The sequence below is a fragment of the Episyrphus balteatus genome, chromosome 4 (assembly GCF_945859705.1).
Source record: "Episyrphus balteatus chromosome 4, idEpiBalt1.1, whole genome shotgun sequence".
NCBI classification, from domain to species: domain Eukaryota; kingdom Metazoa; phylum Arthropoda; class Insecta; order Diptera; family Syrphidae; genus Episyrphus; species Episyrphus balteatus.
Genome location: NC_079137.1, coordinates 27,108,410 through 27,252,588, shown reverse-complemented (window position 1 = coordinate 27,252,588; position 144,179 = coordinate 27,108,410). Strand labels below are relative to the sequence as shown.

The following is a 144,179-nucleotide window of genomic DNA, read 5'->3' as shown; positions in this document are numbered from 1 at the left end:
CACGCCATAAAACAATTGCAACTTTTTATTTAACTGGAAATAAATTAAAAATTATTCGATATTTAGTGACAAAACTATCAGCCCTATTCTCCTATTCGATTCACGTGAATCGAAGGATTCCCTTTCTAAATCATGTCAAATTGGCTTTGAAAAGCTTCTAAATTTCGATTAATTTTTAATTTATTTCCAGTTGAATAAAAAGTTGCAATTGTTTTTTCGCGTGTTAATTTGGTCTTGCTGAAACAATTCAGCGTAATTTATTTAATACTTCTTCTTTTTCTTTTGAAAATTATGTAAAATTATTTTTGTTAGTTTCATTTGAGCAAGCTCCATGGAATTTTCGATTGATTTCACTCAAAAATTACCTTATTCCGAAATCCAAAGGAATAGTTCAAATTTCTTCCACTCAATTTTAAAATTTTATACCTATACTCGTGATAAGCCAACTAAAAATTATTTTCGTTTGCACTAGTAAATTTGCTTATTAGTGCTTTTAAATAGATTTGACATGAAATCGAGAAAAGAATTTCTTTTCTGAGAAGCGTTCAATCTGAAAGTTTCGTGTAAATAAAACAACTTAATAATATTCCTGGATGCTTCCAGACGTTTTGGATGTCCAATCCAAAACGAAATTAGGTTTGTTCGCTGTTTCCTGCTCCAGAGGTGCGTTCTTTTTCTAACAATAGTCAACTATTGTTGTTATGTCAAAAAATATTGTTGATGTGTCATTGTTAGAAATTGTTGGGTTTTTTACAAATCATTTAGGAACGATTTATTGTTAGATACATATTGTTAAACTGTCAAACACAAAAAAAAATTATTTTGAAAATATTTTTATTTGCATAATTATAACAAAAATAATGTTTTTTTAGTCAAAATAAATTCTCTTGCATCATAAATTTGCAAAACTTTGTTTTTATTTTCATTTTATTGTGCTTATTTCCAAAAGAAAAAAATCCTTGAGTTGGTTTTGTAAACAACACATCCACTTTGAAACATCAACAATCTCATGAGTGTTCAACTCATATCATGGAGGTGAGTTGGAAATAGTTACGATTTGTAACTATTTGACACTTGAAAACAAGTTTAGGAACGATGTTCATATGTCAAATAGTTACAAATCGTAACTATTTTGTAGTTTAGGAACGACAAAAGTTAACGATAGTTAACAATAGTTAACTATTGTTAGAAAAAGAACGCACCTCAGGGCGCTCTAAATGTCATTCAACTGTCAAAAAAGTCAGAGTTCATTTTATATCGAATACCTCAGCTTCATGTCGTTTTTAATTATAATCCGGAAGAGCTTTCCGATCCCGAACGCCAAAAAAACAGCTAAACACATTCTTTTCAGTTTGAAGTTTAATGTCTTTATATGTGACTGTGTTAATAAAAAACCAATACTTGCCTTATGGAGCGAGTAAAAAAATTAACTCTAATGTCGAATTCCTTTCAATTGAAAAATCGAATTTTCGGCGATCTCGAAGCGAATTTTTTTTGAAAATCATGTTCCATAGAAAAAAAAATCGCCTCAAACGAAGCAGAATTCGAATTTTTTTTTATCCTTCTTTTTTGAGAGATTTACACGGATTTGCACACACACTTGGAACATTTGACATTTCTCAAACGTCAAGCTGAAAGTTTTCTTCGTGTTGTTTGTTTATTTGAGAACATCAACTTCAAATAAACAGAAAATTTTAATTAAATATCGTATTTTTATTGCGGAAAAATATGAAATAAATATAAAAAAAAAAACAATGTGCGATCAAAATATATTTTTTCCTGGCATAGTTCTTGTGAAAAAGTCAAATTACTGTGACTTTTCTTCTCGTAATTATCGTCAGAAAAATTTTTCTCTGTAAAACCACAGCATACGGCCAAAATAATAACCTTCTACTTCATCTTCACTCAGATCTTAATAATAACTGCAATTTCCCTTTGATTCTGATTAAAATAAATCTATATTACCGAAGAAAATAAACAAAATTATTAATCAAAGGAATCTCTGGTTTTATTTTGCAGAAATTGTTTTGGTTTCAGCTTGACGTTTGTGTAAAAATTGTTGTCAAATGACACACATACAATCGCAAAAAGAATTCGATCTGTTTTCATGTTCCTTTTTAACACCAAAAATTCGATTTTTTTGAGGCGATTCAAAAAATTGAAAGGAATTCGACATAACAATACCATCTTCATAACTTGATGATGAAGAGGGTAATAGCAAACCTTTATGACTGTAAGAATGATATAACAATCGCATCAAAAAGAATACAAAAAATGACGTTGGTCAAATTTGACGTTATTGAAATTTATGGCGTTTTTAATTGGCAATTTGGAAGCAAAAAAAAGCAATCTGAATGCGTTCAATGGGCAAAACTGACAGTTCTGATTCTGAAAAAAAAAACAGAATCAGAAGCAGAATCACTCACACATTCATAGATTTAAATGTCAGCAGTACAAAATGTTTGCAGCACAAATACAAATGAAATTTGGCGCGAATACACATATATGTGAAACATGTTAAACTCAACCAATACATTCTCACCAAACTTCAGATTCTTCGGAATAAAAAAAAACTGTTCAATTGGGATTCAGAATCGAAGAACAATTCCGGATTGCCAATTAATAACGCCATTAATGTGTGAGTGTTTTCTGAACCCATGGTATAAAAAGAGAAGGTATGATCATTAGAAAAAACTCAGTATCGAGAACTGTCAAAACTTATGGCTACTTAAGGTTTTGACAGCCCAGCCCATTGAAATTGTTGTTGTAAACAAATTTTTCTTGGAAATTGTTGTTGCTTTTGACTTTGCCAAATGCCAAACGTCAAAACCTTACTACCCCATTTTGTAAGATGGCGGCTCTAATGATCATACCTTGTCTTTTTATACCATGTTCTGAACCTGATTCTGCTTTAAAATCCAGAAAAGTTCTCTTTTTTCCAGAAGAAGAACTGTCATCCAAGGCCGATAAAACACTTTCAGAAGCATTTCGGACGATAAATTAGAAAAGACATCAGTTTAATGATTTGATTTTTGTTTTGTCATTTCTTTAATTTATTTATTAATACAGTCAAATAAGGAGAAAAAAGGGGTAAATCTCGGAATGAATGTTAATAGAAATTTTTTTTGCTCAATATCTTCCTTTTGCCATTCTACAACATATCTCAAAAGTCTAGAAAAATCTCATGTCCGCTTGTCGCGATTTCAAGGTCAAATCGCGAAATGGAGATTTTCAATATTAGCAAAAATAGGCTATGGTATTATATACACATATGATACATGATTAATACATGACTAATTTGTACGCTTGAAGTCCACGAAAAGTTCCGCGAAACATGTTAAAAAGCGTATCCAGTTTGTAAAAGACCACATAAACTGGCCAGCGAAGAAATGGCGTTACATATTGTTTACTGATGAGAGCAAATTTGTCCTCTTTGGTGGTACTGAATCTCCACAATACGTCAAACGTCATCCCAATACGGAATATGTTCCAAAGTATACGACGAAAACAGTTAAACATGGAGGGTCGAAATTTTAGTTTTTTAACATATTTATTTGTTAACAACGGAACTTTTCGTGGACTTCAAGCGTACAAATTAGTCTCTAACAGTCGCCTACGAATGTTCACTGCACTGCAATCCAGGCTTGAAGCCTTCTGGATTTGAAACGACGATGCAGAAGGCTCAACTTTGCTCATCTGGACAATACGCCTGTCATCTACGACGGTCTTTTTTCTTTTTCTACCGCGCGTTTCGGGTCTTTCGTTGAGTTTTTGCTACCATTGTAGGGGAGCATCGTAATATAACCTTGAATTTCCAAGTAGGTTTTCCCTTCTTCAAGCAGCTTTGGTATAAGTTTCCGTTATCCGAACTGCAGTGTTTTGCTCTTCGAACTTTAAATAGATTAAAACCAAAACAAATCGTTTTTTGTTGAAAAATTGTTCAAATTATATAAGTACTTACTTTTAAACCAAAAATAAATATTCTAAGTTATAAACCGCTTTTAAATTCTTCAAAAACAACTTAAACTACTATTATTTTGAACAGGTCAAATTAGAAAGAACAACCAAAGGTCAATGACAAATTATTTGGCACCTTCTTTTTCATTTTAAAACTACGATACATTTATTAGTAATTGACCGTTACAAACTTTGACATCAAAGAAATTAAATTTTTAACCGTAGAAGTACCGTAAATATAAAAAATTAGAGATGCCGCGAACATTCGGCCACTATTCGGTATTCGGCCTATTCGGCCTATTTTTCTGGTATTCGGTATTCGGCCGAATAGTTTAACTATTCGGCCGAATACCGAATACCAAATGGAGAAGAAAAAAGACATAAATTATTATACCAAAATGTGTGTTTTATTAAAAAATTGTAATTTTAGTACTTATAATCTACTAAGGCAGTTGTGGTGAATGAAAACTATTTGTTCCGCATTTGTTGATAGTAAACGATTACGTTTATCTTCGTAGACTATTCCTCCTTCGGAAAATTGTCTTTTACTGTAAACACTTGTCCCAGGAAACGAAAGGTAGACTTTAGCTAATGTTGTCAAAATTGGAAATTTTGTAGTATGTGTTGACCACCACTTGTATGGGTCCATGGTATAAAAAGAGAAGGTATGATCATTAGAAAAAACTCTGTATCGAGAACTGTCAAAACTTAAAAATGGCTACTTAAGTTTTTGACAGCTGCCCATTGAAATTGTTATTGTAAACAAATTTGTCTTGGAATTAGTTGTTGCTTTTGACTTTGCCAGATTAAACGTCAATACTCCATTTTGTAAAATGGCGACTCTAAGGCCGTGTGTGAATTGCGTTAAATAGTTAATACCGTGTTAAATTTTTGACACTTTTGAGGTGAATAAAAAATGTTTACGTGTTAAAAATTTAATGGGCTCTGGGACCTGGTTAATTAAGGTTAAATTTTTTTTGCAGATGGTTTTGTTTTGATTTTTTTTTAGTAAAAAGGAGTTTCATGGCAAAAAAGAGGCAGAGAAAAATACTAAACAATAAGCCATACAGCTGAAATTTGTTTGTTCACCTCAATAGTGTCAAAAATTTTACACGGTGTTAACTATTTAACGCAATTCACACACGGCCTAATGATCATACCTATTGTCTTCTACCTTTGCAGTAGTAGGTAGTGTGTTCAAACATTTATCTTAAAAGTAGTTCAGTTATTCATCGTTACAATACGATGTTGTTGGGAATTTTTTAAGCCACATATTTTCTTATACAAAGTATGCCTACAGTTTTTTATATTACCAACTTTTTTTTCTGAGTGTCCTTGGCCGAATATTCGGCGGCCGAATATTCGGCGGCCGAATATTCGGCGGCCGAATATTCGGTATTCGGCCGAGGAGCGTGGCCGAATATTCGGTGTTCGGCCAAACCAATGTTCGCGGCATCTCTATAAAAAATGTTATTTTGTTGCAGGCACTACTATTATTTTGAACACAGCTGTATATTTTAGATCAATTTTGCCAGATCATGATTTTTAACGAGATTTTTACGAATTTGCACACGCACTTTCAAACACACCGCGGTATTTGACATTTATGTGAACATTTGTTTTTGTACATTTTTCACATGTTTTTTTTATATGGAAAAAGTTCTCGCACACAGTTAAAAAAAAAAAAATAAATCATTTGGCAATATCCATTTATCAAAAGCGATCATTGAATTTGCTACTATAAATACATAAAGGCGCCTAAATAAGGTAGACTTTTGACCAAATAATGGTTCTGGAGTAAAATATTCCACAAATTGACTCTGTATAATGAAAATAAAACAGTTTCAATATGCCAAATTTGGTAACTTAGTTCTTGTTCAAAACTTATTAAACCTCTTTCGTTTGCATTTTTTTTTTTTCTCTCTACTTCACATATATGAATAAAACAGTAGATAACAATTTAATTAGTTAATATCAACAAATTATATTGTAGATTCAAATAGTCGAAATGGTAAAATACTCGGTATAAAATATGAGGCTTATTCTCGTATGAAATTTATTCTAAATATACCTGGATTTTTAATTCTGCTAACTTAACTTTTAAATATTTTCTTTCTTATTTATTAGCTTTCACATTCCAAAAAATACAAGAGTGATGTAGAAGAAAAATTCCGCATGAAGATCTTTATGGAAAATAAACATAAGATTGCCAAGCACAATCAGAAATACGCACAAGGTTTGGTCAGTTACAAATTGGGTGTAAATAAGTATGCTGATCTATTGCATCATGAATTCGCCAACATAATGAACGGATTTAACCGCAGCAATTCGGAAGCGTAAGTTTGAGTTTTCAATAATTCAAAAAATAATTTGATTTATAATTAATTATTTAATTTTAGCTCAACTGGTTTAAATGAAATCCGTAAAGATAGAGGCGTGACATTCATTAGTCCAGCTAATGTTAAACTACCAAAATTAGTCGATTGGAGAGAATCAGGGGCTGTTACACCGGTCAAGGATCAAGGTATAAAACACATTTTAACTTATTGTTCAAAACAATAATATTAAACATTTTCAATAAAGGACATTGTGGATCATGCTGGTCATTTTCCGCAACTGGTGCCTTAGAAGGTCAACACTTCCGTAAAACTGGAGTTTTGATTTCGCTTTCCGAACAAAATTTAGTTGATTGTTCAACATCATATGGAAACAATGGTTGCAACGGTGGCCTCATGGACCAAGCTTTTAGTTATATTAAAGACAATGGTGGCATCGATACAGAGATGTCCTATCCCTATGAAGGAATCGATGACTCTTGCCACTTCGATAAAGCGAAGATTGGTGCTACCGATAAAGGATTCGTTGACATTCCTGTTGGAGATGAAGTGAAGCTCATGGAAGCAATCGCCACCATCGGTCCAGTATCAGTTGCCATTGATGCATCGCATGAATCATTCCAATTCTACAATGAAGGCGTATATAACGAAACCGCTTGTGATTCTGAGAACTTAGATCATGGTGTACTTGCTGTTGGTTATGGCACCGATGAGGATGGCACCGATTATTGGTTGGTGAAAAACTCATGGGGAACCACCTGGGGAGATAAGGGTTACATCAAGATGATACGTAACGAAAACAACCAATGTGGTATTGCTACATCTGCCAGTTATCCAATGGTGTAATAATTAAGTATCACCCTAATTAATTTAATCTTTATTTTCATGTATGTATGTACCTATGTTTTCTCTTCAATAAGACTTGAAAATTAAAAAAAAAAAAATGTAATTTTAAAAAAATAATGGCTTGTTTTTAACATTGGTAATCTTATCATAAATGTCACAAACTGTTATGTACTTACAGTTACTCACTTACAACAACATCAATGAAAGGGCCTCCTTAAAATTAAAAAAAAAAAAATATTAAAAAAAAGGAATTGCATTACTTTTCAGCATGATAATATTCCGAAACACATCTCTAAACTTAAGCAAAGATTGATTACTAAGAAACCTATTTAAAATATTTGATTGGCCTTTATAATCTCGTTTAATTAATGTCGTTTTTAATTGGTAATCTAGAAGAACTCTGAGATCCCGAACGCCGAAAAAAAGCCAAACACAATTATTTTAAGTTTGAAGTTTCATATCTCTGTATATGTGAATAAAAAATTAACTACAAAAATATCATCTTTAACACTCGACGACGATGAAGATGATAAAGAGGTGTAATAACAAATTATTTATGACTGTACGAATGTTCATAAGCATATTAATTTATTTAATTTCCACTTTTACTTTCCGTTCAAATATACACACACTTTATTTCAATTCAATTTACTTTTATTATTCGCTCAAATAAACACACTATTTAAATCACTTTATTTACTGTCACTTTCATATCTAAACTGTGTCCGCGCCATCTATTTATACCCGTATTTCCAAGATCTAGAATTACTGGGAAATTTCTCGTCTTTTGCTTGTAGAAATTTCCTTTCCAAGAGGTGGCGATGTATATTTCTCCTCCAGTAGGATATTTTTGAGATATTCAGCATTCAAGGGAAATTCCAAGGGATGTGTTCAGAAGACAGGTAGATTCTTATTTCTTAAAGGTGCGTTCAGATCAGAGATATCTCTGGTAGTGTGTTCAGACATTTATCTTAAAAAAGTAGTTCAGTAATTCTTACTCAAAGAATATTTTATGAAAAATTTTTCTAAAGCAAATTAAAAAAATAACCACACAAAGAGCCACGCCCTTGTTTGTGAACTTTCTAATTTGACAAATCTGGCTCTAATTACATATCGTCGCATAAAATATTGTCGTATGTGCAAAATTGAGGTTTTGAGATTTGAATGCAGTTTTGCTAATTGATTTTTTCTCCTTCATTCTGTGAAATCATTTTTTTTGATAGGTATCTGTATCCGTTTCCGAGATAATTGCTATGCATTTTGTCGTATGTGTAGGTTTACAAATATTTTCAGTAGCTTTTTGTCGTAAGTGCACCGAAAACGTGCACATACGACAAAAATTATCACATACTACAATTTTTTCATAAAAATCTGTGTTTTTCTTCGTTCGGTAAATAATTGTCGCATGTGCTGTTTTTGCGACACATACAACAATATTTTACTGGAATTTCAGTAAATGTTTGTCGTTTGTCCCATAAGGAAATACACTGACGAATTGACGACTGACGAGTGTAATTTCAGTTGCAATCAAGATGTCGAGCAGGTCGGACGAGTCGACCTGCGCCAAGTTTATCCGAGGAGCTTTATGCTCTATTTTATGCATACAAAATGCATAAAATAGTGGTTTTATGATTTTATTAATTTAGCATAAGGCCGACTTTTCACGAGTCGATTTTAGCCGCATGATATGTAGGTTGACTAGGATTTTTCTATTAGGATTGTCACTTTAGTCGCCTGCGACTTACGTTCACACGGGTCGAAAAGCTTCGCCTATCATTTTTTTTTCTATTTATGTGATTTTTTCTTTGGGAAAGAATTTTGTTGTGAAGTCAACAACTCATAGTAATATACCTACACGAATTTAGCGAAACCTCGATTTTAACAAAAAATAAAACATACATACATACATCTCACTTCCAAATTAAAAAAGTTCTATAATTTTATAGGTTAACTGCTTCTAAACCAATTGCTTAGAAGTTAGATGTAGGTATGTTATTTTACCATTGATGTTTTTGTTAAAATCGAGTTTTGCTAAACTCGGGTTATTACCAATAGCCAATGTGATTTTAAAAAGTTAATAAATTAACGTTAGTTATTTGTTTTTCGCATTGAATTTGACATCTATTTGTCGTATATACGACATATGTCGTAGACAAGTGTCGAATAAAACTTTGCTTATTTTTGTCGTATGTGTCATCAATTTGTCGTATGTGTTTGGTTAACAAAAAGTTTCTGTGAAAACTTAACATACGACATCGGCATATTGGAGAAAATTGACTATTATTTGTTTCTGGATTGGAATATTGAAATTACTCTTAACATAATTCAATAGACAAATATTTTCTGTATATGTCATGATATTTTTAAAAAATTCACCGTACAGTTTTCTAGAAAAAAAATCTGAACTTTAATAGCGAATCGCCTGAAAACAACAAAAAATACTAGGGTAAAGGCACAGTTAAGGTACTTTTGAACTTTGACGTCGAATAGTTTTATTAGGGGTATTCACGATCCGATGCAACTGGTCTTGTATCATTGCAAAAGTGCAAAAGTGTAAAATCTTACAACACTACAACAACAAAATATATGGATTGAAATTTTACAATGGTCTTGCACTTTTGCTATACCCTAACCCTATTGCAAAATAAAAATACAATGGTGTAAATTTTTTTTGACAGATAGCAGCTCGCCGTCGCGTGTCGTCAATGATGAACAATTTATCTTTTTTATTCTTATTCTTTTTTATTTTGTTTCTTTTGATGTAATTTGTGAAAATAAATTAACCCGAACACAACAAAGAATGAAATTATAAAAGAATTGAAAAAAAAGAAGAAGCATCGGTGGAAAGACAACTCCGTAAAAAAAAAGAGTGAAGCTGATATAAATCATATCATGGATTCCATTCAATATTTACTATAGATAAGAAGAGGTGCGTTCACGATCTATTGTAAAAAAATAAAATTTTACACTTTTACTAGGCCTGTTGCACCAGATCGTGAATACCCCTATTGTTTTTCAAGCTATAGCAAATATTTTGGTAGTTTCTTAAAGTTTGGCATTTTTGTAATAATGTTACATTCACATAAATTTTTAATAAAACATTTTAGTATTTAAAAATAAAAATAATAAAAAAAGTTCGATTTGCACTAGTGTCCGGACGCAAAATTTAGTTTCCGGACAAATTTATTTTAGTATCCGGACACGATAGTTTTATATGAATTTATGGTTCTTTTTTCGTTTTTATGAAATAAAACATCTTTTGTTTTTGAAAAAAATATGAACATATAACTTTAATATACAAAAAAGTTTATTAAAAAAATGAATTGTTGAAAAAAAACTGTTTGGTAGGTACTTTTTAAGGTTAAAATTGTTTTTAATAAAAGTTATCACTAATCAATTAACAAAAAGGACACACTAACAGCATATATTTGTTAAAAGAATTAATAATAATTCATTTCATTTAAAAAAAAATACTTTTTTCATTGGGTACCTACAAAACAAACGAAAAATTGTTCTTATAATAAGGGTAACAATCCACTTTTCGTGGCAAACTTTTCGTTAAAACAATTATAAATAAGGACTTAGGTACGTTTATGTTAAAACGATGTTCTTGGCATGAAATTGAAACTTCGTTCGGAATCGAAGGAATTGTCAAAATTGGTAGGCTTGGAGATAGATTGAAGCACGGAACGAATATTTCCAGAATTCATAATTACTGAAGGGGTCCTCATTTCTCAATAACATCACATTGTTACCACCATATCCATATTTTTCATTTTTGCTTCATTTAAAAGTGGTGAAAAATTCAGTTTGGAAGTGCTTGGCCTACATTTTTTGCACCCTAATCATGAACTGTTATCTCCCAATCAGATTAGGGGGATTTAAAGACACTAACGTCAGCCGACAGGATGATGTGGGTTGTCTTCGGTGGCAATGCGTACAAAATAACTAGATTTTTGGAACAAAATTCACTCAACTTTAGTGTTAAATGTGACTTATGTCCTTCACAGGATGTTCCACTTTGTCATCAAGCAAGCGTTTGTGTCCGCAGTTTGCATCATAATCAAAAAAGGTTTCGCTCCTCATCCAGTAGTGGTCTGATAAGTATTTATGTAGCCTAAGGAGGCTATACAGAGAAAATAACGAAGGGATACTTTACTTCTGGTATATTTAACTTTATTTCTGGTACATTTTACTAATTTCTAATATATTTAACTATATTATGATTAAATATACCAGAAGTTATGTTTTTTTCCGTGATATAATTTTGCTAGTATTTGGGTAGAGACAAAATCTGGGGTCGAATTACGGCACATGCTCGTTAACGTATGGGAGCTATGTGTCCCTCTCTTTTTCTACTAATTAAATAGAGACAGAAATAGTCAAAACATTAACGTATGATCGTAATCGTGTGCTGTGATTCGACCCCTGGTTTCATCGCCATTTAATATCATACTCGAGTCATAAATGGAAATATGTTCCTGGCCAACACTTTTCAAATAATTTTAGAGCTATTCAAACCATTTTAAAATGCTTTCTTGTCTAAAAACTGCTATTCCTTGCCTACTAATGTTTTCAGCTTCTCTCAAAGCTAGAATTGGATTTATATAAATCCTTGTATCCTCTATGGTCTGTGATATGTTTTTTGAATTCATTCATTATAAGATAGCAAGTTTAAAAGTACAAAAACACTTAAAATAACATTAAAAACAAGGGTGTCCGGAAACTGAATCCAGTTTTTCAGTATCCGGACACACATATTTTAACTAAAGAAACCCTGTCCGAATACTGAAACATTGAAAGAAAAATGCAATTCTCTTGCATTCAAACCCAAAATATGTTCCAAACTACAATTTTAGAGCCTAAAAAAGCGATTTTTCCTTTTCCCTCATATTTTCAGTATCCGGACACTGTGTCCGGGAACTAAAAAAAGTCTTAAATTTTAGTTTTAGTATCCGGACACTAAAAAATATAATTTAAAAAAAACTTTTTTACTATTTTATTAATAAATTATCAAAATGTATCATATTTACTCAAAACTAACAATTTCCTTTTATAATAAAATCAATAAACAGGTCTCAATTTTCTTAGTTTTTGCAAATGCTTCCCCTATTTTTTTCTTACACAAAATCATTTTCAAAACCTCACCCCTGATGTCGATCACTTAACTGAAGTATATCTCTTAAACCATTCAGGTTATCTGCTTGAAACTTTGCATTTATATGTGAAATACATCAGAGAAAGTATATTTGTGCTTTTATTCGAACTTATTAGGATGATTTACCTATTAATCGCAAAAAAATCACAAAGTGTCCGGATACTAACACTGTCCGGATACTGGTGCCTTTACCCTATAAAAAATATAGACATTAGGTGTGTTTTTTTGTTTATCTATATAGATTTTGTGCAAAAAAACGACATCGAGATTTTTGGAATCCGTGTTAAAATTTGGCAGCACTGAACATTTACTTTGACAACTGTCTGTCAAAAAGTTTGCTTTTGCTTTTTTATTTAAAAAATTAAAATTTAATAAAACAAAGCTCTAAACAAAATGAGAGAAAAAAAAAAACAAACAAAAAAAATCGTAGAATTGTTCCTGTTTTACCTATGCTTACATTACGCTGCCACACATCGACAATGGGTTCCATTCCAAACTACCACCAGGAATTCTACCACATGGTTTGCCCACTATGAAGGAAGTTGCATCAGCCATAACACCACTTGAACACAAAAAAGAACCTGAAGAGAAAAATAAAGTAAGTGAATTTTTTCTCTCCTCTCTTTACATTAATTTAACATTTGTGCTTTCAGTTAAGGAACTATCGGAAGAACAAAAACAGATGATCATCTTGTCGGCGGACTTTCAAAGGTTTGTTTTACCCGCTGGACGTGTCTTCGAAAGGGCTCTATCTGAGAATGTCGACATCTACACCGAATACATTGGAGGTGGTGATAGGAGTCAAACGATGAGAGGACACATGCTAGGTTGTCATTGAATCGAGATTTCCACGAAGACCGATGGTCTAAGAATCGATGCGTCACTTCAATGGATTGGCCAACACATTTTCCTGAACTTGTTGTTGTTTCATATCACAATCATGAGGTTTGCATTTGTATTTTTTTCTACGATTCTATCTAAAACCCACTAAATTTTTTAAGGAGAGTCACAATGAACCAGATGGTGTTGTAATGGTCTGGAACACAAAATATAAAAAACAAACACCCGAAGATGTATTCCATTGTCAAAGTGCCGTTATGTCAACATGCTTTGCTAAACCAGCAGAGCACCTCTAAGTGCAACTGCACATACGCATCCAGTGTATTGTTTGCAAATGGTTGGCACACAGAATGCAGACAATGTGTTATCGATCTCATCCGATGGCAAGCTTTGGTCATGGAGATACACTGGAATTGCAGCCACGGCAATCGAACCCAATTGCTATCAGTTGCATGTCCTTTCCATCGAATGAGATTAACAATCTGGTTATGGGTAGTGAAGATGGCAATGTTTATTATGGTAAAAGTTTGTTGTGATTTTTCATTTGCTTATAAATAAATTGTTGTTTCTACTCAAGCTTATCGACATGGAATACGTTCGGGTGTGTCTGAAGTCTATGAGAAACATTTGGGTCCAGTGACGGGAATATCAACTCATCCAAATCAATCTACAACAGATTTTGGTGATTTGTTTCCTACATCGTCCATTGATTGGACAATAAAGTTATGGAGTCTTAAGGTGAAATTTAATATCTACTATAACGACCAATATGTATTACATTTTTTGTATTTACTTGTAGGACACTAAACCATTATATTCATTTGAAGAAAATTCAAATTATGTTATGGTCTCCAATTCATCCCGCCTTGTTCGCTTCTGTCGACGGCAGTGGTCGCCTTGATTTATGGAATACCGAAGTGCCCTCGGCATCGGTGATTGTTTTTTTTTTGTTTTGTGTATGTATGATAATGAAAATTAGTAAAAGAGTATTTACTGAGTAGGTACCTACCTACTTATGAAAAAAAAAAAAACATGAAACAAAAATGTTAAATAAATATATAGGTAAATTTTGTCAAAAGCTGAGTAATTCTTTCTTTGAGTATGTTTTTTATTTCTAAAAACTAATACAAAGTTATGTGTTGAATTTTTTATGGAAACATTTTGTAAGTCTGATGTAAAAGTGCAGTTCCGAGATTATGCAGTGAGGCGCGCACAAATTTGTTCATTTAATTTTCATATCGGATTGGAAACTTGTCAGATAAATCTTAATGAGAAAAAGCAAAACGGATTACGTTTTAATTTTGCAATTTGCAATTTAATAATAAAATAACTTATTTCTAAGATACATTTAAAATTTTGATGGCACAAAGGGGGTCTAACGTTAAATAATAATGACAAAGTTATAAAATATAAACAAATATAATACATGGATAAACTTAGTTTAAAAAGTCTGCCGTACTCGAGTTGTTCAGACCCGGATGTCCAGTTGTAGGGTTGGTTAAGTTGGGTTGGGAATCCATGTGTTTTGCCTTAATTCCTCCCTCTGCATAACTGTTTAGGAGGGGAAAGCAATTGCGAAGAAGATTCATGCAGATTTTCTCGGGAGCTCGATGGGGGCTTTAGACCCATTTGTAGAAGACATGTCCTACAGAAACAAAACGACATCAATGCAGGCAGAGTACATAAGGAATATATCGAACCAAAAAAGGAGAATCAATAAAAATATTACCTGCAACCAATTGGGGAGCTAAATGATGCTCTGAAACAATTACCACTTTCAACATGCCATTTGTTTCCACACTTCACTTATCATGCACGTGTCGTCCAAGTTTGAACGCAGTGAAGCGATCTCTTATAAAATGGTTTTTCATCAACGGGAGCTGAAGGATTTTTGGGTGTTGAATGAGCTGCATAATGCAATGTTAGGATTGTCTTGCTTGTTGCTGTCTGCTGTTTGGGATGAAAAGTGTTTCCTGGGGGAATATTTGTCGGGAGGTATGTTTGTATTTGCTTTTCTTCGCAGCGCACGCATACATGACGTGTATCATTTTAAAAATGTAAGAGACTGTTTTTGTGGTGGGCATTCTAACGATGCAATTTATTAACAACAAGAGCTTTGTTATCATTTATTCATGTTGATCGTCTAAGAATAGACGTTTTCGCAAACGAGCGCGCATTCCAAGAGCATTTGACATTACATTTTGGCTGTGAGGGTTGAAGGTACCGACACGATTAAGACCCAAGCGCATAGTACACAGAATTCTTCTTTTGTGAAATAATTCCTAGAAAAAAAGATTAATACGCTAGTTCATTGTAAGAATAAATTGATTTACTTTCCATCTCCTTTTCAGGTTTTTTTCTTTAATTTTGGGGAAGATATCGCACTCTTGCAAACACGTGAATCCTAAAATTATTAAATTAAAAAAAAAAACAAAGTTTATCGTACAATTTTCATCTTTTTCCAAAAAATATGCTTATACTTACATTGATTTGTGTTGTTTGTTATTCCTAATTGAATTCAATTTTAAATATTAAATTTTTTTTTGTCATATATCTGTCAACTGCAGCTGTCGTTTATTGGAATCTGACATTTAATAAGTGTAATGTACCTTGGCAGTACTGTTTTCTATCGAGAGAAAGTAAAATCTGGATAATTATCTGGATTTTTCAAAAATCTATACAGATAAAGTTTTTGTTGTAATTAACACGTAAATTGTTTTCATTTCAAAAATCTCGATGTCGTTTTTTTGCACAAAATCTATATAGATAAACAAAAAAACACACCTATTATTAAATTATTCTTTTATTTGTTTTGCTTTTTCACAAATAATAGTAGGTAAGCATTTTTTTTAATTTCAACAATTTTGAAAGAAAATTAAACCAAAATAGTTTCTATATTTTTTTTTTGTAGTATTTGTTGTTGTTTTCCTGCGATTTGCTTCCCTTTTTGGAGACAAATTAAATAGGAATTATTATTCTTTTTGATATATTTTAAACCTGATTTAGATATAAACACATATTATTATCATTTTACAATCATAAAATTGATACTCGTTCATATAAAATTAATTCGTAAAATAAATGTCTTTCGAGGTCTTTTTTGTTTTTTTTCTTATGGAAACTACATTGAACTGCAAATTGAAAAAAAAATCTATATCATTTTCGGGTTGTCGCTACAAGTGGTAGTAGCGTGGAAAGCTACTTCCCAAGTCACAATAAACATCACAATGACAGTTCTGGCTCTTCAGTCTTCACCAGTGGAGATTGACCAATGAGAAAGTCTGCTCTACACGAAGACACAAGGCGCAGAAATTATCTTCGAATTTCCTTTTGATTTTCGTTTCGGTGCTTCGCGCGCTTCTACACGTAGTATTTTTTATAAGACGCAAATTTGAGCTATTTTTTTTTTGTTTTCGTTTTTGTATGTATTTTCATTCCAAAAAAAGCATCAAAATATACAAAAAAAAAACAACTCCAACGAAATCTATGTGCAACTAAAACATTTAAATAAATAAAAAAAGTTACTATACACTCAAATAATATACATCGGACGAAGCGAACTCGGCGACAGGAAATCAAATAAGGCAAAACAGCAAAAAAAGAACTAGCCCTTCAAGCAAGAAAACTGAGTTCAACAAAGAAACTCCGACCTCAGACAGCGAAAATCGGGCTTGCACTCACACTTGCAACTTTTTGTGTATGAACACAAAGTCGAACGAGAATCGTGGTGAAAAATGAGAAAAGGAAAAGAAAGACAAGGCCAACAACCCGACAAACAATTTTGGTTCTATAAAGCTTTACAGATGCAATTGTTGCTTCTGTAAAGCATTATAGAAGCAAAATTGTTAGTAGGGAAGAGCCAAAGCGTCATTTTGTTATTTTTTGTTGAAGTGTTTGGTCGCGTCGTGTCTCGTGTCGTTGTTTGTATAATGTTAGTTTATTAATTATAAACAATTTTATTAAATTATAAACAATATGGAAAACATAAAAGGTATGTTTTATATATCGCTCAAAGTGTTTGGGTTAAAATGTTGTTTCTTCTTGTGTTGTAGATGTAATCTCTAATGATGAAGAAAAATCTAGAAGGTGAAACATGCGATTGGGTATCTAAAAAAACACCAACAGCAGCAGCATCAAATGAAATAAAATGAAAAAAAAATGTATTGTATTTTATATTGTATTTATTGTGAAAATTTCGTTTGCCAAAATAAAATAAAAAATAAAACAGTTTCAGTGAAAAAAAAAATAAATCTTGTTCTTTTTTTGGTCGCAAATGCGAAATGTCATCCCTTTCTTATTCCTCTTTCTGGTAGGTTTTCGCTGCTCCGGCTCAGGTCCGCCTTCGGCTCCGTTTTCTCGGAATGGAGATTTTCACCACACCAATACATATGCAATCGACTTCACGGTGATTATAATTTCCATACTAATTTGAGCCGCCTTCGGACCAGTTTCTGATCCGAAGTCGGACTCAGTTCCGCCTCAGGCGGAGCGGATTCGGACCGAGGTCGGACCTGTTTGCTTGAAGGGAGATCAAAGAGAAACGTCAAAATGAGTCTCAAAATTTTCGACCGGAGACTTAGTCTGCTTTTACATGAAGACGCAAGAGTCAAGATTCAATGAAGAGTAAGGGAGAAAGAAAGTTCGAAAAAGAGGGATGGAAGATTTTTTACCCTGTGAGTCCCCGGTCGAAAATTTTGAGACTCATTTTGACGTATCTCTTTGATCTTGTTCTTTTTTTGGCTGTTTTGCTTTAATTGATTTCGTCAGTGGCAGAGTTCGCTTCGTCGGATGTATATTATTTGGGTGTATACTAACTTTTGTTAATTTATTTAAATGTTTTCGTTGCACATAGAGCCCCCTGATGTTGTTTTTTGTATATTTTGGTGCTTTTTTTTTAAATAAAAATAGATACGAAAACAAGAACAAGATAAAATAAAAAAATAGCTGTCAAATTTGCGTCTTATAAAAATTACTACGTGTAGAAGCGCGCGACGCACCGAAGGGAAAATCAAAAGGAAATTCGAAGATAATTTCTGCGCCTTGCGTCTTCATGTAAAAGCAGACTATATGTATGTTCTTTGTTTATAAATGTCATTTGAACCTTGTATATATTTTTATTTTTAAAAAATAACTTGTTATTCAATGCAATCGAACTTTCGACTGGTGAAACGCACTTTTTTAATTTTAGAATGTTAACAAATTTAAGAAGTTTTCGTGTAATATTTTACCCAAAATACTTGATACGTTCATATTCTGCCCACCCAGAGCCAAAAAGCCAAGTGTTAATTGGTAGTAATACCTATAACACCGATGAATGGACAAATGTCACCCCAAAAATACTCTCCTATCTGGGAGCAAATAAACATCTTCAAAAGAATCATCCATTGTCGATAATTCGGCAAAGAGTTGTCAATTATTTCTATAAATCCTATACCAACACCCGTGGCAATCCGCTGTTTAGTGTGTACGATAACCAGGATCCAATAGTCACGGTACAACAAAATTTTGATAACCTATTAATCCCAAATAACCATCCCAGTCGTGCCAAGTCCGATTGCTATTACATTAATAAACAACTACTTTTGAGGGCACATACAACTGCTCACCAGGTAGACTTAATTAAATCAGGACTGGATAACTTTCTTGTCGTGGGAGAGGTCTATCGACGTGATGAAATAGACTCGACCCATTATCCTGTGTTCCATCAACTAGACGCTGTTCGACTGCTTAACAGAGACAAATTGTTTGAAAAATATCCAGGACTGGAAATATTCGAATCGAATCCTTCTACTAATTCAGTTGTTAAATACGATGCAAAATGCATTGATCAATCCAAGCAACCTTGCCACACGCTAGAGGCGTTAAAACTAGCCGAACATGAATTGAAGACAATTCTATCAGGTCTAGCAAAAGATCTTTTTGGCGACAAAATCGAGTACCGTTGGGTAGAACAGTATTTCCCATTCACACAACCCTCATGGGAGTTAGAGATCTTTTACAAAAATCAGTGGCTGGAAGTTCTGGGCTGTGGGATTATGAGAAATGAAATTCTACAAGGCGCTGGGGTTAAAAATTCTATAGGTTATGCTTTTGGCCTTGGATTGGAGCGCTTGGCAATGGTTCTATTCGATATTCCTGATATTCGTTTATTCTGGAGTAGTGATTCGGGATTCCTTAATCAGTTCGATGAGTCGAATTTGCAAGTGCTACCCAAGTATAAGCCTGTGTCTTCTTATCCTCAATGCTCAAATGATCTTTCGTTCTGGCTGCCAGACGGAATGGAACTGGACCAGTTTTTACCTAATGATTTCTATGATTTGGTGAGGACTGTTGCTGGGGATGTTGTTGAACAAGTATATAAATTTAAAACTAGTCACATGGTTGAAGATACGTACATAAATTTTTTTTCAGATACGACTGGTTGATAAGTTCAAGCACCCTAAAACTGGAAAGTGCAGTTTGTGTTTTAGAATCGTTTACAGACACATGGAAAGAACGTTGACACAGTTGGAGGTCAATGAGATACATAAAAGAATCGCTCAAGAAACAGCTGATTTATTCAAAGTAAAGATAAGATAGTTTGAAATAAAGAAGATGTGGGTTGTTGCAATAAAATTATTTCGATATATCTTTCACTGAATATTAGCTTTCTTTTTCATATTTATTTTTTTCAAAATTGCTTACAATGTAGGACATAAGTCTTATAAAGTATTGAAAGCCTTTAAATTATATATTAAGGTAATTTGAATTAAGTAAAGTGTATATATAGGATTTACAATAAGCAAAATAAGAAAGATTTACAATAAGAGAAATAAGAAAGAAAATATTACAAACATAAAAAATAAACAATCGATAAAAATTATCAATAATTTGCCAAATAGTTAAAAAGTAAACATTTTGTGCTTCTAACACTTCTCATGGCAATAGGCAGGGAGTTCCAAAGACGAATAACATGAACAAAGAATTGGCGCTCAGTAATAAGGTAATTGTATCGTGGTATAATAAAAGTAAAGGACCTTGTAGAATGAGGGAAATTTAGCTTACCATGTAAATAGTCAGGTTGTTTTGTTTGAATGATTTCATGTAGATAACTAAGTGAACGAAAGTTTAATAAATTATCTAGGCTACAACCGGAAATTCGCACCGCAAAGGAGGATACGTGATCAAAGCGTCTTAGATTATAAATATAGCGGCTTGAAGGTTCACAAATTCTTTTTTTAATTAAGCTCATTATAATGTTGTAACGGAAACCGAATGTGTAATTGTTGAAGTTTTATTAATCATTCATTTAAAAAAGGAGCCCCGAGGAATTTCATTAATGTCGAATTCCTTTCAATTTTTTGAATCGCCTCAAAAAAATCGAATTTTTGGTCTTAAAAAGGAACATGAAAACAGACCGAATTCTTTTTGCGATTGTATGTGTGTCATTTGACAACAATTTTTACACGAACGTCAAGCTGAAACCAAAACAATTTCTGCAAAATAAAACCAGAGATTCCTTTGATCAATAATTTTGTTTATTTTCTTCGGTAATATAGATTTATTTTAATCAGAATCAAAGGGAAATTGCAGTTATTATTAAGATCTGAGTGAAGATGAAGTAGAAGGTTATTATTTTGGCCGTATGCTGTGGTTTTACAGAGAAATTTTCTGACGACAATTACGAGAAGAAAAGTCACTTTTTCACAAGAACTATGCCAGGAAAAAATATATTTTGATCGCACATTGTTTTTTTTTATTTATTTCATATTTTTCCGCAATAAAAATAGGATATTCAATTAAAATTTACTTTTTATTTGAAGTTGGTGTTCTCAAATAAACAAACAACACGAAGAAAACTTTCAGCTTGACGTTTGAGAAATGTCAAATGTTCCAAGTGTGTGTGCAAATCCGTGTAAATCTCTCAAAAAAGAGGGATTAAAAAAAATTCGAATTCTGCTTCGTTTGAGGCGAATTTTTTTTCTATGGAACATGATTTTCAGAAAAAATTCGCTTCGAGATCGCCGAAAATTCGATTTTTCAATTGAAAGGAATTCGACATAATTAATTCACTCATGAAGTTTTTCACCAAAAGACCTACGGGCGCTTTCATAAATACATGGTTGCGCAAGTCTGACGAATGCAAAGCTTTCATTAATGCAAATGACAAATGCCAGGTGTTCATAAATGCAAAACGCAAATATTTGCAGCGCAAATGTGCAAATGAAAAAATTCTCATGCGCAATGAATTTAAACTTAAAGAAAGAAGAAACATGACGTAAAAGATGATACAGCTTTTCTTTGTTTCTCAATTCTGTCAAAATATTAATTGGAAATTCAAAGTTCAAGTCAAAATAACAAAAATAGCCCCGAATTTCTTGGATATAATAAATTTGTAAATATTGACAGAAATGTTTAAAAAAAAGTTTTTTTTTCTTAAAGGATTGCATTAAGATAATATATTGTTATTTTGGAGAAGAGGCTGAATTGCAACTTAAAAAATTTGACAAATGACGCAAATCAGAAAAAGTGTTCATAAATTTAAAGTAAAATACATGTGCAAATATTTTTTCTGACATTAGTCTGATCGCAAATGACCGCATGTTAACAAAGCAACCATGCAATTATGAAAGCACATTACGTCTTGGATAGAGACTAACGGGTTTCTTAACGAAAACTAGGCGGGATTTAGGGTAAGCTACTCAACAACGGATAATATTTTCGTGCTTTTAATATTAAGAGATCTATGTGCCTTTTTTTTTATTGATTTTCGAGCTGACTTAAACGCTGGATAGAAGAGCTCTATTGCTTATACCACTATTGGGATATCAACAGAAATGCTTGATTTAATAGAAAATAATGTCGGTACACAAACAGATTTTTGGAATTGGATAGGGACTTCGAATAGGTTCAACACATTTGCCGGAGCTAAACAGGGTTACAGATTTAACCCACTTCTCTTCAAGTTGTTTCTGCATGATTTTGTTGTATTGGTATGGCATTGTTCTGCTGGCGGAAACGACAAAAAAAGATCAATAGTTTAACAGATTGTTGCATTTAATGGAATCCCATATCAATCCATAAAAAAATATGGTATTCCAGTTCCAATTTAATTAATTAATAAAGTAGAGCGAACTAAAAAACTCTTGTGAACAGTCGAAGTCATTCAGCTCCCGTTGAAAATTAAAAAAGAAAACTTTATTATCCCATTTATAATATATAAGTCAAACAGACTTAAGATATCTTTTCAAATTCTTTTTTCGACCAAAAATTAGTTTTTTATTCCATCCATCCATCATAAAATAAGTTTAACATTTTCACTTTTGTTTTAACTTTTTAGGTCAATGTAGTCAAGGATTTAGTCTCGGCGAAAAAAAGGATAATTTAGTTAACTAAGGGCCAATTTTTCAATAGTCAGATAAACCTCAGTTAGATCTTATTCCTAGGAATAAAAGTTTTTTTATATTGACATTTATTCCTCTGATTGTCTAACTGATGATTGAAAAATCAGGGCTAAATCATGAACTGTGAATCCGGCTGAAACAAAGGGTTCATCTGTTAGGTTTACAGTGTATGTATAAAAACTTAGTTATTATTTACTTTGCTTGTAGAAAATGAAAATAAATTTGCATCTTACTAAAGCCTAGTATGCTGCTGAGTGCTGAAGCGAAACGAAAATTTTCATACTTAACCCGCTCAACGAAATCGTAAATGAAATTTTTTGTAAGCTTTTCGTTGCACAGTACGCAACTTGACCAACGGAATTCTTACCTGTGCTAGAATATTTAAAGAGTGTTAAATCATTTTGCACTCACATTTGATTGTTTAGGTCATTTTTCTTGCTCCAAAAGAGTTTTTAAACTTTGGAGACTTACAAAAATGTTCGCTTCGTTTCAACAGGGTACTAGGATTTACTCAGACCAAATAAAATTTTTTTTACGAATGACAATACTTTGTATCAACTATACCTAATATGTACCTAACTGCAGTCGATTCTTAATCCCACTAAAGCAAATGGTCATTAGAACTGTGTCGAAGCGAAAAACTTTCCAATATATATCCTTTTTAAGTATTTTTAAGGAGAGGAGTTCGTAGTTAAAAGTTTTAAATAGCTCTGCTTGCCATAAACGAATTTAAAAATTGCCGAATATTCCGCGGCATCTCTAGTTTAAATTGCTTCAAAGAGTGATAAGTTGGTTGATATAAATTGCGAGCGTTAGCGAGCAAGAAAATTTTTTTGAAGAAACAAATTTTAACCATTGTTAGGCTTTATACAAAAAATTATTTCGTACAATTTTATATATAAAACATTGAAAAATGGACTTTTTCTCGCACTGAAATTTTGTAGTAGCCCAGTAATTTTAGTCATTTTTAAGCCCAATCTGCGGAAAAATTCCTACTGGGCTGAATTTTGGTATACAGCTTAATGACGGCTTTGTTATGAAGATGTGAAAAATCGACATTGATATCGTGTCCGCGTTAAGAGTTATAGGGGTCAAAAGGTCACAAAAACTGGTTTTTCACGATTTTCAGCAAAACGGTAAGTCTTATCAAAAAATTTTCAATGCAAGAATTGTAGACCAGATTATTATATATAAAAAGTGTCATGACACTTTTTTTCCTAAGACCCACCGTTTCTTAGGTATAACGATTCAAAAAGTTGAAGTTTAGTTGTAATCGTCATAATCCTATTCCTGAAAAAAACTCCTAACTGAAAAGTTCCTGAAATTTCATTATTTTTTTAGATTGAATTTCGTTCCTCAACTGTTAAGAATATGGGGAAACCAAAAAAAAATGGAAATTTTCGCCATTTTTCCGATTGGGGCCCTTTTCCCGAAACCATTTCCCTGGGAATTTTTGTTTAGAATATGTCTGAAAGTATACAGGGTGTGCAATAGAGAATGGACAACCCTAAAACGGCTTATAGCTACACTTATGATTGTTCTAAAAACAGATAGAAAAAAGTTCTATCGCAACCAGTTCATAAAATATGGACTTTTTTTCGTTCAGTGTATTTTAAATTTTATCATCTTATGTTTTCTTTCACTACAACCACGAATGAATGAATTTTATTTATTTCTTTTTTTTATAATTTTCTACAATAATTGGATGAGTACATAAACACTTTAAAAATTTCATAGCTATTGCACATTTGTGTAAAAAAAATTTTGAAATCTGTTTTTTGATGCAAAATGTAAAAAAAGTATTTTATGAAAAATTTTAAACACCTGTGGTATAAAATAAATCTATAGAAACCTAGGTGGCCATCTTTCTTAAAAATATTCTCCTTATACCAGAATATTTTTAAGAAAGTTGGCCACCTAGGTTTCTATAGATTTATTTTATACCACAGCTGTTTAAAATTTTTCATAAAATACTTTTTTTACATTTTGCATCAAAAAACAGATTTCAAAATTTTTTTTACACAAATGTGCAATAGCAATGAAATTTTTAAAGTGTTTATGTACTCATCCAATTATTGTAGAAAATTATAGAAAAAAGAAATAAATAAAATTCATTCATTCGTGGTTGTAGTGAACGAAAACATAAGATGATAAAATTTAAAATACACTGAACGAAAAAAAAGTCCATATTTTATGAACTGGTTGCGATAGAACTTTTTTCTATCTGTTTTTAGAACAATCATAAGTGTAGCTATAAGCCGTTTTAGGGTTGTCCATTCTCTATTGCACACCCTGTATATTTTCAGACATATTCTAAACAAAAATTCCCAGGGAAATGGTTTCGGGAGAAGGGCCCCAATCGGAAAAATGGCGAAAATTTCCATTTTTTTTTCCATTGATAGGTACATTCTATCTATTGAGTTCTAAATGAAATTGACAATACTTAAAAACAAAAATTTTTAATAATCTAAGTTATTTGACATGAGCTAATTATACTTCACCTTGAAATTTAACAATAAACTGAAATTGTTTAATCTTATAATTTGAAACAAAAAAATAACGAAATGTTGTACATGTTGTACTGCACTCTGAATAAATGGATACATTTATTTTCGCTTATATACAGGATTTAAGCTTAACATAGAACAAAAGTGGGTAACAATATGTCTGTTTAATAAAAAAAATATTGACACTTGGCATCACGGCACCTAGTGGATAGCGACGGAACCCCGAAAGTTATATAGATTATTTTCGGATTTGCCGCTCAATGTAATTTCCATAAGAAAAAAATAAAAAAGACCTCGAAAAACATTTATTTTACGAATTAATTTTATATGTACGAGTATCAATTTTATGATTGCAAAATGATAATAATATGTGTTTATATCTAAATCAGGTTTAAAATATATCAAAAAGTATAATAATACCTGTGTAATTTGTATTTAAAAAGTGCAAGCGAATCGCCTGAAAACAACAAAAAATACTATAAAAAATATAAAAATTATTAAATTATTCTTTTATTTGTTTCACTTTTTCACAAATAATAGTAGGTAAGCATTTTTTTTTATTTTCAACAATCTTGAAAGAAAATTAAACCAAAATAGTTTCTATATTTTTTGTAGTATTTGTTGTTGTTTTCCTGCGATTTGCTTCTCTTTTTGGAGACAAATTAAATAGGAATTATTATTCTTTTTGATATATTTTAAACCTGATTTAGATATAAACACATATTATTATCATTTTACAATCATAAAATTGATACTCGTTCATATAAAATTAATTCGTAAAATAAATGTCTTTCGAGGTCTTTTTTGTTTTTTTCTTATGGAAACTACATTGAACTGCAAATCGAAAAAAAAATCTATATCATTTTCGGGTTGTCGCTACAAGTGGTAGATGGCGTGGAAAGCTATTTCCCAAGTCACAATAGGACAGAACAAAACAGAGCAGCACAAGTTTGTAAATACTGTCAGAACAAGAAAGAACAGAAAAGTTCAACTTCGTATTTAGCAAGATTGACATGTTGCTTATATCAGTTGGAAAATTTGTAATTCAAAATAATTTCTTGAAATGGTTTTTTACTAAAATAAATGATTTACTAGCACTTTTAACATTCCCGTTATCTTTTTTTTTAGTTATTTTTCAAAATCGTTAAGAAATTCGCTTTTAAAAATCTTATTTTCTCTTATTTGTATCACAATCAAACAAACAGCTGACAATTGACACTTTTAACTCACTTGCTCTACCCCAACAATAGGAGCAGAAAAACTTGAACTTTTCTGTGCTGAAAAACTTCATGGAACATAAAATGACAGAATATAGAACAAGTTGTGGTGTGCTTTTTTTCATGAAACACAAAAACTTGTACTTTTTGGATCTTTTCTGTACTTTTCTGTGCGGATCAGATTCATTTAACAGACCTAATAGTTGTGTTCACCGAGGATTTTTCTAAATCAGAACAGGATAGGACAGCACAGTTTTGTGAGAAACGTCAGAACAAGTTAGAACAGTCATTCAAACATCAGTTGTCAAAATAAAAAAAAAAAAAACAAATTGTAAATTATATGAATTTTTTGTTTATCGGTTTTCGTTTTTTTTTTCTATTTTTTGTGTTTTTACTGCGAAAAAAATAATTAAAAATTGTTTTTATTTATAAAAACCACGAGCACCCGAGAATAATTCGCACAATTAAATCAAAACAAAACGAAAAAATGACAGCTTTGCTTTTGACACTTCTCACGAGTCTGTTCTAACCTGATCTGACTCAAAAGCAAGAACAGAAAATCCTGTTCTATACTGTTCTAGATTTGTCAATGAACAGCAAACTAGAAAAGTTCAGCACAGAAAAAATCTCAATGAACAGCAAAAAGCTGTACTTTTCTGCCTAGAACAGTCCAGCACAGCGTCAGTGAACACAACTAATAACAAGCAACTGAAGATATCTCGGACAGCAGAAAAGATGTCAGAAAGATTTAAATAGATTTAACGGTAATATTTCAAAAACGAGATGTGATCGAATAAGTCTGTCTTTGGATTCGAGTTCGGCACACCGAAACCCTTTGAAAAAGTATAGTTAAGTCTCGCCAACAAAAACCTTGCATAAATACTTGTGGTATTGAAAGGTTCTTAAAGAGCATTTTAAGGTGTTAACATGGTGCTTAAGGAAATGGTGAAAGAGGAAAAAACTTCTTTTTTGAAAGATCCCTTTCCAAACGGTCCATTAACCAACAAATTTTTGTTTTCCTTTATAAAAACTTCATCGACAGCTTCTTTAACGATACAAAATTGGTAGAGACTTTAAGGGAGATTTTCAGATATTAAATCAAATCACTAAAATACAAAAACAATCCATTTAGTGCTACACATATTAGACTTGTATTTGTTTATTATATATCTTTTGATTTTCTGAAAAAAATTTCGGGGGGGGGGGGGGGGTTAAACCCCATAACCCCCCCCCCCCTAAATACGGCTATGGTGGTAATACAAGGAAATTTTTTAGAAGTTTCTTTGATAAGTAACTTACTTATAGAACGTTATGACATTTTGAATACCTAACGAGTAACCCTGCGAAACAATAAAAAAAAACTTGTAAATATGTATGCAATTTGTTACAGATCTCGTAGGTACGAAACCAAATAAAAAAAATACTATAGAAAGGTATTAGCATTAATATAAATATCCGCGCTTCACTTCGTTTTTTTTTCAATTTTATGTCAATGAAAACAAATGCTTCTTTTAATGTTTTTTTATTTCACACAAAAGCCAATTCTAAAACAAATTCGTTATATTCTGTACAATTAGTTATTATTTTTTTTTTTTTTTCAGAAAAAAAGAGTACAAATCTTATTAAAAAAATTTCAAACAATTAATTAACAAGCAATCAGTTTATTGTTTCCTCGATATTTTAGAGCTGCAACAGCTGTTAATTGTTTTGTTATTTTTTCATGGAGTTTATTATGTTACCGTTAAAGCTCAAACCTAACGCTAACCTTAGAGACATGGTAATGTGTAATATTTGGAATTGAATAAAAGATAACAATCATTATTATATTAATTAAATAAGTTTCAATAATAAAACAAAAAATTGGTGGCCACGCAGCGCTGTCTCCAAAGTAAATTAGAAATAAACATAACTCAGAAGAATATTTTAATGTCTGCAGCTAAGATATTATTTATTCAACAAAACCATGTCTCTAAGTTAAATCTAAGGTTTTTATTTGTTAATTTTATTTTACACTAACAAATACATCACGGGGGGGGGGGGGGGGGGGGTATTGCTGAAGCGACAGTCTCAACTCTCAGGAACGAAAAAAAAAATAACATAAAATAAATCTAGACAAAATCAAATTTAATGGAATTACATTCACAAAAATCTAGTCTAGTTTACGTCCATGGTAAAAAATTACTGAACAGAGTAGTTCCAATAAGAAAATATCCACTGAACCACAGCAGCACCACCGAATTGGCAGACTTCCATTCGATTCTATCGAATGTCTTTGGTAGATGGTTGACTGCGAACCAATAGAGGACAGGCGATGATGAACAAATAACTCTCGTAGTGATCTGAACATGAGTAAAGAATGTACAGAAAATCGTCAGGAATAGACAGTGCACGATAAATGGGATTGACTTCCATTCACTTATGGCCTGCTGAAGTGTCGAGACACGAATAAAATTGCAAATCGAGCGGAAATAAAAAAATGTTTGATACAGAATAAATCCAATTATTGGAGAGGCGATAATAAAGTTTGGCAACTGCTTCCACTCATAGTAATTCATGAATCCCACATTCCAATAGTGATTCTGGATGTAGGTATAAGGAAATGGAAAAGATTGATCGCACCAAGGAGAGTTAGGCGGAATACGGTCGCCAGCCAAAACATACTCTCTTTCAACAGCATATTGAATAACCTCAGGTGGGTGTTCGATTGTAGAATTGTTCGAACAAAACTGGTGGAACGCATAAAAACAGAAAAAAGTTAGCGGGATCACTGATACGAAAACTAATACCACCAGTTTAAGAGCCAACCATTTGGTTTGCTTCAAAAAGATTTTCCTCAATATGAAATATACTGGAAATCCCAAATTTAGCATCCCATTTGAACGACAAACTATGCCGAGTGCTGATGCCAGGCATGTAGTAAATAGCGAAACCTGTCCAACGCATTCTAGCATCAAGCTAAATGACAACCAGCAGAAAAATGCCTCCGAATAAGGAGCCGTGAAGAACACTGAAGCAGGGTTGAAGCAGAAGATGACAGCGGCATTCCACGACTTATTTAGATCTCCGAATATTTTCTGAGTAAGTTCGTATAGGCAATTAGCTGCCCGGCAAAAGAAGTAAATATTCAGTGCTATTCCAACAACGAGTACCAGAGTGCGCAAAGAAACTCCTATTCCCACGAAATATATTGACTTTGCTAATATGCCCGTGATAGTTGGATAGAGAGGATAGAATGCAAGAGAGTTCTCGTAGCTGTAACCATGCTCGGCGATGTGGAGGAAGTATTCTGCATCCCAGCGTCTTAGTCCAGAGAATATGAAGTCAAGAGTTCTATCTAAGAATGAAGTTTGTTGGTTGAGTTTGGTGGGAGATTTGAAGACATCGGCATTATGGTCAGGAATCAAAGCATCGGATATGAGCTGCACAACGAGAACGATTATGCGACTGGCTAACGCAAGTTTGGTTACCTTTTCACTCATGTCGGTCGTTCAGGTTTTCGTCAGCCTGTTTTAGAGAGGTTATTTATTTTATTATTTTATATTTATAATGAATGACGAACCGGCTTTATGGGTCGAGGCGTAATTCCAATCAATTGAGGTATAATTTTCAGTTGGTTCTTCAAGTTTTTATTGCATTGAAAATCAGCAACCGGCCCGCGTGTGCATTTTTGTTTTGTTGTTGTGTATATTTGCTAGTACTACTAGTATATTTCGAAACTTCAGCCAAACGTCATTGAAACTAATGTGGGGTTAAAATGAGGTTCAAACTCATATCAACGCCTTGTAAATCTGAAGAAAATTTAAAATGGGAAATTTTGTAACTTTTTTTATGTCAGTTTGTTGCTCACTAATGGACGCGTTCTAGAAAGTATCTTTTCTTAAGCTATCCAATTTCAATTCAATTTAAGTTTATTGAGACTTTCTTTTTTTTTTACATTTGTTTTTTAATACTAGGTTTTGTTGCTGACTTGGAATTGGTCTAGCTTATGCATAAATATTTTATAAAAAGATTTACATATCTTGTGGACAAAGTAATAGATAACTTGACTAGTTACATATATATTTAAGGGCCTGGATACACAGTGTTGTGCCCAACCACGTTCCAAATCACATTTTCTAGGAACAAATGCCAAAAAGAGAAAAATCCTCACCCCTCTTGCCAACAACCCGACTAGGCGATTTAAAAATCACCGTGTAGCCCGCCACTAAGTGTTGCTCAAGGCACTTTTCAGAATATTCTTAAGTTATCCGTGTAGCTAATTGCTTAGTCAGCTATTAAATGAAGCCTCAAGAGGCTTGACTCTTTTTTCGAATTTTCTTTTGATAATCATTCTGTGAGGCGCGTACTATTACACGATGCCTCTTGAGTCAAAGACTCAAATTTGACATTTCTCATTTGATTTAAGTATTGTTGTTGTTGTATTTCACCAAGAAACAAAAAGAAATGAAAGGGAATGTTGAAAAAAGAAAGAGTGGAAAAAGAAACGTCAAAAAAAGAGTCTCAGAATTTCGGAATTTCATTAGTTTTGAAAAGAGGCTCGCCTCTTGAGGCTTCGTGTAATAGCTGACTTATAGCCCAGTTCCATTAGAGGTGGTAGTTTACTCATGAGTAGATGATCTAGTTTCTAGTACATTAACTTCTAGAACTCTACCGGCATAGTAAATTTTACAGTCACCCCGTTTGTATGAACGATTTAAAGATCGAATTGAATCTGAATTGAAATTTCGATCCAGGTATATATGACTATACCAGATCGAGGAATCGAATTGAAATAGAATTGAAAACACAATTTTTGTTTTAAATATATTTACAGTAAAATAGAAAAATCTAACCAAAAGCAAAGTGCAAGTAAAACTAGATATCATAATACATACATACAGTGAATTTGCAAATAAGAAGACAATCACACAATATTTCCACCATAAATTATGTCTCAAGTATTCAATTCGTTAGGTATATATGCATATTTTCGATTCGATTCAGCTCCCCGAGTCGGATCGGATCGACAAATCCGGATTCAATTCGATTCAGGTATATATAGATACGATTTGTATTGAATTAGTTGAAAGTGCGTTCCATTGAAAATCGCTAGTAAACTACTAGTAGTACTTTGCCACCTCCCAAAGGAACAGGGTAAATATCTAATAATTTTTGTTACCATGTTTCGTTTTACTACACCTTTTTTCAAAATGAAATTTTGTTTGTTTTTCTCGATTGGAAAATTTAATTGGATGCACTTTTTTCCACCGATATTAGTCAATAAATTTATTTATTTTCACAGACCACGGGGCAACTTGCCCCCCCCCCTCAGAACAGGTTCATACTTTAAACAAATCAAATTACACTGGCCAACAAAATTGAGCTTTTTTTTGCCACAAGAACCAAGATATACTTTTATAAAGGTTTTTGATGTGCTGAATTCGAATCTGAAGTCAGAAAAATTTAATTGGCCTCCGTTTTTGAGATATTACCGTTCTTTGAGATATTTGGGTTCTTGTGGCAAAAACCGTATTGACCAGTGTTATCAGAGCTGGGGTCAAATCGTAGCATACGTTAACGAGTAACTCGTTAACGAAATCTGTTCATTTGGCATGATGTCATACGTACAGCAAACGACTTCGTATTCAACTGAACGGAATGTCATTCGTTTGGTTTGAAGCTTTCGAACAAATTGTTAATGGGTTCAAAAAGTAATGAAAATATAAGAATATCTTATTTTAAAAATAATCAAACTATTTGAAATCACGAAAACATACATTAGGGCATATATTAACAGAATAAAATTTCACCAAAAGAGTTCAAAGCACCAGCACCAACCCCCAATGACTTAAGAAAAAAATAATTCCTCAAATTAGAATTATATGGAAAAAAAATTTGATTTTAAAACTAAAACGACGTGATTAGACAAAAAAATATAATAAAACTCTTAAAATGTATAAAAAAAATAAAACAAAAATTCTTGTCAAAAGTGGGATTCGAACCCATGTCATTTACGCTCCCATATCTTTAGAAGGCAACATTGTTTTTTGAGTCAGGCGCCTCAGACCACTCGGCCATCCTCGCATAGGGGTCGACGAAGTCAAATTTGTCACTAATTATGTTTTGGCCTATGCAGTTGTACATTCTACGAAAAATTTCGTTCTGTTTTCTAACGTATGCCGTCATCCCAATCGCTGTGCTCGTTTAATGTATCACGAAATTATCTTTCGTACGCTTGAGGTTTCGTCTACGGATGCGACGATTTGGCCCCTGTTTAAATATATGAATAATAACAGAAATAACTTGAGTAAAACTCATGTCTATTTCTGGCTGGAAATGCGAATTTTATTGTTTGTTGCATCTCTTTCCCATGAAAAGCTCCACCTCACAAATAAAGAAACGACTTTTTGTTAACACGATTTTTTTTTCGATTTAAAAAAAAAAAGTGAATCTTCTGTATTTTTTTTTTTTAACTTAAAAGTGATTTTGGTGAAAAATTTTGATATGGACATCGACAATTAAGGTATGAATGGTATTCTAAAAAAAATTTAATTGTATATGCAACTCTATTTTTTTATACGGAGAAGTTGAAGTACAATATTATAAATTTTACATAAGTGTTTTTAAAATAGCGCAACACGCCACAGTGCATCATGGTTACGGTGACCATATTTCTAAAAGTGAAACCCGGGACCAGTAAAAAATTTGTTGGACCGTTTTGAAAACTTTGTTTTATCAAAAAAAAAAAATTAAAATAAAATAAATAAAATAAAATGCTTAAACAAACATTTTCGTTGAAATCATTTAAGTCGTTTACGAGGAAGTCAAAAATCAAGAAAACGGTTTTATAATAGGAAATGTTAATAACTTCTGAAAAAATTTGTTTTATTAAAATTGTGAGAGCTGTTTTTTAACATTTTAATTTTATTTTAAATGATTTTGAAATTTTGTAATATGGAATTCAACTGTCCTGAAAAGTTGAAATATCTGGGGTCTATGATAAATAACGAAGGTACTTGTGATGACGATATCAATCATCGCGTAAGCGTAGGGTGGATGAAGTGGCGGGAAAATTCTGCCATCTTCTGTGATCGAAAAATGCCCCCTAAGCTGAAAGGAAGACTCTACACCGCAGTTGTGCGTCCAGCACTCACATACGGTTCACAATGTTGGACAATGTACAAAAAGTATGAGAGTAAGTTAACGGCAGCTGAGATGAAGATGCTTCGTATGACAGCAGGAGTAACAAAGCTTGATAGAATTAGAAGTACGAAGATCCGAGGAAGCCTTCATGTTAAAAACACCATCTCCCAAAAAATTGAACACGACACGGCCATGTTCAAAGGAGAGATCCTGAGAACCCCGTCAAAAAAGCAATATCATACATCGTTCCAACACGAAATAGAAAGAAAGGTAGGCCTAAAAACTCCTGGTACAAGCAAATGCAAAACCACCAGCATTCAGTTGGCCTTAGAAATGGAACAATACAAAACCGGGAGGCTTGCCGCCGATTTCTGAGGTCAACCCGGCGAACCCCACAGGCGGATCACTAGTGTGAAGCAGTTACGTGGGATAGTTATGATCCCCTCGACATCGAGATCATAACAGCGCCGAGAAAAAGGAAGAAGAAGAAGAATTCAACTGTCCTTAAAAGTTTTGAAATTTAGCTGGGTTCTTTCTCATTCATATGTTGTTCATTATTCGACTTATATATTAGTGCAGCTTTCTAAACTGACAAAAACAAGCTGGAATTAAATTATAATTTATGAAGAATTTTTAAAAACTAATGCTTTTATTCGAAAAATTAAAAAAAAACTTTTATTTTTCAACCACTGTTTTCTTGTTTTTCGTATAAAGTAATTAAAATTTTGAATACAAAAATCAGAGAATGTTGAAATACGGGACAATCACGGGACACATTACAAAATACGGGACACTGATACGTCCCGGGTTTCCTAAATAAAAACCAGGGACAAGCTATAGAAATACGGGACAGTCAGGGGTAAACCGGGACGGATGGTCACCGTTATCATGGTATAAAAAGACAAGGTATGATCATTAGAGCCGCCATCTTACAAAATGGGGTAATAAGGTTTTGACGTTTGGCATTTGGCAAAGTCAAAAGCAATAACAATTTCCAAGACAAATTTGTTTACAACAACAATTTCAATGGGCTGGGCTGTCAAAACCTTAAGTTGCCATAAGTTTTGACAGTTCTCGATACTGAATTTTTTCTAATGATCATACCTTCTCTTTTTATACCATGACAGTGCATAGCCTTTATATTATTGAACTGCTGGATATTCAAAACAATCTTGCTTTTCAAGAGTTTGCCCAAGTTTGCACCCCCGAAAATAAAGACCCCTTGAAAAAAACTCCTCAAAAGCGACCCTTAAATCCGAGATTTAGCTAAGTAGATTTAGCATAAATCTCGAGTTTTATTTTAAATCTCGGATTGAAAGTAGGTGGAAATCTTGGATTTAGGGTAGATGAACCCAAATCCGTGATTTAGCGAGATTTATTCTAAATCTACTTAGCTAATGTCGTTTTCTTTCACACTATTAAGGAGTACTCTAAATTTTTACTCCTTTTTCTGGAGTGATAGAACATAATGAGAGTAATTTTTTTGTTGTTGTAATTGTGTGTGTGACAGTGCAAAAATGGATAATTTCCTTGAAAAAAATAGTGATAACAGACCTAGAGAACAAATTTTATGAATTGAAAAAAAAAAAAAATAATATTAGGTGTGTTTTTTATTACCACCGGGCTTAACTGGACAAATAAAACGCAGTCGGGGCTAAGCAATTTACATGTTAAATACAACAACACCTTAGCCCCGTGGGCTTACTTGTTTAGCCCGGAGATTTTTCTGGGCTTAACTTTTTGAACAGTTTTAAATCTGTGCTACCAAACTATTTTTTTCAAAAATTGTTTAGAATTTGTTTAAAAACGTGAAAACTCACTTTTGGAATGACAAAATTTATTTAACTAGTTTTGCTAGCATACATTTTTGTGTCTCTTTGTAAAACATACAAGAAAAATACAAGAAAAACCCGAAAGCGAAAATATGACAACTCTAAATTTTTGTTGTGTCTGCTGTTTTCGGAACATTTAATATGCAGTGCTGCCAAGATTTCAGGTTAAGCCCCGAGGCGTTTTTTTTGTCCAGTTAAGACCGGTGGTAATAAAAAAACACACCTATTAATAACATATATGAAGCATAATAAGCGTTCGTTGATAAATCTACTTCTACACAAAGACTCAAGGCGCAGCAATTATCTTCGAATTTCTTTTTGATTTTCGTTTCGGTGCGTCGCGCGCTTCTACACGTAGTATTTTTTTGAAGACGCAAATTTGACAGCTATTTTCTTTGGTTTTATTTTGTTCTTGTTTTCGTATGACGACTTCTACAGGAAGACGTAGACGCACAAGCACAAGATGCACATAAGAACAAAGGAAGATAGAGAGAGAGATCGATTTCTCCTTTGCTCTTATGTGCATCTTGTCCGTCTACGTCTTCGTGTAGAAGTAGACTATGTATTTTAATTAAAAAAAAAACCAAAATATACAAAAAAAAAAAAACAATTCCAGTGCGGTCTATGTGCAACGAAAACTTTTGAATAATTAAAAACGTTACTATACACGCAAATAATACACAACCGACGAAGCAGACTCCGCGACCGAAGAAATAAAATAAAGCAGAACAGCAAAAAAAGAACAAGATCCAAGAGAAACGTCACAAAATTTTTTACCGGAGACTCACGGTAGAAAATCTTCCTTCCCTTTTTTTGGAACTTTCTTTCTCCCTTGCTCTTATGTGCGTGTCTGGCTTTGCATCTTCGTGTAGAAGCGGACTTAGTTTTACTTTTGGTATATTTTTCATTACGCTTCTGATCGGGGTTTTCAGCCTAATTGGCACACACCCTTAGTTTGATTTTATAATTGTAAAATAAAAATATCCCATCAACGCAGAAAAAAATGGGATTTTTTTGTTATATGGCACAGGATTTTTTTTTATTGTTGAAGAACACTGGCTGAAAAATTGTTTTATTCGGTTTTCAATTTAATTTTGGAAAAAGTGAAGAATTTAACGAAAAAAATGGAAGAAATATATCTGGGGGAATATAATACAAAAGAAAATATATTCATAATGGTTGTTTTTGTTAATAGGGTCAATGTGGGTAAATGTAAACAGGGGTAAATGAAAACATGGCTCATAACATGGCTCAGTTAAATCTATTTGATGCATACATAAGTACAAATCGCGGACGCATGTATCTTTTAACTTATACGTCAAGCTCATTGCTGTCAAGAGAGAATTCATTCGACGAGCGTATTTTCCGTGAAAGATAATTTTTTAAAGTGCCAAACAAGTCGTTAGTCTTTCAGAAAAATTAAATATTTTTGCAGATTCAATAAAGTCAGTATAATTTGCAAATATTTTTTTGTTTTTAATTTTGATGTAGATTCTATGTGATACAAGCAAATTTTAAAATACAGGACATTTATGTCGATTTGCATGTGTTTACATTTACCCCAGAATATTTTTCATAATGGGTAAATGTAAACAACGTATTCTGGGGGTAAATATAAACATACATTTTTGGTGAAATTATTGGTTTTAATAAAAATAACATATTTTTAGTCAATTACTACTGCTAAAGTGCCGCGGAGTCACATTTTAAAGTAGCCAACACCATCATTTTCAGTGGATGATGTTGCAAAATCGGCCTTTGACGTAAAAAAACAAAAAATATTACGTTCAGAGCTGCTCAGGATGCATATTGGGCGCCTATATAAGAATAGAAAGGAAGAAAACAAAAACTTTTATTGGAATTTGAAAAAGTTTTTGTCAAATACCTTCTTGAACGTTTTTCAAGTTGTTATCCATATGATAAAGAGGAAATTCTAAATTTTATACCACCGTTTACATTTACCCAGAATTTGCAAAAAAACACAAACATGGTGGGGTATTTGTAAACATGCCATATTTGACAGTAATGTAAACAATTTGGGAAATATTTGTTTATATTTATAAAGAAGAATTGCCATCATTTCATATTTGCATTTGAAGATACCATTCAAGTTGTTCCGTGAAAACATAAAAAAATCTAAAGTCGAAAGAAAAAAAAGACATGAAATTGTTTACATTTACCCACATTGACCCTAACAAAAGAGTTTGAAAAAAAAAAATTTTCGCATTTTTCACTTTTCAAACAAAATTTTAAAATGTCAAACTTCAAATTCATAAGTATGTGTGCAAATCGGTGTAAATCTGACTAAAAATGTGGAGTAAATCCGGGGTACTCCGTAGTACTAAAATTACTCCGGAGTAATTTTTTTTTTACACTTTTGTGGCGTCAAAGAACACAAAACCTTCAAAAGTGCAAAAATAAGTACTAAAAGAGTACTCTCATTGGAGTGAAAGAAAACGACATAAATCTCGAATTTAGCGTAGGTGGAAAACATAGTATTACTTATAGATTTTTATAAATATTATATTAATGAGAAAATTTCTCTAGGGATACCTTTGTAAAGAAATAGTGTTCCAAATTTCAAAAGAATCGGTGCAGTAGTTTTGAAGTTATGAGGGGCACCGGCTTTGAAAACATTAGTTGTGGGGAGAACGATTTAAAGTTTTGAACTCTGGACTTAAACGTTCTTTAAGCGAAGTTTTAAAATACTCATAACATGGTCAATTTGGCTCCAATAGACCTACAATTTTAACACAATATTCTTGAGATATAAAAAGAGTATGTTTCAGTTTTTTTTTTATTCTTAGCCCTGATTTTTCAATCGTCAGTTAGACTATCAGAAGAATATAAAAAAAACTTTTATTCCTAGCAATAAGCTCTATCTGAGGTTTATCTGACTATTGAAAAATTGGCCCTTAGGAACTTTAATATTTATTAGAATGAAGTCTTTAGTATTTGACTAAAAACTACCAGGTCATTAAATAATGGTATAAATATGTCCATAATATTGGAAAATTTTATACAAAATCAATTAAAGAACGAAAACATTTTTTTTTCTTCTAAATTTCATCTTTAAAACTTAATTTATCAAAAACTATTTAGAGCCGATTTTTCAATCTTCTAATAAACAGTCAGTTAACTGTTCGACGAATAAAGTTATTAGGCTCATAAACAATCAGATAAAAACATTGAAGTTTTCAATCAAAAATAATTTATTCTACAGAAGAACAAAACAAAAATTGTCAAATTCAAAAATATTTAAAATTAAACGTCATTTTTATTCATGATTGTTTTTGTTTTCTTGTCTTCCACTGTATTTTTTTCAAAATTCTTTCAAAACAGCTTTGACAACTGACACATTTTTTTTTTTGAGATTATTCCTTAGAATAATTTTTATTCGTCTTTAAAAGAAGCAGATAGTTTTATTCTTAGGAATAAGCTATATCTGCCTGTTGAAAAATTGATTTTTTCTCTATCCTTAGGAATAAGTACTAACTGACTTTTTAACTGACTATTGTGCCTGGCTACACGGTGATTTTTCAATCGCCTAAGCAGTGAGTTTGTAGGCAAGAGGGATGAGGAGTGAAGGGGGAAGATGCTCTCGAAGGGAACTGAATTTTCTGAGGGTAGCACAGTTCCATTGCTAAATTTTTCCTCTTTTTGACGTTTGTTCCTAGAAAATGTAAAAGTGGAACGTGATTGGGCACAACAGTGTGTAGCCACCGCATGTGATTTTTCAATCGATTGAAAAATCACTGTGTAGCCAGGCACATTGAAAAATTGGCCCTTAATGAAACTTGAAACAACTTGAGTCAAAAAATAAAATAAAGAATAAATTACTATAGCTTTAAGAAAAGTTATAACTAGTTATATATAGCACAAGATCGTACGTGCATTTTATGATTTTTAATATTTTTTTTCCTCCCGGCTAATCGGGAAGTAAGTGAGTAAGCACTTAAGTTGCTTTTACTTAAGCCTGGTACGCAGCTCGAGCTTAATTTTGGCTCCCATACAAATTATCGGAAAATTTTAGTCGAGCTAAAATAGATCCCATACAAATTATCGATAACTTGTATGGGAATTTTATCTCGGCTAAAATTTGGCTCGATCTGCGTACTATCTGCTTTACCAAGAAAATGAAAATTTTTGCTTTCGAATAACTTTTTTTGGCATTTGTGTCCCCTAGAATCAAAAACAATCTATTCCACTTTTTCTTTTATTGAGTTATTTTAAAAAAAACGTTCCTAAGCACTTTTTCCCGCTTTATCGAAAAAACAACTTCTAAATCTAATTAAACATGTACTTTTGATTTTAACCTGACTGTGCTTTCCTTTGTCACCCAACGCGTTCGGAAAATATTTAATAATTAATTTTGGAATAGAAGTGTTTTGAAAGTCATGCATAGGAATAGTTTTGTTTTGAAATTTAACAATATTTTATTTTGCTTTATATCAGGAATAGTGTTGTTTTGATTCTCAAAGAATGTGAAAAATATGGAACACATTCGTTTTGTAATATTTCTATAAAGTATAACTCTGGAACAAGTTGACTTTGAAAGTGCTCAACCACACTCAAAGAAAGAGGTTGAAAAATTGAGATAAACTGCGTTTCTAACTCATTTTTCACAAAAAGTGGAATAGATTGTTTTTGATTCTAGGGGACACATTTGGTACCTATTTGATGTGGAAAATGTGCCCAAATATTTTTGACAAGGTTTTAGACCAAAACGCACTGTGCGTCGTTAAAATTCGCTGCTTGTCAGTCAGTCGTATGATACTTCACTTTATTTCTAACTGTTATTCCTGATTCTACATTTTTAAATTATTTGTTTAATGTAATTCCAAAATAAAAGAAAATATGTACCTAATACATTTGGAATCTTTTGAGGTTTTATTTGATCTTTAAAAATAATCACAAAATGACAAACGTCTTAAAATTAGTGGTAATTTTCCAAAATATATGAAGTTTATTAAATAAGTTTAATAAATAAAGTAGAACAAGTTTGTCTCTAAGCTTCATTAAGCAAAACCTAGATACGACATACGAAACATTGCATGCTTTTCTATGATTATTTGCATTGTTCCTTTGGAGGTTGTACTCCAAGTATTTTACTAGCTATTTTTAATCGTTTGCACTTTCAACGAAATCAATTAACATAATTCTCATCTACTCGCACAGAAGAGCCCAACTAACATTTCAGCTTCGGTTAAGGTATTACAAATGCTACATTTCAGCTTCTTTTAAACTTTAGTAAGGTTGTTGAACGTTATACAAGTTTGACTCTCTATAAGGATCTTAAACGAAGCTTTACCGAAGCTCTACCGAAGCTTTGAGATTTGACAGATAGCTTCGGAACAGCTTGTATAGCTCTTTAATACATGTCTTATCGAAATTAAAAAAAAAACAACTACAAAAACAAAAAAGAATTCTTATTTAGCAGGTTTTAAATCATGAATTTTATCTTTTGACCTGATATTATATATAACATTCCATTAGTATTTAGTTTATCTATTAATAATAATTTGAAAAGTATATAATTTTTTTACCACACCCAGGAATCGAACTTCGTATCTGCTTGGTAGTAGTCCATCACTCTACCCACTCGGAAATCCTAGTATATTCATTAATGAAATCAAAAACTTAATCAGTTCAAATAGCAGAAATGTCAAAGAAAAAAATTTCCGAGCTAAATTAATCAAATCAAAAATCAAATAAAATCTTGGTAATTTCTGTAAAGCCTCTATAAATTTACTAACTAGTTCAATGAACTAGTTCATCTTGGTGAACTAGTGAACTTAGTTCACTTACTTAGTTCAGTTTAGTTCGCGAATAGCGATGAAGATTTTTTTCAACAAACTTAACAGCAACCTAGAGCAGTCGTAATATGACACTTTATATTATCATTTTATCTGTATAGGGAATTTTCAAATTTGGTCCTTGTCTTTTTGTCTTATACGCCGACAGCGTCCTTTTAACCTGACAGACGTTTAAGGAAAAGGGGTTCAGAAACCAAAGTACATATGTGCCCATGATTATGAAAGTGGACTTTTTTGCATTGTTTAAAGAAAAACTTACATAATAATTTTCTTATAACGATTAAATTGTATTTCTTTTATGAAATCACTAGAGGAGCAATAAAGAAGTTTATTTACTGCAATTTCGCTTTCAAGTAAACTTTACACCTGAAATAATAATTATTTTAAGGCTAGATTTGAGGCCATTTTTAGGAGTGACTTAGTCCACTTTCATAATTAAGGGCACATATGAAATTGCATCCAATTCTTTGTGGAGCGAAATCAGGTTGTTCAATGTTATACCTTTTATGTAGTGATGCTGTTTGTTTAAGAAAGTAAATTTATAACAATAATGGCCGATTTCATAAACATGCCGTAATTCGACCCCAGGCTTTTAAACTTTTAAATGACGTTATTTGTATGGTATAAACGTCATTTTAGGATGAAGAAGCCTGATAAATATTTAAAAGAGCTTTATGAAATTAACCAAAGGTCTATTAGATAAACAATTATTAAAACCAAACGAAAATATCTAAAAATATATAGAAAAAGCTTCTAACATGTCAAAGGATAAAACAAACGTTTTGTTTTTTGAGGCAGTCAAGATTAAGACATTGTGAAAGTTTGTCGAACTCAGTATCTGGCAGTTATTAGTACGGAAATGAAGGAAATTCCTAAGCCTCTCCGCCACATTATATATTTTGAGTTTACCGAAGAACTACCTTTGTGCCAGCGTTGCCACTTTGCTGCAATTGCAGTAGATCTACTGCATTTCTTGCAAAAAATAAATCTACTGCCACTTAATCAAATCTACTGCACTTCTTCAAATCAAATTCCAAGCGTTTTAAGGAAATAATAAACAAATTCCTTTGTAATAAATACTATAGAAATGTACAAATGTGCTCTTAACTAAAAACCAGCTCTAAACATACTGCCCAACAACAAGATTAACACTGTTTACAGTGTTTTTGGCCCAACAGAAAGAGTCTGGGGTTGTGAAAAAAAAATCTAGAAGGAAGTACAAATGCTTAATTTAAATTTTGTACATGAGTTGGGTTGTAATCAGAGTTGGGTAATCGAATCGTTAATTACATTACATGTAATTACAGGGTAATTGCATTGTAATCGAATTACTTTCCCATTATCTACAATGGAAATGTAATTCGAAATGCAATTACAATTAAATTACCGTGTAATTTTATTGTAATTACATTATGAAATTACAAAAGTAATTGCATTGTAATTAAATATTTTGGAATTTGAAAGTATTTATATTGTAATTGAAACTCTGAAATTAATTTCTAAATTAAATCAAACATTTTATTTTATTCAAACGAAACAAAATCATCCAATAAATTAATTAATATTAGCTGTGTTGTATTATTCCCGTGATCCAGATCAGATCATTTTGTTTGTTAGCTTTACAATAACAAAGCAAGATCCTGCTTTTTTTGTAAGAGAAATGAAAACAATATGATTTGATCTGGATCACGAGAATAACAAAACACAGCTATTATCATATTACACGAAAAGTTAGAATAAAATTACTGGTAATTTATTATTGCTTTAAGCAAAACAAACTTTTCAAAGTTTGTGTCCGATAACTTATTTCACCGCGGCGCATTTATTATGCCCGCAAATGAAAAAAGTCATTCAATGGGAGCGACGATTGAAGTATTGTGTTGTACTTCAGGAACAATGGCTTTGCAACTTGCTACATGCCATTTGCTACATAAACTTGCCACATGTAGGTAACTTGCAACATGCAACTTGCCACATTCAACTTGCCACATGAAACTTGCCTCATGAAACTTGCCACACGCAACTTGCCACATGCATCTTGCCACATGAAACTTGCCTCATGCAACTTGCCACATGCAACTTGCCACATGAAACTTGCCACATGCAACTTGCCACATGCAACTTGCAACATGCAACTTGCAACATGCAACATGTAACTTGCCACTTATCTCGGAATTTTGAAGCGGTTTAGCTTCGAGGAGCGTTCAAAGGTTCGGGGATTTTTCGAAAAAAAATTTTACCCCAACTTTCAAACGCAATTTTCTCGGAATTTTGATAAAATCCAAAAACCGGATTATACCACTATCGGATAGCTGAGAATATAACCTTTCATATGGCACCACCCCCATGTCTCTAGGTCAAAGCGTTCAGCTCCCAGAAGCTTTTCGCGCCCCAACTTCCAACGGCTATATTTCGGAATTTTGAAAAAAAGGAATACAAAATTTTTGATCCCCAAAGGTAGCGGGGACTCTAACCTACATTTGGGTACAACTCCCATCCCTGTAGGGTGTAGGTCCACCCTTCACATGTGGCATAGTTTTTCTTTGAAATAATGAAGGTTTAGATTTTGGTTTTATTTTGTTTTTAAAATATAATTACTTTAAAATTACAATTTTAATTACAATGTAATTACCTTTGTAATTTCATCTTTTTAATTACAATAAAATTACACGGTAATTTAATTGTAATTGCATTTCGAATTACATTTCCTTTGTAATGGGAAAGTAATTCGATTACAATGCAATTACTAGTGGAGTAATTGCATTGTAATTAATTAGTAATTAATTACAAATGTAATGATTACTCCCCAACTCTGGTTGTAATCAGGGCTACCTTTGTAGATTTTCAAAAAGAGGCCAAAAAAGAGGATTTTGATAAAAACGAGGCCCCAATAAAAAAATGTGAAAATAGAATAAGTTAAGTACGACAGTCACACGATTAACCTCATTTGCGCCTTTTCCGAACCGCAACACAAACCTTTTAACACAATTTTTAAAAATTAAAATTGTGTTATGTTCATACAATTTTAAAAACAGAATATTATAAGAACATTGCCTGCACGGAGAAAACAGACCACATAGAATTAAGCGGATCGCACCTTAATATAAGCGGAATTCTGCATGTTTTTTTTTGCTAAGATGACTTTCACCTTAAATTAAGGTGACATCACCTTAAATTAAGGTGACCACTGTGCTGTTGGAAATGAGTACGGTAAACTGCAACTAAAGCTAAAGTGCGACTATAATTTTAAAATTTTTATTTTTGGTCGATTTTTTTAAGATGAACATTCACATTAAAATAAGATGAAGTTCACATTAAATTTAACTGAGTTTAAGTGGAATCACCTTATTTTAAGCGGATATCACCTTATTTTAAGGTGGTGAAATTTAATGTGCGCATCATCTTATTTTAAGGTGACACTTTTTTCTCCGTGTGTGCATATTTCTTCAAAAAAGAACACAAAATTTATCAAAAATAAGCTTATAACAACACAACGTACCTATATTTTTTTACAATTGAGTCGTTATAATTGAAAGTGGTACAGGTCACATTTTTCTTGATTTTCAAAAATATGTCAATTTTTTTAATCAAACGTACATAATTTTAAAAAAGAGGAAAAAGACGAAGCAAATTATCAAAAATAGGGATTTTTTGACAATTTTTAAAAAGTGGAGGGAAAGTGGATTAGGTGAAAAAAAGAGGCGCAAAGGTAGCCCTGGTTGTAATAAGAAAGGTATTCTGACTCTTAGTTCAACATACGGATATTTAGCTTGTTAAATAAAAAATCTACTGCGAAATTTTTTAATGTACTGCATTTTTTTATGGATCTACTGCGCAAATTTTTTTTCGAAGTGGCAACACGATATGTCAAGTATTGCTTCTACATGAACATTCAACGCAACAATAATTATACTTGTTGCTAACTACCCCATGAACATCTAAACAAAAATCTTTTGCAACATTATTCGTTTTTGTATGACATCCATGGTATTCGTATACTACGTAAGGGTTCTTGCGCAGAACTCTAACAACAGCAGTCTATATTTTTTCCCCTTTTATAACACACTGCGTTTATTATAAAACAATCTGTTGGACGTTTTTTTTCAAAAATAGAAAAAAATTAGCATAAGCACCAACACTCTTTTTATCGGCTCTTATACATATATGTAAGTTATTCAAAACCCAGCTGATGTAATATCATCTCCCAGCTGGGCGTTAGTCTGCCTCACATTTTAAATGAAGTGTCTCCCATTCTTACACTCATATAAAGATATTCCCGTAATTCCTGTGGTAAATTGGTGAATACGAGCTTAAAAATTTCTCAATAGATAAAACAATTAAACTAGTGGTAAATCGAAATTCAATCAAGTTCATTTCGGACGTGGAAGTCACAACTGCAATTTATATACAGTTCACTAAATTAAAAACAGAAGACTTGGTCTTTGTAGAAACATAGAAGGCAACCCGTAAAATTATTTTTTGTTAAATCATCGGACACAATGATCTAATGAACTGAAAACAGCAATGTCATCGCTTATACAAATATTCTTTAAGGCTATACCTGGATTTTCACTTTTATGGTGCATAAATCAATTGCTAGAATGGCTGCTGGTACAAATGAATTTGCTTATAAAAATGCTTCAAAAGTGTTGCCGCCTGACCTAAATAGTCTAAGATCCCGCCATAGGACGAGCATTTCCAGATCTGCATTGAAAGGAGACACAGTATTAAGGATTCACAGATCTTGGATAGAGAAAGTAGATGAAAATGCAGAGATCATAAATGGAGAGGCATTGATGAAGACGAACATGTTCTTCCTTTAATCTGCATTTATGAAGATCTTTGCATTTTCATTTACTCTCTCTATCCAACATCTGTGAATCTTAAATACTGTGTATCCTTTCAATGCAGATCTGGAAATGCAGACGTACATAATGTAAATCCAGCATAAAGGTAATGTCTAAAGAAACAGTTTCCAAATTCCTTGTCTGGCGACATCCTGTCAAAGCATAGGGTTGCCACGTTTAAAGTTAATTTTTTAATTTTTTTGACTATTCATTCTGTGGGGTATCCGCTGGTATCATGTTCATCTGCGGCAAGTGACAGTTAAGCTTCGCGAAGCAACTATGGACGTTTCCAGTTCTCAAACAGCACTTACCTTTATTCTAATCCACCAAATAATCCAAAAGAAGAAAAATAAAACATCCAAAAGGGCAAAACATACCTAAAATTTTCAAAAACTGTAAAAGTTTGACATTTTCTATTTTTACGCTTTTACAAATAATCTTCTTTAATGAATGTAATGAATAAAATCAGTTTATTATAAAAAGAAAAGATAATGAATCACTGCACAACAAAATTGAGCTTTTTGTATGATGAATTAACCAAACAATACTTTTCCAAAGGTTTTTGGTGTGCTGAACTCGAATCCGAATTCAGAAAAATTCTATCAGCTCCCGTTTTTTAAATATTACCGTTAGAATATGCAAAAACACCTGTTTCTGAAGTTATGCTGCAATGTGTGGGAATTTTTTTTGCAACACTTTTTGTGAAGGTTTGTATAAGAATTGCCTTTCTTCTTTAAAAATCTGTTTTAATCTTTGCGATATCTTTTATTATAATCCGAGATATTTTAATTTAAAGTTACTGCAGTTTGAAATAACGTTATTGATAAAATAAGCCAAAACACACGTACTTAAACTTAAGATATCTCAGATAATAAAGCTGATTTCGGAAAGATTCAAACAGATTTTCAAAGAAGAAAAACAGTTCTTATAGAAACCGTTAAAAAATATGCCAAAATAAGGTACCTCACATCAAAGCATAACCTCAAAAACAGCCAAAACACGTTTTTTTCGCAGATTCTAACTGCAATATTTCAAGAACTAAGACTGATAGAATATTTCTGACTTCATATTCGAGTTAAGCACCCCAAAAACTATTGGAAAAGTATAGTTTGGTTTATTCATAATAAAAATAGTCAAATTTTGTTGACCAGAGCTATCAGCCAAAAAACGTGTTTTTGCATTTTCTAATGGCAATATTTCAAAAACTAGGGCTGATAGAATGTTTCTGACTCCGGATTCGAGTTCAGCACACCAAAAACCATTGGAAAAGTATTGTATAGTTTATTCATCCAAAACCTTGTTGTGCAGTGTAATGCATGTATTATTGAAAATAGTTTCAAGAATGAAAAATATAAGTTATATGGAATAGGTTTGGCACGTCCGATTTGCAAGGCAGCCTTACTACGATTGCCGAACAATACAAAGAATGGAGAAGGAGCAAACTTCCCCTATTCTCTCCTCGCTCTCTTCTCATTACACTATTTCGAATGGATCGCCGCGCTGCATGTTCGAGAGTGCAAATGTTTGAGCTGCTCCGCATGGCAATGGCAACCAGGTCAGGTACTTATACTGCGCGGCTTCCGCGCAGTACGATGTTCGTTGGCTTGCCGCGCATAATGAATACGCTGCCTTAGAGGTATAAAAACAATATTATGTCAGAGAAAATTGAATTTGAAAATATGAATATTCAGGATTATAAGAAATTTTAAATTTTAGTCGGAAGTAGGGTAGACAGAGGTGAATTTAGAAAAATGCCAAAAAGCTATTTTCTTAACCAAAAGTGATAGAAAGAAGATTGATATTGGTGTCGATAGATGTAATTAATATATATGAATGTCACACATATAAACAAAAAATGTAAAAAAATCTGTGTTGAAAATACGCCCTCAGAGTGTTTTCTACTTTAATTAATTTATACGTGTTTATAAATTTTGTTAAAACTAAATTGCCTAGTTTGTTTTGTTATGAAAAATCAAATTATTATTTTTATTATTAAAAAAACGTTTGACCTGAAACGTTCTCGTTTTTATTTTTAAGGAAATAATTCATACCAACAGCATAATTCATTAATCTGCAACTCGAGATATGGATGATTAAAAGTCAAAACCTTGAAATTCGATGTTTGAGAAATAATTCACCAAAAATCAGTATGAAAGGTAGGTATTTGAAATAATTTGAATGTTATTAGAGAGCAAAAATAAAATAACTTGACACGTCGCACAGTGGGCCCATATGGACTTAGGCGTCTCAAAAATCTGTAACTTTGTTGTCTTTTGTGATAATTGCTTCAAATTTGGAATATAATGCCTTTGATATATAACGAATCATTCAACTTACTTTTTTTTTTAAATTAAAATTGATTTTAAGCTTTTAAAAATTAGTCAAAGTTCAAAAAGTACGATTTTCGCTTGATTTGGGTATTTAAAAATATCTGTAACTTTTTTGTCTCCTGAAATAATTAAACCAAATTTGGAACATATAATCTTTAATGTATCAGAAATCATTGAGCGTAGTTTTTTTTAAATGCAAATTATTTTTGAGCTTTGAAAAGTTAGGCAAAGTTCAAAAAGTACAATTTTGGCTCGACTATGGCGTTCCAAAAATCTGTCATTTCTTCGAGTCTGAAAATAATTAACTCAAATTACACTGGCCAACAAGGTTTTTGCCACAAGAACCAGAATATACTTTTCTATATGTTTTTGATGTGCTGAACTCGAAAATGAAGTCAGAAAATATGTATTGGCCTCCGTTTTTGAAATATTACCGTTAGAAAATGCCGAAAAACGTCATTTTGGCTGTTTTCGAGGTTTTGATTTTATGTGGTGTAATTCATTTTGAAAAAAATTATAACGGTGTCTATAAGAACTGGTTTTATTCTTCCAAAAAATGTTTAAATCTTTCCGATATCACTTTTACTGTCCGAGATATTAAAAAATTAAGTACCAGTCTTTGACTCAGAAGCAGCACTGGCCAACCAAATTAAATTTTTTTTGCCACAAGAACCAAAATATATTTTCTAAAGGTTTTTGGGTTGCTGAACTCGAATCCGAAATCAAAAAAATTCTATTGGCCTCCGTTCCGGAAATATAACCGTTATAAGATGCAACAAAATGGTTTTCTTATAACGGTTATATTTCAAGAACGGAAGCTAATAGAATTTTTATGATTGTAGATTCGAATTTAGCGATTCAAAAACCTCTAGAAAAGTATATTTTGGTTCTTGTGGCAAAAATTGTATGCCCAGGGACTTAAACTTTAGATTAAATTTAGCTCTCTTTGGCTTACTAACTGAAACTTAAGATATCTCGAGCAATAAAAGAGATATCGGGAAAATTTAAACAGTTTTTGAAAGAAGAATATCTGTTCTTAAAATCATCGGTACAAATTTGTTTATAATGAATTACCCCACATAAAATTTGAAGCTCGAAAACAGCCAAAATGAAGTTTTTTAGCATTTTATAACGATAATATCTCAAAAACGGAGGCCAATCAAATTTTTCTGACTTCAGATTCGAGTTCAGCACGTCAAAAAACTCTAGAAAAGTATATCTTGGTTCTTGTGGCAAAAAAAAAGTTCAATTTTGTTGACCAGTGTTATTAACATATTACCTGAAATGTTTAGTAAATTATTTGACACACTGTTTTTTTAGCTAATATTTTTATTTAAGTATTAAACGTTTATTCAAAGCTAAAAAATACGATTTTGACTAGGCTAGAACGTCTTAAAAATCTGTAACTTTTGTACCTTAAAAGATTATTTTCTCAAATTTTGCAAAATAAGATAAAACTGGTTTCTTAATTTTATAAAGGCCTTCCTTTCGTGTCTTAAAATTACTTAATTATATTTTTATTAGTATAAAATAAAGAAAAAAACACATTTCAATGTAGTTGGTTTGTGTTACGTTGTTTGAAATTAAAGCTATTTTATTGAAAAATTATAAGAAAAATATTGATTATACTCATTTTAAATAAAGTCGTTTGTAAGGCAAAGTGAAATAGTCGAAAAACTACGCTTTTGAGAAAAGAGCAAAAAAAGAAATCACAAAAAAAAAACTTGTTGTCAATTTTCACGAAAATACTTCTTAATTAAATACTTTAAACGGCTCTTTTGAAAATCTTCGAGTAAAATCAAAATCAGTAAATTAAATCTCTATGTAACTTTTTCCATAGATGAAATTTTTTTCAACAATTACAATATTAAATTCTAACATTTTTCTGCTACCTTAGACTTTTTCTAATAGTACAAATATCTTCAATTTCGGGTGCATACACTAAGTCTAAGAGCCCACAGCAAATTTTGGGAGTGGAGGTATAACCAAAATGTGAGTTTGCATTTTTATAGCCTTATGCGTTTTAATAAAGCATTCAAAAGTCTGTCAGCTTTAAATCGCGGCTTTATATAGTTTCGAGTTTTCCAATTAATGTGAGTGGGCTAAATCAACAAAAAATCACATTCTGAATATAAGGACTGATGCTCTGTCATTCCCCTAAAGCCTGAAGACATCAATCTTGACAGTGCGATCAATAGAACTCAAGATATGTATTGAAACAGGTCAGGATGCACCAAAATACGTTTTTTTGTACTATGTCTTTCGAAAGATATATGGTTCTCTATCAAAGAAAAGCAGATAAAAGCAGCCAATTCTTTTTGTATCTTTTAGTACATAAACCAAAGAACAAAATTGTGAAAAAAAGTAGACAGCGGAAGACAGCGGAAACATTTAAAACTCAATTCGAAATTAAAAAACTGCAAATAAAAGCTTATTGTGTGAAAAAAATAATATTAATTAAAAATATATTTTTAAAAAATTTTATTTTCAGCAATATAAATAGCAGTTAAAATAAGCTTTCCAACGACATACAACACTTATACAGGGTGTCCCACAGTCACCGCCCCAAACGAAAACCATGGATTCCTGAGGTCATTTTAAGTCGAAAAACTTAAAAGGTAATTTTCTCGTTTTCGTCCCGTTTTCGAGTTACCACGGTTTTTATGATTATTGTTCTCTTTTCCCTTATCTGGCTTTATCTTTGCCAAACTACGTTTGATTTCAAAAATTTTTTTTACAACCAATCAAGAATTTATTACAGTTTTAGTTTGTCTCAAAACTTTTTTTTCTGCGGACAACTGTTTCTCCACAATTTTGCATCAAACACAATTTTCTTCGTTTTTTAAGTTGTTTTTTACACTTTCATATCATTTAAGTCAAAAAAACACGTTAATGAGTATTAATTTTTTGTGCTTTTTATTAAAGCCCAGTTTATTTTCTTAAAAAAAAATAAGTTTTATTTCATAAAAAAGGCTACTGAAATTTATTAAAAAAAATAAACAAATTGAGTGAATTAAAAAAAAAAATAATTTTTAAATACAAAATTTATTTAAATGAATTAAAACTTTTTCTGAGCTTTATTTATTTGTTCTTTTCTTAACCACAATAGCTCAGAAAAAGTTTTTAATTCATTTAAATTAATTTTTTATTTAAAAATTATTATTTTTTTAATTCACTCAGTTTGTTTATTTTTTTTAATAAATTTCAGTAGCCTTTTTTATGAAATAAAACTTTTTTTTTTATGAAAATAAACTGGGCTTTAATAAAAAGCACAAAAAATTAATACTCATTAACGTGTTTTTTTGAATTAAATGATATGAAAGTGTAAAAAACAACTTAAAAAACGAAGAAAATTGTGTTTGATGCAAAATTGTGGAGAAACGGTTGTCCGCAGAAAAAAAAGTTTTGAGACAAACTAAAACTGTAATAAATTCTTGATTGGTTGTAAAAAAAATTTTGAAATCAAACGTAGTTTGGCAAAGATAAAGCCAGATAAGGGAAAAGAGAACAAAAATCATAAAAACCGTGGTAACTCGAAAACGGGACGAAAACGAGAAAATTACCTTTTAAGTTTTTCGACTTAAAATGACCTCAGGAATCCATGGTTTTCGTTTGGGGCGGTGACTGTGGGACACCCTGTATAATTTATTCAAATATAGATTTGAAAACGTATCGTGAAGATTTGCTTTATTTTGTTACTCAAACAAAGTATTTTCAAGTGGAGACTTCAGATACAATTTTTTAATAGAGAAACTCATTTTAAAAATCAAATTTCAATGAAAACATATAGATTGACTTTCCCTTAATTCATTTCCGTAAAGAAATTACCAAAAATTAAAATTTCATAAAAACCATTTTTGAGACGCAAATGGTCCTTTGGGCCCATTGTGCGTCGTGTCTACCAAATTTTTGATTTAACATACTATGTAGGTTTTTGGTTTCTGAATTTTTATAAAATTTACAGATTTTTACATTTCACTACTTCTCAACAAAAAAAACAAATTTTTAAAATATTTTTCTAGTGACCTTATACATTTTATAGGGCATATTAAGTATATCACAACTGCATAGGTACCTACCTACTTTATTTTTTTTAAAATACATACATAGGGGAGAGTGAGGCACTTTTGAACACGGGGCACATTTGAACACTGCACATAAAATTTTAGTTAATCAATCTTTTTTAGAAGTTATTCGATATTTGAACCCTTTAACACCATATCCATAAACGTCAATGACTTTCCTTGGTTATCTCAGCTGGCTTTAATATTTATAGGTGGAAGGTGATTTTTATAGTGGCTTTGCATTATTTCAGTTTTTTAGTTGTAAGAGTTTAAAAAAAATTTGATGCGTGATTTCAAAACGCAATACAATTTTTGTATGCCCTACAAAACGTATAAGGTCACGAGTAAAATATTTTGAAAATTTGTTTTTTGTAGTGTATTGAAATGTAAAACCTGTAATTTTTCTAAAAAAAAAACACATCAGAAGCCAAAAACCTATGTTAAATCAAAAATTTGGCAGACACTTGTCAAGTAATTTTATTTTTCCTCTCTAATAACATACAAATTATTTCAAATACCTTTCAATACCGGTTTACCGGATGCATTTTTAGAAAAAAAATTTTCAAAATCGTTAGAGCCGTTTTTTAAAAAACTAATTTTTGATAAATAATTTTTTAGAAAAAAAGTTTTAAAATAAAATTGGTATGTCATTTTGTAGAAATGACTAATCAACATCTAAAAACAAAATTTCAAAAAAATTCAATGTCCCGTTTTCGAAAATTTGATTTTTCAAAAAAAAAAAAATTTCAAATTTTTTTTAAAAATCCAAAAATTATTTTTTTGGAAATTTTATTCTTGGTTTATATTTATATAAATTATATAAATGCTTCTTCACAAGTTTCGTTGAAATCGAATAAACAGTTTCGGAGATAATCGGATTTGAAAAAAAAACGGTTCTATGGCAGGTACCTATAATAATAATGATTTTGGAACGAAAAATTTTTCATTAAAATATAGACCTTAGCTTAGTACTAACATTTGAATTTTTAAACAAAATCGTTGCAGCCGTTTTCGAGATATTTCAATTTTACTTAAATCGGTATATGACAAGTACCGTCATTTTTGGTCCAAAACAATTAATTCCAAAAACCCCTCTGGAGAGTCGCCAAATAACGCTACACAGAGAAAAAATAAGGCAGGGATGACTATGCTTCTGGTATATTTAACTTTATTTCTGGTATATTCAACTTTATTCTGATTAAATATACTAGAAGTAAAGTTATCCCTGGCGGTTTGTTTTCTCCGTGTACATACCAAATTTGACATTAATCGGTCCATCCGTTTAGGCTGTAGCTCCTTATACAGACAAACAGACAGACAGACAGACAGACAGACAGACAGACAGACAGACAGACAGACAGACAGACAGACAGACAGACAGACAGACAGACAGACAGACAGACAGACAGACAGACAGACAGACAGACAGACAGACAGACAGACAGACAGACAGACAGACAGACAGACAGACAGACAGACAGACAGACAGACAGACAGACAGACAGACAGACAGACAGACAGACAGACAGACAGACAGACAGACAGACAGACAGACAGACAGACAGACAGACAGACAGACAGACAGACAGACAGACAGACAGACAGACAGACAGACAGACAGACAGACAGACAGACAGACAGACAGACAGACAGACAGACAGACAGACAGACAGACAGACAGACAGACAGACAGACAGACAGACAGACAGACAGACAGACAGACAGACAGACAGACAGACAGACAGACAGACAGACAGACAGACAGACAGACAGACAGACAGACAGACAGACAGACAGACAGACAGACAGACAGACAGACAGACAGACAGACAGACAGACAGACAGACAGACAGACAGACAGACAGACAGACAGACAGACAGACAGACAGACAGACAGACAGACAGACAGACAGACAGACAGACAGACAGACAGACCGACAGACAGACAGACAGACAGACAGACAGACAGACAGACAGACAGACAGACAGACAGACAGACAGACAGACAGACAGACAGACAGACAGACAGACAGACAGACAGACAGACAGACAGACAGACAGACAGACAGACAGACAGACAGACAGACAGACAGACAGACAGACAGACAGACAGACAGACAGACAGACAGACAGACAGACAGACAGACAGACAGACAGACAGACAGACAGACAGACAGACAGACAGACAGACAGACAGACAGACAGACAGACAGACAGACAGACAGACAGACAGACAGACAGACAGACAGACAGACAGACAGACAGACAGACAGACAGACAGACAGACAGACAGACAGACAGACAGACAGACAGACAGACAGACAGACAGACAGACAGACAGACAGACAGACAGACAGACAGACAGACAGACAGACAGACAGACAGACAGACAGACAGACAGACAGACAGACAGACAGACAGACAGACAGACAGACAGACAGACAGACAGACAGACAGACAGACAGACAGACAGACAGACAGACAGACAGACAGACAGACAGACAGACAGACAGACAGACAGACAGACAGACAGACAGACAGACAGACAGACAGACAGACAGACAGACAGACAGACAGACAGACAGACAGACAGACAGACAGACAGACAGACAGACAGACAGACAGACAGACAGACAGACAGACAGACAGACAGACAGACAGACAGACAGACAGACAGACAGACAGACAGACAGACAGACAGACAGACAGACAGACAGACAGACAGACAGACAGACAGACAGACAGACAGACAGACAGACAGACAGACAGACAGACAGACAGACAGACAGACAGACAGACAGACAGACAGACAGACAGACAGACAGACAGACAGACAGACAGACAGACAGACAGACAGACAGACAGACAGACAGACAGACAGACAGACAGACAGACAGACAGACAGACAGACAGACAGACAGACAGACAGACAGACAGACAGACAGACAGACAGACAGACAGACAGACAGACAGACAGACAGACAGACAGACAGACAGACAGACAGACAGACAGACAGACAGACAGACAGACAGACAGACAGACAGACAGACAGACAGACAGACAGACAGACAGACAGACAGACAGACAGACAGACAGACAGACAGACAGACAGACAGACAGACAGACAGACAGACAGACAGACAGACAGACAGACAGACAGACAGACAGACAGACAGACAGACAGACAGACAGACAGACAGACAGACAGACAGACAGACAGACAGACAGACAGACAGACAGACAGACAGACAGACAGACAGACAGACAGACAGACAGACAGACAGACAGACAGACAGACAGACAGACAGACAGACAGACAGACAGACAGACAGACAGACAGACAGACAGACAGACAGACAGACAGACAGACAGACAGACAGACAGACAGACAGACAGACAGACAGACAGACAGACAGACAGACAGACAGACAGACAGACAGACAGACAGACAGACAGACAGACAGACAGACAGACAGACAGACAGACAGACAGACAGACAGACAGACAGACAGACAGACAGACAGACAGACAGACAGACAGACAGACAGACAGACAGACAGACAGACAGACAGACAGACAGACAGACAGACAGACAGACAGACAGACAGACAGACAGACAGACAGACAGACAGACAGACAGACAGACAGACAGACAGACAGACAGACAGACAGACAGACAGACAGACAGACAGACAGACAGACAGACAGACAGACAGACAGACAGACAGACAGACAGACAGACAGACAGACAGACAGACAGACAGACAGACAGACAGACAGACAGACAGACAGACAGACAGACAGACAGACAGACAGACAGACAGACAGACAGACAGACAGACAGACAGACAGACAGACAGACAGACAGACAGACAGACAGACAGACAGACAGACAGACAGACAGACAGACAGACAGACAGACAGACAGACAGACAGACAGACAGACAGACAGACAGACAGACAGACAGACAGACAGACAGACAGACAGACAGACAGACAGACAGACAGACAGACAGACAGACAGACAGACAGACAGACAGACGGACAGACAGACAGACAGACAAATGTTATCTCAACTATATACACTCCTGCTCAAATTTAACGCACATCCTATTTATTTTAGGGTAAAGTCCTGCTATTACTTTATGCCACAGCATCATGGTTATTTTCTCAAATGAGACAATAGTGATCTTAAATTAAAGGTATGGAATAATATGTTTGTCGGGAAGATTTGGGGAGAGATTTGCTGAAGTCTGTCTGTTAACCCGCGAGCCTTTTAAAGAAGAGTCATAAAATTTCATGGAGTTAAATCTGCTTTACAACACCTACGGAGTTAGCGAGCCTTTCTAGACCTAAGTTAAGTACCCAAAAATACGTGACTGATGCCCTCGAACAGCATCTGGTTCCAATCACCCCTAGATTTGGTCCACAGTTTAGTCTGATGCACGATAATGCATGCTAGAGTAGTTTGAGAATATCTTCAAGATTTTAATATTCCAGCTTCGGATTAACCACACAGAAATCTGGATTTGAATTCAATAGAACATGTGTAGGAAATATTGAAAAGATGCATTCGCGACCGAAATCCACCTCCAAGCAGTCTTGATCAACTGAAAACTTCAGTGAAAGAAGTGTTAAAACAAAACCTTCAAAAGTTAATTAGTGGAATGGACAAACGACTCCAGGTTGTCATATGCGCTAGAGGAGACTATACCAAGTATTGCATACAATTATGGGAAAGAACCGTCACCCGCTTCCATTTTTTTTTAATTTTTCTTGTTAAAAATAAAAATTATTTTATAATCAGTTTTCAGACCTTGAATTGTTAAATTTGGTTTATCTTTTTTTTGGTTGATAATACTGTTGCAGTTAAGCATTTTTTCGACTTGCTAAACAATAACAAAACACAAAAAAATGCACCAAAGAATTTTAAAGCCTTTTAAAATAAGATGCAGGGGTATAACTTCATACGAAAAATGTGTGCGTTAATTTTGAGCAGGAGTTTAGTACCTATATCACAAGTAAAAATTGGCAATGCCATGTCTTAGATGTATGTAGGTATGTATAATGAAGCCACTATTTTTCAACTTTGGCCTTAAAGCTTACACTCACCTGGCAAGGAGGCGGAAGTGGCCATTTTTCTATACATGTATTAATGTTATCCAAAATTTCTATACATGTATTAATGTTATCCAAAATATTGGGTGCAAATGGAGAAAAAAGCTTTCGAAAATATTTTGGCAATAGGACTTATTCAACAGATCAACTGCAATGGTATTTTTAAAAATATTAAGTACATATATAAAAATAAGCATACAAAATCCTTTGAATTGAAAAAAGGCAACACTTTTCTTAAAATGTATTGTCGAACTTAATGTTGTGAAAACATAACTGCCACTTTTATCAATTGCTATCGAAATGAATAATTGTTTTAAGTTTTGTACGAGTAGGTTTATCCTTATCATAACCATAAAATTTATATTTACATATCTCTGAAAAAAAAAATATTAAAAGCTTCTTGGAAAAAAAATGTAACTCATACGCCACCCTTAACATTATGTGTTTCCAATGAAATATATTTTCACTTTCCAATTTCCGCCCTAACTTTGTGTGATTTAAAGCAACATTCCATTCCAATCAACAAGTTTCTCTAAACATATTCCCAAGCAAAAGGAACATCTTCATTCATAGGAGCATAGAAAACAATTTTGTTACCCCAGTTTAGGAAATGTACTGCTCTTTCATTGTCAATGCAATGCAATACAGATACAAACTTACTACCACAGCAAAAATCTCACCCTTTTTTCCAAACACAACCATTTTTACAACATATAAAAATATTTCAAGCAAGTAAAGCCCTGATATCAACAATCGAAATGGTTAGTCTATTCCGGGCATTCTTTGGAATCACTCCTTCGGTTGCAACAAAAAATCAATTTTGTGTTCTTTAAATATAAATATTTCTTGCAGAGAAAAAAAAAATTCTTCTGAATACAGGTGCTTTCACAGTGTTGTTTTTTTTTTAGAAAATGCTTTTTTGATGTAAAAATGTTTATTGTTAACCATCCATGGGAACTAATTTTTCTGTACAAAATTGAAGAAAATGCTATTTTCTTGGATTTCTTCTCTTTTCAAGATTTTTTTTGTAATGGAAAATTTTATTTATCTTATATTGGAGCTCTAATTAAAATGAATAATGGATAAAAAAGTCATATTTTTAATAACCAGTTTGTTTAACTGGAATTATTTTGTTTAAGTATCAACTTTATCCTAAAAAAATGTATTTATTTTAATTTCTACGCTAACTACTAATATGTAATTATTGTATGTTAATAATTTATTAACATAATCTTTTCAGATTCAATTGAATATATTTATTTAAAATTACAAATACACAGAAATTCTTCACCCAAAAAGTTTGTGAAATTTTTCATTTAACGTAGATTTGTGCATGAATTGCAATCAGTTATGCGATTAATGATAGAACTATACCTATTATATCAGTCTGAAGGGTGCATTAGTGGTCATAAGAAATAGAACGAATAGATACAAAGAATACATATGAGATGAGCCTTTAATGGGGAATCGGTACATTCGTTGAATTTTGTTCATTTGACGTGTGGGAAAGCTACTTTTCGTTTTATTTTGACATATTAACTTCCGAAGCTTATGATTGTTATAGTTCCAGTCTACCTTGACTAAGGAATGTTCGATTAAGGTGCATCAATAGGTACATACATAGACAACATTACACAATTCAGTTTTGCAAATGATTTCCTGGTGTTCTTGTGTGTTGGAGTACAAAGTAAATTCTTTTCAAAATCTCATGTTTCAATTTATTACAAATACTTTGCTTATGTTAACCAAAATCTCAAAGTGATCCTTATCCAAAAAGATAAAAGACTTATTTTCTTATGAGTACTCGTAAACTACAAAGCTTGATATTGTTACGAGTAACTTCACATTGAAAGTCATTGTACATAGTTAGTGTTGAAAATTTCGACTCAGCTGCACAATTTGAGGAATCTAGAATCCAAATCCGTAATAAAAAAAATTTTGTGTGTTTGAAGTAACTTCATAAGTTTGTGAACCTTTTTATTTCTGTCGTTCAATTATTGATGGTGCATACATTTCATTCTTATAAAGCCAAAAGATGCAAAAAAGGAGCTTGAAAAAAACTAAATAACTTACCTCGGCAACTAATGTTTTAAATGCCTTAAAATTCTTGGTATTGAATCTTGAAATTAAATAATAATGTCAACCTTGAGTTCATTTTATTTCACCCATAATGACATAATAAAGAAATTAAGAAAGTTTTCAAAAAGTCAAGGAACATTTAATTTTTTTCTTTTAATATAAAAATATATTGTACAAAATTGATTTTCCTGATAACGTACCTTGAGAATAGGCTCCAGACACGTTTTGTGATTTTTTTTATTGAAATTTTGGAATTATATATAAATAACATTTTATTTAGTTAGTTAAACTAAAATATTCAAAATGAACTAAGTTCAATTAATGCAAATAAAAAAATACAGGCACGTTTTTTCACCAATTGTTTAATTGTTTTTTTTTTTTGTTGATTCAGATTTTCATGCAAAATAACGACCAATCTAATCTTAGTTGTCGGAGTAGGCCAACAACGGAGTAGGCCAACAATTTGATTTTTACTTGTGAAGTTTATCGGTAATTCACGTAACCAATTGTGATATTTGTACGAAGCAGTGATGTAAAGGCAAATTTTAGAATTCATTTTTTCAGATTGTCTTTATTTTCCAGTCTGTGAAGTATTTTTTTCAGGCCGAGACGAGCAAGTAAAAAATCATCCATATCATTTATTCAATCAATACTTAGTCACAAAAAAAAAAAAAAACAAAATAAAATTTTCATCAATATTTTTCTTGAGGTTATGTATTTCTTTATTTTTGTGCTATGCGGGGAAAAATCCAAATTATTAAAGATTATTAAAATCAGTAAATCAGCAGTAAAAGCGTCTTTGTTTTATATATACAATCAGATTTGTAAAAAATAAATTTCTTAGGTATAGGTATTTTCTTTTCATTAAAATTTAAAAAAAATATTTATTGCAAATAAAACAAATTTCTATATTAAAAAAATTATTGCAAACAAATATATTTTGCATTAAAAAAACTTATTTCAACTATAAAATAATTAAATAAAAAAATAATAAATATTTAATGCGCACATTTTACATTCATTTTATTTTAATTTTTAAATGCAGAAAACTTATATTTGCAATAACATTTTTTCAATGCAATATAATTTTGTTTTTATTTGCAATATACATTTTATGCATTTTTTTTAAATTGGTATTTGTACAACCCTGTTATACATTGAGTGAGCCCATTTATCTGTTACAAAATTCGACATAAGAAACAAATAAAGTTGTTCAAAACTCAACAAAAACGGACAAACTTTGATCTTCATCAATTTCTCAGGACCGATAGTTACTTGTTTTAGAAAAACTTTTATATTTTTAAACGGATTCACTTTTTGTATAAAAAGTTCAAGTGCAATTTTTCAAAGGAATCTTATACTGAAAACTGGTATTTCAATGAACTTTATTTTTTCGTAAACCTAATTTGTTGTATTCAAACATTAAAATATATAGGTACCTATAGTTCTAAAAAAATTTTGATTCTTTGGAGTTGTAGGCAAATTTGATTTATTTTTTGAATAAGTAATTTTTCGAAAACGTGTGAGTGAATATTTTTGGAAATATTGTATTAAGTTTGAGGCTTGGCCACACCGTAGGGTAGATGCGGTACGGGTAATTGTATGAAAAAATTTCCACATCTGAACGTTGACGTGTCAGTTTGGAATTTTTTTCATACAATTAATTACCCGTACCGCTACCGCATGTACCCTCCGATGTGGCCAAGCCTTTATTCATAGTAACTATAAAATGGTTTATCGATTTAAAAAAAATTCTAAGAATTCACGATTAAAAATTCTGTCGTAGTTTTTAAGACAACGTTTGGAATTAGGCCACAAAAAAAAAAAAAAAATAGGTTTACCTATATATTGCGATTTTATAACACAGTTTTTTATTATTTTTTTTTTATTAATTTCAAATAGAAAACATTGAAATGTTATCAAATGTATTAATTTCAAGTACAAAACATTAAAGTGTAATCAAAATTATGGAAATATAAGAAAATTTGAATTTAAAGCTAATTTCTTTGCGGACATCCGAGGTTACATTAACTCCCAGCAAGCTGAAAATTGGTAGGATTTTTGGAAACACCATCATAAATTAAACCTAAATAGTCCTCATCGATCCGAGACCTGGAAAAAAATTTACTTGAGTTCAAAGGTCTCGTCTAAGGGGAATATTTTAAAGAAAGTTGGGCACCTAGGTTTCTATAGATTTATTTTATATCACAGGTGTTTAAAATTTTTCATAAAATACTTTTTTTACATTTGCACTGAAAAACAGATTTCAAATTTTTTTTAAGGAAGTTGTACAATGGCTATGAAATGTTTAAAGTGTTTATGTAGGTACCCATCCAATTATTGTAGAAAATTATAAAAAAAAAGAAATAAATAAAATTCATTCATTCGAGGTTGTATACACTATAGTGTTGTTGTTTACTTGGCAATTTTTGAAATAACTTTAAAAATCGGTAATTAACCCTTTCGAACCCAAGCTATGATAATCATTTTTATCAAAAAAACAAAACCGACTTCCATGATTCAAAACGGGGTTTTATGGTTTTTTTAATAGTTCCTATGGCTTTAACTGAACGAAATTGAAATGGGACCACACTGCAGCCACTAGCTTTATAATACAAAAAGAATTATCAAAATTGATTGACTCTGTGGAAAGTTATGCGGTAACAAACATAAAAAAAAAAAAAAAAATACAGACGAATACCTCCTCCTTTTGGAAGTCGGTAAAAATCAATCAAAGCCATCGAAACCTAAAAAATTATTTGATGGTATATTTTTTACGAATTTTTAAAGATATGTTACATGAGAGTAACGCTGGTACCGAAAAGGTTAAAAGAAAAATTGTCAAGAGAACAATCAAAATTTTATTGATACGAATTTGAACCCAAACTTTAGAACTTGGTACACTTTTACATCTCAGTACTTTTTGTGCCCGAATAATTTCAACGAAGGAGAACTTGCCTCTTTTTTAACAGTAATGTTTTATGTTGTGATTGAACTTACTTGCTTAATCAATATTAACTGCAATAGACATATGTAGGTACTTAGGGGTCAATTAAATTGCCCTTTTTATTTTTCTTGCAAGGAAACTGCGCATTAATTTGAGATATTTTTTTTTGAAACCGGATGGTATAAAATTAAACATACAAGGATGTTGGAAAGATTCTTTACCACTCACGAATTTGCACATTTTGATATTCAGGAAAACATAGACGAAAATTAAAAGAAAAAAAAACTGAAACGTCAACAATTTTCAACATTTTTTTTACCAATTAAGGGATGGATGTTAGTTTATTATTAAAACTAAATGCATATTTTTCATTGGCACTATAAAATTTGCAATAATATGCCACTAAAGACCACAAAAACGCTTTAAAAACATGTTAAATGATAGTAACATAATTAAAATTTTAAATTTCACTAGAAATTCTGAAGGAAAATTATAAAACTAGTTTTGTTTTCCAGATTATTTAGAAACTGATTTCAAAAGTAAAGTAAAGTTCTTTGTCTATGGGTGAATAATACCGATTTGTTTTTTGAACTACACTTAGGAGCAAAAAAATGGAATCAAACTGGGTTTTGTAAAAACGGTAATTGATCAGGATGTAGTTGACACACATGAATGTTAATGGTACCATTGAAAAACTTTAAGTAAAAGCTTTAAGTAAATGAACTTAAAAATCTGTTCACTTTATAAAGATCCAAATGTACCTCCTCTGGAAAATTTAACATTAAAAAAATGAAGTGCAATTTATTGACAGATAACGCTAATACTATCGTAAGGAAAAAAAGACTGCAATTTGAAACAGACAGTATCTGGAAAATTAACTTTAAAAAAAAAATTAAGTGCAATTTATTGGAAGATAGCGCTAATACTATCGTATGCATTTTTATATTTTCCCCAACAATTCAAAGTAAGAAATTCAAGCTTTAAAATGAGACCATGAGACTTTAAAGAAAAAATATTTTACCATTGGAATTTTTGTTTTTAATATAAGAATTTATTTGATTCCGTTTTTTTGCTCCTAAGTGTAGTTTTGATAAATTTCACAACAAAACTAGTTTTAACGAAACTTGGTATTATTTCTAGTTTTGAAAAATGTGAATAATATGGGCGTAAATATTTAATCACTTAAAAGAGTTGGGGAGATCTCTCAAAAATAAAGAACCAAAAATAGATATTTAGTCATCAAATGAATTGTCATATTGAGTTTTAATATATCGATGTCTCCAAATAATGAAATGATGTGTTGTAATTTATGTATGTGATATGATTTCATTTTAAGATACATAAAACAAAAATACAAAATTCGTTCCAGACAAAGCCCAAATGAGATAATTTCGCAAATTACACACAAAAACTTTTTCATTATCTACAAATTATTATTATTTTTAACACATGACAAATCTCTCCTTATCAGTTTTCCTCTTGCCTTCTAATAACTTTATGGTATATTTATGGTATATTCACAATAAAGTAAACGGTGTGCTCCTCGAAATGTGACTTCATTTCGGAGCTACTTACAGTGCTGAAGTAAAAATTATCTCATTTCCAGATTTTAGAACAGGCTGTTAGGAAGTTCCTTGTTGGATGAACTCATTTATTAACGAACATTTTATCGCTGAATCGTTTTATTTTTACTTGCGTAGGTACAAGCTAAAGATTCTTAAAAAAATCGATGGAATCGATAATTAAATCAAGCATTAAATTATGACTTGAAAGAATGCGAAAAAAGTGGATCCCAAAATTCTCTTTGTGTCGGTATGTTTGCCTCTATGTAGAACTGCAACGAAATCACTGAAGTGAATTGCTTCAAACTCTATAATTAAGTGTTAAGAAATTAAGAAATTGAAAGTAACGGTGACAGTTTTGAAAATCTTAACCTTACAAACTAGAACAATCACAAAGGTTAAAGAAAGCTGCAATAATAATTTTATTTTAAAAACAAATTCATTTATTACTCAGTACTTACATGTTTAAACAAAATAATATAAAAGTTTCCCTTACTAACGAAGTAAAAAAAAATTTATTTTGACCCTCAGCTCTCAAGACCGCCATCTCTGGTTATGAATCCGCCAACCTTGTATATTACAATAAAATACCATGATGCATTCATTCATTCTCCGTCCCACATTGCCAATGTCATGCCTCCTGGGCAGCGATACATTGTGTATCATCATATTCACATCACGTTTTTCATTTGGCGAATGACATTTTTTCAAACAATAAATACTTTACAGTCTAAACTAACAAAAAATCTTTTATTCTTCATAATATTCAACCCCTAATCTGCAGACAGAGCACAGGCTTAATCTAAATGGATTTCTTTCTTCTTTTTTTTTTGCTGAATGCTTTGTTTTAAAACTGTAATGGAGTTTCTGTCATTCCGATGTATGATATGTTTACGACACTTACACCATCATTACCGATGCGCGTAATTCATTGTGAATCAAACAGTGACGTGTCCTTCATGAACAGGAACAACTATGCGCCACCTTCACCACCCTCTTGCCTCTTCTAGCTACTCAATGGCGCTTAGATCGATTCAGCTTAGAATTTAGCTGTTTTATCTTTGGGGAGGTAATTTAATTATCTAACTTTTAGCGCCGGGCTACAATAGAGGTTGGTATCGGTATGCTGAAGTCAATTTATTCAAACCTAACGGCACGATATCTGACATATGAAAAATCTAAACCCATTGTGGTTTAAACGATTTCTTCATTACAATTCAAAAGAAGATTAGAATGAAGATAAAGATTGAACACTGAAGTATAAATGTTTAAAATGTTAGAAGGTTTGTGTTCCAAATTAATCATCCCCGCTCTGATTTTCGTTTGTGAAAGCAATACTTTCGTTTTTAAAAATTAAGTGCTCCACATTTCCATTATTTTTTAAATCTTGTGAATTGTAGTGTTCTAAAAAAAAACTATAGAGTTGCTATAACTTTATTTTTTTGACGTTTTCATTTCGTTTTGATTTTGGCACACCATGTTTAAATCTGTGTGAAAATCAATTAAGGTTCCTAAATAACTTGAGCTCTTTACGATTTTCATACGTAACTTCAATGTTTTTTTCGGGTTGGGGTCAAAATTCTGCCGGGGTCAAAATTCTTTTTACAAATTCTGCTTTACAAAATTCTGCTTTCAAAATTCTGCTTTTCAAAATTCTGTTTTTCAAAATTCTGCTTATTTGATTACTTACCTACATAATTTGTCATTTTTTAAATGCGAATTAATTTTTGTTTTATAAATGAATAAATTTGAAAATATTAAGAAAAGGTTTTTAATATTGAACATTTCCGAAAATAACTAAAAATTTATTAATTTATCAAATAAAGATGAATATTCAAAAATTTGAATAAGAAAAGGAATATACAACATCGGTTCCAATTAGTATACATATTTTATTTGAAAGAAAGTCAGTATATGCATTTCAAAAAATATTTGCGACACTTAACACTTAAAGTACCAATGTTGAATTACATTAATGAGGTGTATTTTTCTTTAGCCAGCGCATATGCTATAAAAAAAAACAGAATTAGCAGAATTTGTTTGTTCAAATATAATGCTGGCAGAATTTTGAAAAGCAGAATTTTAAAAAGCAGAATTTTGACAAACAGAATAGAAAAAAAGGGGATCGGGTCAAAATTCTGGCTTCAAAATTCTGCTTTTCAAAATTCTGCTTTTTTAACGAAAATTCTGTTTTTCAAAATTCTGCTATTTTTGTATTCTGCTTTTCAAAATTCTGCTTTTTAAAATTCTGCTTTTCAAAATTCTGCCAGCATTATAATTGAACAAAAAAATTCTGCCAATTCTGTTTTTTTTTTATAGCATATGCGCTGACTAAAGAAAAATACACTTCATTAATGTAATTAAACATTAGTACTTTCCTAAATTTTTTTGTTTAAGTGTCGCAAATATTTTTTAAAATGCATAGACTGACTTTCTTTCAAATAAAATCTATGTTTAACTTATTGGAACCGATGTTGTTTGATACAAAATATTCCTTTTCTTATTCAAATTTTTGAATATTCATCTTTATTTGATAAATTAAAAAATTTTTAATTATTTTCGGAAATGTATTAAAAACCTTTTCTTAATATTTTCAAATTTATTTATTTATAAAACAAAAATTAGTTTGCTTTCAAAGAATGACAAATTATGAAGGTAAGTAATCAAATAAGCAGAAAATTTTTCAAGAAGATGATTTTACAAATTTTTGCAAAAAATTAAAAAAGGGTTTGGAAAATGTTAAAAAGCGCGAGTTATAGAATTACTTCCCAATATAAACAATAATAAAAACATACCAAGCATATTTGCTTGAGTACAATAAATTATAAGAATAAGTATCTCCATTAAATTAATATAAACAAAGATTTTTTAACGATCGCATTTCTCAATCATAAATTAATATAAACAAAGATTTTTAACGATCGCATTTCTCAATCATAAAAATGAATCACTCTAAGAAATTGTCAATGATTCAAATTCTAAACAAAACATTATATTATGTATCTTTACTGTGGCAATGTATTCATGTAGCATTGCTGCACAGTTAAATAAAGTATAAAAGGGGCTTGCATAACAAGTCACGAATAGATTATAGTTCGAACATTCTAATATAGCGGATGATTTCCCCCCACCAGTGGTAAGGGATCTGAAGCTTGTGAATAAAATATTAAAAATAAAATTGTGTTTTATTTTGATTCATTATTTTTTTTAAAAATTGATCCCGGAGGACCAAAAACAAAATTGGCGCAGTCGGTAGGATTTCAATGAGATCTATTAACGAATTTAATAGTGACATATGAGATCCAGTGATTCGAATAAAAAAAATACTTTTATTGTGAAAGCTAATAACACCGAAGTGTTTTAACGAACAATTAAAAGTTATTTAATAAAACAATTGCCGAAGCAATTAATAATTTTTTTCTAAAGTGTTAAATAAAAAATACACGAATTCTCGTAGAGAGATTAGAAAATTAAAGTGTCTACGAAAAAGACAGTGCTTAAGAAAAATAAAAGCAGTGAAAAAAAAAAATAATAAATGTTAAACTGAAATTAACAAACAAAATAATAAAAAAAAGAAGTGAACTCACAGTGTTAAATTAAAATTAACAAAAAAAAAAAAAGAAAAAAAAAAACAGAAACTCTTTTAGAAACAAAATTTAAAAAAAAAAAAAAAATTTTACAAAAATGGCAAATCCAGCAGCAGACCAAAATATACCACTAGTACGATTGGAAAAAATTCCAAAATTCTCGGGACGTCCAGATGAGGATGTCATAGCCTTCATCGAATACATAGATTTTGTGTACAGTTATGTAAGTGTGGAAAATCAACCAATAGCGACACTTATAATAAGAAATAAAATACAAGGAGCAGCGATCAACACCTTACGAAGAATTTTAATGCCAACATGGCCAACAATAAAAGATGCATTAATCCAGGATTTCGGAGTTAGGGAGACATATGAACAAATTCTACAAGATCTTCATACAATCAACACGAGTGATCTTCAACAACTATTTGACCAGACTGAAGGAATCCTTTTAAAACTTAATAAAAAAAGTAAGTTAGAACAGAGTACTATTTATAACCCAGAAAATAATGAGAGTATTGTTATGAATAAATTTTTAAATAATTTAAATGCCAATCAAGCATCTGTCATTATTGCACAAAATATAAAAAATATAAGAGAGGCTTATACTCTGCTAATGCGTCATAGAAATTTAAATAAAGAATATAAACAGGGAAATTCGAACAATTTTAAACAAAATAATAACAATTACCACAATAATAGCAGAGGAATGAATTATAATCAGAGACCGAATAATTATATTGCTAGACCACCATTCCAAAATAATTTTAGAAATAGTTATCAAAAACATCAGAATTCAGGACAATTTAGAAATTATAATGACTTTAATAAAAACAATCAAAGGTCATTCCCTTCAGGACAATATAGGAATAATAACTATAATAATTATAACAATCGGAATCCAAGACCAGAACCTATGGATGTAAATAATACTGAAATAAAACATGAAGAGGTAAATTTTACCTTAGCCGGGAAAAAGAATCACTTCCCATAATAAAAGTCACAATAAATAATAAAAAATTTAATATTCTAATAGATACTGGCTCAACAATAAGTATACTTGATGAGTCACAACTATTAGAAATTCCTAGAACTTTAATGAAAGTTCCAAGCAAAATTAAAACACTTAATCACGAAAATACAATAAAATTTGAGATCATAACTGAAGTACCAGTAGAATTCAATGAAAATGAATCTACTATGGCATGGAAGTTGATGAAAATACAAAATAATAAATTTGTAGGAATTATAGGTCAAAATTTATTAAAACCTATTGGAGCGACATTATACTTAAAAGAAGGATATATTGATATAAATAACAGGAAAACGTATTTTGAGAATTATGATAGTGAAAAGAAAGAAACTAAACGTATATATGAATATGAAGAAATTCACACTCTAGAGTATTGCAACTCAACGCAAATGAGTCAATTAATAGATGAGAACTTGAATTTTGAAGAAAAAAAAGAATTAAGAAAATTTATTGATGAAAATAAATACGTTTTTTATAAAGAAGGTGATAAACTTACTTCAACAACACAAACTATGCATAGCATTAGGACAGAACATGATAATCCTATATTCAGCAAAATATATAGATACCCTAAAATTCACGAAAAAGAAATTGAACGCCAAGTTCGAGATTTATTACAACAAGGTATAATAAAAAAAAGTGTTTCCCCTTATAATGCACCAATTTGGGTAGTCCCAAAGAAAATAGATAATTCAGGTGAACAAAAATGGCGAATGGTAGTTGATTACAGAAAATTAAATGAAAAAACCATCGAATTTAAGCATCCTATACCTAATATCGACGAGATATTAGATAAATTAGGAAGAGCTCAGTATTTTTCAACCCTTGACCTTGCTAAAGGTTTTCATCAAATAAAAATGAATCCTGCTGATTCTGAAAAAACAGCTTTTTCAACTCCATATGGACATTACGAATGGTTAAGAATGCCATTTGGTCTGAAAAATGCACCAGCCACTTTTCAAAGAATGATGAATGAGGTTTTGGAAGGTTTAATAAATAAAATTTGTGTGGTATATCTTGATGATATATTAATTTTTAGTACTTCATTACAGGAACATTTAGTTAACCTTCGATTAGTTTTTCAACGTCTAAAAAAATATAACCTTAAAGTGCAGATAGATAAATGTAATTTTCTTAAAAGAGAAACAAAGTTTTTAGGGCATACAATTACAGACAAAGGTGTGAAACCAAATATAGATAAAATAGAAGCCATAGAAAAAATACAACTTCCTAGTACAACTAAAGAAATTAAATCCTTTCTAGGAATAACAGGGTACTACAGGAAATTTATCAAAGATTACGCAAAAATTGCACAACCCATTACCAAGTTTTTAAAGAAAGATAAGAAAATTGATAAAAATGATATAAATTATATTAAAGCACATCAAGAATTAAAAAATGCACTTCAAACAGAACCGGTACTTGCATATCCAGATTTTAATGAAAAATTTTTATTAACAACAGATGCATCCAATTATGCCATTGGAGCAGTGCTAACACAGAAAGGGCATCCAATAACATTTATAAGTAGAACTCTCAATGAACATGAAAGAAATTACAGTACAACAGAAAAGGAATTACTCGCCATAGTTTGGTCAGTAAAATATTTACGACCGTATTTATATGGTAGACGATTTGATCTTAAAACAGATCACCAACCATTAAAATGGCTACAAACAAAGAATTTAGGTAGAGATATTTCACCCAGATTACAAAGATGGATACTTCAGTTAGGAGAATATGATATGCAAATCGAATATTTAAAGGGTACAAGCAACACTGTAGCAGATTTCTTGAGTAGAGAAATTAAAAATGAAGAAGAAATAAACATGTTAGAACAAGAATCAGTTAAAGCTACAATACATTCGCAGCATGAAGATCTAAATGATCACTTCCCAATTAAAGATAGTGCAGTGAACATATTTAAACAACAAATAATACTACAAGCAGGAAACGGACTTAAGAAAAATTCAAACTTTAAAAGAATACATATAGGAATAAATGAAATAAATAAAGATAATTTTAATGATCTTATCATACCATTAATAGAAAAAATTAATACAGGAATTTATACTGAATTAACAGACAACGAATATAACATACTTCAACAAAAATTAATAGAGTTATTTGGAACAAGAATTAAATTTTATAAATGTGTATACTTTGCTAAAGACATAGAAACAGAAGAGGAAGTTATTAAACAAATAAAATTGTATCATGAAAAAGAAACAGGTCATTCAGGAATTGAAGAGAACTATAGAGGACTTAGAACAAAAATCTATTTTAAGAAATTAAAAGAATTAATAAATGACGTAATCAACAGTTGCAATATTTGTAAACAATCTAAATATGATAGACGACCAATTAAAGAAAAATTTCATTTAACAGAAACTCCAAAAGACATTAATCAGATAGTTCATTTAGACATTTATTGTATTAACAAAACAAAATACTTAACTTCCATTGACAAATTTAGTAAGCTAACTACAGCTACATACGTTCCAAATGTTTCTCATGAAACTCTAGAAGAAACAATTCTGCAATATTTAGCTACAAATGGTAAACCAAAAAGATTCGTAATGGATAATGAATTTAATTTTCCAAGAATTATAAAATTATTAGAAGACCTTGACATAGAAGTACATTTTACTAAACCGAACAGTCATACAGGGAATTCAGACATTGAAGTCTTTCATAGAACATTAGCAGAAAAAATTAGAGCACTCCTTAATGGAAAAATTAACCCTAGTATACATGAAATTCGAGTAGCTGTTCACAAAGCTAATCTCTTTTATAACACTTCGATACATTCAACTACAAAGCAAAAACCATATGAAATACAAAAAGGCAATGTAGATAAAAATAAACTTTATGATCTAATGATCAAAAACAAAGAAAAAATAATCGATAAATTAAATACCAATAGAGAGGAATATAGTGAAAATAGAACGGAAGGATTTGTTAAAAATTCTAGAACAGATCGTCATAAAACAGCACCAAGATACAAATACAATAAACTTGAAGATCAACACACGAAGAATATCCAAAAGGAAAGAAAGAGTAAGCAAATAAATCAAGACAATTTAATCAAAGCGAGCCAAACGAATAGAAAAACCCAGAGAAGAGTTTTAGTTAAAGCACAGATCCAGAAAGAAGAGGACGTAATATAACAAGATGAAAAGTTTAATAATTTTCGTGGCTATATTTAATATAGTAAGCACTAAATCATTAATTGCCGAAGAAATAACAAACAATAACGGTTACGCGATAGTTAAATATGATGAAGTGAATATCGTCAACAAATATAATTCAGTTTTACATATAATAAATTTAACGGAAATAAATGTGTTATTGATCAAAACAACTAAACAATGGTTGGAACAAAAGAATTTTATAGTGAAGTCACCAGAAGACATTGTTAAGACAATATATATAGACAATGAACTAGATTTAATTCAAGAAGAATTAAAAAGCATTAAAGGTCATAAACCCCATACACGAAAGACAAGAAGTCTTATAAACATAGGAGGAAGAGTCCTAAACTTTTTATTCGGGACTATGGATGACGAGGATAAAATAGAAATAGAAAACAGATTGAAAACATTAACTTCAGATAATCTTAAACTAATAATGAACACGAATAAACAGGTAGATATTAATAACCAACTCCAACAAGAAATAGAAATAGTTAAAAAATTGATTGATACAAAAATAAAAAATAATTCTGGTTTTGTAAAAGAGTTTAAAGTATTGGAAAAAAGAATTATAATTCTAGAATATATAAGAACAGTTGATAAGTTAAAGGCAATTATAGAGAAAATACAAAATATTATACTGGCAAGTAGATTGCAAATAATGACGGAAAGCATATTAACGGCAAAAGAAATAGATTATTATGATATTGATTTATTCAAACTTAAAAATATTAAATTATCAATAAGCGAATACGATAACGATCTTTTAATATTCGTAATCCAAATACCTGATAAGATTTATAATTTTGATAAATATTTTATAACTTCCATACCCAATGAGGAAAATATGGAATTAAATATAGAAGATGAAACCATTGTTAAAATAAATGAAACCTTTTATAAATATTGTGAAAATACAGAATTAAAACATTTAAAACCTTATGTTAATTGTATTAATAAAAACAATTGTTTGAAAAGAAAAAATAAAAAAATAAATATTGTAAAGGAACTTAAAAAAGGTACATTAATTGTTAAAAATAGCGATCTTAAAATTAAAAACTATTGCGATGAAAGAAAAATAATTCAAATAAAAAGAAATGTGTTAATTAATTTTGAAAACTGTAATATTAAAATGGGTGACACAGAATATGTAAACAAAAATCCAATTGTAAAGCAACCAATAAATATATATATGGAAGATACGTTCAATTTTACTGAATTTGATTTAAAAACTGAAGATTATAATTTGACAAGAATTGAAAATATTAAAAAAATAGTAGAAAAAGTTTCAGATCAATCACATATTCATTTTGGTGTAAATGGATTTGTAATTCTCATAATTTTTGCTATACTTATAATTTTTTATAAAAAATTGTTTCAGGAGAAACAAAAGTCAAAGGGGGGAGGAGTTATAGAATTACTTCCCAATATAAACAATAATAAAAACATACCAAGCATATTTGCTTGAGTACAATAAATTATAAGAATAAGTATCTCCATTAAATTAATATAAACAAAGATTTTTTAACGATCGCATTTCTCAATCATAAATTAATATAAACAAAGATTTTTAACGATCGCATTTCTCAATCATAAAAATGAATCACTCTAAGAAATTGTCAATGATTCAAATTCTAAACAAAACATTATATTATGTATCTTTACTGTGGCAATGTATTCATGTAGCATTGCTGCACAGTTAAATAAAGTATAAAAGGGGCTTGCATAACAAGTCACGAATAGATTATAGTTCGAACATTCTAATATAGCGGATGATTTCCCCCCACCAGTGGTAAGGGATCTGAAGCTTGTGAATAAAATATTAAAAATAAAATTGTGTTTTATTTTGATTCATTATTTTTTTTAAAAATTGATCCCGGAGGACCAAAAACAAAATTCGCGCGCTTTTTAACATTTTCCAAACCCTTTTTTAATTTTTTGCAGAATTTTGAAAAACAGAATTTTGAAAAGCAGAATTTTGAAAAACAGAATTTTGAAAAACAGAATTTTGAAAAGCAGAATTTTGAAAGCAGAATTTTGTAAAGCAGAATTTTGAAAGCAGAATTTTGACAAAAGAATTTTGACCCCGGCAGAATTTTGACCCCAACCCGAAAAAAAGCAGAATTTTGAAAAACAGAATTTTCGCTGAAAAAGCAGAATTTTGAAGCCAGAATTTTGACCCGATCCCGTTTTTTTCACATTGTTTAGAATACAATAAAGCTTATTAAGAATATTATGATGTGAAGAAAAAGATACAAAAGATAATAACAGTAAGCCCTGATTTTTCAATCGTCAGTTAGACTATCAGAGGAATAAATGTCAATATAAAAAAAAAAACTTTTATTCCTAGGAATAACCTCTAACTGAGGTTTATCTGACTATTGAAAAATTGGCCATAAATCTATTTGGCAAGATGTTTATTAATATTTCTTTTTCTTATAGAATTGCCTACTTAGAGCATTAAAATCGATTGTAAACCTGGTGTATTATTACGTCCTAAATTTCGCAAACCCGTCCAACCATTAAAAATGGACGCAACAACAGCTACACCCGCAACAACAGCAGCGGCAGCCGCCAAACGTTTACAAATCGAGAAAGCCCAGAACTTCATGCGTCAATATCGGGATCCGGAATCAAGGGAACTGAAGAAGCTCTCTGCCAACCAATTTATGGATGTCTGGAGTCACTACGATAAAGATGGTGCGTAATTTCTCTTTACTATTTGCAAGTCCTTAAATTTCGTTTAACGTGTAATGCAGTGTTGGCGGGTTGTATGATTAATTTTCGGACTGAAAAAAAAAAAAACAAAACCCAGTCAGAATGCAAATCTTTGTTTTTAGGAGAGCTTGGTATTTTTAGATTTTTTACACACATCCGTTTAAAAAGGAAGTTTAGTATAGTTATGTACCTATATGTAGTTATGTTTTACAAATACTCATGGAAAGATTGAATTATAAGATCTTCAGTCACGCTAGCCTTTTTGAGATAACTTTAAGCCGAATCCAGGTATTTTTTCGAAGAAAAGTAAAGATTCTTCAAAATAAAACATTTTTGTTGGCAAGATCTTATAAGTGCAAATGGCTCAATCATTATATCAACCTTGGGTGATATGCATAAAAAGAAGTAAAACTTGAAAAATCTTCAACTGTGTCAAAAATTTGTATCCAGATTTTGTGCATGCCATAAATAGTTTATACTTTTTTAAATCTGTATAACAAGTATATAATACTATTTTTATGCATGTCCCCCATTAGCTCAACAAGTGAAAGGTGATAAAAATGATAATTTTTGTTGGCCTTACATTGTAGTTGCGATAAAGGTAGTTATGTTTATCAAGTTATGCATTCGTAAGAATGAAAAAAAGGTGAGAGAGCCGTGAACTTACGAAAAAGGTGGGTCGAACAAGTCCGTCAGTCTGTTAAATAGTCTGTCAGCTCGTAGACATGGTTTAAGCAGAAATTCAAAATTCTAAATAGGGCCATTGTAAAAAATGCGCGGTATTCATGAGTCTACCTTAAATTTAAACATTATGTACCTTAGACTGGGCCAAAAAAAAAAAATATTTTTTTTTTTGAAATTAATATCGAAAATCTTGTTCAGGACGATGAAAAAAAAATTTGGTGAAAATTTGAGCCGTTAAAAAAAATTTTAAGAGGTCTATCATCGGTGTTTTTTATTTTTATACATGATATGACGTTTTACAACAGAACTGCTAGACGATCAAAGTAAAAAAAATTTCTGTTCATTTTTTCTTATATAAAATTAAATTTCCTACAAAAAAGATCTTATTGAAAATTTTCGTCAGACGAGCCGTATTCGAGTAATTAAGCTTTTTAAATCGAAGTGTTTTTTCAATTTGACTGTTTCACTTTGGAATTTTGTGATGAGCAAATAAGTGAATAAAAAAATAAAATCACGACAGATTCTTATAGGAAATTTAATTCTCTACAAAAAAGGTCTTGTAGTAATTTTCCCTAAATTGAAATCTAAAAAAGTTATTCACGATTTAAATCGAGAAAAAAATTAAAAAATCAATTTTCAATTTAAAAATTTTCTAATTCACTGAAAATTCAATATTTTCATATTAGCAAGATGTTTTCTTGTAGGGAATTAAACGTTCTATAAAAAGTTCCTTGGCAGCAAATTAATTGCTTTAACCGTTTAGAAGATAATCGTATTCAAATCGCAAATGCAAACTTGTCATAAGAAAACTATTGAAATCAGTGGGCATTGGTTTTGATACGAATATCTTCTTAACGGTTAAAGCAATTAATTTGCTGCCAAGGAACTTTTTATAGAACGTTTAATTCCCTACAAGAAAACATCTTGTTAATTTGAAAATATTGAATTTTCAGTGAATAAGAAAATTTTGAAATTGAAAATTGATTTTTTAATTTTTTTCTCGATTTAAATCGTGAATAACTTCTTCAAAACTCAATTTAGGGAAAATTACTACAAGACCTTTTTTGTGGAGAATTAAATTTCCTATAAGAATCTGTCGTGGTTTTATTTTTTTATTCACTTATTTGCTCATCACAAAATTCCAAAGTGAAACAGTCAAATTGAAAAAACACTTCGATTTAAAAAGCTTAATTACTCGAATACGGCTCGTCTGACGAAAATTTTCAATAAGATCTTTTTTGTAGGAAATTTAATTTTATATAAGAAAAAATTAACAGAATTTTTTTTTACTTTGATCGTCTAGCAGTTCTGTTGTAAAACATCATATCATGTATAAAAATAAAAAACACCGATGATAGACCTCTTAAAATTTTTTTTAACGGCTCAAATTTTCACCAAATTTTTTTTTCATCGTCCTGAACAAGATTTTCGATATTAATTTCAAAAAAAAAAATATTTTTTTTTTTGGCCCAGTCTAATGTACCTATATACATAATATGTATATATTGAAGCAATTCATGAACCCATACTGTGCCGCATTTCCTTTTTTAATAAAAGTAAACCAATGCTCGGAGGATGAAATCTATCTGTCAATATTGCATTCGTATCATTTACATATATTGATTCCTCTTTCAAAGCCAACTTGTAACCTAAACTATGTTTTTTTTTCAGGAAATGGTTACATCGAGGGAACCGAATTGGATGGGTTCTTAAGAGAGTTTGTGTCAAGTGCAAATGCAACGGATGTTAGTCCGGAAGTGAGTATGAATAAATTCTCCTTAAAAGGGTTTTGCGGTAAAGCGTCAGTTTTCAGTTACATATATTCCTCACGTTAGTTTTTTTCCTACATTTTTATCCTTTCATATTTGAAATTCTATGAAATTGATTTTTGCATATTTCATGATTTATAGAGATTATTTCGTTTATGTTTGTTTGGAAAAAGGGTATGCATTTCAAAAATGATTCGAAGTCAAATTGAATAATCAGTTTTAAGAATGAATTAAATCGAATTTTTTTTCGAAAAAAAAAACAAAAAAAAAAATTATTTTCGTTTCGATGATACTGGGGTTGAAAATTGCATAAGACTAGAGAACGGAATAGGGATTTATTCCTTTTTGCTTACATAATAATGAGCACAACAAATATTTTTGCTAATCTAATTCATCTATCCAATTATCCATATAACTTCAATTTTCAAATACATCTTATTTTTTTTTTAGGCTGTAACTGATACAATGCTAGCTGAATTAAAATCGTGTTTCATGGAAGCATACGATGACAACCAGGATGGCAAAATTGATATCAGAGAGGTAATATCAACTAGAAATACATTTTAGAATTTTTATTTAAGATTCTATTTTGAGCAATAAAAGTGAAAAGATGTAATAAATTCAAATTTGCATGTTAAATTTTTCAAAACTAAGAAGTCGAACGGCTTAATAACCTGTTTTCACTAGAGCCCAAATGAGATAATTTCGCAAATTGTCTCATTTCTAATGGCAAATCGTATAGAAAAAAATTTAATTTGAAATTTGAACTGACCTAATATGTGAAACTATCACATTTGTGAAAACAGGCTATAAATCACCTTATCCTTTTTTTGCAGCTCGCACAATTGCTTCCAATGGAGGAGAATTTTTTATTGCTCTTCCGGTTTGATAATCCATTAGAATCAAGTGTGGAATTTATGAAGGTTCGTATGTGAATATTGTCCATTAATTAAGGCATTGTAAAATATTAAGAACAAAACTTTTTAAATTCGCAAAGGTGAATTTGATGAAAGCATTTTCTTGCACAAGACAAAAGGTGATATCTTATATGCATAAAAAATAGTAATAGTAAATGCTTTTACTTGAAAAATTGTAAAGTATGAACTTTTTTATTCACATTTTGTGCATATCAAACCTAGTTTATACTTATTAATTTCTTATGCACACGGGTCAAAGTCAGTAATAATTCGACTATTTCCTTAGAGTTGTGTTGCTTAAACATTCGTACATAGATAAAGATAAGCACATAATCTTTACTTGTTTTCATAGATTTGGCGTGAGTATGACACAGATAACAGTGGGTACATTGAAGCTGATGAGCTGAAAAATTTTCTTCGAGATTTGCTCAAAGAGGCAAAAAAAATCAATGACGTATCCGAGGACAAATTAATTGAGTACACTGACACAATGGTGAGTATAAGTTTGTAAGTAGAGTAGGTACACTGTTAAAAATATAGGGGGTGTTTTTAACGAAAACTTGGGTTATGTAGCAACTTCAAGAAATAATACTTTGAGTGTATTACATTTCTAAATCCAATTCGAGATTTGAAAAAAATTACTTTCTGTTAAATATTAAGTTTTAGTTTATTATAATGACATTTTTTCTTGATTTTATAAGGTATTTTCTTATTCACTTCTTTGATATGAAACAAATCATTACTGAATGTGATTATTCATCATAAATATAATACATAATATGATTTTATTGTATTATTTGTTTCGCAAACTATGTGAAGTAAAATCTTATTGGCGACAAGTTTTGTCAGTAATTCATACATTTTAGTTTTAAGAAAGCATAGGGATTTGCTCCTATTAATTCATACATTTTACTCTAAAATCAGAAAAAATGTTACTAAATGTTTTTTTTTTGAACAAAATACTTTTATAGGTTACTTTTTCAGGTTACCCTGAAACTATGTACAAGAAATTTAATTTCTCTCTTAAAATGGCTAGTTTAGAAGCGTGATTTGTTAAGCCCAGGTTAACCCAACTTTTATTTTCGCTATCATACCCTTAGTTTAAAAACTATAGAAGCATTATTTTTTATTCACCTCACAAAAAAAATAGTACGTATACACCACAGTGACCCTTTAATATACAGGGTGATTCATGAGCAATTAGCCAAAAAGCTAGAGCGTGTAGGTTGGGTCGAGACAAGAAAAAAATCGTAAGAGAGGGGGGTCTATTTCCCTTGGGTTAGCAGGGAGGGGCAATTTAAGAAAAAATTGACTTATTTTGGAAAAAAAATTATTAAAAATCAACGGTTACACCTACAACAACGTGTTATACTTTTTTGTAAAGCCAAAAACCTAGTCTTTTACAAAAATTTTAAATAAAGCCATTTTATGGGGAAACCGACGAAGTTACGAATACCAGAGTTACGGGCGACAGAGTTACGAGCGTCAAAGTTACGCGAAACCGAAGTTACGAAAAACTAGAGTTACGAATTCTAAAGTTATGTTAAGCTATGACATATGATTTTTGGGTTGGCAACAATTGCGAGGAACGACATGGAATTGTGGAAATACAAACAAGAGATTAACATTTTTCTCATTGGTCAGAACTAAATGAGTAAAGCGAAAATGGGTGTTATTTAATCTTGTAAAATTTTGATTGGATAGGTATAGATATACATATATGGTTTTGTTTTTGTGAGAAGATCGCAAAAACGTTGAAATAAAAAAAAAAACATGAGTATACTTATGTAAGTTTGGAGGACATAATTGAATTTAACTTCTTATTTGTCCAACTAATATTGCAAATACGTATTTTTTTTCTATTAATTAATATAATTATTCATAGCGTATTTTGTATTACCCACTTTGTTATTATTTATATTAGGCGTGTTTTTTTTCTACAACTCAGTAGCTACCCATTTTTTTATTTTATTCGAAAAACAATAAAAACAAATACTTACTTGTGTAATTTTTATTATTGTTTTGCGAATAAAATGAAAAATGAGTAGCTACTGAGTATTAGAAAAAACACGCCCATTAAAATAATAACCAAACCACCCCTTTTTTTTACAGACGTTATTTTGGTGTGGTGAACTGTTGTTGCAATTGTTGCCAACCCAAAAATCACATGTCATAGCCTAACTTAATTTAGAATTCGTAACTCTAGTTTTTCGTAACTTCGGTTTCTCGTAACTTTGACTGCCGTAACTCTGTCGCGCGTAACTCTGTTATTCGTAACTCCGTTACCATTTCCATTTTATGGCACAGTTTTTGAAATAAAAATTTAGGAAATAAAAAATTTTGAAAAAAAAAATAGGAAAAAAATTCAAACTAATTTTTTTAAAAATTTTATGTAATTAAGGACTGATCTAGTTTTTGAAATACGATGCTCTTATTTGTTTTTAAACGAAAGCAGAAAACCGAATCCAAAAATATTTTGTCATTTTCGAGAAATTAAAAAAAATCAAAACTACTTTGTTCTATTATTAGACTATTGAATAGACCCTTTTGAATTGAAAAAAATCGTTTGAGTTTTTATTGCTGATTATGATTGCTTGGCTTAGTAAAATACTCCAGCCAAAAGTGCTACTTAATCCATTTGTGCATTTCTAAGAAAACGGCAAAACTGGTCGGTTTTCAGTTTTTGATTTTTTGACGTTCCGGCTTCCTACACGAAATGCCCTTCGATTTAGTAAAAAAAATAAAATCCTCGATTTTGTAACTTTTTTTTTCATTGATTTTAGGTTAAAATTTTAGTCTAAACTAATTTTTAATTTTTAACTTGTTAGAAAATTTAATTTTCTATGAAAAGTGTCTTTGAACCATTTCAAAGTTAGGCTTGGGTTTCGAGTTAAATAAAAAAAAAACTGAAAACCGACCAGTGTTGCCGTTTACTCAGAAATGCACAAATAGATTTAGAATCACTTTTGGCTGGAGTATTCGCTTATGCCAAGGAATCATATTCAGCAATAAAAACCCTTGAACGAATTTGTTCTATTTTTGCTCTGGAGCTCCGGTCTTTAAATAGACTTTATTATGTATTTTTTGTTTTTACGTGGCTGGGCTTGTTGATAAATTAATTTTTGAAACATAAACCATTCGTCTATAATTTTTTAAACATTCAGGCTTAAATGAGAATACAAAAAAGTGACACATTAGGTATTTGATTAACCCTGAATTGATCAACTTTTTTCATTGATAACAGCTGAAAACCATTGAATAATTACAAATAGAAGTGACACCGCAGATTACTCATGCGACCACAACGTACCGGAAGATAGATTAATTACATGTTTGCGCCTCAACTTTCATGTATTTTCGAGTTGAGTCTTAACTAATAATTTTTTTTAAACCTTCATAAAAAAATTAATAATTATTATTAGACATTTCAAAGAGCTTATATTGATATAAGTTTTCGTACATTGAAAAGCCATATTAGTCTAGAGAACAAGGACGATGCCTTTTACTTCTACTGGCCTAGGTTCGAATACCGGTAAAAATTGAAATTTGTTTTTTTTTTTATTTTTGCGGAGATTTTTTTTTTTGATAAATTTAATTAATTTTTATTCTAGTAATGTAAAAAAAAAAAAACAATCTCAATTTCCCGTCAGATTCGAACCTAGGCAGGTAAACTTACCAGACATTCACCTTATCCTCTAGGCTATCTCCACTTTTTGAAATAGGTAAACTTTTATCTATATGTATAATTGGTTTAGGATTTGATTTTGGGTTGCTAGATTTGCTTTTGGATTGTTGGATTTGCTTTTTTAATTCAACGCACGATACTAGCGCCGACAATTTTACAGCGGAAGTTTCCCTGGGTGTCCACTTCTATTTGTAATTATTCAATGCTGAAAACTTACCTGAGAAATTTTCTTACTATGTCTGGGATGCCCAGACATAGGTTTGGAATACATTAGATCAAGCTAGACTTCTAAGTCAAATTAATAACATTTGAAGCGCAATGTCCAACTAAGGGTGGGCTTCCGAAAAAAAATATTGGGCTATCCTGGACTAACCTTGGGCAATTGAACCAGGCAGGTTAAAAAAAAATAAACATTTGGGGATGCCAACTTAACATAACCAGTTAAACCTTAGTTAAAGCTTATGCTTTAACTATTTATTTTCATAGTTTATTTTAAACTTTTTATTTTTATTATTCTTCTGATAGTTTAATGCCGGTCGTACCCTTAACGCATTCAAAGCGAATTTATCAAATTTATTATAAAAGGACGATGTCATTATGTGTATTCTTTTTAATCAATTCACTCTACATTCTATTTAAAGTTGCCATTAAAAATGAAAAATCTGTAAAATCGCATACAAATTTTAAAGTGAGGGAAAGAAAACATTTTGGAAATATTTATGTTTCTACATAAATCTACATGAACAATAAGCAGTGGATAATACTTATTTGCTTTATAATTCCAGCTACAGGTATTTGATGCCAATAAGGATGGACGGCTTCAACTTTCTGAAATGGCGAAGTAAGTTAACCAATTCCTTTGAACTTAAAAAAAAGATATCATTTATGCACCTACCTACCTACATTAAATTATTTATTTATACATACAGGGTGTCCCAAAAGTTAACGTCGAAACGAAAACGGTAGATAGGGTAGGTGGTGACAGTTATCAGAAAAATAATAAAAAAAATCGCAGCCATATATTTTGGGAGTTATGGGCATTTGAAAAAAAGTCGAAAAAATGGTCACCCTGTGACGTGACTACAAATCTTAAGTTTTCTCATTTTTTTCTTTTGTTACGGAACCTTGAATAACCCTGCTATCAAATGCATTCAAAAATTTTAACTCAGCTACATCAGTTTTAAAGAAAATATTACTTTTTTACCCAACTTAGTACTAAAAAAATTTACATGACTCTAATTCAATGAGCCGTAGTGTAAAAAAAATGAACTACGATGTTTCGGCAAGTTGCCTTAAAAGTTGGTGTGTTCAATTCTCTTTTCAAAATGGTACAACATTGTTGGGAATATTCCATAAATAACCGAGATAATTTTTTTTTCTTAAGAAATCCGACTTTTTTATGAGGTAATATTTTCATATTATTCAAGTTTTGTACCTTTTCAGAACGTTTCAGAATAAAAAAAAATCATGTGTGCAATTCACACGTGGTAGAAGTGAAACCTTAAAAATCATTTTTCTTGAAAAAAAAAAAAATAGAAAAAATCGACCTATTTTTATTCAATCACCTTCAAATCCATGTTTTGTATATGACAACCTATATAAATTTTATATCATCTGAAAGCTTATTATCTTAGCTAAAAATATATATGTTGATCAGGTGTATGAGACATCTACAAAAAGAGCTAGAATTTCTTAAACTCGATGAAATTTCATCCAAAAAGCAAAAAAACATTTATTTTTATGTTCTCATGCTATTAAATAAATTTTTTTGTTTGACAACCTATAAAATATTTTATACCATGTGAAAGCTTATTGTTTCACCTTGTATAATGATGATGTCTACAAGAGAAGTTAGAATTTTTTAAAGTCAACCATGTCGAATTTCCAGACTGAGATTACGGTATTTCCTACACTGGTAGCTGGTCATCGCCAACAGATCTCCACAGGTGTTTTGAGGTATTAAAGTTAAATCAAATTTGTATGTGCACTAGATCAAAAGATATAACGTGTGTTGGAAAAGAACATCTTTTTACCGTTATCTCCGAATTTTGATCATGAAATTAATTGAAATTTTGTACAATTATAATTTATTCAATTACCTATCTACAGTACAAATTTCATTCATCTATCTATTAAAACAAAAAAGTTATAACAAGTTGAAGTCGTGTCGCGTTTTCGTTTCATCTTGTTTCAAATCACTACGATACTAAAGAAGTTTTCACTTCAAAAACTTAAATAATATGGAAAAATTACCTAAAAAAAAGTCGGATTTCTTAAGAAAAAAAAATTTATCTCGGTTATTTATGAAATGTTCCCAACAATGTTATACCATTTTGAAAAGAGAATTGAACACACCAACTTTTAAGGCAACTTGCCGAAACGTCGTAGTGCATTTTTTTTACACTACGGCTCATTGAATTAGAGTCATGTAAAAATTTTTAGTACTAAGTTGGGTAAAAAAGTAATATTTTCTTTAAAACTGATGTAGCTGAGTTAAAATTTTTGAATGCATTTGATAGCAGGGTTATTCAAGGTTCCGTAACAAAAGAAAAAAATGTCAAAACTTAAGATTTGTAGTCACGGCACATGAAAAACCGTCACAGGGTGACCATTTTTTCGACTTTTTTTCAAATGCCCATAACTCCCAAAATATATGGCTGCGATTTTTTTTTATTATTTTTTTGATAACTGTCACCACCTACCCTATCTACCGTTTTCGTTTCGACGTTAACTTTTGGGACACCCTGTATATTATTTTTTAAGATTTTACCTTATTTCAATTTTTTAAACAAAAAACATTTTTCGTCCTTTTGTCTTTTTCTCCATACAAATAAAATCCACTGCAAAACAAAAAAATATAAAAAAAAACTATTAAATACAAAAAAAATCAACACACCTACTCAAAACTCGGAGAAAAAGTACAACCATCTTGTTCTGCATGATTTGCATCTAAAACGTATTTTGAAACTGTAAAGATTGCTTCCCGTTAAGGAAAACTTCCTTTGTCGCCAGGTATTCAAGGTGAGTGTTATACATAATTTAATTTAGAATTAGGTATTTATATGTATAATATATTGTATATTATTTTTATAATTTGATAATCAGATATCATCTTAAATTATTTGTTATTTATTTCCATGGTCATAATGTACATAATTTCGTTGTTCTTTTGTTTAAAATTTATTTGTCCAGACAATGTCATGCATTTGAAAACTTTTAACAGACCCGACACATATACCTACATAAATACACACGTACATAAATAGAACCCTTAGTACTGCAAAGAGAATCAAGCATTCCGGGAACTGTTAACCGGAGCTGAAATTTCTAAAATACATACATACATAAATACTTGTAAAAATTTATAAACAATGACATTGTGCAATTGTGTATAGAATTCGTGCATGCGCTGTCACAAGTCTCTTTATAAAAATAATATGATAATTACACCCTCAATCAGATAAAAGTTAATCAAGAAAAATCTTAATTGTTTTGATTTTCATCAATACAAAAAATGAGACATTTAACAAAGCTGAGAAGAACATTCTGGATTTTTTAATATAACGCTTTTATTGGCACCACTTGATACTTAAAAACTAGGTATAACTAAGAAACTTTTAACAATGTAATAAAATCTATGAAGTCAATTTTGAACCACTTCCGATTTTCATATCCGACTGAAAATTTGTACAAAAGGAAGTTGAGAAGGAAACAAAATATTTTGGCTATCCGGACTAGAAGAGGAATATTGGGGGATCAAAACAATCATAATAATCAATTTAAGCTTACTTCTAATTTTATCGTTTCGAACTTAAAATTTGCTCATATGCAAAGACAAACCTATATGTAGTTCGAATAGCAACAAAATATTATCGTGTTGCGGACATTTGAGCGGAAAGGGGTCGAAACATCCCAAATCAATTAACTATATGGATGCAAAAACTATAGTTTGCAGGTATAAACTGCCTAAGTCAATTTTCACCCAATTCAAAATTTTTAAGACTAAACTGTAAAAAATAAAATATAATACCTAGCTTAAAAAAAAAACTAAAAACACGTTTTTATCACTCACTACAATTTGTAAAGCTTCCTAGAACCTTTCATTCTTTTCGAATTTAGACCTGTAATTGATTTCTTGAAATTTTGCTACATCCATGGCGCATAAGACAAAGTACACTGCTCAGATGGCAGTGGCGAAAAGAGAAAGATACAAATAACAAGATCCTATAAAAGAGCTGGTACTAGCAAAAAAGGCAAAGACGACATTAATTGATGTATGGTATGGGTGTGTCTGTGTATGTGTATACTTTTGTCTACGATAACTTATTCTTCATTGAGGAAAGAACTGGTGAGCACCCATGTTTATTAAGACCTTCTAAAAAACAACCTGCACTATAGTGTCAAAAATTAGGGTGATATGGATCGTACTGACCTTATTTAGGAAATGCTTACAAAACCTATTTCAAAACAAGCTCCAAATACCCCCATTCGCTTGATTTTAATGCTTTGGAGCATGTGTGCTGTATTGTAGATACTATATTTGGTGCAAAAAATTAGGAATCGAGTCTTATAGGAACAGTGGTTAAGATTCAGCCCAAATTATACATCAAAGTTATGTAGTTAAATCTGGGCTTTTAAAACAGTTTGCCCTCTTCAGGTGTAGGGGGTAACCTAAACAGCAATAGTTTCTAACAAAGTAAAAGCTGTATATTTACTTTTGTGACTGACTGTAGGTATATGCTTTTAGTAATACTTTTAAATGATTGATGCCAATCGATTGAGCGTGTAAGTATTGCATTAATGATTTATTATACAATGCATTGCTTAGTGTTTTTTATAGAAATTAAATGAAAATGGAGTGATCACAAAGTGCTCGCAATGCTCGAAAGTCTACAAATTCTATAAAATAATGCAAATTAATAGACTTTCTGATACTTATGTTATATTCTTAAATGTTTCGATACATATACATAACTTATATCACATTTGTATCATACTTTACCACGCTATTATTAATACGGCATACACGAGCAGAATGATAAAAGCTGGCTAATGTTTATGTTTATTTTTCTGTTTCGTGTGACATACGTGCCTATTAACGATATTACCGTTTTTCAACAAATTGTGTTGAATCAATGATTTTTATGTTAATTTTGCAATCATATGCGATTCCATTGGTTTTGCTAGTGCTATAAAATTTCAGTATTTACGTCGTAAAAAATGGAACTAAATCAATAATAAATGGAACTAAATCAGTAATAAATATATAATAATAATAACAAAAGAAAAAGAAAAAAGAAAAACATTATTATTATTAGTTATCCCATGAATTTTCTCGTGTATGACTTATTTGTCGGGATCTAGTCGAGTAGAACTGTCTCCAAAATTTTTGGTATCTATATCAGTAAAATCAATGATATTTCATGTTTAAATTTTCCTTAGATAATAATGTTTAAAATCAATCAATCATTAACCTCGGAGTTCATCATAACCGTTGGTACCTATGGTTAGTTACGAAACATCTTCCAAAAGCTATCTTCTTTGTTTACCTAAGTAAAATAATATACGACCAAAAAAACTTAGCATAATTTGATTTCAAAATTATGAAAATATGTCGCAAATACGAAGATTATTATAATCACGTTGTAATAAGATTTTTGTGTCATCTTAATCTTCATTCATTTGTTATTATGACTTTAAAGAAATGGTCAAGAATCTTAAATCTAAATATCGTCTTGATGATAAATAGGTCACCCTCCTCTTCTCACAATTTTTACAAAAACAAACAACACGACATTTATTACAACAAAAATCTAAAGATATTTACATTCATGCATTAATCCGCTTTCAATTGGCCTGATATTAAATTTTATATAATAAACATAATATTATGAATACTTTATCTGTTTTGATGTCTAAGTATTTATGTACATATGTATGTATTTGTTATTTATATATATATTGCTGTGTTGAAAATTCATTTAACTTAAAGAAAAAATAATCGTTAACAGTACCACTAAAAATATTTCAGCCATTCCATTAACCATTAATTCAATTGTAAAACGATATCTTGTTAATGCTAAATTAACACAATTGTATAGTGTAAATGGAATTAAACATTGTTGAATTGCATTTTTAATGTGTTAACCTATTCGATTTGATATGAACCCCATCAAGGTTACAAACCATAATCGTATAGTTTGCCTCGTTTCAAGTGAAGATAAGAAATTGGTCGCTTGTTTTAATTTTTTCTTTTTGGCTGTCATATTCTTATCATTTAAGACCAACGAATAGAATGTTACCAAATTACTAGGTTTGCAGTTGAAACTTGTTTAAGCTTGACACCGCACCAAACTGGTTTACATCAGGATTGGTCTTTCTTATATTAGGTACACAGGTCGACAAAAATAAAAATATTTTTTGTGCTTGGGTTTAATTTGCACTTTTTGGGTTCATGGTAAACCAAAACAATAGATAATCACCCTTTCCCCTCCTAAGATTTGCTTTTGTAGTGTTGGGAGCAAAAATACAATTTTCATACCCTGTGAGCCTAACTCGAGACTTATGAGCTACAGTGCAAGAACCGTGCATTGTACAAAAAAACTTTTAAGATATAAAATGTAGATAATTTAAAGTTCTACATTTTTGCCAAAGCAATTTATTTACTTAAATTATAACAAAAAAGTTATGATGAATACAAGGGTTTTTTGCTCCGAAAAACCCTGTTTTGTTGAGTTCAAGCTGTAGTATTTTTTTATCTAACTTCAACTTTGGAAACTTTTATACTTTTCTGAAAACTGCAATACCGGGACAAGTTTTAAAAATAATAAACCACAGTCACACAATACAAATTTTTTTGTTCTTGTTGCTCTGAAATAAAAGTAAGAAATTGAGTTTTGAGTTTGCAAAAAAATGGCGTATGAAATAAAAAATATTTTTATTAGTGAAAGAATTGTAAAAAACAAAAATCAATTATGGGCAGAGGAAGCAAAATACTGTTGTAAAGTAGGGATTTTGGATGAACAAGTTACCAAATTCTGAGAGATCTTAAGTTAGCCTATCAGCACATTTAGTTTAATTCATTACATTTTAGACACCCTGTATATGCAACAAAATAATAAAACAAAAACTATGCAAAAAAATTAATTTAACTTTTCAATAAATAAAGAGTTTCAATATGAACTAGTTTGGCTACAGTTTGGATACAGTTATTTGTGTAAGCAGTTATTTTTGTATACCTAATAAAAATACCATCAGAGTGAATTACTTTTACCATAAATATTGAAAATAGAAGGTATCAAACAATGCCTCAAGCTCCCATTTGACAAAAATTCGAAAAAAAAACGAAAATTTCGGTTTAATTTTTCTTTTTTCTTCTTAAATTTCCTTTTTTTTTATTTTTCTGAATATGAAAATGAAAACAGCATTAAAATGAAGAAAACAAAACAAAAATCAGCCAAAACGGGTAAGACGTTCTCGAGTTTTTGCCAAAATAACGCACGACAATTTTTGTAAAAGACAGATTTACTTGAAAACTGGAAATTGCTCTCAAAAAAGCAATTTAAAAAAATATACATATATATATATATTTTCCAGATGAGTATCAATAAATCTATCATAATTTCATAGTCACAACCCAAGCACAAATTTCGTGTTGACCTGTGTTATCTTTGTTTATGGAATTGTGATAATCGGTGCACGGACAGAAGTTCACAGACGACATTTCCATAAAGGAGTCTTGATTCTAAAAGCTGAAACACAATCACGCTTTGCCGTCGATTTTGACAACTGCGAAAAGTTCAACTATAGGAAATCTGTGTATCCTCACACAATGACGCTTTTCTTACGTACGCTTTTTTTGACAAACGTAAGGAAACGTAAGAAAGCGAGCAAAAGTTCAACCAGACTGAACTTTTGCTCGCTTTCTGACATTTAACAGACATAGTTACAGTCACCCACATTATTATTGCGCCAAATGTGAATAAAAAAAAAAAATTATTGCAATACTATGTGTGTTTTTTAATTTCTCTATATAGTTTTTGCACAAAAAAACGACATCGAGATATTTTAAATCAAAACAATTTACGTATTAAAAACAAAAAAAAAAAATTAATGATGTTTTAGACTGAGTTTTATTGTTAAAAACAATATATTTTGATTGGTTTTGTTTTTATAACTATAGTATTAAAGAATAAACAAATTTCTATGCATTTTTTAAACATATTAATATCCTTTTTCATTTTTCCACAATTAAATCAAGATAAAGACTTGGCCCAATAATTTTGTGAGTGACTGTGTTTTTTTTTATTTGACAGCAGATTTTATGTTGCAATCAGATGTTCAAAGTCAAAGTGACAGAAGCGCGCTTTGAGGATTTCTCAACGTAACGCAACGAAACGACGCCCTAAAGCGTGATTGTGTTTCAGCTTTAATCGACTGGCCCTCAAAAAGAGGGCCAGTTCCCCCAGGTTCGAAGGCATATAAACATTTTTAAGAAATGTTAATTTGTTAACACATTTTCTTAAGAAACATATTCCTGAATAGTTTTTGAACATTAATCCTTAAAAAATGTAAATTTTTAAATTCATATTTTTTTTCAAACTTAGTCAAAGTTATTTTCGAAAACTCTCACGAAGCCAAATCTACTATATGCCATCGCATTTCGGGGGTTTTAAGTAATTTGTCGAAAACTCACACGAAGCCATTTCTATTAGGTATGTACCATCGAATTTTATGGGTTTTCAGTAATTTGTAATTTTTACTTGGTTAACATTGTTAAACAAAATTAACATTATAGGTTTTCTTCAAAGTCCTAAAAATACATATTTGTACATATAGGGCCAGTTGTACAAATATTTGATCCGTGTTCAGCAACTTTTATTTTCTGAATTCGGTGACAAAATTGATTTCTAGGTCCATATAGCTTGAAATAGCTAAATCCATCCTTGAACCAAGGTTGATCCACTGCTAATCCGCCGAAATCGGCGAGTTAAATTCCTGATCCGAGGCTGAACCACGTTTGTACAACTGGGCCCTAGTCTATCAACTTTGTATGCTCGCAAAAAAAAGTAATGTGTTCAATTGTTCATCTACAAACAAAAATCTAAGTAAACGATCCAAATTTAAACCAAATCTGAGAACTTGGTACCAGTATCTACCAGTCTTAGTATTTTTTGAATTTTTTCAATTTTTAATAAAATACTTTGCGCGATAACTTCTTCTTATTTATGTTGTTAAAATTATCTTATCTGGGTTGGTTTTCAAATTATCAAGGTTTTTAACCAAAATCAGTTTGTCGTAAACGCCAGCAAAGACAACTTTTTTTTCCATCCCATACACGTACGACAAAGTAAGGTCACGTACGACATTCCAATACTTTCTGTTTTTTTTCAGCTGTAAAGTTATGGCCCCTCCACACAAAACCATATTAAAGTGGACTTAAGATTTATCCAATTAATGTTAAAGCCTTACACATCATTTTTTAGAAGGTCACTACCCAATTTCTCGCAAATTATGGATAAAAACGTTTAAAGAAATTCATAGTTTACAATGCTTATTTTGTGGATATACGACAAAATGCATACTAATTATCTCAGTAACGGTCAACGATTGGAAAGATCTGATAACAGAAATCAAAAGAGCACATTCTAAAACCTATTACTACATATCCAGTTTAAATAAAATGCACGACTGGGGCCGCACGTACTTGCTCTTATGATAAAAGTAGCTTTTATGTCAAAGATTTAGAAAAAAATAATTTTGAATTATGGCGTTTTCGATTGGCAGTCCGGAAGCGTCCGGAATCATTCTGAAAAAATTTTATTCATACAAAACTGTCAGTTTTGTGCGAATAAAACGCTTTCAGAATGATTCCGTACTGCCAATCGAAATTACTATTAGTTAAAATTTGATTTTTTTAAGGAATTTCATACGAAATACAAAAATACGAAATTTTTTTTTTTTTGTTTTTCTTACGCCATATTTTTGTTACTCGTGTTTTTTTTGACAAAAACAAAAAATGCAATTAGCTACATATATTAAAATCACTTAAAGCATTATGTATGTCAAATTTAGTCTAGAAAATTGTAATAACTCATTAACGGTGTACGGGAAGAGCCGACATCAAAGATTAAAAAAAATGTAAAGTCATATTTCCATTATCCGTATTTTTTGAGAAAAACTAAAAATGCAGTTACGTTAGATTTACGTATAACATTACTTGTGTAAAATTTAATCGAAATCGTTAGAGTCATTTACGAGAAAATTGCAATAACTCCATTAAGATGTACGGGAAGAGCCGACATCCGCGATTTAAAAAAGAGTTAATGTCATATTTTCACTATCCGCATTTTTTGAGAAAAACTAAAAACGCAGTTATGTTAGAACTACAAACAGCATTACGTATGTTAAATTTAATCAAAATCGTTAGAGCCGTTTTCGAGAAAGTTGCAATAACTCCAAAACTTTGTATGGGAGGTATACGTTTAAAGCGAGATATTAAAAAACAAAAAAAAAACCAACCTTGGAAATTACAAAAAAATCATCTGTACCAAATTTCAAGAAAATCCCTCAACCCGTTTAGGCTGCAGCTTCATGTACAGCTTTTTGTGACGACGCACCGACGCACCGACGCACAGACCGACGGACGTCATGACGAAAACCACTTTTTCGGACTTCTCCATCATCGTAATGTTAGTTTTGATTAAAACCTCGAATTTTTTTTTTTACACGAAACCAATACTTGCCCTATTGAGCAAGTAAAAAGTGGATTTAGGCGTTTACGACAAAAAAATTCTCTAATTAAAAATGGATTTTTGACTTATTGTTTAAAATTTTTAGCCAAACTTTGAGGTAATTTAGTAGAATAATATTATATAGGTACGAGTTTATAGTAAAGTAAAAAAGATTTTACAAAACGAATAATCAAAATCTAAAATATACAAAAGAAGAAAGTTAAATTCATTGACTGGGCAACTTTTTAAATTAAAAAAATATAATATGGAGTTACAAACGGGAAAGTAGGTACTTTTTCTGTTTATTTTTTCGTACTATTAGATAAAATTGACCCCTCTTATTTACCGCTGTGAAAACCTTATCAAATGTGAATTAACATAATAAAACCTAGGGCTCCGACATATCAGCTTGATGTAGTATGTACATTTTTTTTAACTTTTGTTGTAGATAAAAATACCATCTTCTTAAACTGTAATATAAAAACCAAGTTTTCTTGTAGAAAGTTATTAAATAAGTTTTCAACACAGTTTATCGAAATTAATTTTTTTAGCCCTAAAATTGTAAGAATGCAAAAAAAAGCTAGCATTTCATCCATGTATGTTGTATACTTGATTTTTTTTTGTTTTATTATTTTTTTTTCTATTTTATAAAACAACATTTGTTATACATATTATATGAAAACCTCTTGTTCTTATGTATATGTAACTATTCACTATTCAATGCTTCACAGTGTGGCTAAGAACAGCAAGTCTTTATGAAGTAGTTTGTTCTTATGTTAAGGAGTAGTGATATTTTAACCCATACATAGTGTATGTAATCCGTAGCAAAACTACTAGTATTTTGAATTAATTTTATATTATTTAGTAGATACCGTACCGTAAGTATACCCTAAAATCGTAAAAATGAAACTTTAAACTCCTTCAAACCGCATTTTCAGTAGGTATATAATTTCGGCATCCAAACCCCAACTTTCAGCTCAACATTTTTCGATTTCGTTTCCCGAAAATAAGTGAGCATTTTTTCGATGTAGTTTTATGTATATTGATCAAAAATAGTAATATACAGGGTGTCTCATAAGAAATTATCCAAGCCAAAAATGGTGAAAGAACATCTCTTATGTGCTCTGGAAAAGGAACTGCGGGCGTTCCAAGTTTAAATTTCCGTTCGCTTAATTTGTATGCTAACAAAAACCTACTAGACCAAACAAATTGAGTTGTTAACCAGGCAATATGGAGCAAATATGAGGTCTGTTTGGGTAATGTCTAAAAAAGAAATATTTCTACTTTTTTCAACATTTTCAACACAATTCTTTTTTGGGTACTCTGAAATTGTGCATTTTTTCACAAAAAAGAGAAAACAATTTCCCCTTCTTGCGAATTTCTCCGGACAAAATCTGAAGCTGTCAAAGGAAGTGCTTTCTCTGTTTTTTTATTTTTTCTTGTCGCACAATATAAACAAAACAAACTACAAACATGACGGTGTGGCTTTTTTCAGTTTTATTTTTATTTTTTTTTCGTTTTTGTGGTGTAATACTCAACATAAATTAATATTTTGTGAACAAAATAATAAAAAAAAGTGTTGCAAAAAGTGTTACAACGTGGTTTTAGTATATTTCATTTCATTTCTTTATTTTTTTTTTTTCAATTTGTGTTTACATTTTTGGATGAACAAAACAAAGTACATGCATGGCGATGTTTTTATTTATTGAGTTTTAGTGGTTAAGTGCTTTATTTTAAAAATATTTTATAAAAAAATAAATAAAAAAAGAGTGGTTGTCTGTAAAGCCGGACGATGATTTTACGTGATAACGTCGTAAGAAAACAGGTTGTGTACTTTTGTTTAAAATGAGTCAATTGAAGCGTTTATATTAATTAAAGATAAAGAATATTTTCTTATTCTCATATACAGGGTGTCCCAAAAGTAATGGATCAAACGAAGTATGCAGATAGGCCAACTTAAGGGCTCTCAGAATTTGGTAACTTGTCCATCCCAAATCCTTACGGTTTTTGATTTAATGCAGTTTTTGTGAAATTTCGATAAATCCCGACTTGGCAACAGTATTTTGCTTCCTCCGCTCATAATTGGATTTTGTTTTTTACAATTCTTTCACTAAAACATTGCCTAATAATAAGAAATAATTAATTAATCAAAATATTTTTTATTTCATTCGCCATTTTGCTGCAAATGAATTAACAGTTTCATGTTTTATGAAAACTCAATTTCTCACTTTTATTTCAGAGCAACACCCTGAACAAATTTTTTATGGTGTGACCCTGGTTTATTATCTTGAAAACTTGCCGTGTTATTGCAGTTTTCAAAAATGTATAAAAGTTTCCAAAGTTGAAGTTAGAACTAAAGATATTACAATTTAAAAGCAACAAAACAGGGTCTGTCAGAGAAAAATAACAAAGAAAAATAAACAAATTTTCTCGACTGTTGTTTGTTTATTTCTTTTTGAATAAAAGCCTCGATTTTTGTTTGTTATTTTGCTCTGAAAACCTCTGTTTTTTTGCATTCAAATTGTAATATCTTTAGTTCTAACTTCAACTTTGGAAACTTTTATACATTTTTGAAAACTGCAATAACACGGCAAGTTTTCAAAATAATAAACCAGGGTCACACCATAAAAAATTTGTTCAGGGTGTTGCTCTGAAATAAAAGTGAGAAATTGAGTTTTCATAAAACATGAAACTGTTAATTCATTTGCAGCAAAATGGCGAATGAAATAAAAAATATTTTGATTAATTAATTATTTCTTATTATTAGGCAATGTTTTAGTGAAAGAATTGTAAAAAACAAAATCCAATTATGAGTGGAGGAAGCAAAATACTGGTGCCAAGTCGGGATTTATCGAAATTTCACAAAAACTGCATTAAATCAAAAACCGTAAGGATTTGGGATGGACAAGTTACCAAATTCTGAGAGCCCTTAAGTTGGCCTATCTGCATACTTCGTTTGATCCATTACTTTTGGGACACCCTGTATAAATGTTGTTTATTTAACAAACGTTTTCGAGAATTCTTCTCATCTTCAGGTATAAGCAAATTAAAAATATTATTTTAAATTTAAATATAGGGGAGGGGGGCCAAATGTAACACTTTTTACTAAAACCGATGGTACTCCTACAAATTTGAAAATAAGTCAACCCAACCTTTTTTAAATAAAAGAACCACATTTTAGCTGTAAGATCCATCACAATTTTTTTTTCAAAACCTAACGGTAATGTTGAAACAAAAATCGTGTTGTTTCAACCTACCCCACATACTGGGCAAAGTGTAACACATACCGGGGTAGGTTATATCAAGAACTTAAAATAAGAAAAAAATACCTTTATTTGCTTATATTTATTTATTTTAATTAGTAATAATAAAAACAAACAGTCATGAAATTTTGGTGCAGATTTGAAAAAAAGGGATTAAATCCAAGATTTCGGAGAAGATTTGACTAAAGTCTTAAATTAAAATTAATTGAATTCATAAATTGATTTATAAGCTTTATAAATTCAAGTGTTGGTTCAAAATGTGTTTGCAACTCCAAAATAAATACAAATTTATTTACAAGCATTCATATCCAGGGTTGTTGGTTATACTAGGTAAAAAATTTGTATGTATGTATGTAAGAAAAAAGTGGGGTAAGTCGAAAAAATAGTTACGTTGAACGTTAAAGTAAATCTTTCTCCCCTGAAAGTTGAATAAATATGCTCCAAACCGAGCAAGGTTTGAACGCTGGTACTTATTCAAAAAATTAGTTTGCATTAGTTGATAGGTAACAAACAGCATTTGTTGTAATGCAAAATAAATAATAATAAGGTGAACGAAAAATCACAATTCACGTGTAAAAAGTAAAATAAAGTCGAATGAATACAAATTAAAATTAATATTAATCTGAGTCAAGTGAACAGATCAATAGGTAGGTTTTTGCATGTTACAACTTGCCCCGGAAAAATGTTACAACTAGCCCCAGCATGAAATTTTTCACACAAAATCAATTTGAATAAAAAGCGAAACTGATATAGACATAACATATACACGCAATTAAAGCAAACGCATATAGCAAAAAAAGACTTAGCACTCTATCTTTTTCGGGTTAAAAGGTAGACCAAAAATAAAATTAAAAAAAAAAGATACAAACATGATTTTTTTGTTCACCACTAGTATAACTTCTCACCCTGTCACCTTATCTTCAACTGAAGACAATGTGCCGGTAGATATGGAAAAATTGAGCATTTTTTTCCTTTACGCGTTTCTTAATATTGAAAGAAACATCGTTTTTTTTAGCTGTTAATTCTTACCCCTGTTACTTTTAGCCCCACTCTCCCCTACATAAAAATCAATTTATAAAGATTTCTTAAATTTAAAAATTAAAGTAATTTTAAAGTATTTTTGAAGCGTTATAAATAATCATAATTTACAAGAAAAAGCTAAAAAAAATTACCTTTTTATTTCTTTTCTCATTATATTATTTTTTTTATTTGAAAAGCTTACAAAAAAAATTGTACCATTAAAAAGCCAAACATTTCTTCTAAAGAATAAAACAATTTTTTACAATGCGCAAAAAGTATTAAAATAATTTATTAAAACAATCATTTCTTATGAAAAAAGTGAAAAAAATCACTTCTATCACACAAAAATCCATATGTTATCACGTCAAAAAAAAAATGTTGGAAAAACAATACAAAAAATACGCATAACTCTGCGGCCCAGTCCACATTTTATAATAATTTTGAGTTTAAGTTTATAATTTAGATTTTGTGGGCGTAGATCAGGGGAAGTTCTGTGATTTCTTAAAGTGAATTAAAAGCGAAAATTCTCATTTAACCTACCAATTGGCTTTGGGTCTTGGGAATTCGTTTAGGTTTTGATGATAAAAACCTTAACTCCAGCATGCAATATGTCACATTTAGGTAAGTTTGCATCGGTGGTCGGTCGTATCAAAAATAATCCACAAGAAAATCTAAAATTTTAAGGCCCAACTATAATAGGCATATGCGCGCATGGGCTTATGTCAAAATGGCATGAGTGAGTTGTCGAACATACACAATTTTTATGGGATAGCCATAATGCGCATATGCGCGGTTCGTTAACTTTCGTTAAGCATATGTTGTGCGCTCTGAACCGCGTGACATGAGTAAATTTCTCAGAATAAAATGTAAACAACATGGATGCAAGGGGGATGGAAAAATTAAATTAATTTTCACTTAAAAAAAATATTATACGAATTCTGAATTGAATAAAACAGTTTGAAGAATATTTTTGTGTAAATTCAACGCGTTTTTTACAAAAATTATGGAAAACAAAAATATAAATTGTGACAGAAGGCCATGCGCCTGTATGTTAATTATGGCTACTCTTCATTTTTTCAGAAACAGGACGAAGCAGTTCGTTCAATTTTGACATAAGCCCATGAGCGCATATGCCTATTATAGTTGGGCCTTAAAACTGAATATGAAAAAAGGCATGCAGATTTGTCTTTGAAAGACAAGTTCTCTTGATTTAAATGTACCTGTCGATGCGAGCTTTTATTAAGGTCATTAAGACAAGAGGAATGAGTTACCTATAATATCCAGCCTAACAAAAATTGGTGTAAGAAAAAACATTGTAAATGGGACACATTAATGTTATCATTTTTCCTTTTTTTTTATAATTTTTTTTTATAAAAATTTTAGTTATACTTTTTTTCTGCGGCCCATTCAAATTTTGATCTCGCTGTTTTGGCCCTTCGTAACCATTGAGTTTGACATGCCTCTGTAGTTGTTTACATTTTTGTTGTTGTTGAAAAAGTAGCAGTAAAATTTTGTGCTAAAAGCGTTTGGGTACTTTTACACAATTTTTCTTACTCTGAGAGGATTTCATTCCCACTCCCTAAAACTTGACAGGTTTCGTATTTTTGTCCAAAAAGAACCCAAACAGACCTATGGTGAAACTTAATCAATTTTTTCCTATCTTGACTTACGCTTATGGCCACAGAATTCCACCTAAGGAAAAATATTAACATTGAAATAAAAGACTAGTTTTATTTTCATCATGATCCAGATCAGATCATTGTATTTATTAGTATCACAACAAATGTAGGATTTCGCTTTGTTGTTACGCAAATAAATGCAATGATCTCATCTGGATCACGAAGAAAATAGAACATGGCTATTGTTTATCAAGGTACATAAGTATAAGTTTAATGTTTTTTTTCTTATAAATATGGGTGTCAAAATACAAACATTTCTAGGACATTTCTAGGGAAATGACATATGCGGTTAACATTTAAGTTCCTGTACATTACCTACATATTATATAACTATTTAAAAACAAAAATGGAGAATGATTAAAAAATTATTCCTTAGTAATTTCGGAATTAAATTGTTAGTATTTATATTGAGTGAAAAGTGCTGTTAAGAAAAATTTCTCTGGTTTTTTATCGGATGACCCATATGCCATTCATAGTCAAAATGTTAATAATAGATAATATTACATTGATCTAAAGTCAATGCTTCTTAGCACCACTGTAAGGCAGGAATTGTGTAATAATAAAAAGCACTAAATTTTGTATTATTGTGAATAACTTCAGCATTATATAACTGTCCTTTTTTCTTTTTCTTCTTTATCTCTTTTCATACTTTAAACCCAAATTTAAAAATAAACAAATTTTTTTCTTCATCTGCTAAAACCAACCGTTTATGTAATTTATTTCAAAATCTATTAAAAAAAAAAACTATCGTTAATTATTTAATTTTGAGCATTCACTGTATGTAATTATGTGTTAGCAATTTACATTTGCACTTTAGATTATTTTTTATAATATAACAACAATAAATAAAAAAAAAACTAATTATCTATTGAACAATGCGTTATTTTTTTTATTTGCAAATAAAATAGAAAATGAAAAAAAAAACTTCTCTTTAATCAAAAATAAATCTTTTTTTTACAAATTTGCCTGCAAATCAATTTATCTCAATCATATTCACAAAAAAAACTCCGCACCTTTATGATGCATCTTCTATACCATTGCCCGGTTTTTATGCTTCACTACAACAATAAAAAAAATGATTGTCTTGATTTTTGCTTTCGTTGAAATAAAAATAAATAAATAAAAAAATATAAACAAAATTTACGCACAACACAACAACATCAACATAAAAAATTTCACTTACAAACTGATAAATTAAAAGGAAGGCATCGAAGTAAGTATGCCATACAAAAACTAATCCATTTAAGAAAATATACAAAAACATTATTTACTTTTATAATAAATATTTATATGTTAATGTCTTAAAAATAAAAAAAAAAATAAATTCGATAGTTATTTAGTGAATGCATTTTCTTTTATATAATTTTAGATTTTTAAAAAATTAATTTGCGTGTTATGGTCTTTTTAAATAGTATTGAGATATGTAGAACTAATAACGTGATTTAAATGTTGAAGCCTATAGATAAAAAAATGAGGAGGACATTTTTTTGTCTTAGATGTAAATATTAAAGGAAAAAATATTATTATAAAATAAAATCAAGAGCTTAGTAACACATACTCTAAATGCTATCGTATTTTTTCTTTGATTTTAAAGTTCTTACCATTTTATTCGAGTCTTTATTATTTAAACGCAGTGACATGCAAATCAGTTTTCTTAAAAATTGTAAATTTACGTCGTTGTTTGTTGTTGTTTGTTCTATTTTTATTCTTACTAAACATTTTTTTAAATATGAATTAACCCCTAAAAAAAGAAACGATAGCAAGGGAAAACTGTCTTTTCAACGGTATAGAAAACACAAACGAAGCGCTCAAGTTAAATGGATCAATTAAAGCATTAAAATTGAAAGTATATTTTATTAATCCAAACTGAATCATATTGGACGAAGAACAAAGATTTTCCTTAATAACAAAAATACTACATGTATTCTTTCATTTCGCGAACTTTTTGACCCATCCTCGTATAAGTTATGGCAAAGATAGGTATATTACTTATTATTCTAAGCTCCTGTTCAAAATTAACGCACACTTTTTTCTTCTTTAATTATACCCCTGCATCTTATTTAAAATGGCTTTAACATTATTTGTTGTAGCTTATTGTTAAGCAAGTCAGAACAATGCTAAACTGCAACAGTATTATCAACCAAAAAAAAGATGACCCAAATCTAGCAATTCAAGGTCTGAAAACTGATATTAAAATAATTTTTGTTTTTTAAGAAAAAAATTTAAAAAAAATGGAAGCAGGTGATAGTTCTTTCCAATAATTTTATTCAATACTTGGCATTGTCTCCTCTAGCGCATATGATAATTTGGAGTCGTCTGTTCATTCTACGAATTAACTTTTGAAGGTTTTGTTGTAACTTTTCTTTCACTGCAGTTTTCTCTTGATCAAGAATGCTTTTAGGTGGATTTCGATCGCAAATGCATTTTTTTCAACATTTCCTCTACGGCCATATTATTCATTAGTTTAACAAATACATCTGGATGTAAAGAAATTGAAATGTCAAAAATAAATCCAAATCCATAATATTTAATACCTCACAGAGAAAAAAAATAGTAATTTTTAACTATTTTTTAACTATTTTTATAGTTAAAATCGGGATAACTATATTGGTTTGGATTTATTTTGACATTTGACAATTTAACATCCAGATGTATTTTTTAAACTAGTGAATAATATGGCCGCTAGACACGTTCTATTGAATGTAAATCCGGATATCTGTGTGGTCAATTTAAACGTGGCATATTTTAATCTTGAAGATGTTCTCAAACTACTCTAGCATGTATAATCGTGCATCAGACTGAACTGTGGACCAAATCTAGGAGTGATTGGAACCGCATGCTGTTCGAGGATATCAGTCAAGTATGTTTTGTTACTTAAACTAGATCTACGACAGCTCACTAACTCCGTACGTGTTGTAAAGCAGATTTTACTCCATAAAAATTTATGACTCATCTCTAAAAGGTTCGCGGGTTGACAGATAGACTTCAGCATACCTCTCCAAATCTCCTCCACAAACATTTTATTCCATACCTTCAATTTAAGCTCTTTCCTGTCTTATTTGAGAAAATAACCACGATACTGTGAGATAAAGTAATAATAGGACTTTTCTGTAAAATAAATATGATGTGCGTTAAATTTGAGCAGGAGTGTATATTGTTACATACAAAAAAATTATTATATCTTAAAGTACAATCAAAATAATAATCAATATTAAAAGTGCCAAGAATATAAATTTAAGTTTTTCCACACAATTGAAAGCCTTAAATATAAACTTAAATTTCTGTATCAATAGTTGCGGTTTTTATTTTTTGGCTCTGAAGAAACCGTAAAAATATTTAAATCCTATAAAAATGTTTGAAAAAATTGCTGAGTAGCTTAAAAGAAATAAATCTTCAAGATCAGAATAAAACTAAACGAACTACAGTCTCTTAAAGACCGTAAAGCATTTGGGTCACTGTGGTGTATGCGTTATTTTTTGTGTATATTGACTATAATACTAAAAAAAATATTTTCGTTCTCTAATTACATGTTTAGCGGAAATCTACATTTTATTATTAATATATATATTTATTATTATACGTTTTAGCAGATTGTCTAGATTTGACAAAAGCATAGTGGCGTGGCGTTGATCAATAACGAACAACATACAACTGGAAATTACTACATAGTTCATTTTACGTTGTTGATGTTGGAACCGAAAATAGTCTTCGCACAATATTTTTTCAATTATATTTGCGGTGTTCGTTTTGAACAATGTTGTTTATGTGCTTTGTTGTGTTAAATAGAAATTTAAAATTGACCTTCATGTCTATTTTTTCCTACATATTAATTTTACAGAATATTGTATGATTTGAAGATAAAAACAACAAATGCAGTGGAGTCAATCAAAATTTGTATCACCTTTCGCGTAGATTTGTGCTATAATTTGTCTTTTTGGTGTATATATCGTCGGCAGAAAGCCTAGATTCCGCAGTTTTGGTCAAATTCAATAAAACAATACACCAATTTGTGCTTAAATAAATATTCTTTCAGAATATAAAATAACTTAATTTTGTTGTTGAAAAAATTGAGGAAAAAATCACTTTTTCAAGATTTATGGGATAAAAACCTACACTTAATTTGTTTAAACAATAGACTTATATACATCATTTAAAAAGCCTGAGAACCCTCCAAAAACATACAACACAATGAGAATTGTTAAAAAAATGAGTGAGATATTGATAGATTACCTGTAAAAATGGTTTTTTGTAAATAAAAAAAAATGGAGTGTTCCAAAAATATAACAAAAATTTTTGTGTCCATTATTCGAATATACGAGAAGCCTACACGCTACACTATGTAATTTGTCGGGTGTATTTTCAGTGTCGCACCGTGTAATGTAAGGTGGAAATCACCAGAATTTAATGCCATTTAACCTCCTAGGCATCTTGAGTCATTATATAGATTGAGTACTTCCAATGCGCTTTTATGTTGGATCTCCGTACTTGTTTCTGTACAGCTTCCTAATTACTTCAGAAGTGATGTGAAAAAACCGTTTTTTGGGACTTTTTGCATAGTGTTTGTTATAGATTTTAAGTGCCGTAACAGTTTTTAGATCGATTTAGACAATTAGAAATAATTCTAAATCGTCCCTTTTATGTGTTGAAGCGTACATATAGTTTAACAAATAACAAATAGTAACTATAAATTACATACCTGAATTATGTTGCGAAACGTAAACGACATTCAAACAACCAAATTGAAAAATAAATACTTGCCTGAAAGAAGTTTTACATTGCAATAAATCCCATCTCTCTTTCTTTTTAAATAAAAAATTACCACTTTTCAGAGAATGCCCCTCTTGCGAAAAATAAAGAAACATAGTCAAAGCACCAAACACTCTGTTCTTAGGAAACGACTTTGTTTCTGTTAACCTTTTGCGCAGTATATAAACTTCTGAAAAATGAAAGAATAATTTGTACTGTAAGTCAAAATACTGTGTTTCAAAATTCTGTACGTACAGAATACTATAAGACCAAAATGCAAAATTGCATTTCAAAATTCTGGTTGGTCAAAATACCGCATTTCAAAATGCTGCATTTCAAAATTCTGTACTCCAAAATTCTGTATATTTTAAAATGCTGTAAAAAGGCTGAAAAATCGTTTTGATAAAGATAATGTAAAAAGTGCGCATTTTTTTACATTATCATAACGATTTTTACAGCATTTTAATATACAGAATTTTAAAAAGAATTTTTTTTTTCAAGAACTGGGTATAATTTCAATTTTACTCCGACTATAGGACACTAAAACGTTCTTATAGACTTCACTTAAGCAATTACAGTTGCGAATACCTGCCTTTAATGTTATTTTATTTAATCTTTTTTTCTCCTTGTCTTTTTTATCCATTTTACATCCATTGCTTTGATCAATCACCAACTCTTTCAAATTATAATATGATCATTCAAAACTTCGGCGAATATTTAGCCAATTTTTTTAACACTTCTTTGTATCAGTTTTATTTCATGATACAGAATTTTGAAGTACAGAATTTTGTGAAACAGTATTTTCAATTACAGGATTCTGAATTTTTTACAGTATTTTGAAATACAGATTTTTATTCATTCAGTGTTATGATCATACATTATCTAGTCTAGGCTATTGATTATGTCTTTCAGAAAAGAACCAAGACGTTCATGGGTTGTTATTGCAAGAATCGTTCAATGGGTTATCAAAAAAGATAAAACCACGGAGTGCTATTAAATGAGAAGGGAGCATTGAAGAAAAATCGAATTTTTTGATTTTCATTTATGTTTGTTTTGACTGTTTTGGTATGGACATTTTTTTCATCAATTTTTAAAAAACATTATTCGGATAGGAAATTTAATTCTCTCAAAAAAGTTTGCACAATACATCAAAATTTTGCTTTGTTTACGAGATATATTGAAAAAAAAAAAAAACCAAAAAAGGGGGCCTTTGCAAACCCTTGCATCTTCAATTTCCACCCTCTCATTTAATAGCACTCCACGGTTTTATCTTCTTTTATAACCCATTGAACGATTCCTGCAATAAAAACCGGTGAACGTCCTAATTCCTTATACACAGGCTTTTGATATCTACAGAATTTTGAAAATTTCGTCGAAAAAAACTATACTTGTGTCGAAGACTAGCTAAATTGAGTTTTTGCAGTTAAAATAATGTTTAAAAAAAGGGCTTCCTTTTACACAAAAAGTTACTCACATATGTGAGAAAGCTAGATAGTAAAGTTTTTCTAAACGCTCATAATGCAAGAAAGATTCAAAGGATTTTTAAATGTCAACAGAATGATACCGGTATTTTTTTTTTTCTTTTGAAGAAATTTTATATTAATATTTTCTGCAATTTGATGTATTTAATATGCACGTTGCATGTGAAGCGAACTTATACAAAATTGTTTTTTGAGGGTCGAAACTTTTGTTTTTAGTTATTTAGTTAAAGCATGTATTTTCTCTGTGCACTTATAGTAAGGACGATAATTTGAAGGTATGCTAGCAGAATGTCTTAGTTGATAAATTAGAATATAATTCGTTTGATTGCAATAATCGGAAGAGTATGTTGGTTTGAAAATCATGTCCTATTTTAAGTTTTTTTTTTTTTGAAAAAGTGTTAAAATATTTTCATAGCCAATATACTTAGGATAGTTTCGTCAAGAAAATTTTATTAATGCAATCTGAGTAATGATTTTATTTGGCTCTAGGTATGCCATTGCTTTTTACATAGATTACATTACACAAATAAATATTGTTCACGTAATAGTAATAAATAGTTAACAAATTATTCTACCTAAAACATTGGATGAAAACAATATCCGCATTAGTTATTTTTGCAAATACCGACTGAGTGGACTATATAAGCGACTTGTAAAGAAGAACATTTTATTGTAATTTTTTTTTTTAATTTGTATCTACTTTCAAAAATTCAAGCAACAGTAGGAAAAAAGTGTTTCATGTTAAAGGTGTTATTGTTTCTATATATTTAATTGCTTGTTAACTTTGCTAATTTTTATACATAATATGTATATACTTTCCGCTGTTTATTTCGTTTTAAGAGAAATAATAATTATTGTTTTATTGATGATATTATTAAAAGTTATATATTTGTGAAGAAATTTGAATTTGTTTTATATAACGTTAACTTATTAATATTAAATTTTAGGAGATATATTAAATCTTATTTCTTTTGTATTTGTTTTTCTTTCTTCGAAACTCAGGGTGCTGCAAAGTTGACTAAGGAAGATATTGAAAAAGTATTCTCACTTTACGATAGAGTAAGTATATGATTACCATTTTTTAAATTTCGATTTGGATTATTTAAATTAAATTTGTTCTCATCTGAGAACGGTAGTAGACACTCAAAACCCATTTCTGAAATAAAAAATAAAAAAAAAACTTAAAAAATAAAAAATAAAGCTTTACGTACATAAACATCATTATGACAGTTTACGAAGAGGAAAAAGTAAAGAATGAGATTTTAACAACTTGTTATTATTTAAGCTCAGACCAGAATGCCCTGAAGTCCGGTTTATCCATTCATTAAAACCAAATTGACAAGTGTGAGAACACATCAAAGCCAGTTTATGAAGTACATAATTGCATTTAGCTCTGTGTCTACCTGTTTCTTTTAGAGTTAAACCACAGCTAATCCGCTGAAATCGGTGGCTTAAAAAATTGAAACCTACTTTAATTGATATTGGTGGGTGCAGCACTCCCATTTGTTCGTCTTACTTAATCTAACTTAAAGCTAATCTTACTTTTACCGTTTAGTAAAGTGGCGGTAAACTTTCGGATTGCGCAGATAATTTTGTGGCAGTTGAACTTTTGAGCTGTAAGCTAAGCGACCATCCTTTAATTATCTTCTGTTCACAGTAATCTTACTCCTGAATCTTGATTTTGACATATCGTTGGGTTAAATTGTTTCAAAAATTAAATTAAATTAAATTAGGTCTGTTTAATGAAAAAAAAATCTAGGACAGAACAGATCAGAGCAGCACAAGTTCGTAAATAATGTCAGAACAAGAAAGCACAGAAAAGTTCAACTTCATATTTAACAAGATTGACAGTTATCCATGTCACTTGTAAAATTTTAAATTAAAAAATAATTTCTTGAAATGATTTTTTTTTTAAAATAAATGATTTACTAACACTTTTAATATTCCCGTATTTTACTCTTAGAAATTCACTTTTTAAAATCTTATTTTTATCACAATCAAACAAAGAGCTGACAATTGAAACTTTTCACGCACTTGGTCTACCCCAAATGTAGGAGCAGAAAAACTTGAACTTTTCTGTGCTGAACAATTTGATGGAACATAAAATGACAGATTTAAGAACAAGTTGGGCGAGTTTTTTTTTTCACATTCACATTCACAATGTTCTTTTCTGTGCGGATCAGATTCATTAAACAGACCTATTATTTCAAAAATTGATTTTAAAAAAATAAAAATGTCTTATTTTTTATTTAAATTAAAAACCAAATCCACTTTAAATTCAATTAAATTTTCTCATTCTTGTTTTCTTTGATTTAGGATAACAATGGTACAATTGAAAACGAAGAGTTAAGAGGGTTCCTAAAGGATCTACTTGAGCTTGTTAAGAAGGTAAAATACTAATTGTACCTTTTGTTTACTTTTTCGAATTGATTATTCTATTAATGGTTTCAAAATTTCCAAACAGGACGATTACGATGCTCAAGATTTAAGTCAATTTGAAGAGACAATTCTTCGGGGTGTTGGCTATGATAAAGACGGAAAAATTTCCCGCAAAGAACTGACAATGATACTTTTAACACTGGCAAAGATGCCACCAGAGGATGATCAATAAATTATTTGTTGATATCCCTAAACTGACATTGTATTTGATGAAATAAATACTTTTATAATTATTATTTAAGATAACCAAAAAAAATAAAAAAAAAAAGATCCTTATTACAAGATATAATGAATTTTAAATCGTAAATAGCTATAAAACTAATTATTGTTTTTAATTAAACTATTCAACAAAAACACTACTATTAACTCTTAACCACTTGGATTATAAAAATCTATTGAAAATTAATATAAATCTACGATCTACACATTTAAACATACATATGTACGAGTATAAAAACTGTTATTAGAAAAATCGATATTTTTAATATTCCTATATTTATGTATACTATTATATTAGTAAATCTATTCAATTTGTTTCTTAAAAACACAAAGCTATTTTAAATATTGATGTTTATTTTTCACTGTTTTACAATTTAAATATAAAAACTCTATAAATGCTTCTTTATTTAATATAAATAGTCCAAAACATAAACTAAGACACAATATACAAAATCGAACATAAAGATATAAAGTCGTTTACATCGATATTTTTTTATTTTATAAATGTTTATATAGGTTTTAAGAAATATAATATATGTTGAAATTAAATATAAATCTATTTATGTATGTTATTCAAAGAAAATATTATTAATTTATTTTGCAGTAAACATTTTTAATGTATGATTGGACAAAGAAGGCTATTATAAAATGAGATTTCTTAAATTTTAACCAAGAAATTGTATCAAGTTTATCAAATCCAACTGAACGGATTAAAAATTATCTAAACCAAATATCAATCAAATATTTTTCGTTTTTCAGGGGTGTTATAATGGGGATGTTGGTTTAAATATTAAATATAAAGAGTACCTACATTTTTTTGTTCACACTTAGAAAAGGTTTAATCCTGTATTTAGGGTTTCATAACGGAACCCAAAAGTCATATGATATGAAGAAACGACAGACATAGAGACTGGAAACATATTTTAAAATTTTTTTAAACTAATGTCTATTTTCTTGAAAAGCCAGTCTTTGTGAAATGCAAAATCTATTATTATAATGTTTTCAATAACAACAAAATAAGTTAAGCCGCTTTGGCTCTCACGGCCTCATATCAAAATATTAGACATTTTTTGTTTCCCTTGAAAATAGGACTTAAATATCTACTATAAGCCTTGTATGAATGAATGAATTTTTTGCACATTCAAAGGGACCCCGAAAATTGGACTTACGTTGTTCTGACCAGCTCTATCAGTTATGAAAAAAACTGAGCTAATAACTCTGTGAATACTTATGATAGAAACTTCATTAATGTCTTAATTTTAAACAAGCTAGCTCGAAAACTCATAGATTTTATGATATTTAGGAAAACCTGCACCAGGTTAAATCTTTAAAAATGTGTTTTTTTGCTTTAGTCAAAAATAAGATTAAAATTTTGTTTATAGTTTAAGTTTATTTCTATTTAAGACGTAGTTACAACAGTTATTTAAAGTGTGCTCCTTGATTTTGTATGCTAGATAGAGACCGTTTTTTTGGATTTGATTGCTAATATTAATTGATGGAGGTTCTGCTAAATGATTTAACATATCCAATCCAGGATATTTCACTGTTTCAACTAGCTGCTTCATGTTACGAACAAGATGACGCTCCAGCCTATTAAAAAGAATAACATTTCTTCTAAAAATCAAGAAATTAATGAAGTTTCTATCATAAGTATTAACGGAGTTATTAACATTAACACGAGTAAATGCATACCGAAGTAAACGTTTTCTTAAATCATCGCTAAAGCTAAAGGGTATCAAATTTGTAGATAGAGAGTTACTGTAGAGCAATTTTTTTCTTAGAATATACACAAGAATCATCCCCTAAAATCTTCTTATCTCATTACGGGACACCATGTATATTTATTTATTACCAATCCTATCTCCAAGCAAATAAAATGAATGTAATTTTTTTTTAAATTTTTTTTTCATGAAAAAGACATTTACACATTGTTAATAAACTTATCGTAAATTAAATTTAAATTAATAACATTGTCTTATGAATAATTGAACTAAAACACAGGATACGTCTGGAGAATACTTTCAACAGATTTTATATAAATAACGTATTGCCAAATTATTAAAGAAAAATATACTTATGAGATGAGATACATACATTAAAAATATATAAAAACAAATTTACTATTAAAGTTATAACAAAATACAAAATATATGTCCAAGCCAAGAATAATAGGAAAATGTCAATAAAAACTTTACGAAAGAATCATTATATGACTGGTTTCATATAATATTTCAAAAGGAAATACATTATGCGTATTCAAATGAATACTAAAAAAAACTGAAATCATGCTACTGAATATTAAATTAAAATCATCAAATAAATTATTTGAAAAAAGTCGGTGCTTTAAACTTATAGATAAAGTATAACTAGTTAAAATTATTAACATACATTTTTTACTCAAAATTTATTTGTATTGGTTATGGTCATATCACTTTAAAAATAGTTGTTTTTTTTATGGAAATATATAAATGTTTGTAATAACGCTTCATTTTAAATGCAATTCTTCAATGGTTGTGACTGGAGACATGGTAGTGTATAACAGTTTTAATAGTTTATTCTGATTGATCGGTGCATTTAATAACAAAATTTTCAGTGGTGCCTTTCAATGTTAAGTTTACACAATTTATGAACATTATGAAAGCATGGAATGGATTCAGTAGTACATTTTTGTATTAAATATATGCATATTGGAAATGCAATATAGTTTTGAATATAGGAATTCAATATGCATGTTGTTACGGCTAAGGATAAAGTCAAGTCCCAGCTTCCCAAATGTCTAGTGATAGACTAGATTGTGGTTCAACGGAATTAAACATATAGCTATTGATGAGAAAAAAGGGAACCTTAAAATAAATGCTTAAAATGCTCACCTTGAATCCCACCTTCTGAAAACAATGGGATTTCTTCTTAAAGTAAGCGGAATCCGCTTAAAATATGTTAAATTAAAGGTGAACTTTATTTCATTTTAATTTTCATCTTGAGGCAACCGACTAAAAATAAAAAGATTCCGCCTTATTTATATATGCATACGTCTTAATACTAAAAGATTTTCTTAAACAAAATAAAATCATTTAAAATTAAAATCGTTTGGTTTTTGCAACAACTTTAACAAATTATTAAATTTTTATTAGACTTCAGCTTTAGTTGTAATTTATCATACCAATTTTTAACAGAGAGAGCCTGATAGTTAAGCACTCGCGTAGTGAAGTGCCCAAAAAGTTGTAGGTTCGATTCCCAGTGGCTTCACATCAAAATAAGATGATTTTCACCTCAAATTAACTGGATTTCTTTTAAATTACAAAAAAAAACTCTGCAGAAATCCGTTTGTTTTTGGGTGGGCTTTTTTCTTCGTGATGTGAATAGTTTTTACAAAATTAATAGTAGTTGGTACTTATGTATGGACAAACTTTACATAACCTAGAGATTTTCTAAGTTGATTATTTCACCTGGCTATATTTAAAAGCGCCAAAATATGACACGGATATATGTAATGTACATATGTACGTAAGGGGCGATAAGGATAAAATACACCTGTTACAAACTGTTATAAACTGTCATGTCTTTATGGTATAACCTAAGTAAAAATTAATATTGATATATAAATAAAATATACAGTTGTTGTCAAATGTAAAATTGATTTGTTTTTCTGAACCGTAATTGATTAATCCTAAATTAATTAAACTAATTAAATAAATTTTATAACATCTATTAATATGCAGTCAGTCAAAAGAGTAAGTATACGCCCTAACTTTCTTTTACCAAGAATGTTTAAAGAATTCGAACAAAGTTTCGAAAAGGAATTTAAATGTGTTTTAATTTCATTAATCATAACCAACTTATTATAAAAACATAAGTAAAACGAAAAAATACATCTGATGCTCTTACTTGTAATTTTTTCTATTTTGTTAGTGTAATTTAATTTAATTTTCATAAACATTTTTTGAGCTCCAACTCACGGTTAAAATTCACAGTGAATTAAAAATCACGATTTAGCTCATCTCTGCAGAAGTCCAAAGGGACGCACCGAGAGCAACGCAGGTACTCCAAATAGGCCACAGTGAGTGACTTGATAATAGTTTTAAAATTAGACTCCATTTTGGAGAGCATTCTTTCGGTTTGAAGTACAAACCAAAATTAAAACATTTGTTATATTTAATAATAGATGCCACCTAGCCAAATATAATTGATTTATAAAAAAAAATTATGTTTAATTTAATTAACAATGTTTTTTTGCTTTTTTCTGTAAAAGGGAATTTGATGGAATATGGTATTTGGACAACAATGTGTGAGAAACAGAAAAAAAAATTCTATATAGACCACAGAATCTTAGAACTTCTTTAAGATTCTTTTAAGGTCGGATTAAAGACTGTGAATCTCAATATTGATCAAATATGGTTTAATTATATTGGAACCTAATCTCTTATGTTCCGAAGTTTTTTTTTTTATCAAAATACCTTCGTAGATATCAAAATCTTACGTACCTTAATTAAAATTGAAAAAAAAACAAGTTTAGCTCTTTAGAACTAGAAAGTCATTTATTATAAACAGTAGCTCTTAATCATGAGTTTTCTTTAATAGCTTCATCAATCCATTGTCTTAAATCCGCTACACTAGCATATACACCTGGGTACTCTGGTCTCGCACAACCATTTCCCCAAGATACAACACCGGCAAGAACTCCTTTTACTACCAGTGGACCACCTGAATCGCCTTGACAAGCGTCTTTGCCACCTTTCGAAGATCCAGCACAGAGCATACTAGAATCAATTTTTCCACTTCCATATTTTAACTCACAAAATTCATTCGATATTATTGGAACCTCAACTTCAAGGAGTAAATCAGCTGGATAACCGCCTTCTGTTGTTGTACCCCAACCAGTTATTTGTGAGATATCGTTATGAGCTGGTCGTTCGTCCGCCATTTTGATGGTTTTGATGTCGTAATCATTTAATGGTATTTCGATGCCAAGAACTAATATGGCAACGTCATTTCCATAAGCAGTGTTCGTTGAGTATTTCTCATGCTCTACAATCTTAGCAACTGGCATGGTTACTCCGTTTCCGTTCCGTGTATTTGAACCAGCTACAACATGAATTCGCTTTGCATCTTTAATTCCATGGACACAATGAGCTGCAGTGATAACTATTGTTTTTGATATAATACTTCCTCCACATCGATGATTATAAGAGCAAGAAGTGCAGCTTTTGTATCGCATAGAAATCTGATGAGGATGTTTGGAGATATCGGTCAACTTTCCTCCGACAATTCGGCCATTGGAATCACTTCTATTTTCATTTTCGGATGGAATGGATGCAGAAGCAACCAATGCAAATACCGCGGTCAAGAGCACTAATGAGCGTTTCATGTTTATTTTAAACTAAAGCAAATTCATAGGAAAATTAAGTTTTTATAACATACCCTATCGATTGAACTACGATAAGCATTTTTTATTCAAGTAAAGTGCTGAGTGTTTTATTTGTAAAACATGCCAATAAATATAAAGGGCAATATATTATTTTGATCTTATAATCTTTAAATCCCCGATAAAGTCTTGTTCCTTACTTGAATTTAATAAAATTTTATGATATCGATTGCGTTTAGCAATCGGACAAAATGCCAAACATTAAATCGACCTATTTTTTGTTGCCATATAACAAGTATGAAAATGTTTTTCTGATAACTTTGACAGGCACAATGATCAAAATTGTAGTCATCAATAAAAAAAAAATATTAATTGACAGCAGAAAAACAAACCTTCGAAGGTCGATAGATGCTAGTGATAGCAACAAATATCATTTATTTAAAGTGACCCACGATAATAAAATTAACATTTAAGATATTTTCTTTCTTACTGCCTTAAAAAGAGCACATTACTGAAATTGATTACACTTTACACTTACAAGAATTTTGTTTTCAAAGAAAAAATAAACATTCCGGTTTTCCGGGTGCTGAACTCGATCTTAAGTCAGACTCTCGTTTTTTGAAATTTTACCGTTAGAAAATGCAAAAAACTTTTCGACTACTTTTGACGTTATTCTGTTTTTTTTTTCTTTATTCCATCATGTTTTCAAAAGATACAATAAAAAAACTTTTTTTCATATCAGAAATCGAAAAAATTATGATTTTTCTTTCCTGTGAAAAAATCGTTACTTTAAATCTGTGGTTTGTTTGCCCAAGGTTAGTCCAGGGCCCCATTTCACCAACTTACAAATTTGTTATTACAAGTAATTTCCACAATATTTATGAAAAGATCGAGAAGTTTAGCTTCACCAGTTTCTTGTCATCACAAAATTGTACTTGTAATCTGCAATTCGTCGACGTACTAATTTGAGGGTTATCTTTCCGAATTTGAAAAAAAATTTTGTCTTGTTTTTTTCAGCAGCTAATATAATTTAATGGGACATAGAACAATAAACACAGGTAAGTAGCCTTCTGAAAATTAGACCCAAGTATTCTTGATTGTTTTAAGTCCCATCATATTTTGTTCTAAGTCCACTTTTTATTTAAGGAAAGTGCGTACTTGTATAGGAATTTTTCTATGTCCAATTTTGGGTTTTTAGTTTTAAAAAAATATTTAAAAATAGTATGCACCTACTAATAAGGTAATCTTGTATGGTTTATTCAAGAGAAAAGAACAAACTTTATAAAAAACATAACTTGAGTGGCGAACGAGAAGAAAAATGTCACTTTAAACGAATTTATAAAATTTGCTTTTTGTGACTTAGAACAATTTTTCCTTACGCCGACGAATTTTAAATTTGTGAAAAAATCCATTTTCTGTTTCACCGAAACTTGTATTTTACATGTACAAATTTGTGAGCTTTCAGGTTTCTTGTGGGTTTCTGTTTCGCCAAACAAAAAAAAATTACAAGTTTCTATTTATTTGTGAAAATTTTCTACAGGAGTCAAGATGTACATATGTCATTTTTCATACAAGTTTGTGAAAACCGTGTTTAGAGTGACTAAAGTGTTTAAAATGGTCTTTCGCCGCGCCGAAGGCCACTTTTATTATTTTTAGAAAAGCTAGGGTAGTAAAAACAAATTTAAAAAAAATGCATTTAAAATTAAAAAAAATCATTTATTGCAAGTAAAAAAAATTCATTAAAAAAAAATCTTAATATCATCCTGATAATAAAAATATTGTTTTGATATTTTAATTTATCATAAAACACATTTTATGAAGCATTTTTTGTTGATATTTAAAAAATGTTAATTTGATATTTAAAAAATGTTAAATTGATATTTAAAAAATGTTAAATTGATATTGTTTTTTTTTTTTGTGTAGGTACAGCTATTCGTCTCAAAGCCTCTTCACAATGGATCAATAATAAGCGGATCATTCAGATCAATCCCAAGTAAAATAGAATACACCATCTCACAACTGCAATTTGATAGAAACTTTCAGGTAACCATCCTTATAGATCAGTCTGAGAGGATTGTGAATTCCTGCAAGATGACTCAATCCATTTTTACACGGACGGAACTGAAGATGGAGTTGGTGGAAGGTTATACTCAGATAGACTAAATTTAAGTCTCTGCTTCCGTCTTCCTAATCAATGTAGCGTGTTCCAGGCGGAACTTTTGCCGACAAAAGAAGTTCTATCTTGGCTTTAAGAAAACGTGGTACAATAAAAAAAAAGATATCCGTATCTTCTCGGACAGCCAGGCAGCTACTTAATCTCTTGATTCTGTCTCTTCCAATTCAATAACTGCCTTTAACTGTCGATCATCTCTGATGGAGATGGCACAGCAGTTACCCTTTGCTGCCGGGTTTTATAGACATTTCAGGAAATTGCAGAGCTGATGAACGTGCCAAAAATGGAACACTGATACCTTTATTACCAAATAAGGTCAACATAAGTATCCCCATCGCTAGGTGTAACTAACCACATGTATAGCGACTAAACAGATCTGGACAGTACTAAATCTGAAGCGCTCTAATTGTTTAATATCTCTAAGCAGATAACAAATCAGCTCCGTAATAGGTGTCATAACAGTACACTGTATAATAGGCAAGCACGCAATACGCCTCGGAATTTATTCCAATAATTTCAGCAGAAGCTGCATGGATGAAGAGGAGGTGGAATCGATTCCTCACCTTCTCTGTGAACGTCCTGCGTGATCTCAAAGACGTAGACTCCATTTGGGAGAATTCTACTATAACAATCCTAGTGATCTAGCAAATATGGACATTAAACATAGGTAGTCTCGCTCGCTTTATTAGAAGTTCCAAATGGTTCAACGAATAAGAAGGAACAAATCGCAAAGATTCATTATGGTATCACAACGGACCAATCATGGTCTAAGTGTATCAGCTCTTCTGCTGATAGCCACGTTAACCTAACCTACCCTTAGTTTAAAAATTTTATCGAAGCATTATTATTTATTCACCTCACAAAAAAAAATAATAATAATAATAACACAGGTCAACAAGGTTTTTGCCACAAGAACCAAAATATACTTTTCTAGTAGAAGTCAGAAAAATAAAATAACAAACTGAGTGAATTAAAAAAAAAAATTTTTTAATCCAAAACTTAAATTAATTAAAACTATTTCTGAGCTCTATCTATTTGTTTTTTTCTTAACCATAAGAGCTCAGAAAAAAATTTTAATTCATTTAAGTTAATTTTGTAAAAAAAAATATTTTTTTTTTTAATTCACTCAGTTTTTTAATTTTTTTAAAATTATTTTCAGTATCCTTTTTTATGAAAAAAAGTTATATTTTTAAGGAAATAAACTGGGCTTTAATAATAAGTGAACAAAATTAATACTCATTTACGTGTTTTTTTGAATAAAATAATATGAAAGTGGAAAAAACAACTAAAGAAACGAAGAAAATTGGGTTTGATGCAAAATTGCGGAGAAACGGTTGTCCGCAGAAAAAACTTAAACTGTAACAAATTCTTGATTGGTTGTAAAAAAAATCTTTCAAATCAGACGTAGATAAAAGATAAAGCCAGTTAAAGAAAAAGAGAGCAAAAATTATGAAAACTATCATAACTCCGAAACGGGAAAATTACCTCTTAAGTTTTTCGAATTAAAATTACCTCAGGAATGCATGGTTTTCGTTTGGGGCGGGGCGGTGACTGTGACCCTGTATGAATAAAAAGTGAGTTCACTACTGTACTCACCCCGAACGTTTCGCTTCAAATTGCAATGAGCGTGGTCACGGGGAAACTGCCAGCGAGATGTTTTAAGCGATTTTGGCTACGCAAGTTGTAGCGGGGCGTAGGAGGTTCCGTGTTTTGTTGTAGGCTTGCAAGTTGGGAGCAAACCGTACTCACTGTCTCACTGGTGTGAAGAGCCAAAAATTTTGTTGGTTACATAATCATTTAGAAAACTACATCTTATCAGTCTAACACATTTGTTATCGATGAATCCCAACCAATGATGAAGTTACATTTAGCCAATACAATGTCTAAGCCTTGCAGAATAATTTGAATACCATTTTTTTTAAATCCACAAGCGGACAAAAAATTCCTAAACAAAGTAGGCTTATCTATTCAGGTAACGCAGTCCAATCATGAGAATGCAAGGTTAAAGTGCAGCCTACTGCCAAAACTGAGGAAAAATATGAGGTTCAGGAACTGAAGGAACTTTTGAAAAAAATCAATAAATCTTTACCTCCCGACTTTGTTTCTTTCATTATTTTTAAGATATAAACAAATTATTATTTGATAAAACCTTAAAACATGAATCTTAAAGAGAAGGGTACTTGACCCATTTTTATTTGATCGCACTTTTCTTATATAAAAGTCAAATTCAACGGACTTTTCCGTTTCAACCTTCAAGCCACAGTCGTTAAAAAAAAATACAACTTCATTTCCATTGAAGCGGAAAAAAGATTGTTTTAGTTTCCTAATCTAACTCCTGGAGTTTAAGTAATGTTAATAAAAAAGGACAGACTAAAAGTTTTCTTAAAAACAACATAGTAAAATTATTTTAATTTTTTTCTAATTACATATGTATTTGATATTTCTCAAATTTAAAAATTAGGAATTAAAAAAATAGTATGCAATACGAAATAAATTTCTAAGCAATCAGAGTATACTTATAGGAAATCTGAAAAGAGGAAGGTATATGGGAGGGCGAATTATAATAAATCAAAAGATAAACAGAAAAAGCTATCAAAAGTTAAATGTGCAGTTTTTATTTAGAAAAATGTGTTTCGCAGAAACAAACTCCTAAAAAATAACCGGAAGTTAACAACTCTGAATAGGCAAACAAATTTCAAATTTATGTTTAAATTGAACGTTTTGATGAAACAAGTACAAGTAGTGATTTCATTTTATAATTCAAAACTCACGCTGTTTTATTAATGTTGGTACTTAAATGTTAAGATAAGCTAACAGATGCTAACAGATTGTTGTTTTTGTTCCTGTGAAAAAATCGTTAGTTTAAAACCATGGTTTGTTTGCCCAAGGTAAGCCCAAGATAGCCCAAATATTTTCACTACCCTTCGCTTAGTTTACAAATTACACAGGTCGACAAAAAAAACAAAATATTTTTTTGTGCTTCGGTTTAATTTCCCCTTTTTTTGTTCGTGGTAAACCAAAACAATAAATAATCACCCTTTCCCCCCTTAAGATTTGCTTTTGTAGTGTTGGGAGCAAAAACACGATTTTCATACCCTATACCTAAGCCTACCTCGAGTTTTATGAGATATAGTGCAAGAACCGTGCATTGTACAAAAAAACTAAAAAGGTGTAAAATGTAGATAATTATAAATGAAGAAAACAAAACAAAAATCAGCCAAATCGGTTAAGATGTTCTCGAGTTTTTGCCAAACTTACGCACGAAAATTTTTGTAAAAAACAGATTTACTTCAATACTGGAAATTGCTCTGCTGACTACAAAAGTAAATTTGAAAAAAAGATGTTTTCCAGATGAGTATCAATATATGTACATATCTATCATAATTTCATAGTCACAACCCAAGCACAAATTTCGTGTTGACCTTTGTTATAGAAGCATTAGTTTTTATTAACTTTAAAAAAAACTAGTACGCATTGTGGACATTGCACCTCAAATGTTATTTATTTGACTTATTGCCAATTTTTTAATATATAGTTAGATAAACCTCAGATAGAGCTTATTGCTAAGAATATAATTTTTTTACTTGCGATATAGGTACTATATATCAAGTTATGCATTCGTACAAAAAAAAAAGTTGAGATAACATTTTTCCATGACATTACGATGGTAGACAATGCCAAAAAAGTGGGTCCCGGAAGTCCGTCTGTCTGTCTGTCTGTCTGTTTAAGGAGCTACAGCCTAAACGGATGGACCAATCAATGTCAAACTTGGTATGTAGGGTTATTTGGCGACTCTCCAGAGGGGTTTTTGGAATTAATTTTTTTGGACCAAAAATAACGGTACTTGTCATATACCGATTTTAGTAAAATTGAAATATCTCGAAAACGGCTCCAACGATTTTGTTTAAAAAATTTAAATATGAGTTTTAAGACAAGGTCTATCTTTCAATGAAAAATTTTTTTTTTTCAAAATCATTATTAACGGTACCTGCCATAGAACCGTTTTTTTTCAAATCCGATTATCTCCAAAACCGCTTATTCGATTTCAACGAAACTTTTTGTGAAGAAGCATTTATATAATTTAAGTATAAGCCAAAAATTAAATTTTGAAAAAAATAATTTTTGGATTTTTAAAAAAATTTTGAAATTTTTTTTTTGAAAAATCAAATTTTCGAAAACGGGACATTGAATGTTTTTGAAATTTTGTTTCAAGATGTTGATTAGTGATTTCTACAAAATGGCATACCAATTTTATTTTAAAACTTTTTTTCCAAAAAATTATTTATAAAAAATTAGTTTTTTAAAAAACGGCTCTAACGATTTTGAAAATTTTTTTTCTAAAAATACATGTTAATATATCAATCAAAACTGCATACTTGTTTTGGAGGGCAATTTGATTTCAGATTTTATTTTATTTTTTTTTTAACGAATTTTATTTTTTTTTTCCAAACTATATAAAAAGTCTAAAAAATTTAAGCAACTTTAACTCTAAGAGCAAGTTCGTGCGACCCAGTCGTGCATTTTATTTAAATTGACATTTATTCTTCTGATAGTCTATTGCCGTTTTGGATTGGCTCTCCGGAAGCGTCCGAAATCATTCAGAAGCATTCTGAAAGTGTTTTATTTGCACAAAACTGACAGGCAGAACGCTTCTCAGAATAGAAATTCTTTTCTCGATTCAAATACATAAACATAAACACTAAAATGTCAACAAAAAAATACTCAATCATTCTGTTTTTGTTGTCATTCAAATATTTAAATTAATGTCGTTTTCGATTGGATGTCCAGAAGCGTCCGGAAGCGTTTAGAAGTCTTCTGAAACTGTTTTATTGGCATAAAAATGACAACCATAACGCTTCTCAGAAGAGAAATTCTGTTCTTGATTTGAAAACGGAATTCACTCAAGAAGCACTAATACATGAATATTTAAAAGTCAAATTAATCACTCAATGAATTTTTTTTTTTTATTTTTTGAAATATGTAATTGTTGTCCGAAAAAAATGTTTTAATTAATTTTCAAACTTACTTAAAATATTTTCGAAACCAACTTCCCCATTAATTTCTAGAACATTACCGTTTTTGAACAATTTAATAAAAATTCGTTTGAAAGAAAAATAAATTCATATAAATATTTGACATTTGAAATTTCACAGAAAAACACAAACACAAAAAAAAAACAGAATTGAGTTGGCGAGATTTGACCTGTTCCATTCGATTTCTGAATGAATGAATCCTTGAGTGAAACCAATCGAAAACGACATAACTGACGATTGAAAAATCAGGGCCTAAAATTCTTAGTCAAAGTCAAAATAATAAAATACAAATAAAAAAATTTAATAAAAAACATCCGAAAATAAGTTTTAAAACGAAAACAAATTAATGTCCTTTTCGATTGGCCGTCCGGAAGCGTCCGGAACCATTCAGAAGCCTTCTGAATGTGTTTTATTCGCACAAAAATGACAGAAAGAAGGCTTCTCAGAAGAGAAATTCTCTTCTCGATTTAAAATCAGAAGCACTAATACATGAACACAAAAATGTCAACAAAAAAAGACTCAATCATTTTTTTTTGTTGTCATTCAAAAATGTATTATTTAATGAAATTAAAATTAATTAGAAAATTAAAATGGGTACCTTATTGCAATGGAATATTTTTTTAACCATTTTCTTCTTCATCGTCGTCTTTAGATTTATAATTTTCCATATAATTTTTTTGGTTGGAAGAAAAAAAAATTTATTTGACATTTTTGAAATTTCACAAACACAAGCAACAAAAACAGAATTGAGTGGAAACGATTCAAACTGTTTTATTGGATTTCAGAATGAGTGAATCCTTGAGTAAAACCAATCGAAAACGACATAAATTAAATTTCGTTCAAGATTTCGTTCTGCTTTATTGTATGGAAAATTTCGTTTCGCTGCGTACTAGGCTTAAGGGCCGGCTAACGAAAACAAATGATGTTATTTGTTTGAATAACCATTGAGAAAAAGTGCAAAAAGGACAATTTCACACTAAAAAAAAGCAAATTTCGATTTTTAAAAGTTTGGTAATTTGAAACTAGTTTTTTTTTTTTCTCATAATTTTTTAACGTGATGTAATTTGTTGGAATTACTAAGGTTAGTTGAGAAAGGTATAAAAAGTTCTATTCGTTTACTGAAATAGAAAGTATCTCTCACACCAATTTATATTTGTTGTTTCTTTTGAAAAATGTTTGAATAGATTTTACTAAGCATCAAGCATGCATCTTTTCTAGGTGCTAAATCAATGATTTTTACACTTATAAAAATATTTGTGGTTTTAAGATGAAATGAAACAAATTGACTTAAGCTTTTTAACTGGAATGTTATATGGTAAGAATTCAAAGTCAAATAAATAACATTATAAATTTAAAAAGGTAACTGTGGTGTATGCGTACTATTTTTTTTTTTTATTTTGAAGTGAATTAAAAATAAAGCTTCTATAATTTTTAAACTTAGCGTATGATAATGAAAATAAAAGTTGGACTAACCTTGGACAAACCACGGTTTTAAACTACTAATTATTTCACAGGAAAAAAAAATTACATTTTTTTTTTTTTTTAGATACCTAGTTGCGCTAGCATTTGGCAAACAAACCACAGTGCTGAACCAACAATTTTTACACTGAATAAAATATAATTTTTTTTTGTGATTTTTGAGGTGAAAAAAAAAAAAAATAATTCCGTTACATCTTAGAACTAAGGGTGGGCTAACGAAAACAAATCCTGGCCTATCCTGGGCTAACCTTAGGCAATCGAACCAGGTAGATTTGATAAAAAAATAACATTTAGGGGTGCCATAGCCTATTCTAGTTCTGTGAAAAAGTGAATCAAAAATATTTTCACCCTTTCACCTTAAATCCGACTCTCGTTCTGCGAAAAAATGAAAACAAACGTCATAAAATTTCATAAAATAAATTAATTTGATTTCATGCTGACATTTCAAAATGAATAAGCCCTATTCTCAGTTAAAACTCCCGGGAAATAGAGTTAGGCAGAAAGATTCCTAAGAAATAAGAAATTTTGCGGGTTTTTCGCTTTTTCATCATCATTAACGACAAGTGAACAAAATTAAAACAATAAGAAAGGATATTCTTGCAATTTTTCGATTGGGAGCCTTTCTCCCCGGGAGAAAGAACGTTCTTTCCAGACAATTAAAATGGTTGGATAGACTCAACCGGCTATCCTTGTCATTGATTCCTAAAAAGTTATTTCACTTGTAAACCATTATATCTATACCACCAGTTACTATTCATGTGAATTAAGTTATAAATATAATTTTGAAATTTTAAAATGAGAAACAAAAAAATATTAAACATTATCAACAGAATACAAGTTATCTTCACATCGAAAACTATTCGATTAAAACTAAAAGGATACAATGTTGAAATTGTACAACAAGGACAAAATCTGGCCCCACGTTGGGCGCCACCTGTAACGTACACTCTTGGTAGGTATTATTCGAGTTTTACCATACACTCCTCGAGATACCATTCCATATCTGAACTTACAGGTACTCTGATACGTCCTGTCAACAAAAATGGATGGCAGTACGTACAGTATCTAACCGCGCGGCATGCTAGCATGCCAATTGGTTAGCTCGTCGGAGGGGAGGTTCTTGCTGTTAGAAAAGTTGGACGATCGTTACGTACCTTCATGCCGTCTATTCCATTAAGTACAATTAAGATTGTGAAGGTCGATTGTCCCAACAGGAAGGATAACTTGGACAAAAAAAAGAGGAGAGCTATGATGAAAAGGCCCTCTATGGAATGACCCAAGACCCACCCCAGTATCTCATAATATAAATATACAATGAGACACTAAACCTGGGGTCGAATTACGGCATGCGTTCGTTAACGAATGGTTGCTATGTGTCCCTATCGTTTTCTAATAATTAAATAGAAACAGAAATAGTCAAAACGTTAACGTATGATCGTAATCGTGTGCCGTAATTCGACCTCTGGTTACCATGTCCTCGTTTTGTATGGTAACCCCAAAAGGAAAAATGAAAGCTATATGGTCTCTAAGCCTTAAAATTAGTATCTTCATCTCCCCAAAGCATCCAAATTGATTCATTGTTGTTATTAATGAATTACCTTCAATTAAAAAAAACAAAAACATCTTTACTTATTTACGCTGAACAAAAATGTTTAAGAAATTACATCAACAAAAAATTGTTCAGATTTTCGATTTGGTGTTATGAAGGCGAGACATTTCTTTTTTTTTTAATACTTTTAGATTTGTTATACGAATTTTTCAGCCGCAAGAAATTCTTTGGACTACTTACATTTTTTCAGGAGGGAAAATAAATTTCCCTCTCACAAGACCTCTTTTTTCGTACGCAAATCCTTCTTGAGCTAAAAATATTCAAATTTGTTTTTTTTTTTTGGGACTACCCAAAAGGGCCTAATTTTTAATTTAAATGTAGACAACTAAGCTTCATAGTTTTCACAGATCTGTTCTGACCCAAAAGCAAGAGCAAGTTCCAGACTGACTCATTAAACTCTAATTTATATAAATGTTCGGCGGGTTTCGAAAATTTCAGAACAGAGTACCTATTAAAAAAACTATTCTTTGCTACAAATTGCCGATTTTATTACTCGAAACTCACCCAAAGTTTAACGAAATATTTTAAAATAGTATTTCTCAGCCTTTAGACAAGTAGGTAGACACGCAATGATTTTCAATACAGGAAATTAACAAATTGCTTTCTCTGGATTTGTGTACCTGGTAAATCTGCTTTTATCTGAATAGTACAAGCGTTTGACAAGTGAATGTAATCCTTGAAACTATTATAGATATAGTAGGTTCCACCACTCAAATTTGATAATAATAATAGAAAAAAAAAAATACTTTGACTTAGATTAATTTAATCGGAATGAATTTACTAATTATATGTATCAAATACAAGTGAACATAACAGGCTGTCAGACGAAATTCGCAGATCATATCGGAACTTGTCAAACACAAGACGGTTTTGTCAGATATCAAAGAATGATTTGACAGTCCCAAAGATAAATGATAAGACCAATCAAAAAAGCGTGCGTAATCAGTGCTGTTTCACTTTGGGCTATAAAAGTCGAAATCAAATGTCTAATTGAGGATAGAACAAAACAAAATGTTCAAGTTGGTAGTATTTATTTCATTGGTCGCCTGTGCGTTGGGGTCCACCATCCCTGAAGGCCTATTACCTCAGTTAGATGGACGCATTGTCGGTGGCGAGGAAACGACAATATCAGAATTTCCATACCAACTTTCCATGATGAACAGAGGCAGTCACAGTTGTGGAGCTAGTTTATTAACTCCAAGATATGCCTTGACAGCTGCTCATTGTGTTTCTGGTGCTTCTGCGAGCAATTTGAAAATTCGTGCTGGATCTTCGTCAAGAAGCAGTGGTGGAACAGTTGTTCAAGTTGAAAGGGTTAAAGCTCACCCACTCTACAAATCCAGCACGATGATGTACGATGTTGCTATCCTTAAATTGGAAAGTGCGCTCCCTCTTGGACCAGACATTAGCACTATTGAGTTAGTCAAAGAATCACCAGCTGAAGGAACTCGCGCTGTTGTCAGTGGTTGGGGTACAAAGAGCTCTGGAGCTCTCACCATTCCTACTGTTCTACGATTTGTGAGTGTTAAAATTGTCAGCCGCGAAGTGTGTGGATCAAAATCTTATTCTTATGGAAGTGACATCAAGGCGACCATGATTTGCGCACAAGCATCTGGAAAGGATGCATGCCAAGGTGATTCTGGTGGCCCATTGGCCGTTGATGCTGGACAAGCTGGTATTGTTTCATGGGGTTATGGATGTGCCGCTAAGAATTATCCTGGTGTTTATACTGATGTCGCTGCAGTTCGCCCATGGATTATTGAAACTATTTTGCAATTGTAATATTATTAGTTTTAAAACTTAATAAAATTAATTATAATTTATAGATTCTAATCATAAATCAATTGATTTGACATTCGAAATGATAATTTTGTGAAAATATCTCGATTGGGTTGTAGCTTTAATGATTTAACATTATCGGATTATCACAGAATAAAGCCGACTATGCAGTGTTTTTAAGGTTAAACTCAAATTATAGAATAATTTTCAAACAAAAAATTAACTAAATCGAAGTCTTAAGTTGTCTGAGTATCACTTAACACGTGGGTAACGTAGTCCCCATTAAAACCGATTTATTATCAAAACAATCACATACAATTTGCATGCCTATATACATAATGTATATAGCTACTTTATATTTATATTTATATTTACATTTATATAATACATATACATACTCGTAATGTTGGTGCGTATTGCTGGAATTTCTTATGTCCTTTCTTCACAGGCAATACCAGTTGAGAGTTTATTTTTTCCTAATGTTAGTGTAGTGTCTAGAGGGTATGATTCCATGTAAAAGTGTACACGAATTTTAAACAAATTATGCAATTATAAACAAATTATTTTTTCCAATAGCAAATTAGGTACTATTTACAAACGGCAACTCTTTATGCAAGTTGTAAGAAAAGTTTCTTTGTTATATTCCCTTAGGTATGTCTAAGAATTAAATTCAGGGAGTATAAATAATCTAAAAGCATTTTTAAAGCGTAAGCTTGCCAACTATAGAAGAATTTCACATGAATTATGCTACATTCATCTTATTCGTTTAAAAAAAATCTATTTGTGTATGGGAAATTTTTATGAATGTAACGTGAGTTACCATGGAATTGTCCTAGAGAAAAAGTTTGCACATCGACACATACACATATGTACATACATAATTTAGCCACTTGCCACGCTTTAAATTTCATTCTTTGAGTTTTTCGACTACGAGACCCATCTTATATGAAAAAGTCGTTTGGAGTGCAAATCTCATTTTGCATATTAGTTGGTCAAGGTCTTGTGAAGTGTTCACAATTTTGAAAAACGCCTTGGTCCCAATATCTCGAGGCTCGCATATAAAATTTGCTGAAATCTTTCTGATTTCATGAAAAGCGATATTTTTTTATTATTTTTATGACTTTGGATCACTAAAATATAAAAACTTGAGTACAGTTTTTTTTTAACTCAGCTTGTATTCAATATTTCCCAATATACATGTATTGCATGCATGTTTTGTTTTTCATTGCTTAAACATTCCTATTTTATCATAAATCTTCATTTTTTTACGAGATTCAGTACAAGGAATAAAAAGAGCACCTTAAAATAAGATGATGCTCACATTAAATTTCACATTCCGCTTAAACTCAGTTAAATTTAATGTGAACTTCATGTTATTTTAATAAAACTGACCAAAAATAAAAATTTTAAAATTATAGTAACACTCAAGCTTAAGTTGCAGTTTATCATGCTTACTTCCAGCAGTGAGATAGCACTATGGTGAGGTTCGATCCCCAGTGGCTGCCCGTTCTTATTTTTTATTTGCGGATTCAAGAAATTAATGTGATTTGTCTCCTTCATTTAAGGTGGAAGTCATCTTGGCAAAAACAATGCAGAAATTCGTTTATGCCTTCTGTTTTCTCCGTGTGGGTACATAATTTGCATTTCTAATCAAAAGGAAACAGACACAGCATATCATTTCCCCCTACAGTTCTTTTGTCGAGTTACAGATAAATTATGTAAATTCAGTATGATAAAGGCCATCAAAAAATCATTTTTTCTGTTTTGTATTTAAAATCTTTTTTAATTTTAATTTTAATTTTAATTTTAATTTTAATTTTAATTTTAATTTTAATTTTAATTTTAATTTTAATTTTAATTTTAATTTTAATTTTAATTTTAATTTTAATTTTAATTTTAATTTTAATTTTAATTTTAATTTTAATTTTAATTTTAATTTTAATTTTAATTTTAATTTTAATTTTAATTTTAATTTTAATTTTAATTTTAATTTTAATTTTAATTTTAATTTTAATTTTAATTTTAATTTTAATTTTAATTTTAATTTTAATTTTAATTTTAATTTTAATTTTAATTTTAATTTTAATTTTAATTTTAATTTTAATTTTAATTTTAATTTTAATTTTAATTTTAATTTTAATTTTAATTTTAATTTTAATTTTAATTTTAATTTTAATTTTAATTTTAATTTTAATTTTAATTTTAATTTTAATTTTAATTTTAATTTTAATTTTAATTTTAATTTTAATTTTAATTTTAATTTTAATTTTAATTTTAATTTTAATTTTAATTTTAATTTTAATTTTAATTTTAATTTTAATTTTAATTTTAATTTTAATTTTAATTTTAATTTTAATTTTAATTTTAATTTTAATTTTAATTTTAATTTTAATTTTAATTTTAATTTTAATTTTAATTTTAATTTTAATTTTAATTTTAATTTTAATTTTAATTTTAATTTTAATTTTAATTTTAATTTTAATTTTAATTTTAATTTTAATTTTAATTTTAATTTTAATTTTAATTTTAATTTTAATTTTAATTTTAATTTTAATTTTAATTTTAATTTTAATTTTAATTTTAATTTTAATTTTAATTTTAATTTTAATTTTAATTTTAATTTTAATTTTAATTTTAATTTTAATTTTAATTTTAATTTTAATTTTAATTTTAATTTTAATTTTAATTTTAATTTTAATTTTAATTTTAATTTTAATTTTAATTTTAATTTTAATTTTAATTTTAATTTTAATTTTAATTTTAATTTTAATTTTAATTTTAATTTTAATTTTAATTTTAATTTTAATTTTAATTTTAATTTTAATTTTAATTTTAATTTTAATTTTCGAATTATATGATTAATGTATAATATTCTAGCTGCTGAATATTTTAGTACAATTTTCTACTACCACTGATTGTGATTGTATTTGCTAAGTAAAACTGCACAGTTTAGATCGGTGTTAGTTTAATTGATAAAACTAATAAAGCACTTATCTCCCAGAAACGCTTATCAATACCAATGGGAAATTAAGAAGTTATGTGCTGCAATCTAAATTAAAACAATTTTAAAACGGTAAAACCTATGAAACCGTAAGTGTCACTCAAAATGTTAAAAAACTTGTGTATTTTTGTTTTACTTACTGTGCTATACTGTACTTGCGCAACTCCTATTCAGCCCCGAATAGTTGGCGGACAAATTGTAGACATTTCAAAACATCCATATTTTGCTTCAGTTCGCATAAAGTCCTGCAGTAGCTGTCCATATATTCATAAATGTGGGGCCAGTATTTACTCCGATAAAGTGCTTATAACGGCAGCACAGTGTTTGATGAACTTGGACAGCAAATGGCGTATAATGGTGGTAGCTGGTGCAAATTCCCGCTCAGGTGCGGACGGTGTGCAAATTCCTGTGGAAAAGAACGTTACACACTCGGGCTACAACTTTTGGACCATTGACAATGACATAGCCCTGCTCTTCCTACAAGATGGTCTACCATTAAACGAAATTGACATCAAGACCATATCTATAGCCGACAAGATGCCACTACCAGGTAAATCCGCCACTGTAAGTGGCTGGGGATGGGATGCTGAAGATGGAGGACCGACCTACTTCCTCCATGATGCTGTTGTGTCTATTGTTGATAATGCAAGTTGTGAAAAAATATATGGAGCTGGTGAAATAACAAATAATATGATTTGTGCGGGTCTTAAAAAAGGTGGAAAGGATGGCTGTCAAGAAGATACTGGAGGCCCACTGGTGGTGGATAATAATCTTGTTGGATTGGTATCATGGGGAAGAGGGTGTGCACGCGAAGGCTACCCTGGAGTTTATACGTATGTGCCTTCTCATAAGGAATGGATAGATAAGAAAATTATTGAAATTGAAATGTCTTAAACGAAGGTGCTTGGTGCTACCTTCAACTAAAAAATAAATGTTTTGAGATTAAAGTGAGTTGATAACGACTTTGACTTTTGCAATTAAAGATAAACTAATCTTTCAACTTTGTATGGATGTGTCGTAAATTTCTTGTATTTTTCTATTAAAAAAATAAAAACTAGATTGTTAACTTTAAATGTACTAGTAAATGTGCGAGTATAATTTGTGCGTTGGATATAAATGGTTAATATTAATGGATGGGGAAACAAAATTGATGAAATACATATTTAAATTAAATGTGAATATTTAAACAGTTTTACATTCACCCGTATTCTGCTATTCGATTCACGAGAATCGAAAGATTTCTTAATTTACCACGTCAACATGGCTTTGAAAAAACGCTAAATTTCGAAAGCAAAACGTTGTTTCCGTCTGTTTTAGAAATCTTAAAGAAAAAAAAATTGTTTAAATTCCGCGTGAATCGAATAGCAGAATACGGCCGGTTGTATTGCCTCCAAAAAAAAAATAGAGAGGGGGGCGGATTTATCTCGATCTGCGTACCTACTAGGCTTTATGTTATATTTTTAATTTAATTTTATAAGTTTCAATAAAAACTTTAAAAAATAAAAACTTTAAATTTTCTTCTTAAAAGTACAAAAACAATTCTTAGAATAGTTTTAAACTCCAAACCAAGCATGCAATTTAGTGACAAATAAATTTTTAAAGTTATTATTGGTACGGTTTTGTTAAGGTTTTTATTTATACAAATTTTTAAAGTAAAAAAATTTGTATGCAATTAAAAAATAAATATTAGTTGACACATAAAAATAAAATTTAATTGCTTCTTTATCCTTTATTATATTGAATTTTCATAAAAAATTGTTTTTTTGAAAATTTTCCTTAGCTACTTAAAAAAAAATTTAAAAAATCGGTTGTATCGATTTTTGCGATTCCAAAATTTGCTTAATATTATAGAAAAGTGGAATTTCATTCTGGGGGTGACACCATAATTGCCGCCCCGGGTGCCACCCATGCATGCTACGCCACTGCCCCTGAGGTAGACTTTTTTTTAATAAGCTACACAGAACACAGGGTATCTTTTTTTCACTTCAGATTCTTTGATGTAGTAAGCTTAGAACAAGCTATTATTGACGATCAGAGACTCATCATTAGTGCATGTTAGTGGTTAGTAAACAAAAAATATACCACCCACATGCACAATATAAAACAAAATATTACGAACTTTACAAATTAAAAAAATTATTTGTACAAAAAAATCCAACAAATATAATTTATTTAAAACACTGATTAACAATCACAATTGTGGAGCATTGGTTCGAAACAATGTTTTTAAACCCATTTTCGTCAAATTAAAGTCTAAGGATAAATGGTTCAAGTTAAAAAGTTAAAAAGCGACTAAGAGGCTCATTAATACCATAGTTTCTTCTATGAAAGTCGATATGTAAGGGTTCAAATCTTCGTAGGAGGTAAGATCCACCAGGTTAATTTATACCAAAATACAAGCTAATAGATCAGAAGCATATGTTCATCGATATAATAAAAAAGAATTCCAAAATGCACTCCTGAACTAACTCTAGTATCGAACTGCAAATCACTAGTTCACATTATTTTCATCAATTGAAGCAGTTTTCTGTATCAGTAAATTTAGTTTTAAAATTAACGGTCCTAAAAAAATAGTAGGTATTTAAAGTGTTTTTTTTAACTTTTTGTCCCCTAATTTCAACTTTGAGATCGATTATTTCGTTATGCAGGTGTTGACGTTGTTTTTAATATTTTCTTTTTTGATTTTAGGTCGTTTTTGAGAAACTAAACGGGAGGAGATAGACCCCTCCCCCCCAATTGTAAAAAATAATTGTATTGAACCCCTCTACAAAAAACTGTTATCAAATCTCGGCGCCCAAGTTATTGTAATCTCCTCAAAGTTTTATATATATAATAATAATAATAATTTCTAGTTATTGTTTTAACAGAAATGTGTTGTTTTAGACCTTAAATGGTTAATACAAAAAAAATTAAATCGATAACGTTGAGGGTTTTTAAATCCTAGTACATAGGTTAGGTTAGGTTATGTGGGCTGACAGTTGATATTGTTACCGTCACACTTAGATCAATGTAGATCCCTTGTGATACCCTGAAGTATTGTAACTTCATGAAAAAAGTATTAACCTATGAATGCTTTGGTTGTTCGAGCCATTTGGAGGACTTGACAAAGTTCAGTAGGCTATTGCCTGAGAGTTCCGCTAGTTCTTCTAATTCATTAAAGAAGTAGTTTCCTAAGAATTTTTTCCTAGTGCGACAGAGTGCTGGGCAGTGACAGAGGAAGTGAACAGTGTTTTCCTGTTCGTCCTCATTACCGCAGCCTCTGCATAGATCATCCGTACAAAGCCCCATTTTCTTTTTGTGGTATCCCAGTAGGTTATGACCCGTTAAGACGCCTATTAGGGATCTTAAAGAAGGCTTACTAAGTAGTAAGATCTTATTTGATTTTTTCTCGTCGAAGTTCGGCCATAGTTTCCTGGTGTGACCGCAGGTTTCTAGGAGGTTCTATCTATCGTTGGTTTTTTGTGAAATCTTGTTGACGATATTTCGCCTTATTTCACATTGTGGGATTCTAATGTTAAGGTCTATGAGAGAGGGATCAAGCATTGAGCCCTCCCTTGCAAGCTCATCCGCTTTTTCGTTTCCGAACACATCACTGTGGCCGGGAACCCAGCAGAGTCTTACATTATGCTGCATACCAAGAACCCTAAGCTCTTCGCGACAGCAAGAAACAAGCTTAGACTTGATTAAGGTGGCAGAAATCGCTTTTATTGCCGCTTGGCTATCAATGAAAAAGGTGATGTCAGCAGGTGATATCGCCATCATGGATATTTGTTTAGCAGCATTTTTCACTGCCAATATCTCGGCTTGGAAGACACTGCTGTGATCGGGGAGCCTGAAAGAACTGGCAAGGTTGAGGTTTTCTGAGTAAAAACCTGCACCAACCCCAGTGTTCATTTTCGAACCATCGGTAAAGATGGCGATAGTCGACTCATTTGAGAAAGGTGTACTGTTTTCCCAATCTTGTCTGTTAGGGAAACTTGTAATAAAAATGGGCGCCAGGAATTTTTTTTTTATGACCAATAAAATTAGCAAAAATTCCAAAACTAATTAATGAAGAAAACCAATAAGAAAAATGAAAAGAACCAAGATTTGTTTAAATTTAAATTATTTTTAATTGGATAAAAACCGTGGGATTAAAAATCCCTGGATTAAAAAACCAAATTTTTTAAAATATAAAAGTAATGATTACAACAGTTTAATAAGGCTTGCGGTTAACCGCTAGCCAAAAAAATAAAAGTAAAAAAAGAAAAGTTAAAACCGCAAATGGGCCGTTAACGAACGTTAATTGCAAATTACCGCGTCCCACAAATTATTGGGATAAATCTCGAATTATAACACGAATAAAAAGAACTTCCGGAATAAAACAATCAAATAAAAAAAAAAAAACAAATTGCTTTTTCGCAATTGATTTTTTTTCTTTTTATTTTACACTCTACTTATCTTTTCTTTCAGCCTCCTCTCCTCGAAAATTCCCTGAATTCTTTTTCCCTCCTCGAATCACTTCCTTCCTTTTTTTTTTTTTTAAAAAAATTTCTCGATTTAAATTTTTCTAAAAAAAAATATCTTCTTCTCGATCTCGTTTCCTCTTTTCCTTTTCCTCTGATAATTTTCCAACTGCTCGCTTGGTAAGCTCACCAAAAAGTAAACTTCCAAGCTAAATCCCCATCATTACATTCCTCCCTCGACCATTCCATTCTCTCACACATACATACATCCAGTCAATCATTTTCGTGATCGTCGGTCACGGATTCCCGGCTTCCTGGAAGCTTCTCTGCTTCTCTTAAGGAAAGCCACCGTTGTTGAGTCTCAACGAAACTTTACTCTCACACACACAAACACGGATTCAGCAAGTTGTTGGAGGTCTTCCAAAACTTGCCGAAACTAAATGGCCGAGTTCAGACCCAAACCCAACTACTTTCTACGAGGAAAATAAAAAGAATTAAAACCGAGAAAAAGCTTTCGCTGAGCATTCTCCCAGTTAACCATAAAACATTCGCGTGTGATTCGAAGAGCGAACAAAATTCCAATACTAAACTTTTCGAGAAGATAGGAGGAAGGCATTTCCCAAACTATAACCCTTTATTCCGATAAGTCTTTTTAATGAACTAAACTAAAAATTTAAAAGCGTTAAAGACCCATTATGCTTACATATATATAAAAGATTTTCAATTATGTTACTTTACGTTAAAATTATTACTTTACGTTAAAATTAAATTACTGTGTTGATGTTAATGTTTATGTTGATGTTTAACTTGATGTTATCGTTAATGTTATGTTGTAAGTAAGAGTCCTCTGACTCGTTACTTCTTCAGCTCATCCGCTGGCATTTTCAAAAGACAATATATATAGGACCATCTGTCCAACTCGAACTTCAACACGAACACCTGTTTTTGTCGCTTTTGCAAAACACTGGCTAGGTACACCAATGGCTGATGGGACCAAGGTTGCCCTCAACTTCGCCAGTATTTTGCAGCCGCAACGAAAAGAGAACGAGGAAAGGAAAGCAGCGAAAGCTGGTTTTTGTTGCGGTAAATTTTACCGTAACAAACTGACATTAAAGGACTTGTTAAAGTCTAAGTAGGGGGTCATGTAATCTGTACTAACGTTGTAGCCAACGTAGTTAGAAAGGATCGTAGTATGGCCGTTTTGACTAGTATTCCAAATGTTGGTTTGACTGAGTCGTAGGGCGCTGTTCGCTGCCAATTCTTGTACAAATAGATCTAAGGGAGTGAGATTAAGGATTGCTTCCAGACCCGCGGTTGGAGTGGACCTCATCACCCCCGTAGTACTAATGCAAGCTGCTCTTTGTACTTTGTACTTTTTCGTGGATTTCTCCAGAGCTTGCCACCAGACTAAACTGCCATAAGTCAGAATGGGTCCGACAATGGCGGTATACATCCACATGATTATTTTAGGATTTGGTCCCCAGTTTCTGCCAAGAATTCTATTACATGAGTAGAGTGCAAACGTGGCTTTCTTATATCTTTCTTGAATGTTTGGACCCCAGTTAAGTTTCTTATCCAAGATCACTCCGAGATATTTCGCTTTATCCGAAATCTTAAGTGGGGTGCCATCAATTTTTGGCACTGCAAAAGGAGGAATTTTCCTTCTGTTTGTGAAAAGTACCAGTTCTGTTTTAAGGGGGTTTACTTTAAGACCGCATCTCCTGGTCCAGTTACTGACCTGGGATAATGCGCTTTCTAATTGTTCGCTTACAGTGGTAAGGTATTTACCTGTCGCTAGAAGAGCTAGATCATCTGCGTAGGCTATAACCTTGACGCCGCTGTTTTTCAATTTGATGAGGATCTCATTCATCACCAAAAATCCAGAAAACCCCCCTTGTGGGGTTCCTCTAGATGCGTACATTTTTATATGTGACCCACCTAATTCACTATTTATTTGTCTGTTTTTTAACATGCACACGATCCATTTTATGACCGTGCCTTCTATTTTAAGATCAGTGAGTGCTTTTTCAATTGCACTATTGTGAACATTATTGAATGCTCCTTCTATGTCTAGAAATGCTGCGAGGGTATATTCTTTAACCACAAGTGACTTTTCTATCGTTCTGACTGCACAGTGTAAAGCTGTCTCTACACTTCTACCTTTTGTGTATGCATGCTGAAAGGGTGATATAGTATCCGGTATTAAATAACTGCGGATATGTATATCGATTAACCTTTCAAGTGTTTTGAGTGTAAAAGAAGTTAGACTGATAGGTCTGAAATCTTTGGGTTCTGTGGAACTGGATTTGCCAGCTTTTGGTATAAAGACAACTTTGACTTCACGCCATATTTTAGGTACATACCCCAATTGTAGGCTATTTTGGAATATTGTGATCAAGTATGGAACAATGAATTCACTACTTTTTTGCAGCATCAAGGGAAAGACGCCGTCTAGGCCTGGAGATTTATAAGGAGAGAAAGAGTTGATGGCCCAGATCAACTTTTCTTTCGTAATAATTTCTCTAGGAATTTCACATATTGAGTGCAAAGAGTTTGTGGAATCATTGTCCAATTCAGAGTTACAACCTGGGAAGTGGGCTTCCACCAGGAGTTTTAGACTGTCTTGACAGGATTCTGTCCATCGATTATCAGGCACCTTTAGGGACCCTATAGAAGTATTCGTCTTGGATAGAATTCTCCTTAGTCTCGCCGAATGGTAAGTACATTCGATAGTACTACAGAAGTTTCTCCAAGAGCTACGTTTGGCTCGTTGAGTTTCTGTCTTGAACTTTCTCTGACTGGTTTTATAAGATTCCCAGTCACTTTCTGTTCTAGTGCGTTTAGCAAGGTTGAACAGTTTTCTTGTTTCTTTTCTTATGCTAGTGAGCTCAACAGTCCACCAGGGTGGTTTGTTGTTTTTCTTCTCAGCGGCAATGAGAGGACAGCTTTTGTCCAATGCATCGCGTAGAATTCCTGTGAATTCCTCTGTCAGTTTATCAAGACTATTTGTGTCTAGGTTATTGTCATTGTTTAAGTGACTAATGTTTATTACTAATTCCCTATTGAAGACATGCCAATCGGTACGCCTATTATTCCTAAAAGGTTTAATGTGCCGGGCAGCATCAGGGACGTAGAATTCTATTAAGCGATGGTCGGAAAAAGAGATTTCATCTAAAACCTTCCATTGTTCTAATTGGCAAGTATCTGAATTACTCGTCAAGGTGATATCAAGAACTTCTTCCCGTGTTTTTGTAACAAAAGTTGGGGTGTTGCCTCTATTAGCTACGAGCAAGTTTTTCTCGATAATAAATTCAAAAAGGGACTCGCCCCTGGTATTAGTATCAGTGCTACCCCATTGCATATGGTGTGAGTTAGAATCACAACCTAAAATAATATCAAATTTATTCTTACTTGCAAAAGATACCAACGTTTCAGTGATATCTGCTGGTGGTCCTACTGTACCGTCATACGGCATATAAGTAGACGAGAGGATGAGCATTGGGAGCCCATCTCGCTCCAATCTTACCGTGGTCTGGTCAGTGTTGCTGTAAGTAGTTAGAAGAAAAAGATTAAACTGTTTCTTAGCTACTATGCATGTTCTAGGGTTACTATTTTGACTGTCAAGATTTGACTTGTACAGCTGTAGTTCTTTAGATTGTAGACCCTTGATATTCCCTCTTACAACCCAGGGTTCCTGTATCAGGGCTACGTCGTATTGTCTACTCTCCATGAGGTAGACAAGGTTAGCGGTTGCGGCTTTACTATGGTGAAGATTGATTTGTAAGATTTTCAATTCCATTTATATAATAAAGTTTAAGTTCATCGCTTTACTAACCTGTTTTCTATCGTTGCGAATCAACCTAAGTTTGCACCTAGTGATTCCAACGCGTACCTTGAAGTCAGCCTTCCTCAGGAGTGGTAAAGATTTGTGGCTCAATCTTACCACCACTTCGGTGCCATCATTTGTTCTTTCATTCTTGACCACTTCCCACTCTTTGCTCAAGAGATCACTATTCAAAGATAGGATGTATCTCTCAAGCCGTTCGCTGGGAAGGGTCGGGCCTTTGACCAACAGCTTACCAAGAGGTCTGTTGAGATCCTTTATCTCCTTTACGTCAATGAGACGTAATTCGGCGCCTTGCCATGGAGCTGACGTTTTTCGTATGAACTCCCGGAGCCATTCGAGAGTCACGTCGTTCTCACAGTCCATCACCTTGAAACCGTGGACAGTCTTAAGGTTACCGAAGAGTGGAACTGTCCAGCTCTTGACGATAGCCTCATTGACTTCTTCCAGGATTCTTAGTTCAAGGAGATGCCATTCATCCTCAGTCAGCTTGCGTGTGGGCTTACCATAGTCAGCTATAGCGACTTGGTGGCCTTTTGCGCTAGCCCGGGAGGTCTTGAACTTCTTCTTCGTCTTGTTAGGCAAAGAGTTGGTTAATCCTAGTACATAGAACCCCGTCTGTAAAGCTTATATCATTTATCAGTCATGAGTTTGAAGCGTACAAAGTTTTCCTTACAGTTTTGCAGTTTTTTGAACTAGATATCATAATTAATGATATTTTGTGATATTTTTATTCGATTTGAAACACAAGTGCTACACCAACCGATAATGTAGTTCATTCTTTCTTCCGTGGCAGTTGGCGCATAAGTAATATGCGGGGTCAATTTTATTTGTATTTATTCAATGGTTCCGCATATCCTGGTCCTGTGAAGTATAGTCTTACCCTGAGTTCAATTTAGATGCTCATTAGCCCAGTGCAATAGATTTTCTCTGACACAAGCCTTTTCCTCGCTGAGCCTGACAAAATTACAGATAGTGTAGTCAAATTGAGAGTGACTGACGTCAAATATTGACTTTGTATTCCGAACTGCCTTTTTCCCATTTTTTGTTCACTAAATCACAGATCTTATTAATAATAGCGATTTTTATGCAGCGTTCTTGAATTCCAAGAACTGATCCTGAAAAGGGCAGTAAAATGTTACAATTTTGTGATTGTAAGATAACTAAGGCGATGAAAAATAGGAGGTAACGGTTTTTTTTTATATTATGGGAGGGAGGGGTCTATTTGCCCCTTTTAGGAAGAACGGGTAATTTTCTAAAGTTTGATTCAAAATAAAAAAAATTAAAAACGACGGCAACACTTACAGTTATGAATAAAACCATTTTTAAAAGCCAGAATTCAACACCTAGTTATAGTTTTTAAGGCCCATTTGCTCGTACTAGTCATTAGCTAGGTCGAACATTACTCTAAAGTTTTACTTAGTTTGTTCTAAGTTGCTAAAAAATATTTATGTTCAACCTAGCAATTCTTTACCTTCATGCGAAAAATCGCTGAGAACTCCAAATTAATTTGTCAAATCGATAAAAACGTCAGTTAGTTTTATTTATTTTTTGAGTAAATTTGGGCAGTTTATTTTATTAGACATGTTTTTACTGAAATCCACACTCCTTATCCAAATCTTGATTATTTCAAAAACTATTGGCTAAATTGAAAACTATAATTAAGTATGGAATTCTGGCTTTTAAAAACGGTATCATTCGGCATAACAGTCGTTTTTGCCGTCGTTTTTTCTACAAGAATCCGTTACTATTTTTCATGGCCTAAGTTATCGTCCTCTTGCCTTGAATTTCTCTGCGGGTTTTGATGCAATTAGAATTAACTCTTTGTTCTCACTCATTTGGTATCAAAAACAAAAATTTAGAGCAACTCTTTTCCATAAGAATAAACGGGTCAATATCCAAAAACTCATCGATTTTTATACATTGCATTTTCTGGCAAACTATCATTTTTGACTAAACCCCTTTGTAACCTGGGGCATTGATTTTTGGAACAGCACTGTAAATAGCAAGAACCTATCTAAGTGTAAAATGTTCTGAAAAAGAAATATCCTAAAAATTACCACACCTTAATGGAAAGGAAACTATTATACTATTTGACATAAATCTTTCTTTGCTACTCTAAATACCTACATCAAAACGCCAACATAATTGACCTACATAGTCAAATCATTATTGTTTTTGTTTAAAATTCTTATAAGCTTCCAGTCTGACCACTCTTGGTTGGCAAGACAAATGTCACGTCATGTGATGCTTCACGCTATACCTCTTCAGAAGTAATGTAATTATATTTAAATAAAAACTGAAGTGGTCATCGAAAAGTTGAAATTACTCCAACCTACAACATTTTGTATTCTAGGAACATCGCTGACCTTCTTACGCAATGTGCCTATTCGTTTCATTTCAGGTGTTTGATTGTATTAAGAAATTCAGTGCTGATTTTTGTTTGACTATTGCAAGGCTATTGAACTTAAAAATATATGAGGTGTTATTGCCTTGGTTGTTGGTGGTACGTTGATCATCATTTATGATATTTCCATTTTGATGTGGTATCGCATCGGCTTAGCCTAAGGGAGCATTTCTTAGTGTAATACTATGTAATAAAACTATTGGCCCTGAAAAGGTAAACAAATGTTTTTTTTAGACAACGACAAAAATTGTTTTTACGTTTACAAAGAAAATAGAACTGTTCTTAGGAATTCGAATTACCTAACACAAAAAGTAGCCATGATTTCCTACATAAAACATAAATATGTCGCACTAGTATTAGAAGACTGTTGTAACATCATATTTTACGCAATAACATTATATTTATATATCTAATATGTTAAATAATTGCTGAATAGTTAATTGCATTATTTTTATAAAGGAACTTGATGTCTTGTAATACTCGTTGGATGTATGAATTAAGTCCAAAATTTCATTGATTTCTTTTCATCTTTCTGGCACAGATAGCAAGATTTCGTGAAGAAAAGTTGAAAACAAAAAAATATTTAAACTAGAGCTGAACATCAATGATACAGGCGATTTAAGACAATATAAATTCTTAAGCCTTTGTCAAATATTTGTGCACCTGGTCCTCAGAAATTAAAATTAAATCAATGTATGCATGACATAAAAGTGTTGTAGGTTGATAAAAAAAAAGTTTTTTAAACTCTAATTACTCGGTCAAATATTATTTAACAAAGCTCTTGTAATACAGCTATATATGCAATACACAATATAATAGGTAGGTATATTAATAGGTATATACTCTCAAAATATTAAATTAATTTTTAATTTATTTTGCATTAAATTAGATTAAAACAAAAAAATGAATTCCCATTGCATTGCAACGTAAAATCAATGAAAACCACATTGATTTAACTATTATTTGGAATGATTTTGCGTTGAAAATGAACAGTTTAAAATCAACGTGGAAAAAAGGTTAATTTTTGATGGTTTCGTATCTTAAAGTCACATAAATCAAAGTAGTTCATCTTTGAAACAAGGACGTTTAAACTTCAATTTATTTTTTCCCCCAGTGTATATGCCAATACAACAATACAATACCTCCGAGTTCCGAGCTCATGCCATATTAAAGTTGGGACTTTAGCGTTTTCTATTTCGTTCTGCACAATTTGCAAAATGGCATTATAAGTTCATGAAGGTTGATTTTTCAAAGTCAAAAGCAACAACTATTTCCTAGAGAAACAACAACTATTTCAAAAGGGCAGCTGTCAAAAACATAGGAAGCTATCTTTTTTTTCTTTCATCTGACAGTTATCGTTACTAACTACCAGTGTTACCGCTGGATATTTCTGAAAAGTGGCAAAAAAGATGGCACTCGAAGAAAAAAGGTGGCACATCAAAATAATAATAAAGGAACACCATATTTGTATGAAAATTGTCTTCAGAGAAAAAACATCTCACCAAAATCATAGCATTTGAAGAAAACACACAATTTAATGAACATTTTCTTATGATTTATTTTAACGCAAACTTAAAAACTTAAAACTTAACACTTCATTTTATATTTTATATTATACATACATACATATATAAGCAATAGGTACCAGGTCTTCAATAGATGTTTGAAACAAAATTTGTTTTTGTACAAAAGTTACGAATTTGTGTCACATTTCATTTTTTTGTAATTGTTTAAAGTAAGCTTTGAAAATACTCTCTCAGCGCAGGTACTGCTATGTGGCAAAGTTAATATGTTTGCAACGAATTCATACAAATCAGAAAATAGGATTCATTCAGACTATTGTAACGTTTTATTCCGGGTTCACAATAAAACTTATTTCGTTTATTTTAACTTCCACTTATCTTTCCGTTCAAATAAGAACACACTTTATTTCAAATCAATTTACTTTTATTATTCGCTCAAACAAACACACTTTTCAATCACTTTATTTACTACTAACAATTTCCAACACTTTATTTCACTTTGTACTGTACTCTTTCACATTCAAGATTAAACTGTATCCGGTCGGTGTCCACGCTGCCCTTTTATACCTGAAATTCGGAATTCGAGAATGTCTTCGAAGGTTCTCGTCTTTGCTTCTCGAAGCTTCCTTTCCAAGAGGGGGCGCTTCATACTTCCAGTCCAGTGGGATATTTTGGGATATTCAGCAGTCGAGGGAATTTCTTTGGATGCGTTCAGAGGGTAGTTTCTTAATTACTAAAGGTCCGTTCACATTTCTACCTTTACTGTAGCAGGTAGTGTGTTCAGACTTTTATCTTAAAAGTAGTTCGTTCATCGTTACATTGCCCCCCTCTTAGGATTGTTCGTCCCGAACAACTCCATTGCTTCTTTCACCATTATAACGATGTAAACGGTCACAATGAACTACCTTTAATTTGCCTCTTACCCCTCTCTGTATACGGTAAACCACGTCGTTGATTCTGGTTATTACTGTGTAAGGGCCTTCCCAGCTTTGTTGTAGCTTCGGTGATAGTCCCTTTTGTCGGTGGGGATTGCAAAACCACACAAGTTCTCCTTCTTGAAACCCTGTTGCTGTCGCTCGCGCGTCATATCTTGTTTTCATCCTGTCACTAGACGCTTTTATATTTGTCCTTGTCCGTTGGTGAATGTCAGCTAGTGTTTCTTTCAGGTTATCAACATACTCATCTATTTCCTGTGGCTCATTTGGAACACATCCGAATTTTATCTCACTTGGCAGCCGTATTGTAGAACCAAAAAGGACTTCCGATGGTGTATGTCCAGTGGAACTATGTGTTGCACTTCTATAAGCCATCAAGAATAATGGAATATGTCGATCCCAGTCTCGTTGATTATCGTTGACTACTTTTGACAGGTGTTCTTTAAGTGTCCTGTTAAATCGCTCAACCATCCCATCAGATTGTGGATGAAGCGGTGTTGTTCGCGTCTTCTTGATGCCAAGGAGTGAGCAAACCTCTTGAAAAATCTTAGATTCGAAGTTCCTTCCTTGGTCGGAATGAAGTTCCATGGGTACTCCGAACCTGCTCACCCAATGAAAGACAATCTTATCCACAACTGTTTTGGTTTCCTGGTTTGGGATGGCAAATGCCTCAGGCCACTTGCTGAAGTAATCCATCACTACGAGGATATACCGGTTTCCTTTGTTGGTTTCGGGAAAAGGACCTGCCACGTCTATTGCAATCCTCTCAAAAGGTGTGCCCACATTGTACTGATGCATCTTGCTTTGCATTTTTCTAGCTGGTCCTTTGCTAGCGGCACAAGTATCACATTTTCGGCACCACTTTTCAACGTCTTCTCTCATACGTAACCAGTAGAATTGCTGGCGTACCTTTTCCAGCGTCTTGTTGATGCCTAAATGGCCTCCAGAAGTTCCCTCGTGCATCTCTCGGAGAACATCATTAACCTTTGACTGAGGTACGATTAGTTGCATTACATAAGATTTGCCATCTGCGGATTCCCACTTACGCCTGAGTAACCCTTCTTGCACATGAAGTGAGTCCCATTGTGCCCAATATGCTTTGAGATTGGGGCTTCGGTCGGAGATGTCGGCCCATTCTGGTTTCTCTTCATGTTCCTTCCATGCAAGGATGGGTTCGATGTCCGAATCTTCCTGTTGGGCCATCCTGAGTTCTTCATTACTCCAGCCGCAAATGGGATCAGCTCTCGTTCTTCTTACAGCGACAACTTCCTTTTCCTCTAGCCGTGTGCAATGCTTGCAGTCTTGCTTGCACGGGCGCCGAGATAATGCGTCTGCATTTGAATGTAGCTTTCCTCTTCGATGTTGAATCTGACATTGATACGTCTGGAGTATCTCGATCCATCTTGCTACTTGACCCTCTGGATTTTTGAAGTTCAAAAGCCAATTTAGTGCACCATGATCTGTGCGAAGAAGGAACTTCTGTCCATAGATGTACTTATGGAAGTGCTTTGTTGCCAATACCAGAGCTAGAAGTTCCCTTCTGGTCACGCAATAGTTTCTTTCTTGTTTCGAGAGTACCTTGCTGAAATAGGCAACGACCTTTTCTTCTCCGTCATGAACTTGCGATAAAACAGCACCAACTCCAACATTACTTGCATCTGCGTCAATGATGAATTGTTTGCCTGGAGTCGGATAGGCCAACACAGGAGCTTCACATAACCGTAGCTTCAGTTCCTGAAAGCTTTTCTCACACTCACCTGACCATTTAAAGGGTTTACCCTTCTCCGTAAGCTGGTGCAAGCTTTTGGCGATTCTCGCAAAATCCTTTACGAATCGTCGATAGTACGTTGCCAGACCGAGGAAACTCCGAAGTTGATGCTTGTCCTGAGGGGTTGGCCAATTCTTCACAGTGTCAACTTTTTCTGGATCAGTCATTACTCCTTGGGATGAGATGATATGCCCCAAATATTTAACCTCGGTCTTGAAAAGTGCACATTTCTTTGGATTTAACTTAAGATGTGCTTCTCGTAGCCTCTGGAATACAGCCTTTAGGTTTTCACAATGGTCATCAAATGTTTTCCCGTAAACGATGACATCATCCAAATAGACTAGGCAAGATTTCCAGGTTAATCCATTTAAAACGCACTCCATTAAGCGCTCAAAAGTAGCTGGGGCATTACATAGCCCAAACGGCATGACATTGAACTGCCACAGACCATTTCCTGTGGAGAAAGCCGTCTTTTCTCGATCTTCTGGATGGATTTCTACCTGCCAGTAGCCACTCTTCAAGTCCAAAGTCGAAAACCATTGTGCTCCTTCCATTGCATCTAGAGTATCGCTGATTCTTGGCAGTGGGTAGCTGTCTTTCTTCGTCACATCATTCAGTCTGCGGTAATCGACACAAAATCGAGTGCTTCCATCTTTCTTTTTGACGAGAACTACCGGTGATGCCCAAGGGCTTTTGGAATTTTCGATCAGCCCATCTTTCTTCATTGTCGATATCATTTCTTCAACTTCACCTTGTTTGGCCAAGGGGAGACGTCTTGCTGGTTGACGAATCGGCCTAGCATCTCCTGTATCGATTCGATGCTGCACGAGTTGTGTTCGGCCGTATTGCCCGCTGGGTGAAGAGAAGATATCAGCATATTCATGAAGAAGCCTTCCAGCAACATTAAGCTGATGTTGACTCAAGTTGTCTGATTTGAGAATTTGAGTCTTTAGTTTCTCAGAGTTCATAGTCATCTGTGTATCCACCTCGTTGATCTTAGTTATTGCGGCCACAGATTCACATTGCCCAACAACTTCTCCTTTCTTAAGCTTGATTGGGTACGGTTTGATGTTAAGTATCCGTACAGGTACCATGTTGTTCTTTGGTGCCACAAGAGTCTTCCCGATGAAGATGTTTTCGGAACTTTGCTCAACTTCTGGTTCGACCATGAGGTATCGATGGCTTCCACAGTTCCCCTTTAACTTCGTCCACACAAAAACTTCTGAAGAAGGAGGCAAGCACATATCTTCTTTGATGACAGTTCTAATTGTTGTTGAATTTTCGTTGCCATAGACCATTGTTATCTCCACATTTCTGTATTTCAGGACTTGATTACCGATATCCAAAATGATTCCATGCTCCTTCATAAAGTCGATTCCAATGATGCACTCGTCACATATATCTGCCACCAAAAACACATGCGAAAACTCTAGTTCTGCCATACGGATCGTAAGACGAACTTCACCGTACACCCTTGCTGCTTCTCCTGTGGCGGTCTTCAGACGGTAGCTGTTGGTGTTATGTAGCCATGTCATCTTCACCAAGTCTCTTCGTACAATGGAGGCGGTGGCACCGGTGTCAATTGTAGCCACGTGTTGTTTGTTGTTTATGGTCGCCTCCACTGTCAGACTTTTGTTGTCTCGTTTAGTCTGTGAGACTTGAATTGTGGTTCTGGGGCCATCGATACCAGAA

The 144,179-nt window shown here is 31.4% G+C and overlaps 7 protein-coding genes and 1 pseudogene across 15 annotated transcripts in view; 6 read left to right on the top strand and 2 right to left on the bottom strand.

Moving 5' to 3' along the window:
• LOC129917669 (cathepsin L) overlaps positions 1–7,252 on the top strand; it is a 16,586-nt gene extending 9,334 nt beyond the window's left edge. Inside the window, exons 3-5 of the mRNA XM_055997710.1 lie at positions 6,085–6,293; positions 6,357–6,481; positions 6,541–7,252. Coding sequence (XP_055853685.1) covers positions 6,085–6,293; positions 6,357–6,481; positions 6,541–7,139 — 933 coding nt within the window. The 3' untranslated portion in view covers positions 7,140–7,252. The remainder of the gene's footprint in view (positions 1–6,084; positions 6,294–6,356; positions 6,482–6,540) is intronic.
• A 3,795-nt stretch (positions 7,253–11,047) lies between these two features.
• On the top strand, positions 11,048–15,542 carry LOC129919184 (cytoplasmic dynein 1 intermediate chain-like; annotated as a pseudogene).
• A 2,689-nt stretch (positions 15,543–18,231) lies between these two features.
• On the top strand, positions 18,232–19,777 carry LOC129919125 (probable phenylalanine--tRNA ligase, mitochondrial). Its single transcript, XM_055999972.1, has 2 exons — positions 18,232–19,490; positions 19,549–19,777. Exons 1-2 carry the CDS (start codon positions 18,327–18,329, stop codon positions 19,714–19,716), a joined length of 1,332 nt encoding a protein of 443 aa, XP_055855947.1. The 5' UTR covers positions 18,232–18,326; the 3' UTR covers positions 19,717–19,777.
• An 8,570-nt stretch (positions 19,778–28,347) lies between these two features.
• LOC129919085 (GPI mannosyltransferase 2) lies at positions 28,348–30,027 on the bottom strand. 2 transcript variants are annotated; one of them, XM_055999919.1, is made up of 2 exons: positions 29,808–30,027; positions 28,348–29,748 (listed from the first exon to the last, which is right to left on the bottom strand). In XM_055999919.1, the coding sequence occupies exon 2, from the start codon at positions 29,721–29,723 to the stop codon at positions 28,404–28,406; it is 1,320 nt and encodes a 439-aa protein (XP_055855894.1). In that variant the 5' UTR covers positions 29,724–29,748; positions 29,808–30,027; the 3' UTR covers positions 28,348–28,403. The 2 variants fall into 2 exon arrangements, with proteins under 2 accessions (XP_055855894.1, XP_055855893.1); XM_055999918.1 differs by having other exon boundaries at positions 29,804–30,024.
• A 15,261-nt stretch (positions 30,028–45,288) lies between these two features.
• Positions 45,289–110,762, top strand: LOC129920260 (calbindin-32). 8 transcript variants are annotated; one of them, XM_056001548.1, is made up of 12 exons: positions 45,289–45,312; positions 74,219–74,476; positions 76,850–76,935; positions 77,398–77,487; positions 77,784–77,870; positions 78,217–78,357; positions 82,335–82,390; positions 84,525–84,570; positions 99,446–99,457; positions 105,474–105,530; positions 106,788–106,859; positions 106,936–110,762. In XM_056001548.1, exons 2-12 carry the CDS (start codon positions 74,305–74,307, stop codon positions 107,080–107,082), a joined length of 966 nt encoding a protein of 321 aa, XP_055857523.1. In that variant the 5' UTR covers positions 45,289–45,312; positions 74,219–74,304; the 3' UTR covers positions 107,083–110,762. The 8 variants fall into 8 exon arrangements, with proteins under 8 accessions (XP_055857523.1, XP_055857521.1, XP_055857527.1 ...); XM_056001546.1 differs by lacking the exon at positions 45,289–45,312 and adding an exon at positions 58,124–58,253; XM_056001550.1 differs by lacking the exon at positions 45,289–45,312 and adding an exon at positions 58,694–58,986.
• Positions 110,763–111,637: 875 nt separating this feature from the next.
• Positions 111,638–112,525, bottom strand: LOC129920262 (trypsin zeta-like). Its single transcript, XM_056001554.1, has one exon. It carries the CDS (start codon positions 112,492–112,494, stop codon positions 111,688–111,690), a length of 807 nt encoding a protein of 268 aa, XP_055857529.1. The 5' UTR covers positions 112,495–112,525; the 3' UTR covers positions 111,638–111,687.
• Positions 112,526–123,485: 10,960 nt separating this feature from the next.
• LOC129919835 (trypsin beta-like) lies at positions 123,486–124,585 on the top strand. The gene has a single exon (XM_056000907.1). The coding sequence runs from the start codon at positions 123,797–123,799 to the stop codon at positions 124,565–124,567; it is 771 nt and encodes a 256-aa protein (XP_055856882.1). The 5' UTR covers positions 123,486–123,796; the 3' UTR covers positions 124,568–124,585.
• A 3,027-nt stretch (positions 124,586–127,612) lies between these two features.
• LOC129918487 (trypsin eta-like) lies at positions 127,613–128,553 on the top strand. Its single transcript, XM_055999072.1, has one exon. It carries the CDS (start codon positions 127,671–127,673, stop codon positions 128,457–128,459), a length of 789 nt encoding a protein of 262 aa, XP_055855047.1. The 5' UTR covers positions 127,613–127,670; the 3' UTR covers positions 128,460–128,553.
• The last annotated feature ends 15,626 nt before the right edge of the window (positions 128,554–144,179 follow it).

What these genes read in the sequence shown, in the direction of transcription:
- LOC129919125 (XM_055999972.1), top strand. Translation starts at nt 18,327, where the DNA reads ATGTTAACAAATTTAAGAAGTTTTCGTGTAATATTTTACCCAAAATAC. An exon ending in CTGGGGATGTTGTTGAACAA is followed by an intron (nt 19,491 to 19,548) that starts GTATATAAATTT and finishes ATTTTTTTTCAG; the next exon opens with ATACGACTGGTTGATAAGTT.
- LOC129919085 (XM_055999919.1), bottom strand. Translation starts at nt 29,723, where the DNA reads ATGAGTGAAAAGGTAACCAAACTTGCGTTAGCCAGTCGCATAATCGTT.
- LOC129920260 (XM_056001548.1), top strand. Translation starts at nt 74,305, where the DNA reads ATGGACGCAACAACAGCTACACCCGCAACAACAGCAGCGGCAGCCGCC. An exon ending in GAGTCACTACGATAAAGATG is followed by an intron (nt 74,477 to 76,849) that starts GTGCGTAATTTC and finishes TTTTTTTTTCAG; the next exon opens with GAAATGGTTACATCGAGGGA. An exon ending in TACTTGAGCTTGTTAAGAAG is followed by an intron (nt 106,860 to 106,935) that starts GTAAAATACTAA and finishes ATTTCCAAACAG; the next exon opens with GACGATTACGATGCTCAAGA.
- LOC129920262 (XM_056001554.1), bottom strand. Translation starts at nt 112,494, where the DNA reads ATGAAACGCTCATTAGTGCTCTTGACCGCGGTATTTGCATTGGTTGCT.
- LOC129919835 (XM_056000907.1), top strand. Translation starts at nt 123,797, where the DNA reads ATGTTCAAGTTGGTAGTATTTATTTCATTGGTCGCCTGTGCGTTGGGG.
- LOC129918487 (XM_055999072.1), top strand. Translation starts at nt 127,671, where the DNA reads ATGTTAAAAAACTTGTGTATTTTTGTTTTACTTACTGTGCTATACTGT.